Source organism: Bufo gargarizans, chromosome 4, assembly GCF_014858855.1.
Source record: "Bufo gargarizans isolate SCDJY-AF-19 chromosome 4, ASM1485885v1, whole genome shotgun sequence".
Lineage (NCBI taxonomy): Eukaryota > Metazoa > Chordata > Amphibia > Anura > Bufonidae > Bufo > Bufo gargarizans.
In genome coordinates this window covers 272,764,749-272,908,927 of record NC_058083.1, presented here as the reverse complement: position 1 = coordinate 272,908,927, position 144,179 = coordinate 272,764,749, and positions in this window count along the sequence as shown.

The window sequence follows — 144,179 nt, the reverse complement described above, 5'->3', positions numbered from 1 at the left end:
TGACGGGCGCAGCTTGCCCCTGATGTAGTATATGGCCAAAAAATGAACAGACTATTGCTGGTTAAATGCACTTGGTGTGACAGCTTCACCCTGATGTAGGCTTTAGCCAAAAAACAACCACACCTTTGAGGGTTAAATGCACTTGGTGACAGGCGCAGCTTGCCCCTGATTTAGTATATGGCCAAAAAATGAACAGACTATTGCTGGTTAAATGCACTTGGTGTGACAGCTTCACCCTGATGTAGGCTTTAGCCAAAAAACAACCACACCATTGAGGGTTAAATGCACTTGGTCGCAGCTTGGATGCACTTGGTCGCAGCACCGCACAAGACACAAAATGGCCGCCGATCACCCCAGAAAAAAGTGACTGACAAACGGTCTGGGCAGCCTAAAAACAGTGAGTGAGCATTTGAATTTCAGCAGCTCAATGATGCACAGCTGCAGATCGATCGATTAATCAAGTGAAGTCCTTTGGAGGAGTTAATCTGCCTAATCTCGCCCTACTGTCGCATCCGCAACCTCTCCCTACGCTAATCAGAGAAGAGTGACGGGCGGCGCTATGTGACTCCAGCTTAAATAGAGGCTGGGTCACATGGTGCTCTGGCCAATCACAGCCATGCCAATAGTAGGCATGGCTGTGACGGCCTCTTGGGGCAAGTAGTATGACGCTTGTTGATTGGCTGCTTTGCAGCCTTTCAAAAAGCGCCAAGAAAGCGACGAACACCGAACCCGAACCCGGACTTTTACGAAAATGTCCGGGTTCGGGTCCGTGTCACGGACACCCCAAAATTCGGTACGAACCCGAACTATACAGTTCGAGTTCGCTCATCCCTAGTCCTGACTAATATGAACTCCCAAGAATCTGAAACTTTGAACTATCTCCATGTTTCCACCATTAATGCTAATGGGATGGTGTATATTTTGTTTCTTCTTCCTAAAATCCAGAATTAGCTCCTTTGTTTTCTTGGTATTGAGTATGAGGTTGTTGTTCTTACTCCATCTCTCTAGGTTCTCAACCTCTTTCCTATAGGCTGTTTCATCATTGTTGGAGATTAGGCCTATCACGGTCGTGTCATCTGCAAATTTTATAAAGGTATTGGTATTGTGAATAGGTTTAAAGGAGAGGGCTCAACACACAGCCTTGCGGTACCCCAGTGTTTAGTGTTAAGGATGAAGAAAAGTGCTTGCCCATGCGTACGATTTGTGGTCTTTTTGTAAGAAAATCCAGTATCCAGTTGCACAGGTGTGAGCTGAGACCCAAGTTGTTCAGTTTCGTTGCCAACTTGTTGGGAGGGATGGTGTTAAAGGCCGAGCTGTAATCAATGAACAGCATCCGCACATAGCTGTCTCTCTGCTCCAGGTGTATATAAAACTGTATATAAAAAATATCAATTTATACATCTCTTTACATTCATATAGCATATTACACATGGGATATCTGCAGTGAGCCCCTGCGGAGCTAGTGAAGAGAATGGGAGTGGTAGCAGCCCTGATGAGATGAGGTGTCACAGTGTCCTCCCTCAGGTTGTTGCTCCCTGTGGACCAGTGCAGTGAAAAGGTGGTATAAGGTTCCTTCCCGGCAATCGCCTGCTCGCTAGTGTAGGATAACGCTGCTATTACATGCAGCGATCTCGTCCAGGGTATGGGGAGGCGCGATCACTAATGCCATCGCTTGTTCCCATACTGAAGCACTGTTTGCCGTCAGTAAAGTGTTATTATACATCACAATCTACAGCCGACAAATGAGGATTTTTAAGTCTGCTAAAAAAGATTTCAATTTCCCAATGAACAAGCGTTTGCTCGTTCGTTAGGTAATAGCCGCAAGTATTACACAGCCAGATCATTGCTAGCGAGCATTCATACTAACGCTTGTTAGCGATGATCTGAAAGATTTTCTTCAGGGTTAATAGGGCCTTAAGTGCAAAATAGATGTTGTAGTATAACAAGCAGTATTTTGTATACAGTGCAATTTCTCTCCCTGGATGATGTGGCTGGCAAAAAAGCTGATAATAGGACCTCTGGTATGCTATCTTGCTGATGTTTCTCTCCTGAACTTCTGTCGAAGAGCTATAAACTGGTACTTGTGGCTTTATGAGTTGGCCTGTCCTAGATGTGATCTAGGTAATTGGTGTGTAAGCTGTAGTCCCTCACATGCAGCAGGTCTGTATAGCTGTGGTTGCTAGTCATTCTGCTGGCTGTAAATGCTGTATCTTTGAATAACATCTGTAGCTTTATCTTTGAAGTCTCTCTTGAATAGTGGTCTCACAGATGGGTTAGTGCTATGGTTCCAAAGGTGCTTGGAAAAGGAGCAACAGGATGTGCTTCCCCATTCCTCACTGTCCTAGCTCTCCCTTCTTCTGGGAAGAAGTAGGACCAGCCCACTCCTAACAAGAAAGAGGGAATGGGGTGTTTAGCCCCAGTCCTGATGCCAAGCTTACCTCATCTGCTTGTGTACAGTGCAAACACGACATCACATTACAACCACAGCAGATACTCTCTAGGGTACTGCAGATCAATATGGATGCAGATATATGGAAATCTTAAGTACAGGGAGATATAATTTTCCATATGACTAATAAATGTGACATCACTGGCCTAAGAAGAAGCCACAGTCCTTACATTGAGCACATAGGATATTTGCAGCTCAGTTCCATTCAAGTGAAAAGGCCTGGGCTTTAATAGAAGGCACGGCCACTATACAATATACAGCTCCCTGCCTGGTAAGCTGTGAGGAGGCTGCAGCACTTACTGGAGCGCTGCAACATCTTCAAACAGCTGATCGCCAATGGTGCCAGGAGTCAGACCCCCCCCCCCCCCAAGAAGAGATTGATAGCATATAATGAGAAAAGGCCATCAATAGTCTTCCAGAAAAACCCTATAATGCATTGTTGGCTGGCATTAGTTGGGAGACATTTGAGTATCTCGAATACTACAATCTCTGGAATTTACAGAGAATAGTGCACAAGACAAAATCAGACAGCAAAGCACACCATACGCCAAACGCTTCTCCAGCCAAAGGGTATCTTTCCTGAAACGCCCATACACATGCATGCTTAAGTGAGCATGGAAGTGCTGTGAATGGGAAGAAAACATAGTAACATAGTAACATAGTACATAAGGCCGAAAAAAGACATTTGTCCATCCAGTTCGGCCTGAAATCCCGCAAGTTGATCCAGAGGAAGGCAATTTTCTCCACTTTAGGGGACTATAAACTTCCTTCCCGACTCCAATCAGGCAATCAGAATAACTCCCTGGATCAACAACCCCTCTCTAGTAGCTATATCCTGTAATATTATTACGCTCCAGAAATACGTTCAGGGCCCTCTTGAATTCCTTTATTGTATTAACCATCACCACCTCCTCAGGCAGAGAGTTCCATATTCTCACTGCTCTTACCGTAAAGAATCCTTTTCTATGTTTGTGTACAAACCTTCTTTCCTCCAGACGCAGAGGATGTCCCCTCGTCACAGTCATAGTCCTTGGGATAAATAGCTGATGGGAGAGATCTCTGTACTGACTCCTGATATATTTATACATAGTAATTAGATCTCCCCTCAGTCGTCTTTTTTCTAAAGTGAATAACCCTAATTTTGATAATCTTTCAGGGTACTGTAGTTGCCCCATTCCAGTTATTACTTTAGATGCCCTCCTCTGGACCTTCTCCAGCTCTGCTATGTCTGCCTTGTTTACAGGAGCCCAGAACTGTACACAGTACTCCATGTGTGGTCTGACTAGCGATTTGTAAAGTGGTAGGACTATGTTCTTATCACGGGAATCTATGCCCCTTCTGATGCAACCCATTATCTTGTTGGCCTTGGCAGCAGCTGCCTGACACTGGTTTTTGCAGCTTAGTTTGCTGTTTATTAAAATTCCTAGATCCTTTTCCATGTCAGTGTTACTGAGTGTTTTACCATTTAGTATGTACGGGTGACTTGCATTTTTCCTTCCCATGTGCATAACTTTACATTTATCAGAGTTAAACCTCATCTGCCACTTATCTGCCCAAGCCTCCAATCTATCCAGATCCCTCTGTAGTAGTATACTGTCCTCATCAGTGTAAATTACTTTACACAGTTTAGTGTCATCTGCGAAAATTGATACTTTACTATGCAAGCCTTCTACAAGATCATTAATAAATATATTGAAGAGAATAGGGCCCAATACTGACCCCTGAGGTACCCCACTAGTGACAGTGACCCAATCTGAGTGTGTACCGTTAATAACCACCCTCTGTTTTCTATCACTGAGCCAGTTACTTACCCACTTACAGATGTTTTCTCCCAGTCCGAGCATTCTCATTTTATATACTAACCTTTTATGTGGTACAGTGTCAAATGCTTTGGAGAAACTATTTTTTATTTTATTTTATTACATTCCTTGCTTTTAGTATTTTTAAAATCCTGGACAACTAATTGTTTAAATTCTACATTGGATCTGAATCCATCCATAAGTCTTCTAACGGCTAAATCAAGCATCATGACACACATGTTCCATAGGAACATTGAAATAAATAAAAAAATCCACCAAAATAAAAAAATATATTTTTAGAATAAAATTTTTATTTAACCACTTAAGGACCACAGGTTTATCCCCCCTAGTGACCAGGCCCTTTTTTTACAAATCGGCACTCCACAACTTTAACGGTTTATTGCTCGGTCATGCAACTTACCACCCAAATGAATTTTACCTCCTTTTCTTCTCACTAATAGAGCTTTCATTTGGTGGTATTTAATTGCTGCTGACATTTTTACTTTTTTTGTTATTAATCAAAATTTACCGAAATTTTTGCAAAAAAATTCAATTTTTCACTTTCAGTTGTAAAATTTTTCAAAAAAAAATACATTTCTATATAAATTTTCCTCTAAATTTATTGTTCTACATGTCTTTGATAAAAAAAAAATGTTTGGGTAAAAAAAAAATGGTTTGGGTAAAAGTTATAGCGTTTACAAACTATGGTACAAAAATGTGAATTTCCGCTTTTTGAAGCAGCTATGACTTTCTGAGCACCTGTCATGTTTCCTGAGGTTCTACAATGCCCAGACAGTAGAAAAACCCCATTTCCCATTTCGGAAAGTAGACACCCTACGGTAATCGCTGATGGGCATAGTGAGTTCATAGAACTTTTTTTTTTGTCACAAGTTAGCGGAAAATGATGATTTTTAAAAAAAAAATTATTTCCTTACAAAGTCTCATATTCCACTGACTTGTGACAAAAAACAAAAAATTCCATGAACTCACTATGCCCATCACAAAATACTTTGGGGTGTCTTCTTTCCAAAATGGGGTCACTTGTAGGGTAGTTATACTGCCCTAGCATTTTAGGGGCCCTAATGCGTGAGAAGTAGTTTGAAATCAAAATGTGTAAAAAACACCCTGTGAAATCCTAAAGGTGCTCTTTGGAATGTTGGCCCCTTTGCCCACCTAGGCTGCAAAAAAGTGTCACACATGTGGTATCGCCGTACTCAGGTGAAGTTGGGCAATGTGTTTTGGGGTGTCTTTTTACACATGCCCATGCTGGGTGAGATAAATATCTCTGTCAAATGACAACTTTGGATAAAAAAATGGGAAAAGTTGTCTTTTAGAGAGATATTTCTCTCACCCAGCATGGGCATGTGTAAAAAGACACCCCATAACACATTGCCCAACTTCTCCTGAGTACGGCGATACCACATGTGTGACACTTTTTTGCATCCTAGGTGCACAAAGGGGCCCAAATTCCAATGAGTATCTTTTAGGAGGGCATTTGGATTCCAGACTTCTTCTCACGCTTTAGGGCCCCTAAAATGCCAGGGCAGTATAAATACCCCACATGTGACCCCATTTTGGAAAGAAGACACCCCAAGGTACTCCGTGAGGGGCATGGCGAGTTCATAGAATTTTTTTTTTTATGGCACAAGTTAGCGGAAATTGATATTTTTTAGTTTTTTCTAACAAAGTCTCACTTTCCGGTAACTTGTGACAAAAAATAAAATTTTACATGAACTCGCCATGCCCCTCACAAAATACCTTGGGGTGTCTTCTTTCCAAAATGGAGTCACATGTGGGGTATTTATACTGCCCTGGCATTTTAGGGGCCCTAAAGCGTGAGAAGAAGTCTGGAATATAAATGTCTAAAAAATTTTACGCATTTGGATTCCGTGAGTTCATGTGAGATTTTATTTTTTTGTCACAAGTTAGTGGAATATGAGACTTTGTAAGAAAAAATAAAATAAAAATAAAAAATAAATCAATTTCTGCTAACTTGTGCCAGAAAAATGTCTGAATGGAGCCTTACAGGGGGGTGATCAATGACAGGGGGTGATCAGGGAGTCTATATGGGGTGATCACCACCCTGTAATTGATCACCCCCCTGTCATTGATCACCCCCCTGTAAGGCTCCATTCAGAGGTCCGTATGTGTTTTGCGGATCCACCGATCCATGGATCGGATCCGCAAAACACATACAGACATCTGAATGGAGCCTTACAGGGGGGTGATCAAGACAGGGGGGTAATCAGGGAGTCTATATGGGGTGATCACCCTCCTGTCATTGATCACCTCCCTGTAAGGCTCCATTCAGACGTCCATATGTGTCTTGCGGATCCGATCCGTGGATCGGCAAAACACATACGGACCTCTGAATGGAGCCAGCCTTACAGGGGGGTGATCAATGACAGGGGGGTTATCAGGGAGTCTATATGGGCTATATGTCATTGATCACCCACCTGTAAGGCTCCATTCAGACGTCCGTATGTGTTTTGCCGCAAAAACACATATGGACGTCTGAATAGAGCCTTACAGGGGGGGTGATCTATGACAGGGGGGTTATCAATGACAGGGGGGTGATCAGGGAGTCTAATATGGGGTGATCAGGGGTTAATAAGTGACAGGGGGGGTGTAGTGTAGTGGTGTTTGGTTCTACTGTGTCCTCTGCTGCCTGTGTCCTCTGGTGGTCGATCCAAGCAAAAGGGACCACCAGAGGACCAGGTAGCAGGTATATTAGACGCTGTTATCAAAACAGCGTCTAATATACCTGTTAGGGGTTAAAAAAATCGCATCTACAGCCTGCCAGCGAACGATCGCCGCTGGCAGGCTGTAGATCAGCTCGTTTACCTCCGGTTCCTGTGAACGCACGCTCCTGTGTGCGCGCGTTTACAGGAAATCTCGCATCTCGCGAGATAATGCCGATCGGCGTTAATGTGACCTGGCCGAGCCGCAGCATTGACGCCGATCGGCGTTAGCGAGACGGGAGATGGTTAAACAATAGGTCATATTCTGAAGACACATTCCCTTTATCAGATCATACTTATGAATGTAAACAAATATATACTATAGATAGATTTTTTTCTTTCTTAGGAAATATTTTCCCTGGTCACAAAAACTCAAAACCAATAAGCCTAACATGTTTTCTCGAGAGGAAAGCCAAAAATATCGTAAGTGAAGTGTCAAGTGATTCTAAGAGCCCTGTTATCTGAATGTCATACTGACTCACAGTATTATTTTACTATCAGAGCAGACTCCCTATGCGTGTTACTGCAAGGCACAATGTTCTACGCCACTATAAAGGCTCTCTGCAGCCAGGAAATAGTAGTTGCAAATTAATTCGGATCGAACCTAATTTTTTCTAAAAATTCGGCGAACCGACCGAATCAATTTTTTTTTTAATTCGCTCCTCTCTAATATTCCAAAACACTTTTCATTAGTTATAATGTCTAATTTTGTCTACAGAGCAATCATTAGGAGAAATAAAATGGCTGCCGTTCTATTAGTACATACAAAACCTGTCCTAATCACACAGGAGGATACGTTATCTTAACATAACATATCTCCTGCTCTTTTTGTCGAGAATTATGATCCTGAATATACAGTCAGGTCCATAAATATTGGGACATCGAGACAATTCTAACATTTTTGGCTCTATTCAACACCACAATGGATTTGAAATTAAACAAACAAGATGTGTTTTAACTGCAGACTGTCAGCTTTAATTTGAGGGTATTTACATCCAAATCAGGTGAACGGTGTAGGAATAACAACAGTTTGCATATGTGCCCCCCACTTGTTAAGGGACTAAAAGTAATGGGACAGAATAAAAATCATAAATCAAACTTCTGCTTTTAATACTTGGTTGCAAATCCTTTGCAGTCAATTACAGCCTGAAGTCTGGAACACATAGACATCACCAGACGCTGGGTTTCATCCCTGGTGATGCTCTGCCAGGCCTCTACTGCAACTGTCTTCAGTTCCTGCTTGTTCTTGGGGCAATTTCCCTTCAGCTTTGTCTTCATCGGATTCAGGTCAGGTGATTGACTTGCATAACATTCCACTTATTTCCCTTAAAAAACTCTTTGGTTGCTTTTGCAGTATGCTTTGGGTCATTGTCCATCTGCACTGTGAAGCGCCGTCCAATGAGTTTTGAAGCATTTGGCAGAATATGAGCAGATAATATTGCCCGAAACACTTCAGAATTCATCCTGCTGCTTTTGTCAGCAGTCACATCATCAATAAATACAAGAGAACCAGTTCCATTGGCAGCCATACATGTCTACGCCATGACACTACCACCACCATGCTTCACTGATGAGGTGGTATGCTTAGGATCATGAGCAGTTCCTTTCCTTCTACATACTCTTCTCTTCCCATCACTCTGGTACAAGTTGATCTTGGTCTCATCTGTCCATACGATGTTGTTCCAGAACTGTGAAGGCTTTTTTAGATGTCATTTGGCAAACTCTAATCTGGCCTTCCTGTTTTTGGTCTCATCTGTCCATACGATGTTGTTTCAAAACTGTGAAGACTTTTTTAGATGTTATTTGGCAAACTCTAATCTGGCTTTCCTGTTTTTGAGGCTCACCAATTGTTTACATCTTGTGGTGAACCCTCTGTATTCACTATGGTGAAGTATTCTCTTGATTGTTGACTTTGACACACATACACCTACCTCCTGGAGAGTGTTCTTGATCTGGCCAACTGTTGTGAAGGGTGTTTTCTTCACCAGGGAAAGAATTCTTTGGTCATCCACCACAGTTGTTTTCCGTGGTCTTCCAGGTCTTTTGGTGTTGCTGACTCACCGGTGCGTTCCTTCTATTTAAGAATGTTCCAAACAGTTGTTTTGGCCATGCCTAATGTTTTTGATATCTCTCTGATGGGTTTGTTTTGTTTTTTCAGCCTAATGATGGCTTGCTTCACTGATAGGGACAGCTCTTTGGATCTCATCTTGAGAGTTGACAGCAACAGATTCCAAATGCAAATAGCACACTTGAAATGAACTCTGGACCTTTTATCTGCTCATTGTCATTGGGATAATGAGGGAATAACACACACCTGGCAATGGAACAGCCGAGAAGCCAATTGTCCCATTACATTTGGTCCCATAACAAGTGGGAGGAACATTTGCAAAATGTTGTAATTCCTACACCGTTCACCTGATTTGGATGTAAATACCCTTAAATTGAAGCTGACAGTCTGCAGTTAAAGCACATCTTGTTCGTTTCATTTCAAATTCATTGTGGTGGTGTCTAGAGCCAAAAATGTTAGAATTGTGTTGATGTCCCAATATTTATGGACCTGACTGTAGCTGATAAGATTTTCTGAATCTCTATAGGAATGGAGTTCATGAGAAGACATGAAGTACAGAGAGGATGTACAGGACAGGCTGTGGCCATTTTATTTCTCCTAATGATTGCTCCTTAGACAAAACAAACCATTATAACAAACGTAAAAATATTTGGGAATATATTTATAATAAAGTAATATTTAAGTATTTTTATTTTCTTTATTCCCGGAGAACCTTTTTAAGTACTCAGAGTTAACCAGCCGTATACTTGAGTCATTTAGGGTGAATACACGTTGGCCCTTTAAGATTCAAAAGGAGAACACGTGCCACCTACAGACAGAGGAAAAGGACTTGCTAGCAAGAGCAGGCTGGAGCCTGCCAGAGGAGACAAGACTAGGAGGTTGATGAAGACAGTCCGGCTGCTGCAAAAACAGAGGTGTGAGCAATACCCATGCCCGCCTGACAGAGTGGAAAGGCAGCAGACACAGGCTGCCAATATAACATGCATTCAAGAAAAAAAAAAAATAGATCAATTTCTCTTCTCTAGGAATGTAGTACCCATAACTTGTTTTGACATTGAAGAAAGGTATCCTGGTGCATCTTGAATTTGTTCAATTAAACAGACATCACAACTTCCTGTGACAGAGAGTTCAATAATCTCATAACTCTCCAGGTAGTGAATAACTGTCTATGTTGATAATGAAACCTTCTTTCATCTAGGTGTTGATGATGTCCTTTTGTTCTGATTGCATTTCTAGGTATAAAAAGATCATTAGAAAGCTCATTGAACTGTCCATTCATGCATCACTGTTCAGTTGAACTGTGTGCTATATTTCCAAAGTGTCCAAAGGTAAAATGGTACTAGTTAATAACCCTGTTATGGACCGTGTTAACTGTGGACATGAGCTGTACTAAATGAGGTTGTGTTTTGCTGCACCTGGAACTGGTCAGGGTGATTATGGAAACATGTAGTGGCTTGCTAGTCACAGAGACCTCTGGAGCCATGTATACGAAGCTGCTGCAACCAGTGAATGACGCCAGACAGGGCATGCTGTGGTAGAGAGTGGCCTTCCTTAGAGCCATAGCGGCATGGAGTGCTTGGCCAAGAGCCGTCAGCCATCTTGTGTATGAACTGAGATCTGGTAAAACTACCATAGTAAAAACTATCATGCTATCGTACCACTGCTATAGGCTGTAATCAATATAATTTTGTGCCACTTAAAGTGACTCTAGTCATCAACAGTGTTGTGCCTCAAAGCCCCTTTCATATGTACATGCGTACACACATTATAAAATGAGTCTTTGAAAAAAATTATATTTATTTCATAAAATAAAAAGCAATAATTGCAATTTGAATATAACATGTAAATAACAGAAACTATATACAGTTTATAGTCAATTTTCCAATTAAGATAGCTGAGTTTCAGATTTTTTTTCTTTTTTCATTTTTGCATCTCTTATGGTTTCCTTATCTTACAAATTCTTCTATAAACAATTGTGTTACACTGTGAGACAACTCCCAGCAGGATGCTCTTCGGTGGGGAGGGTGGGGGGAGGATAATTAAAAGGTACTTTAGTAGATATCTTTGGATCAGGATTCAGTGAAAAACAATTCCTTCTGACACCAACTAGCTCCGGTTTTAATAGCTGGTTTCAATTCTCTCGTGAGCTGGAGACAAAGACAAAAAACAAACAGAAAACCTATAAATCAAAGTCAGCAAAGGTGTTAATAAGAGTACAAACAGCAGCAGCTGCTTTACTCAGGTTAATCTAGTATGATTGTCTTTGTATAACTTATGTCTATAAACTTTACAGTAACCAACAGCATAGGAACAATAAAACACATTAATAAAAGTATTTGAACACTGTATTTTAATGTATAATTGGTGGTTAAAAGCAAAATGAATAACTTCAAGCTCTATATAATGAATTACATATACAGTGAAAGGATAGAACCATGTGCAGTTTTTTTATGCCAAACCAGGCTTTGATTTAAAAAAAAAAATAAAAGACGTAGTATCTGTCCTTAATACTTTCTCTCATTTTATGATCCACACCTAAAACTGCATCAGAAAACCTGGATGTGTGGATGTACCCAAACCTCCCCAAAGATCTTCCTTATCCAGACTAGATTTCCAGTAACAGTTTTTTAGTTTCACCATACATACATTAAGCATATTGGTAATCTTATTTGAGAGGACCCCCCTTTCCAGAACACCACTTTTATATGCAATTTTGGGTGGTCATCTTAAAGAAGTTTCACTGTCATATGTACAGTGGGGTGTAAAAGTTTGGGCAACCTTGTTAATCGTCATGATTTTCCTGTATAAATCGTTGGTTGTTACGATAAAAAATGTCAGTTAAATATATCATATAAGAGACACACACAGTGATATTTGAGAAGTGAAATGAAGTTTATTGGATTTACAGAAAGTGTGCTATAATTGCTTTAACAAAATTAGGTAGGTGCATAAATTTGGGCACTGTTGTCATTTTATTGATTCCAAAACCCTTAGAACGAATTATTGGAACTCAAATTGGCTTGGTAAGCTCAGTGACCCCTGACCTACATACACAGGTGAATCCAATTATGAGAAAGAGTATTTAAGGGGGTCAATTGTAAGTTTCCCTCCTCTTTTAATTTTCTCTGAAGAGTAGCAACATGGGGGTCTCAAAACAACTCTCAAATGACCTGAAGACAAAAGATTGTTCACCATCATGGTTTAGGGGAAGGATACAGAAAGCTGTCTCAGAGATTTCAGCTGTCTGTTTCCACAGTCAGGAAATGGAAGACCACAGGCTCAGTTAGAGTTAAGGCTCGAAGTGGCAGACCAAGAAAAATCTCGGATAGACAGAAGCGACGAATGGTGAGAACAGTCAGAGTCAACCCACAGACCAGCACCAAAGACCTACAACATCATCTTGCTGCAGATGGAGTCACTGTGCATGGTTCAACCATTCGGCGCACTTTACACAAGGAGATGCTGTATGCGAGAGTGATGCAGAGGAAGCCTTTTCTCCACCCACAGCACAAAAAGTGCCGCTTGAGGTGGGCTAAAGCACATTTGGACAAACCAGTTTCATTTTGGAATAAGGTTCTGTGGACTGATGAAACTAAAATTGAGTTATTTGATCATAACAAGGGGCGTTATGCATGGAGGAAAAAGTACACAGCATTGCAAGAAAAACACCTGCTACTGACAGTAAAATATGGTGGTGGTTCCATCATGCTGTGGGGCTGTGTGGCCAGTGCAGGGACTGGGAATCTTGTCAAAGTTGAGGGACGCATGGATTCCACTCAGTATCAGCAGATTCTAGAGACCAATGTCCAGGAATCGGTGACAAAGCAGAAGCTGCGCTGGGGCTGGATCTTTCAACAAGACAACGACCCTAAACACTGCTCAAAATCCACTAAGGCATTTATGCAGAGGAACAACGTTCTGGAATGGCCATCTCAGTCCCCAGACCTGAATATAATTGAAAATCTGTGGTGTGACTTAAAGAGAGCTGTCCATGCTCGGAAGCCATCAAACCTGAATGAACTAAAGATGTGTTGTAAAGAGGAATGGTCCAAAATATCTTCAACCAGAATCCAGACTCTCATTGGAACCTACAGGAAGCGTTTAGAGGCTGTAATTTCTGCAAAAGGAGGATCTACTAAATATTGATTTCATTTCTTTTTTGTGGTGCCCAAATTTATGAACCTGCCTAATTTTGTTTAAACAATTTTAGCACACTTTCTGTTAATCCAATAAACTTAATTTCACTTCTCAAATATCACTGTGTGTGTCTCCTATATGATATATTTAACTGACATTTTTTTTATCATAACAACCAACGATTTATACAGGAAAATCATGATGATTAACAAGGTTGCCCAAACTTTCACATCCCACTGTATGTGTGTCGTTTATCTCAATGAAATACTGAACCAATAGATGAGAAGGGCACATTTATAACATGTTCCATTTGGTATTATCATGACTATATACAAAGGAATGGCCAGCTCACAAGAAGTTAATTGCATACAATTTAATCCCAACCTATAAAATTATGCCAAGTGTTGGCTAATCATACATATATATACATATACGTTCTTATGCTGACATAGATGCACCATATTGCAGCATACAATCAAATGTAATATTGGATCCAAGACTTAACAATAACAGTTAATACATAAAAATATAAAAAATAATAAAAAAATGATCACGGTCCCTCCTGTATACTAAGCTGCGGAGCTCTCGCAGCTTACTCTATAATGTATAGACTGCAGCCCTACGTTTTTTTTTTCTGATTCAATTTTTCTAATTGGTGTATTTTCCTTGAGTTGATAAAGTATTCTATAGAACGTATGCGAGTGTTCAATGTCTCAATTCACACTAATGAGTGCGTTAGATAGTTAACAGTGGTGATGTGCGAGTCCACTTACATGTCCGGACACTTCGCCGCCTTTTGATGTAACAGATGATTTTATTTTGCAGAGCTTATGTGCTTCTTACCCAATACAGGTGGTGTCTGCACGGTGGAGTCTGATGGCATACGATTCAGATGTCAGCCGCTCCACGGATAGTCTCCGGCCATCAATGACGCTGCGCGTCTGCGCAGTACGATGTTCCGAACGCCGACTGCTCCACGTGTGGTCCCCGGTTACTGACAGTGCTAGACATCTGCGCAAATAGAAAGTTTCGGCTGCTCACGGCCTGCAGATCACTGCACTATGCTGTTTCAGCCTCGCACTTGTACAAACCGGATTCCAAAAAAGTTGGGACACTATACAAATCGTGAATAAAAACTGAATGCAATGATGTGGAGATGGCAACTTCTAATATTTTATTCAGAATAGAACATAAATCACGGAACAAAAGTTTAAACTGAGAAAATGTACCATTTTAAGGGAAAAATATGTTGAATCAGAATTTCATGGTGTCAACAAATCCCCAAAAAGTTGGGACAAGGCCATTTTCACCACTGTGTGGCATCTCCCCTTCTTCTTACAACACTCAACAGACGTCTGGGGACCAGACCAGTTTCTCAAGTTTAGAAATAGGAATGCTCTCCCATTCTTGTCTAATACAGGCCTTTAACTGTTCAATCGTCTTGGGCCTTCTTTGTTGCACCTTCCTCTTTATGATGCGCCAAATGTTCTCTATAGGTGAAAGATCTGGACTGCAGACTGGCCATTTCAGTACCCGGATCCTTCTCCTACGCAGCCATGATGTTGTGATTGATGCAGAATGTGGTCTGGCATTATCTTGTTGAAAAATGCAGGGTCTTCCCTAAAAGAGATGACGTCTGGATGGGAGCATATGTTGTTCTAGAACCTGAATATATTTTTCTGCATTGATGGTGCCTTTCCAGACATGCAAGCTGCCCATGCCACACGCACTCATGCAACCCCATACCATCAGAGATGCAGGCTTCTGAACTGAGCGTTGATAACAACTTGGGTTGTCCTTGTCCTCTTTGGTCCGGATGACATGCCGTCCCAGATTTCCAAAAAGAACTTCGAATCGTGACTCGTCTGACCACAGAACAGTCTTCCATTTTGCCACACTCCATTTTAAATGATCCCTGGCCCAGTGAAAACGCCTGAGCTTGTGGATCTTGCTTAGAAATGGCTTCTTCTTTGCACTGTAGAGTTTCAGCTGACAACGGCGGATGGCACGGTGGATTGTGTTCACTGACAATGGTTTCTGGAAGTATTCCTGAGCCCATTCTGTGATTTCCTTTACAGTAGCATTCCTGTTTGTGGTGCAGTGTCGTTTAAGGGCCCGGAGATCACGGGCATCCAGTATGGTTTTACGGCCTTGACCCTTACGCACAGAGATTGTTCCAGATTCTCTGAATCTTCAGATGATGTTATGCACAGTTGATGATGATAGATGCAAAGTCTTTGCAATTTTTCGCTGGGTAACACCTTTCTGATATTGCTCCACTATCTTTCTGCTCAACATTGTGGGAATTGGTGATCCTCTACCCATCTTGGCTTCTGAGAGACACTGCCACTCTGAGAAGCTCTTTTTATACCCAATCATGTTGCCAATTGACCTAATTAGTGTTAATTGGTCTTCCAGCTCTTCGTTATGCTCAAATTTACTTTTTCCAGACTCTTATTGCTACTTGTCCCAACTTTTTGGGGATTTGTTGACACCGTAAAAATTTGAATCAACGTATTTTTCCTTTAAAATGATACATTTACTCGGATTAAACGTTTGATCTGTCATCTTCGTTCTATTACAAATAAAATATTGACATTTGCCATCTCCACATCATTGCATTCAGTTTTTATTCACAATTTGTTTAGTGTCCCAACTTTTTAGGAATCCGGTTTGTAAATTTTCCAATTTTTAGATTCCGGATGATAGGGGTATTACACCAATTATAACAGGGGTGCAGTCACTTTTCGAGCCAGACGCGTTTCAAAACCGCATGGCTTTCTTCCTCAGTGGCAATATGTTGAATGAGAAAAGGGGGACATTTTGCTCCTTAGATGGAGCCTAAGTTAAAATCTAAACCCGGATCGGACTGTGACCAAATCATTAAACATACTAATCAATCCAATATCAAGTACTCATTTAATCATACAATATGAGTTATTCACCCAATGTATGTTAATGCCATACGCTGGATACTATTATGATTATATATAGCAATAATGTTGCATTGTGTAAAGCTGGGTTTTCATTGATGTAATGACGGGATTCGGTGGGAGGGTGCAGGACGTGTCAGTGCGCTGATAAAACAGCCAGGCATTGACACATCGTGTGCTCCTGCCACTGAACCGTCTATAGGAACCCAAAGATTTCGAGTTCAGAATTGAGTCCCCTAGGTGCTATAGTTCCAAATTCATAAATCATTTTTGACTCGTATCTGGATATTTTAGATATAAGTCGCCCCCTCTCCAGTCTTTTTTAACAGTCTGTAGAGCTGCGTACTTTAAGCCTTTTGGATCACTCACATGATGTGTTTTAAAATGTTTAGACAGCACATGTTTATCGTAGCCCTTCTTAATGTTATTTATGTGTTCGGAGATCCTGATCTTGAGGGTCCTACTAGTACGACCCACGTACTGTTTCATACAGGGACACTCCAACACATAAATATCAGCTTCACTGTTACATGATAGTATTTCATTAATTTCCTATTCGTAGGAATTAGTCTGGGAAATAATTTTTGTGGTTTTCCTGGGGAATTTTGTGATTCGACAGTTTGCACAGATCCCACATCTATGGAACCCCTTAAGTGTCATCCAAGGTGTAATTATGGATCTTATTTCTTCTTTTCTCTTAATAGTGGGAGCTACTTGCAACCCCAGATTTGCTGCCTTTGTATAAACGATGGGGGGTTTAATTGGCAAAACAGTAGCCAAGATTTTACTTCATGTAACATGTGCCAATGTTTGTTCACTACTTTCGAAATCTTTTTATAGTTCACATTGATGGGTATTATTAACTTAGATGTTGCTTTTCCTTGGTTACTTTCTTTATTCTTTTCTTCAAAAAATGTGCGTCTATCTAGATTTTTTACTCTCTCCATTGCATCATCCAGGAGCACGGGTGGATACTGTTTCTCCACAAATAGATTTTTCATGGTAATTGCTTCCAGTTCGAACTGTTCGTTCTTGGTTACAGTTGCCCTTCAACCTACGAAATTGGCCGAATGGTACATTAAGCATATGTTTTATACCAAACTTTGTGGCTGCCTGCCTTTTTGTGCTGTAGATAGGGTCTTCAGCCCTGTTATCATCAAAATCATAAATCACAGCAGAAGGTTTCTTTCATTGGTTTTATTTGCAATGGATTGCAGCAAAAGTTGTGCAAACGTTTTCGCCCGTGTCTGGCCTTCGTCAGGCACTGTGCCGCTGGAGGTAAAAGGAGATGCTGGTAAAGTGCAGTGATTAGGGCCTATGGCCCATGCACTTATTCACGTCTCGGCGGCCATAGGCCCCCATCACTGCACTTTACGAGCATCTCCTTTTACCTCCAGCGGCACAGTGCCTGACGAAGGCCAGACACGGACGAAAACGTTTGCACAACTTTTGCCGCAATCCATTGCAAATAAAACCAATGAAAGAAACCTTCTGCTGTAATTTATGATTTTGATGGTACATTAAGCAGCCATCGAGGTAAATGACAGCTTGTATTTGAAATAAAGCTGTTCCTCGATACAGAGTTTTGATATGTGCTACACACAAATTTAAAACCATTTGTTTCTATATTGAGATCCAAAAATTGCACCATCTGTGTGCTGATGTTTGGTGTGAATTTAAGGTTGAGCTCGTTTTGATTTAGCCCATCCAAGAACCGCACCAAATCGTCATGTGATCTATCCCACACCAAAATAATATCGTTGATGTAGCGCCGCCAGAGCACCAGACCCGACCCCACCCTAGGTGTAATGATGTTCTGTTCCCAAGCTGCCATGAACAAATTGGCATAGCTGGGGGCGAATCTGGTGCCCATGGCGTTGCCCATCAACTGTAAATAAAAATTTTAATTAAAATATAAATAATTGTGCGGGGGGGACCACACGTGAAGCAGTCGGCGTCCGGAACAACGTACTGCGCATGTGCACAGCCACATCGACGGCCGGAGACTATCCGTGGAGCGGCTGACATCTGAACCGTATGCCATCAGACTCCACCGTGCAGACACCACCTGTATTGGGTAAGAAGCGCATAAGCGCTGCAAAAGAAAATCATCTGTTTCATCAAAAGGCGGCAAAGTGTTTGGACATGTAAGTGGACTCGCACATCATCACTGTTAACTATCTAACGCACTAGTGTGAATTGGGAATTAAACACTCGCATACGTTCTATAGAATACTTTATCAACTGAGTATTAGTATAAAGGAGGGACCGTGATCATTTATTTTTAATATTTTTGTGTATTAACTTTTATTGTTAAGTCTTGGATTCAATATTACATTTGATTGTATGCTGCCATATGGTGCATCTATGTCAGCATAAGAACGTATATGTATATATATGTATGATTAGCCATCACTTGGCATAATTTTATAGGTTGGGATTAAATTGTATGCAATTAACTTCTTGTGAGCTGGCCATTCCTTTGTATATATATGTATGATTAGCCATCACTTGGCATAATTTTATAGGTTGGGATTAAATTGTATGCAATTAACTTCTTGTGAGCTGGCCAGGTCCTGGGTCACACACTTTCTTTAGGTGCAGGTCTGGACACCCTCTAGCTTCTAGCCATGCTTCTTCCTCTCTATACAGCTGACTACTGATTTCCTCCAGTCATTTCATATCACAGCTAGGGCACACCTAGGGTAGATAGGCGTTTTGCTGCTACTGAACCCCATGTTGCTGCTCCCACTGAAGGGAACTGGCATGTCTTGGGATGGTTCTTCACTTAGATATTATATGAGCTGTATAAGGCTGCCCAAACTTTCTCACTAATGCCTCTTGTAACAGAGGATTCACAGACCCCCATATCAGATCCTCAGATCAGACCCCCATATCAGATCCTCAGATCAGACCCCCATATCAGATCCTCAGATCAGACCACCATATCGGGACATCACATCAGACCCCCATCAGACCTCCATGTCAGACCCCCATCAGACCTCAGATCAGACCCCCATTTCAGACCTCCATCAGACCTTAGATCAGACCTGACTCTGGATAGGTCATCAGTGGATAGATCATCAGCATCTGATCGGCGGGGGTCCTGGGTGCCGGACCCCCTCCAATTAGATGTTGATGATCTATCCAGAGTACGAATCATCACTTTAAACAATCTGCAGAACCCCTTTAAGTTGCTTGTGGGTCAATGACTCATTGGCCCACAAGCAAGAAGCAGGGTGGAATCATGTGTTCAGATGGAAAAAAAAAAAGCTGAATATTAGATATAACGAATATATAGCACTATATTCTAAATATTTGCGAATTCTCGAAGTGGCGATATTCGCGATAAAAATTAGCTTTTTGAATATTCGTGCTCAACACTATCTCTGTATTCAAACCAATTTCAGTCTCTCTTCACCTTCCGACGTCTCTGTAACCCACTACCTCTTCTATCTACCTCTCCATCATTGTCTCTCTTTCTACTCCTCTGAATATGGCCCTCTTTTCTTGCCCAATACTTTTGTATTTATTTATTCTTCCCCCTCTCGTACTTTCTCTCTCTCTTCCTCCATCTCTCTCTCTCTTGCATTTCCCACTTTTTATCTCACCCTCTCCCCATTTTCATTTGTCTCTACCTATACACCTCTTTCTTGAACTCTTCCTCTCTCTCACTATTATCCTCTCCCTCTTCTTCTCCAAACCTAACATGCGTTCTGCCCCTCTACTTCGCCACCATTTTTCTCCTTGTTGCAATCACACTTGCCGGAGTTCATGTGAAGTGTGGGTGTGGCTGGGCGACAAATACAAAAACATCTGATCTATCTAAATTATTAATATTACCCAGTAATACCTCAACACTGCCACCACTAAGGTTTGTTTCAAGAGCTCACACTCTCTCCTATGTATCTCACTTTTCCCCACTCTTAGTCCATCTCTCTTTATTTTTACATTAACAGTGAGATAAGTAATTACGACCTTAGTGTGTTATATATATTATATATGTATCAGGAACATGTTATCACATCTTTATAGGTGACTGATGCCCAGTGAGACGAGTGGAAGCTGACATATTCCCTGCTCACCTGCAAGAAATTAATCACAAGGCAGGTAATAAATATTTCTATAAATTACTGATAACATTCAGGCTAGACATGAGTTTTAGTCCTGAAGTATCTCCCTAATACATGTGTATATACAGTGTGGGGGGTATTTATTAAACAGAAATACACCTAAACTAGGTGTGTTTCTGGCGCAGATTGTGAGACAAAGGTCCTTTGAGCCACAATCTGCGACTTTTCTCTGCTCATTCCAGGTCTAAAAAAATGTGGGCATGATGTGGGCTGGGAAGGCGAAGGCCTGGCAGGCCAATCTCATTAACTATTTTCTACATCTGTTTTAGGTGTTGAAAATTGTCTAAATGTAAGACAGCAAGGAAGCTGGCTTACATTTAGAAGTGTTGGTGGATCCACTGAAGTTATGTAGAGGCTGGTGCCACTTCATAACTCTGGTGGATCCACCACCAGGTATAGGGCTTATTATGATCGACGTCTAAAATGCTGGTCTTAATAAATGTGCCCCAATGTGTTTACTATATGTGTACCTATTATGGGCAGTTCTCTAATAACACAACCGTATCTCAGGTACAGAGATAAGGAAGCTTCTTTTTCTTTATTCCCTGTTTTCAGGAATCCCCTTTTACTTTCTATAGGATAGACTTCTTAAGGGCTTTCTACCATAAAATGTGGTTATATTTGTAGTGCCCTTGAGCAAGTATACTTCAGACTATGGAAATGTGCCCTTATTGCTATTAACCAAAGCCATCAACTCCCTACTTTTTTTTTATCTTGCACTATAATTCATGCTGTTGTGTGCACTTACACTGTTTCATATTGTTGAACTGGATTTGCCATATATTTTTGTGTAATATATCCTATTTGTGATGCCAAACTGCAGTGGAAGGTTTTGGGTTGGCCCCCAAAGCTACGCTGGGTCCTCTCAACACTGTTGAGGTATCACCACTGGTTTCTAGGTAATTGGATTCCAGCTCACCCACCTTTTCTTGCAAGGCGGATATGAAGGATTAAGCCTTGTTATAATGGGTTGAAAGGAAGGAAATCCGGCACTCAAAATTTATGAAATCGTAGGTTCCTTTATTTGGTCATGCGTTGTATCAGGTACAGAGGTACAGAATGATTAATAACCAGTGATGTCCTTGTCAGACTACGCGTTTTAAACTTTAACGTTCTTATTCATGACTGAGGAGTGTTCTGGAGTTACCACTTATGTAAGGGAAAAATGGTTGCTGCTCTCTGGGAAACATTGTAAGATGTGGTACATCCCAATGGGAAATCAGTCCAGAAAATCAGGTTCTTTAGTTAGGGACCTGTGCTTCATAGGAAAAACTCTGCCAGACTGCATGAGTGACCAGAAGAAGACACTGAGACTGGGATATTTTGCCACAGATCCTGGGCCACCAGCCCTTTTACCATAGATTCAGCCACAAAACAGATCTAAAGACCCTGGGCCACCAGCCTTTGGCCACGTCCACCTAACTGCCCTTAGCATTCAGCCAGAGGAGTTTACTGAAAATATATTTATGGCTTTTTTTTTACAGGTTTCGTTAAACGGTTTTCTGCAAGGGCATACACAGATCTAATAGGATCTCATAGTAAAACTTAGTATGTCCCCCCACCCCACCCAGTTTCTCAGTACATGTGCATCAAACAATCCCAGGGAATGGAAAGAGCATTTTCCCAGATGTCTGATTTCAGATTTGTTTTTATTAAGTGGAAGAATTTTTTTATAAAAAAAATATACTAGCAATGTTAGTAATCAATCACAACAGCATGGTTTCACAGTAGAATAATCTTTTTGCTGAACTGGTGAACTGGTCTGCCTGCAGTTTAGACCTTTTACCAATAGAAAACATTTGGCAAATCATGAAATCCGGCATAGAAGATTAAGCACTGTTGAGCAGCTAGAATCCTACATCAGACAAGAATTTGACAACATTTCTCCTCCAAATCTCCAGATGTTTGAAGACTGCTATTAAAATAAGAGGGGATGCCACACAACGGTAGACATAGCTCTGTCCCAACTTTCGGGGGAGATGTTGCTGCCATCAAGTTCTAACTGAGTTAAGGCTGTATAAGAAAGCTAGATCAGGCAGGCGATTGTCGGGAAGGAAGCGTTCCTTCTCAACAATCACCTGATTGGAAGCAGAGGAAACGGCTGCTATAAGATGCAGCGATCTCCTCCACAGCATGGTGAGAAGTAATCATTATGCCATAGCTCATCCCCATGCTGTTCAGTTGTTTGCCGGCAGCAGATTGTGATTAGATAGAATGATCTGCTGCCGGCAAACAATGATTTTTAAACCTGCTTACGAATCTGGATTGCCCGATGAACGAGTAATCAGCAGCAGTATTATACTGTCAGATCATCGCTAATAAACGTTCCTGCACACGCTCATTGATGGTAACCAGCGGCGGACTGACCGGTCGGGCACTTCGGACATGGTCCGAGGGCCCGGCCGGGATGGGGGCCCGCCCCAGAATAACATAACACCGGGCCCCTCTCACTGTAATAGCAATATTCCTCTGTGAACAACTTGAAACTCTCTGCGATCCTCTCCCTCTCTGTACTCACAAACTCAGTAGCAGGCCGGGCAGCAGCAGGCAGTGTAATAGGAGCCGACAGTGGAAGCTAGCTCTGCCCCTCCCTGCCGTCCAACCAATCAGAGGTAGCCAGCAGTCCAGCATTGACTCACAGCACAGGGGAATCGAATGAGTCAGAGACTGTGTCACCGAGTCCCTGCCAGGCTTCCTGCTCTGCGGCTCCCTGTCTCCCGACAAGTCCGTGGGGGGGAAGGGGGGGTGGTATAGTATTGCATGTAGCAGAGCTGTGTGTGTGTACAGGGTGCTTGCAGCAATGTAGCAAAGCTGTGTGTGTACAGGGTGCTTGCAGCAATGTAGCAGAGCTGTGTGTGTACAGGGTGCTTGCAGCAATGTAGCAGAGCTGTGTGTGTACAGGGTGCTTGCAGCAATGTAGCAGAGCTGTGTGTGTACAGGGTGCTTGCAGCAATGTAGCAGAGCAGGAAGCCTGGCAGGGACTCGGTGACAGGATTATTTTAACTCAAAGAATCAAATGAGTCTCTTACTCATTTGATTCTTTTAACTAATAAACTCTTAGACCATTATCTAAATCCCTGCAATAACTATACAGTGTAATTACATCAGTCTGCTCCACTGCAGCAGAGCTGTGTTTGCCAGGAGCGAGTCCCTCCAGACCTTCGGTTCACTTGAGAGCCGACTCAGCAAGTGAACCGAAGATTCGATGAACTGAGCATGCGCATTGATCTTCAGTTCACTTGCTTCTGCCGGCTCAGGAAGTGAACCGAAGATCCGATTCATGAAAAAGATCCGAACTTCCCATCTCTAAAACTCAGTAGCAGGCCGGGCGGCAGCACAACTCACTGATGTCACGCGCCTGCTCCGCCTGCTTCATTCATAAAGTGGGAGGAGCAGGCGCGTGACGTCAGTGAGTTGCGCTGCCGCCCGGCCTGCTACTGAGTTTGTGAGTACAGAGACAGAGGGAGAGGATCGCAGAGGATTTAAGTTGTTCACATAGGAATATTAGTATTACAGTGAGCGGGGCCCGGTGTAATAGAATACAGTGACTGCACCGGGCCCCACTGCCATTACAACACCAGATGCCGGTGTTCCGTTTACTTGACAGTATTATGTCTATATCATGGGAGATAGTTTTACATTATGTCTAGCTTGAAGTGCTGACTAATATAACATTTTAAATCTATTTTTCATTTCCTTAAAACTATTTTCCACGATATAGACATAATACTGTCAATTAAACGTCACAGAGGTGCTGAAGAGGTCTAGATATTTGCATTTTGTTAACCTTTATTTTTGTTTGCATTTTGTTAACCTCTACTGCGCCTGCGCCAAGTCGTCTTTTTCGCGCATGCGCAGTGTATTGGGAATCATTCACTCACAGGGACACTGTTATGGGGGGGATCTGTGGATGACACATATAAAGCATAAGGTGCTATATATGTATCATGCACAGATCCCCCCATAACATTGTCATCCACAGATCCCCACAACAGTGCCATCCACAGAGCCCCCATAACAGTGTGTCATCCACAGAGCCCCCATAACAGTGCCATCCACAGATCCCCCCATAACAGTGTCATCCACAGATTCCCCCACAACAGTGCCATCCACAGATCCCCCATAACAGTGTCATCCACAGATCCCCCCCACAACAGTGCCATCCACAGAGCCCCCATAACACCTTTTGGTTCAAAATATTTTTTTATTTGGCTATTCCCCACCCCTTTTGTAATTGTTCCGCTACTTGTGGGCGCGCGGGAATGAGTTGAGTCACTTCGGTGGGCAATCCCGTCCTGCAGCGCGTGATCCCGCAAGACCTGCCGCTGTAGGTCACGGGTCTCGCGGAATCACGCGCCGCAGGATGGGATTGCGCACCGAAGTGACTCAACTCATGCCCATGTAGCCCGCAAGTAGCGGATCACTGGAACAAGTACAAGGTGGGTGGGGGGATGATCTGTGGGGTTGCCCAGATGGCTAGGCCCTTCACAGTAGTTATTAACCCCTTTCAGCAGTCCCCCATTCACTGAAGGGGAGACTGCTGAAAGGGATTAATAACTACTGTGAAGGGCCTCCCCCCGTTTCACAGTAGTTATGCCCAGATATGTGCCCCCTTCACAGTAGTTATGCCCAGATATGTGCCCCCTTCACAGTAGTTATGCCCACACTGCTTCTAACAGAGGCTCACTAATGAACGCTGAGATTAGATCACCCCATACGAAAGCATTGAATCAATGCTTTCCTATGGGGAAAAATGTGACCCTGGAGGTCATCATGCAGGGTGTGAGGACGTCCAGAGTCAGATACCAGACCAAAGGTCTGTTTTAATCCAGGAAGCCCTCAGGTGGCTGCCGGCCACTAGACGCTGACTTATTGCTGGAACGTAAACAATGCAGTTTCTCTAGAACATTGCAGCTCAATTTGCAAAAGGGACACTGTAACCAGACCACTGCAATGAGCTGAAGTGGTCTGGGTGCCTTTTGTGTCACTTAAACTTTGAAATCTTATTAAAGATTGTGTAGGGTGTGGCTGGAGGAGGGGCATGGAAGCGGGACAAGGGTGGGGCTTGCAGCAGAACATGGGTGGGGCCTGTAAGGGGGCCCTTGATTTGTTTTGCCCGGGGGCCCTGAGGGTTCTCAGTCCGCCCCTGATGGTAACCTGGCCAACAATTGGGCAGTCTAATATAGGCTTTTTCTTTCTTTCCATTAAATGGTAAAATATCTCACTTTTAACATCTGATATGTGTTCTATGATCTATTGTGAATAAAATATTACAATTTTACTTACATTTATTTACATTTTACAGAGTGCCAACCTTTTTGGAATTGGGATTTTACTTTATCCAATGTCTATGTAACAAAGTGTAACAGGTAGTCATTCTGAACACCATATTTTTCAAGGTATTTACGCAAAACAAGTCATATAAATACTAGTGTTGAGCGAGTATGCTCGGCCGAACTGCTGTTCGGCTCGAGCATCGCTATCATATCTGAGTGCTAGGCCGAATACTGCGGGTGCGCGAGTACAATTTAATACAATGAAAGTCAATAGGATACCCGAGCATCAAACCAGGCACCCCCTGCTCTAAAGAAGACAGGGTGTCTGGTTCACAAAAAAAAGGTTAGAAATTGATGGAAACCACATTAAGAAGATGGCTGGATGCGTCTTGCACTCCTATTATCTATGAAATACAATAGACAACCACACAAAGGATATATTACAAAAGCCAGGTATATGCAAGCCATCAATCTATCCATGAGACAGAAGACAGGCTTAGTCAGCATACCTTACAATGGCAGCCTTGTGCACTATGAGACATTCCAAACCAGCTCTCATCTGACTGTGAGCCAGTAAGCCTCAAAGTTATTTCAGATCTGTTGGATGGCTTGGGTGGACCTGCGCACCTAGATCAATATCATTAGGGAGACAAAAAGTTTTCTGATTGTCCTAACATAATATTTAATAACCTTTCTATGCAGTTTTGTCATGTAAAAAGTAATTTGCATAAACATGGGCATATGGGAAAGACATGCAAATGAGCAGAATCTGCCTTGTTTTTTAGCTGAAAAACCATTTGCATGGAAAATTTGCGATCTACACTTCTCAAGAACAGCGCCATCTTCTCTTCCGAGCAGGGGGTGCCTAGGCTTCTCCCATTGATCTCCATTGTGCTCAGTAGAACACACAAGCATACCGATGTGTTCAGCCAGAGCACACAAGCACTTTGGTGCTTGATCAACACTAATAAATACATTGATAAATTTATTTTTGTAACTCTAAAGCCTTACTTAGTAAAAATGAATGTATTTTAACGTAAGCAGCTTCTGGGCTCATATAAGATATACCCAGATGATGCCAAAAAACATCACAGCATACAACAATGAAAGTCTCATAGGCAACATAGCCTTCAATATTGCATGGGGCATGCTCTCCTAGACAGCTGGTATGTTAGTCAAGCTTAATAGCTTCTTGGATTTTACAGGCTGGGTATAATATACTTTTACAAGCTAAGGTTAACACTATGATAATTAACACTTAATCTGTTATAAATGTGATCATTTCTGACATACCATAAGCCTTAGAAGTAACAATTATTACAGCGCAGGCGTTCAACAACATGGGAGGTCTGAAACCTTATGATATGTGTGAAGTGTTTGAGATGTAACATTATGTTAAAGCTCAGTTGCAACAAATCTATCAACCTGGCTGCAGCTGTTGACTTTGAATTAACATTCCCACATACTGAAGAAAGCCTATTTGGAAACAGATTTTTGAAAGAAAATCATTAACAAGTCCCACTCGGAGCTAGTTTCTGGTTGGTAGCGGTGCTGCATCTCTGCTGAACAGCTATACACTTGCAAGGACATCTTTCTGCTGACACATAAAGATACCTTTCATAGTTTTTCATGTAAGTAGAAGATATTAGTGGAGTCTCATTCAATGAAGCAAAGGAATGTTTAGAATTCATTCATTGATAGTACCTGAGCCAGCAGCTGGGTCTAGCAGAAGATAATACTACTCCTTTGTCTTTACAGGTCTTTTGACCTTCTAGCTGCTGCAAATTACATTGCCATATGCACGGAAAAGCTGCTTAACGATTCTTGTTTCATCAGATTTAAGCTTTGGGTATTCCAGAGAAAGGCTTATCATATAGCCCTGAAATAGCTATACATGAATATCGCGACTGATCTTGTATTTGCAGTACATGTTTGTTTCATAGTGTTAAATACTTGTTCAGATCATAAGTAATATTAAAGCACCGCAGTCTATTCAAATAGCTGATCTGCAGGGGGTGCCCTGAGTTGACCCCCCCCCCCCCCCCCCCCCCCACACACACACACTGATCAGTTTTTGGTGACTAGCCGGAAAATTGGTCATCAATATATGAGTCCCGGGATTGTCCAGCCTCTAAAATTTAAAATTAAATGCTCAGAATGTTTTAAAAAACGGTATGATAATTCACTGATCCCCTGCCACTCTCTTTCCAATGCTTCTCAGATCTCCTACTGGTTTCTGTACTTTCTATTTCCTCTCACTATGGATAGTGGTCAGTGTTTTGCAGCAGAGGTCACATATCCTTGTTGAGGTGGACCTAGAATAACAAAGCAGGGAACCTGAGAAAAAGGAGTGGTGGATTATTAGTGATTACTTTTATTTCTTTTAATATTCTGAGCTTTTTTAGTTGGTCACACGACAAGCTGTTCAAACAATAGTTGTGCTGTACCAACATCATCCTATTTGTAATTTCATTCAGGCATGGAGAATGTTATTTCTAGAGGTTGGTTCAGCATCCTTGCCATTGTTTTATGTGAGGATGTTTTAGCAGCCGTTCTGGAGGAGGCTGACTCAGGTTCTCATCTCCAGTAAGTGTGCTCCTACAAGCCTCAAGAATGACTAGACAATTAGAAATGAGCAGCAGAGCCCACGACTAGACTAAATTATACCATTGCTCAGCAGTGTGAAGTTACTCACTTTTACTCTTTTGATGCATTTTGAAATCAGGTGCCTTAGCAAAGCAATTCTGCTGATCAAATGGTTGAAATTCATTATTAACTGGCCTACGCTAAAGTGCTTTGAAGTACCAGTCCAATGAGGTTTCCAATGTATTTGACAGAAGAATAGCAGCACTATTCTTGCTATTGAAGATACCAGAGAAAAAAAAGGGACTACACTATAGGCCATTGGGAACTGTCAAGATTCAATTGTATCCACTTGAAAATGTATCCAACATAGCTGTCATAGTGACACTGCGAGAGCCTTCTTAATGTTATTCATTAAAGGGGTTCCCCACTCCTTTTATATTGATGGCCTATCCTCAGTATAGACCATCAATATCTAGTTGGTGGAGGTCCGACAGCTGTTCGGGAGTAGCTTCCATACTGTAACTACACAGCTTGATCCATTGTGCAGTGGACTGAACTGGTAACTGCTAGTGTTGAGCGTGAATATTCAAATTGCAAATTTTTTTCTTGAATATCGTAACTTCGAGATTTCGCTAATATTTCGAATATAGTTCTATATATTCGCGAAATCGAATATTCGTTTTTTTCCATCTGAAAATATGATTTCTCCCTGCTTCTTGCTTGTAGGTCAATAAGCCATTGACCCACAAGCAACTTAAGCAGGGGGGAATCATGTTTTCATATGGAAAATAAAATGACCAATATTCTGAAAAACGAATACATAGCAATATAGTGAATATATTCGTTATTTAGAATTTTGGCATTATTTTTTTCCTATCTGTACAGTTGTTCGCATACTCCTCCCCTGCAAGCGTCCCCATCACCATGGGAACGCTTGTGGGTTAGAAAATACCATTGGATCTGAGTTTTCCCTGAGATCGTGAAAGCTCAGATCCGATGGTATATTCTAATGCACAGGCGTTCCCATGGTTACGGGGATGCTTGTCGGGATGCAGTATGCCAAAGTGGAATAACAGTACACATAAATTACAGTCTATATGTGTATTTTACGAATATTCGTAATATTGCTCTAACTTCGTCTTTTAGAATATTCGTAATATTCTAAAAAACGAAGTTAGAGCAATATTAAGAAAATTCGTAAAATACACATATAGACTGCAATTTAGCTAATATAGTGCTATAGTAATTTTTTTAATAGTGTATATATTTTCCAAAACTGAAGTTCAGAAGAGGCAAAAGAAATTAGACAAAAAAAAAAAGATTATAGCACTATATTAGCTAAATTACAATCTATATGTGTATTTTACGAATATTCTTAATATTGCTCTAACTTCGTCTTTTAGAATATTACGAATATTCTAAAAGACGAAGTTAGAGCAATATTAGGAATATTCGTAAAATACACATATTAGCCTAGCCATAGTCATAGGAACGTTGCCTTATACAGGAAAAAAAAAAAATTATTCGCGATAAATGAAATAATTACGAATATTCAATTTCGACTAATATAATACGAATATTCAATCGAATATTCGCGAAATATTGCAAAATCGAATATGGCACCTCCCGCTCATCACTAGTAACTGCAGCACTGCTCCCACTAAAGTGAATGAAAGCTGTGCTGCAGTAACTTCTTTAGTTCCAGTGGCTCCTACCAGTACCGTAGCTACCCCTAAACAGCTGATCGGCGGGTATGTGAAATGTCTGCCTTCCACCCATAAGAAACTGATAGGTTATCCTGAGGCAAGGTCATTCATAAAAAAAAGGAGTAGGCAACCTGTTTGGTTGGTGTCAAAAATCTGAACATGTAAGTATTGCCGAAAGCTGACCAAATGATAATGATCCACAGGATGAGGAATAATTTGGGGCTCCACCACTGGTATCCCTATACTAAGTTCCCTGTTTCTCTTAAAGTGACCCTTCAGTTCAAGAAATAAGAATCCCATAAGCTGGGAAATGAACAGAATACTTACAGATTGACCTCCTGTCAGGACCATGGCTGTGGTCGGGACTCCTTGGTTCGCATGCTGTTGTCAGCGGTTTGTTTTATGTTGTCTTCCACAGGTGTGGGCTCTGTATCTTGCCTCACGTGTAGTTGCCGCTGGCAACATAAGGTTGTTGGCAGTGGAGCGGCCTGAGCGGTTGCTAGGCGCTCGCTGTCACGGCATGCGGTTGCCTCTGGCAACGTGTGATTTTAGTGTTCACTTTTTATGTTTGGTGTAAAGGAGTTTGATGTTTGTACACTTCCCCTTTAAGTGACATATACCTGGTTTGGTTATGGAAGGGTTAATTCCTTTCCCAGTGTGTGTGTGGGTGTGGACGCTTGGGCTATTTAGCTTCCTGCTGGATGGCAGAAGCTGAGGGGTACTTAAGCCATGCGGTTTTGCTGGAGACATCCTCCTGGTTCATTTACCATCTTCCAGTAAGGGCCACCCTTGCGGTCATAAAACAGAATGTCTGATGTTAAGTTGATGTTTTATGCTTTTGATATTTATTGCAGTCCTGGTTCCCTGTGTGTTTTGATGTGTGTGCTCCTTAGTGTTGGTGTGGACAGCGTATTTGAGCACGGGTTAGTGTGGAACTGCTTGGTTCACCTGTCACATCCATATGTCTGTTTATGTTCCCCTTCTCCTTGCAGCTTGGCCAGTGAGACTCCTGTTCATCCGTGCCGAGGAGGAACAGGTCGTCTTACCCTGCTCCTAGTCCAGGGCCACCCTGAGGGCTAGTAGGGACTATAGGTTCCGGTGTATGAGCCCTCCCACCATCAGGGTTGGCTCATGCGGTCAGGAGTCAGGTTCAGTGTTAGGAACGCGATAGGAGGTGACCTGCTCCCTAAGGCTACTTTCACACTTGCGTTCGGAGCGGATCCGTCTGGTATCTGCACAGACGGATCCGCACCTATAATGCAAACGCTTAGATCCGTTCAGAACGGATCCGTTTGCATTACCATGAACAAAAAAAAATAATATTTTTCATGGTAATGCAAACGGATCCGTTTTGACTTTACATTGAAAGTCAATGGGGGACGGATCAGTTTGAAAATTGAGCCATATAGTGTCAAATTCAAACGGATCCGTCCCCATTGACTTCCATTGTAAGTCTGGACGGATCCGTTTGCCTCCACATGGCCAGGCGGACACCCGAACGCTGCAAGCAGCGTTCAGGTGTCCGCCTGCTGCGCGGAGCCCAAACGCTGCCAGACTGATGCATTCTGAGCGGATCCACTCAGAATGCATTAGGGCTGGACGAATTCGTTCGGGGACGCTTGTGAGAGCCTTTAAACGGAAGTCACAAGCGGAGCCCCGAACACAAATGTGAAAGTAGCCTAATTCTGTCGTCCTGGCCGAGTAGCGACCAAACATCTTCTGGCATCGCACGGCTGAGGATGGGGGAAACCCTCAGCCGTGCGATGCCAGAAGTGTACAAACATCAAACTCCCTCACACCAAACATAAAAAGTGAACACTAAAACCACACGTTGCCAGAGGCAACCACATGCCGTGACAGCGAGCGCCTAGAAACCGCTCAGGCCGCTCCACTGCCAACAACCTTATGTTGCCAGCGGCAACCACACGTAAGGCAAGATACAGAGCCCACACCTGTGGAAGACAACATAAAACAAACCGCTGACAACAGCATGCGAACCAAGGAGTCACGACCACAACAATGGTCATCACCTCCTTTTCATCTTTTCCGCTGCAAGGTCCCAACACCTCTTCTATCATCTAAGATGGCCACACTGCTTGTCAGATGTCCTCCTGATGCACACTGCTTGTCTTGCTCTGCTCTTGAATTGGCCAGCAGATGAGCATTTCTGCCAATCCAAAGGCAGCAGGAAGTGTCTGGGATTTTACATTTTTTAAAACTAATAATTTCATTTCTGTTAAGTTGTGGTCAGGGCACTGCAAAAATGTTTTGTCAATGTTTTGATTTTAAACAATGCAAAATAATAAAAATGATAGAAGAGCTAACTAAAGCCAAAGCATTTTTGCAGACCTGACCACAACATAAAAAAAACACTTATACTTGACGTCATCGCGCCGCCTGCGCTGGCCTCTAATAGGCTGCCGGCCTAAGTGCCTGCAGCCTATCAGAGGAAGGGGAAGGGACACGCCTCTCCCTCCCCTGACCCGCCGCAGCACAGGCAGATGACTATGGAGATGAGCGCAATGGAAGCGCTCATCTCCCTGTGCCTGGCTACGGCCTCTCAGTTGGGGGGACATTTTAGTTGGGGGACACATGGGGGGGGCACAGCGTGATGTAGGGGGGGCCGTGGCCCCCTCTGGCTTCCCCCCTGGCGACGCCACTGGTCATTCACACTGAACTTCTCTATTAGAGTTCCACTGTCTCTGCAACTCCGGATAAGTTGTTACAACTGGAATATCCCTTTAATGACAACCTACACACACCCATAACAGGAATAAATGTGTCATATGGATTTATGTCCTTTTACTTCACTTAAAGTGATACTCCGACAATTTTTTATTTATTTTTTTGCCTGTTAGTACAGGGTGTCATGTAAACTGCAGTATGATGAATTTACTTACCCGATGCAACCTCATGTAGTACTTCTACCATTTAGGTCCACTATTTGGTCAAATGATCAGCAAACTGAACCTCTAATTCACACAGTATCTGCTGTGTGGACCAGAAGTCTCCTTTCCTATACAAGTCAATGAGAGAATGTGAAAGAAGTTTAAAAAGAAGTTTACCTTTCAGTTTCATCTCTAGTGAGAACCTTAGAGGAACACACTACCATATTCATGATAATAGGGTTTATTTTGAAAATGTATTCTTTCCCTGTCACCAAATCACAGTGATGAGAAGGAACATTACATTTCCTGATGGTTGCTCCATGTAGAGATAAGCAGAATTTTCAACCACAAAAATAAATCTGCAATTTTGCCTGTAAGCTGCATGTGTGATACTAAAATGAAAGATGTTTTAACTGAGTGGTCGCCTTTAATTGAGTTCTTCTATCGAATTACAATATTTTATGCAAAGCCCAACGTTATTTAGTATACTACATCTGACTGTTGTAAAGAAAATGAAGACATTTCACGTGTCATTTAACAAAAGTGCCTTATTCATTTTTGTGTGACCAGTTTATGTGTAGTAATGAGATATGATAACTCTGTGCATTTGATTTAATAACTTCTGGGGAGTAGGTTCAGGGACATGAATTTAAATATTTCCAATTCACCACAAAGAATGTCACAGAACGGAGATGAATCCCAGGCTGCGATGTGAATGCTAGTACAATAAGTGACCAGTGTAGGAAGCGTGTCATGCTCGGCTTGTTACATGTTGTGTCTCTCCACTATAAACGTAATAAAATTTCAAGTGAAATCATCAAACTCATGCAGTCTGCTTACACTGTGTGACTCCATCTCCTGCTGATTTGTTAGTAGAGATAGGAACATAATGTTGTTCTCACCAGTAACACGCCATAAATGCTGAAAAATAAAAATAAAGAAGTACAACTTTTTCTTTTTCACCCATTATGACATAGAAAAATACAGACCTGAATAAATATTATACAATAGTTATATATACATTTCAATTACAAGATAGTTGCTTACAATATTATGTGTATTCATTCATTCTTTAAAATGCCACTCTTTCTACACCTTTCTACATTATAAGTAAATTAAGTTTAACCATTAACGTGTATGTGCTAATGATGCTAAACAAAACATACTTTACAAATACCCCATTATATATAGAGCGTATATATATATATATATATATATTTTTTTTTTTTTTATATATATATATATATATATATAAAAAGAAAAACAGAGCAGCACTCCAGTAAGGTGAAAAAAAGAAAGCTGTTTATTCACCCAGCGGTGACGCAATATACACACAACGTATGTAAAATCACATACAATGCAAACGGAAAGTCTTCAGACCCTTGTACTTTTTTCACATTTTATGATGTTCTGGCCTTGTGCTAAATAAATAAAAAAAATCCCCATCAATCTGCAGTCAACCCCAGTTGATTGGACATGATTTTGGAAAGACACCACTGTCTATATAAGCTTTGAAAGCTGAAAATGCATATCAAAAACCAAAACTGCCGGTCGAGCTCAGAGACAGGATTGTGTGGGAGAAGGGTAAAAAAAAATTATGTTGCAGTGAAATTTTTCAAGAGCACAGTGGCCTCCAATTAAACTTATACTGGAAGAAATTTCGAACAACCAGGACTTTTTCTAAAGCTGGCCGCCCCACCAAAGAAAGGGACAATGACCTTGGTAAGAGAGGTGGACCAAAAACCAAACCAAACGTCATTGTTGCTGAGCTCCAATGATCCTGTGCATAAAGGAGAAACCTCCTGGTCAGCCATCACTGCAGCATTTCACTAATCTGGGTTTTATGGCAGAGTGCCCAGAAAGAATCCTCTGTTTAGTTAAATATACATGAAAGCCCATCTGGAGTTTGCAAAAAAGCACCTAAAGGACTCTCAGACTGTGAGAAAGAAGATTCTCTGGTCTGATTAAACCAAGATTGAACCATTTGGCTTCAATTTTCAAGTATGTCTGGATGAAACATGGCACTGCTTATGAAATGCCCAATACCATCCTTACAGTGAACCATGGTGGTGGCAGCATCATGCTGTGGGGATGTTTTTCTGTGGCTGGGACAGGGAGACTAGTTAGGGTTGAGGGAAAGTTGAATTGGGCAAAATACAGCAATATTCATAATGAAAACCTGATCCAGAGTTCTCTGACCTTAAGCACAAAGCCAATACAACACAGGAGTGGCTTAGGGAATGTCCCTAGGAGTGGCTGTGAATGTCCTTGAATGGCTTAGTCAGAGCCCTGACTTGAACCCAATCGAATATCTCTGGAGAGACCTGAAAATGGCTATCCACTGATAGTCCCTATGAAACCTGACAGAGCTTGAAAGGATCTACAGAGAAGAATGGCAGAAAATCCCCATATCCAGGTATGCAAACCTTGTGGCATTATACCCAGGAAGACTGGTGGCTGTAATCACTGCCAAAGGTGCTGCAACTAAGTACAGAGTAAAGGGTCTGAATACTTATGACAATGCAACATTTTATTCTTTGCCTTTCAACAAATTTATCAGAGATTTTACATATTCTGTTCACTTTGTCATTTTGAGATATTGACTGAAGAATGATGGGGAAACACTGGAATTTATTTTTTATTATTTTAGCATAAGGCTGCAACATAACAAAATGTGAAAAAAGTGAAAGAGTCTGACGACTTCCCGAATGCACTGTATATGACTGTTGCATGCATTTCTGGTCTTTTTTTTCAGCCATCAGAGTTGTCAAATCACAAGAGTTGGTTTCAATCTAGTAGATCAACACAATGTTAGTAGCATGTGAAAGAGCAAGTAGTTTTATCCAAATTGCTGATAAGAATCTATACATACAGCGTTGTATACTATATGGTGTCTATAGCTGGCTGGCCAACCATTAAGGCCAATCACTGATGCACTCCTGTATTATGACAACAGTTCATATACTCATAGCATGTCTAAATACTTGATATACTGTATATATAGTGGTATCACAGGTGCATTGCTTACCAGCTACCAGTTACTGCTTACAACAACCTAGTGGATTTGGGTGGTCGTATTGATAGATTCTGGAATGTAACACTGGCTCCAACTGCGTTGTGTTGGTAGGTCAGATGTATGCTGTGGTGTCTGATCTCCAATGTGTGTAGGCTCAGAAGACCTGTGGCTGTAATGATAAGCCCTAGCTCAAATAACGGCTCCCAACTAGTCATGATGACGGTGAGTTAGATCTCCCACACAATATCTTCTCTCCTCTGTGCATAATCTTGATTGTAAATTAGCTAGATAAAGTAGCAGTTTCTGATTGTAATCTGCATTTCAAATTGTGCATCTGTTACTATATCGTCAAAGATTGTTCCAGTGTGGATAGTGCATAATGGCCAGATGCTTTTCAGAGGTATCTTAGCTTCTTTCTCAGTGGCAATCTTAAAAGAATCCTTGTATGGCTCCTGCTCCATATAGACCAGTTCAAACCTTATTCAAAATCTGCACTGGATTGTCATGTATTTCACATATATTGAGCAATGTATACATGATGTTACATTAATTGTAAACTAATTTGATTGAACTGGTATAAAATATGAACCTCAACAAAAAGAAAATGAAAAAATGAAAAAATAATAATGAAATGTGCATACAAAACTGCATACATACATACACCCTGTGTTCTTCTGCATCAATCCCTGTGAAATTTCCCAGCTGGAATCTACAGGTTATTAGAGAGAATCCATCACTGTGAAAATGCAGTGCAATATGCAGGCAGCATGTTAAATAGCAGAAGGAGCGGAGCAGATTGATAACATTTTGTGGAAAAAGATTCAGGAAAACTTTAGGAAAATGTGTGGGGATGTATCGAGAAAGCAGGTTAGAGATATAAGGAGGGGACAGGTTGTGGACAGCCATATATGTTAGTTGTTAGTATTTTAAACTGAATTTTTCTGGACAATGGGGAACCAGTGAAGAGATTAGCAGAGGGGGGAGTCGGAGGACAAACGAGAGGAGAGGTGGATTAACCGGGCAGCAGAGTTGAGAATAGATTGGAGGGGAGCGAGAGTGCTGAATGGGAGGCTACCCAGGGGGATGTTAAAGTAGTCCAGGCAGGTGATGACGAGAGCATGCACTAGTATTTCAGGGTGAGGTAGAAGCGAATACGAGAGATGTTCTTAAATTGAAAGTGGCAGGTAGAGGTGGCGGTTTGGATGTGTGGCTAAAAGGACAGGGCAGAATCCACTCTTATCCCCAGGCAGTGGACCTGCTAGACTGGAGAAAGCGTTGTGCTATTAACTGTAATCGATAGGTCAGGTAGGGGGAAGGCAGTGAATTCAGTTTTCTCCATGTTTAGTTTTAGGAAGCCAGAGGAAAAGAATGAGGATATAGCAGACAGATAAACTAGGATTCTGCATGGATCTGGGCCAGAGAAGTAGATTTGAGTGTCGTAGGCATAGAGGTGGTATTGGAAGCCAAGGGACTCTATGAGCTGTCCCAGATCGAATGTATAAATGGAGAAGAGTAGGATACACAGGACAGAGCCTTGAGGGACACCAATGGAGAGGGGGGCGTGATGAGGAGATGATGGATGAATAGGAAACACTGAAGGTTCTTTTGGTGAGGTACGAGGAGATCCAGGAGAGGGCCAGGTCTTTGATGCCAAGGGAAGAGAGGGTTTGTAACAGGTCAACGATATCAAAGGCAGAGGACAGGCCGAGGAGGAGCACAGAGTAATGACATTTAGCTTTAGAAGTTAGCAGTGTGTCCCGGTTCATCTAAGTATCAGTGTAGGGTTTAAAGTGACTCAGAACTCAGTGGGTGTTGGAAGTAAATTGTGTGTCTGGAGTGCGTAAGCTATGTTGAAGTATGATGTGTGCTTAAGTTATAACATGAGTAGATGGTGAGAGCAAAGACTGAGGGCAAATAGATTAACCCCATGACACAGGACTCATGATAGTATTCACCTTTTCTTCTCCTGACATTTTTCCAGATGTCCCAAACAGCGTGAAGGGGGCTTCATCAGAGAAAATAACTTCATTCCCAGTCCTCTGCAGTTAATTCCCTGTGCAGTGTCCCAAACATGTCATTTGCTGTGTATTTATATGTTATTAGGTAAGAGGCAGTTGATGGTTAGCAGGCCATCGTAATCAGTTGTTAGTTTGTGCTGGGTACCTCTCCCCATAGAACGGTTAGTGTACAGAAAGTGGAAGTCTAGACAGTGAAGTGTGCTGAGGCAGAAGAACAAAGCCATAAATAAAGCTAGCCAACAGGAAAGCTTAAAATCACCCGAAGTGAAGAAAAGAGTAAAATATATACTTGAAAAGCATACCAGTGTCAAGAGGAGGTGCACATAGAAGCGCTGGAGATAAACTGCTTGAACGGAAGCTGAGATTTGGGTCTTCTGGTGCCTGGACAGACTAACAAACGCAGAATGTGTATATACCCACTATACTACATTCTGCAGTGGTAACCTGTAGCACCATTAACTGTGAGTATGGCAATCTGTGAAAAAGGTGCATAATTTAGTCAGATATTGGGGGCTGCCCCTTGGAGTTGCTTTCCAATGTAAGGAAAATTGCATTAAAAAGACATCTTGGCCCAATAACTGATATTGTTGCCATGTAACCTGCAAGAACTGTGGAAATTTCACATTGTATAAAAACTGCCAGAATGGCATGTAGTGATCCATTCTGTACTGCAAGTGAAATTGGAGATTACATCGCAAGCCTAGGGTGGCAAACACGGTCTACACAAACCATTAGAAGGTGTTTGCACAACATTAGACATGAGATAAATGTCCAGCTATTGGTGTTCTACTAGCCTCATGCCACTGATCTCAACTGCTATCATGGCGCACAACAAGATGCCAATGTAGGTTAGAATGGAGGTCTATCCTCTTCAGTGATGAGTCTCGCTGAATAAGTGGATGAGACTTCTCTGGAGACCATGTTGGCACTGCCATTAAGAGAATGTCACACAGGTCCTACTCTTGGGTTTATGGTGTGAGGTGGAATAATGTATGGTAGCAAGACCCCTCTATTTTTTAATTCAGGTACACTAACAGCTCCTCGTTATGCTGATTTGGTAAGGGAAACAGTATTATGGCTATTTCTCCAAAGTGTCCCAGAAGCTGTTTTTCAGCAGGGCAACACCAGGCTGCATGTTGCTCATATTACTGTGAGTGGCCTGCATGACCTAAACATTCTTCCATGGCCTGCAGCATCTTCGGACTTGTCAACCATTGAGCATATATGGGATACCATTGTTCAGCAATTTCAAAGAGAGCTGCTAGCATCAGATCTTGATGATTTTTGTGCCCAATGCATTTAGTGTGGCAGAACATTCCTCAGGCAACCATTAATAACCTCACTGATACCATGCCAAGGCATGTAAGGGCCCTTTCACACCTGCGTTATAGTCTTCCGGCATAGAGTTCCGTCGTCAGGGCTCTATGCCGGAAGAATACTGATCAGGATTATCCTAATGCATTCTGAATGGACAGTCCGTCCTTCAGGATGCATCAGGATGTCTTCCGTTCCGGAACGGAACGTTTTTTGGCCGCAGCAAATAGCGCAGCATGCTGCGCTTTTTGCTCCGGCCAAAAATCCGGAACACTTGCCGCAAGGCCGGATCCGGAATGAATGCCCATTGAAAGGCATTGATCCGGATCCGGCCTTAAGCTAAACGTCGTTTCGGCGCATTGCCGGATGCGACGTTTAGCTTTTTCTCAATGGTTACCATGGCTGCCGGGACGCTAAAGTCCTGGCAGCCATGGTAAACTGTAGTGGGGAGCGGGGAGCAGCATACTTACCGTCCGTGCGGCTCCCGGGGCGCTCCAGAGTGACGTCAGGGCGCCCCAGGCGCATGGATGACGTGATCGCATGGATCACATGATCCATGCGCATGGGGCGCTCTGACGTCATTCTGGAGCGCCCCGGGAGCCGCACGGATGGTAAGTATGCTGCTCCCCCGCTCCCCACTACTACTATGGCACCCAGGACTTTAATAGCGTCCTGGCTGCCATAGTAACACTGAAAGCATTTTGAAGACGGATCCGTCTTCAAATGCTTTCAGTTCACTTGCGTTTTTCCGGATCCGGCGTGTAATTCCGGCAAGTGGAGTACACGCCGGATCCGGACAACGCAAGTGTGAAAGAGGCCTAAGTTTGGATATTTCTGTGTGAGGCACTTATACTCGATACTGAATAAATTTAAGTGTTTTTAATATTTTGTTTACATTTCCATCATTTGTATATCATTAACATGTCTATGAATCCCGTGATTTCAAAATTCCACACTTTTCCTTCTTAGTGTTGCAATTTCACTGTTGATGAGTGTATGGTTTGGGTCTTCAGTCCCTCTCTGACCGCTTCTCAACTATCTATTAAGCTGATTTATGACCAAATCAGAGTTCAACTTTTGGGCAGCTTAACATGTCCTTTACAAAAGGTCAAAGAGGGGCTGAAGACCCAAGTCGTCAGACACCCAGTCTGTGCAGTGTATACAGTGCTTTTGGAAAGTCCTCAGACCCTTTCACTTTTTTCACATTTTGTTATGTTGAGTCCTTGTGCAATTAAAAAAAATAATAATAATGCTTTTCCCCATCATTGTGCACACAATACCCCATAGTTAAAAAGTGAGAACGGTATGTTAGAAATCTTTACTAATTTGTGGAAACTGAAAAACTAAAATATTGCACTGACATTGTTCAGATCTTTACTCAGTACTTAGTTGAAGCACCTTTGGCAGAGATTACAGCCTCCAGTCTTCTTGGGTATGATGCCACAGGGTATGTAAACCTGGATTTAGGGATCTTCTGCCATTCTTCTCTGCAGACCCTATCAATCTACAGTATGTCAGGCTGTTGGTGGACAGCCATTTTCAGGTCTCTCCAGAGATATTCGATTGGGTTCCAGTCAGGGCTTTGGCTGGGCCACTGGAGGACAGTCAAATAGTTGTCTATAAGCCAATCCTGTGTTGTCTTGGCTGTGTGCTTAGTGTCATTGTCTTGTTAGTAGGTGAACCTTTGGCCCAGTCTGAGATCCAGGGCACTCTGGATCAGATTTTAATTAAGGGGGTTATCGTAGAAAAGATAACGATGACCTATGCTCAGGATAGGTCATCTCTATTAGAATAGCAGGGGTCCGAGTCCAGGCACCCCTGCTGATCAGCCATTATAGGGAGCCACCATCCTCACTGGAGCTATGGTGAATGCAGCGTCTTCCAGCATCTCTCCAGATCTGTGCCTCCAGAAAAACCCGGACTCTGAGCTCTATGGGTAGTTCTTTCCTCCATATTGCTGGTGTTTTCTCTGATATGTATTGTCATCTATGATGTGTTCCAAATCAAGTCCAATCAGGTGAATTTACCACAGATGAATTCCATTCAATGTGTAGAAACATCTCAAAGATGATAATGACAAATGGGGGGCAACCAAAAGCTAAATTTCAAGTGTTATAGCAAAGGGTCTGAATATTTATCTCCATGCCAAGCTTCAGTTTTTCCTTTTTAATGATTCCCCCCCCCCCCACTTATTATGAGGTATCGAGTGCCGATGTATAGAGAAAAAAATGGATTTTTTTTTAGATTTTAGCACAAGAGAGTAACAAACGAAGTAACAAAATGTTAAAGGGTCTGAATAGTATTCCGAATGCATTGTATACATGGAAACTATAGATACCAAACAAAGCAAAATGTTTAATTAAAGCCAAATAGAAAAGATTTTTCTGACACAAAATACAGGGTGGGCCATTTATATGGATACACCTTAATAAAATGGGAATGGTTGGTGATATTAACTTCCTGTTTGTGGCACATTAGTATATGTGAGGGGGGAAACTTTTCAAGATGGGTGGTAACCATGGCGGCCATTTTGAAGTCAGCCATTTTGAATCCAACTTTAGTTTTTTCAATAGGAAGAGGGTCATGTGACACATCAAACTTATTGGGAATTTCACAAGAAAAACAATGGTGTGCTTGGTTTTAACGTAACTTTATTCTTTCATGAGTTATTCACAAGTTTCTGACCACTTATAAAATGTGTTCAATGTGCTGTCCATTGTGTTGGATTGTCAATGCCACCCTGTAACCACCAGACATCTGAGAAGCTCTGACAGATGTTCTTCAGAACCTCCTGCTTGAGGTTCCTTTTGTTTTGCTTTTGTTTTCTCATCTCGTTAGCCTCTCTCAGCTGTCATGTAGTTGCACTGATTGCATCCCTTTAAATCCCTTCCCATACTGCATCACTTTGCGGTTTATACAACTTCCTGGAGTGTGCTGATGCTAGAAGCTGTTACTACTGCATCCACAAGATAAGTCTGTTTTCTTTATTTCTGTTTGCTTGTGGGCTTGATCCTAGGTGACCCTGACTCCCTCCGTATTAAGTGTAGGGAGCCGGTGGTCGTGTCCCCTCACTATTATAGGGTGTTTAGGTGCATACAGTCGAGGAACGAGGATATGCAATTTTCTACCATTGAGATTTTTGCATAGGACAATTGCCTTCAGATGACCCCAAAGATAAAAGTCTAGGGGGGTCAGTTCGGGAGACCTTGGGGGCCATTCAACTGGCCCACGACGACCAATCCACTTTCCAGGAAAATGTTCATCTAGGAATGCTCGGACCTGACACCTATAATGTGGTGGTGCACCATCTTGCTGGAAAAACTCAGGGAACTTGCCAGCTTCAGTGCATAAAGAGGGAAACACATCATCATGTAGCAATTTAGCATATCCAGTGGCCTTGAGGTTTCCATTGATGAAGAATGGCCCCACTATCTTTGTACCCCATATACCACACCATACCATCAATTTTTTGGTTCCAACAGTCTTGGAGGGATCTATCCAACGTGGTTTAGTGTCAGACCAATAGCGGTGGTTTTGTTTGTTAACTTCACCATTCACATAAACGTTTGCCTCATCACTGAACAAAATCTTCTGCGTAAACTGAGGGTCCTGTTCCAATTTTCGTTTTGCCCATTCTGAAAATTCAGTGCGCCGATCTGGGTCATCCTCGTTGAGATGCTGCAGTAGCTGGAGTTTGTAAGGGTGCCATTTGTGAGTAGCTAATATCCGCCGAAGGGATGTTCGACTAATGCCACTCTCCAGTGACATGCGGCGAGTGCTACGCTGTGGGCTCTTGCTGAATGAAGTTAGGACAGCCACTGATGTTTCTTCATTAGTGACAGATTTCATGTGTCCACAGTTTGGCAAATCCAACACTGAACCAGTTTCACGAAACTTAGCAAGCAGTTTGCTAACTGTAGCATGGGAGATTGGTGGTCTCGTAGGCTGTCTTGCATTGAAATCTGCTGCAATGACCCGGTTACTGCGTTCACCAGACATCAACACAATTTCTATCCGCTCCGCACGTGTTAACCTCGGTGACATGTCAATGGCTGTAAACAAAGAGAAACTTGTAAATAACTCATGAAAGAATAAAGTTACGTTAAAACCAAGCACACCATGCTAGAAACATCACCTTGATCAACAATCGACATTTTATAGGTTGGTAATTAACCTCCGATAAATCTCCCAGGACCCATATCCTGGGGGACAAAGGAACAACAATGTTAAGTTTACGAGCCAGATTGGTTTGGACCAATCTCCAGTACCTGCTCACCATTGGGCAGTCCCAAAACAGATGTAAATGATCTGCCTTGGATTCACCACAACGTGGGCAGTCAGAGGAGGCTCTAAGCCCTCTCCTATATAACCAAATAGGTATCACATATATTTTGTGCAAAAGATTAAATTGTACGACAGTGTGATTAAAATTATGTGAAACCAATTTTAAGCTTTCCCCTATATTCTCCCATTTTGGAGGGCCCACCTCTGAAAGCAAAGAAGACCAGGCTCTCTGTCCTGGTGAGAGAACATCCGAAATTTTTTTTTTCATTAAGTGTCTATAGCAGTGTGATACTTTAATTCTCGTGACAATTTTCTTACAAATTAAATCATGTAAAAATTCAGGAGTATCTATAGTAAAAAAGTAACGATTCAAAGTGCTAGAGAGTGCTGACCTCAGTTAAAAATATGCATACCAAGCCACCTCACCTAGATTTGCCCCTTGCTTTAGTTCCGCAAGGGGCAAAATGTGTCCACCACTGACCACTTGATGTAGGTACTGAACATTTTTGGTCCTCCAATACTGGCTGCAGCTCGAGTCATTTAGGTTCAAAAGCTTTGGATTATGCCATAATGGGGTGCAGATGAGTGATGCCCTAACTCCACACCAGCTCCTTATGTTTAGCCAGGTCTTTATAGCCATTCTGCAGAAAAGTGTATACCCATTTGGTACATTTGATAAATAGTCAGACTCAAGTACTGTAAAAAAAAATCTGCAAAACCTGAATCTTTCACCACCTTACTGCAGAAATGGCTATTTTCCCAATCATTAAAAAGGCAAAGTTGGGAGGCCACAAAATAGCCCCTAAAGTAGGGGAGGTTAAGACCTCCCCGATTATAGGGCATAGAAAAATAGAGTACCTTCAATCTCACACGCTTCCTCCCACATATTAAATCATTAAGCATCCGCTCTATCAATCTGAAGTACTTGTCTACGATCCATACAGGCGAATTGCGCAAGACGTAGAGAACCTGGGGCAGCACTACCATTTTTATTACTGAAATTCTGTCCGCTCTCGCTGGCAGAATTTTTTGCCATATCTTAATTTTAGCCCTCAGCTTTATCAGCAAGGGAATCAGATTGAGTTGTAAGTATTCCTGGGGTTTGGCAGAAACTGTTATCCCCAGGTACTTTATTGAATCAGAGATTGTTAGCTGGTTATCCCATTCGCCCCGCAATTCGTCTATAGGGAGGAGAACGGTCTTCTCCCAGTTGATCTCCAGACCAGAAGGACCGGAAAAGAGACCAACCAGGTCCATTATGCGAGGAAGAGTGGTGTCTGTTTGGTGAATGAAAATCAAGATGTCATCTGCGTAGAGGGATACACGATCATGATTCCCCATTATGCCAAAACCAGCCACCCTCGGATCCTGCCTTATGCTAGCCGCTAAAGGTTCAATGTAAATATTAAATAGCAGGGGGGAAAGAGGGCAGCCTTGGCGGGTGCCTCTTCCTAGTGTAAAGCTCTCTGTCGTCATATCATTGATCCTTATCCTGGCAGCTGGGGAGTTGTATAGAAGCTGTACCATCGCCATGAATCTTGGGCCAAAGCCCATTTTTTTCATCACCTCCCAGAGAAAGGTCCACTCCACCCTGTCGAAGGCTTTAATAGCGTCCAGCGACAGGATGGAGCGGGCACCACACCCCGGGGACTGAATATTCATAAATAACCTATGCAAGTTGTGATGGGTACCCCTTTTTGGCATAAAGCCATTTTGATCTGGGTGGATAATAGTGGATATAACCCGCGAGAGCTTCCTAGCCAAAATTTTCGATAGTAACTTAGCATCAGTGTTTAATAAGGAAATAGGTCTATAGGAGCTCAATTCTACCAGGTCTTTATCCTTTTTTGGAATTAAAACAATGAGAGCCTCCATCATAGAGCATGGTAATCCCCCTCCCTGTATTGCTTGGGAGAAAACCTCTAACATCTGGGGGAAAATCACCTCGCTATACTTGCGATAAACCTCGTATGGAAGGCCATCCAATCCTGGCGATGAGTTCCCCGAGATGGACCCCAGGGCCTCCTTCAGCTCCGAGAGAGACAACTCCTCTTCCATATATTCTATTTGAGCTTCATTTAAGGTAGAGAGTGGAATTTTCTCCAAGAACCGCATCGCCAGTTCAGATGACAAACCAGGAGAGGATCTATATATCTGAGCAAAATATTGTAGAAATGTATCCCTAATTCCTTCTGGATTTGTTATAATTTCCCCCTCTAGATTACGGATTGAGGTGATAGATTGATTTTTCCTGTCTTGTTGTGTAATTATTCTGGCTAAGAGCTTACCAGGGCGTCCAGACTCCGAAAAATATTTAAGCCCCTTAAAGAATACTCTGTGGTTTGCTTTCTCTACTACATAATTCTCCAAAGAACAGCTAGCCTTCTGCATCTCTTCCCTGTTATATTCCGTGGGTTGACTGGTAAATCGCTCAGTTGTAGATGCAGCAATCTTGACCAATTCCTCCTCTTTTTTCCTAAATGTTCTCTTTGCTGCGGCAATCTCACTTATAAAAACCCCTCTTAAGTATGCTTTCAAGGCGTCCCATACTATATTGATATTAGCAGAGGGAAGATTCACCTCCCAAAAGGAGGATATCAGTAGTTTAATAGACTGAAGATTCTCCATAATAGTGAGCCAGTATGGATTCAACTTAAATCCTAGCCCCTTACTATCCTTATTCTCCCCGATGCGAACCTCAACTAATACGGGTGAATGGTCCGAGACAGTTCTTACTCCGTATCGTATCTTCCGGATATTGCTCAGATTACTCTCATTGGTGAATGCTAGATCGATCCTAGACATTGCTCTGCCGCCCCTGCTAACACAAGAGTATACTCTCTTTCCTCCGCCAAGATGTTCCCATATATCTACCACTCCTACCTCCGAACAAAACTGGGACAACGGGGAATTACAAGGGTTCCTCCCCCGTTCTGCATCTGAAGTGAATCTATCCTTGTGGGTACATTGAAAATGGCGGGGGTATATAGAAGAAAGCAAGAATATAACTGTGGCCATGCAGCTTGCCATGTAAAAAAATGAATCTACCCTGATCATCTATATGGGATTTTATAAGGATGAAATCTACAGAGTTATGAATCAGGACTGAGACGCCCCTAGAGGATCCGCTAAAAGTGGAGTGATAAGATTGAGAATGCCATCCCGTTGCCAGACGGCACAAGGTTTCTTTAGTAAGATGAGTTTCTACTATACAAATAATTGCTGGAAGGTATCTTTTTACTGCATCCATGATAGCTTGCCTTTTAACCCTTTCCCCGAGCTCTCTGACATTCCAAGATACAATTCTAATGGACATCAATCAAGACAAAAAGAAAAAAAAAAAAAAAACACACAGGGCAAACAAGGGAAAAAAAAAAAAAACACAACAGAGAAAACCCCCATACCTGCAAGGTGGGTTCCCTCCCCCCCTTCCCTCCCACCCCCCCCTCTCCATTGATCCGCCCGATCTAGTCAGCGAACCTCTAACCTCCGGCCGTTCTCCCCCATCCTAGCCCCGCCTCCCAACCATCCCTTCGAACATGGTAATACACAATTTCAAATGCCCGTTTGGTCGATCCAGTCTGACGCCTGTTGTGGTGTCTCAAAAAAAAGGGAAATCCCATTATGGATCACTCTTAATTTTGCTGGATACTGTAGAGAATATTTGATCTCCTTAAACGCCAAACGTTTCTTTATCTCTATAAAATTTCGTCTTTTTTCCTGGGTCTGCCGCGCAAAGTCAGGAAAGAAGAGCAATTTAGTACCCTGATATTCAATGGGTGTGCATTCTCTTGCTCTTCTTAATTTCATATCTCTATCAGCGGACAATAATAATTTCATTAAAATTGTACGCGGCGGCCTCCCTGGAGTAGGTTTCCCTCCTGGAATTCGATGGACTCTTTCTATTTGAAACATGGGGGAGAAATTATCGCTGCCTAGATTGTGCATGACCACATCTTTGAGTTGTTCCTCTAGATGCCGGCCTTCAACCCCTTCTGGGTAACCAATTATGCGAACGTTGTTCCGCCTTGACTTATTTTCGAGGTCCTCTAGCTTATTTTGTAATGCTTGATTTTCTGAAGCGAGAAGCAGAGTTTTAGATTTTAAGATGTCCATATCGGTTTGCAGGGAGACAACTGTTTTTTCCACATTGAGGACTCGGTCACGGATCTTTACCAAGTCTTCTCTTATTAAAGAGATGTCACTCTGCACTGAACCCAATTGAGTAGACATCCCCTGCACTAGAGTGCCGTTGTTTTCCACGGCGCAAAGGATTTTATCCAAAACAGACGGGTCATATTCTGTTCGCATTTGTACAGGGAGACCTTCCTCTACCGCCTCCTGGTCTGCCTCCATTGATCCGTCCTCGGAGGGTTCCTCAGACTGGGGAGTTTTAGAGAATTTCTTCAAATTAGCAGAGAGTTTAGTTTTAGCTGGATTCTTTTCATTAAGGAAGGGCGATTTCAAAAACTTGTCGATTTTATTCTCTGGTGTCTTAGACCCCAATTTAGTTACAGAGGAGTCCACTGACCGTCGCTTTGGGGCCATTCTGTTCCCTTTTTTTCCCCCCGTTTTCTTCCTTTTTTTATTAATTTTAAGTATTTATTGTATTTCTCCTTTTTTTCCCCCCCTCTTCTCTCCCTCCCCCCTTAAAATTTTCCTTCCCTTCCTTTCCCCTGTTTTTCCTTCTTTTTTTTTCCTCCTTTTTTTCTTTTTTTCCCCTTCCCCCCACTCTCCTCCCCTCACCCTTTCCTTCCTTTTTTCCAATTTATACTCTCCTTTATATCTCCTTTTTGCTTCTTTCTCCCCTTCTATTCTTACTCCTTTTAACCCTTTCCTCTCCTCCTCCCTTTTTCCTTTTTTTTTTTCCCCACCCCTCTGTCTCCCCCTTGCCTAACACCACAGAAGAAAAAAAAAAAATCAAGCAAAAATACGTCCACTCAGCAAAACACAAAAAACAACAATACGGCAAAGATAGAGTCAATGAGAACTGTATTCTCACGTGTCCGGAGGAGCCTCAGTCCCGGTGCACGCACGTCCCGGTGCAGAAGATCAAAGCCGGAGAGAAGGAAAACAAGAGCTCTCGCTAATCACCAGGGTGGCAGGCAGTCCAGATGGCAGGCAGACCGGAGGAGCAGCAGACCAGAAAACCCGCCGCGCATCAGCAGGAGAGAAGCAGCAGGCGGAACAGCAAGACAACCGGATCCTAGGGCAGAGCAGGAGAGAGGAGCCAGCAGCGGGGGAAGAAGGCAGGAGGTCCCCAGGCAGCGAGACAACCGGAGGAACCAGCAGTGGGGGAAGAAGGCAGGAGGTCCCCGGAACAGCGAGACAACCTGATCCAGGGGCAGAGCAGGAAAGAGGAGCCAGCAGCGGGTGAAGAGGGCAGGCGGTCCCAGACAAGACGCCCGGCAGCCGCCACAAAGCCAGGCACCCACAAGCAGCGAGCGAGGCAATCCAGGAACCAGACCAGGTATAGCGCAGCGTCACCGCTCAGTGCATCGGGTCTTCGGCATCAGCTATACGGCATCAGCTGTTCGGCATCAGCTGTTCGGATGGAGCCGGGAACTTGGAGGGAGGGGGCCAGCGAGGTGGGAGAGCGAGACGTGACGTATTCACGTCATCACGCCGTTAACCTTCTAGCTAGGCTTCTTATCTCTAGATCATGGTTTTTCTCCTCCGCTCCAGACTGTAATAACTGGTTGGGTTTTGTTGAGAAGGTGAAAAGCTATGAGAAGATTTTGCATAAACAAAGAGGATCCTACTTAAAGTGGAGCAAACTGTGGAAAGATTGGGACACGATTAATTAATCCGGATTTTCCCCTTTTTCTTTCTTTTTTTTTTTTTTTTCCCTGCAAGGCGGGGGGGCGGGGGAGGATGGTGGGGCGGGTTGGGGAAGATCTAATTAGTCCGGTCTTTTTTTTACATGTACTGTATTGGTGAAGAATGTGAAGTTATAATGGAGTATCGGAGTATCTCTAGAAATGCTGGAGGTTGGCAGGACCTACCGGCATCAAATATTGGTTAAAATTTTGATCTACCTATAATATTGAGCAGTACATGGGCGGGGGTCCGGGGCTCGGGATCTCGGGGGGTCCGGGCATCGGGCGCGACCCGAGATGCGGCTCAAAAAAAAAAAATATATATATATATATACAGTAATTAGTAACCAAATCTTCCCTTTTCGTTTACAGCTTTAAAAATCATTGCCTTTTAGATCTGGCTGTTAAGTCAAACGACCCAAGGCGATTCAAAACAGATTCACTTCTCAAATGTAATTTCATTTTAATATACAACAATGCAGGCTATTACACAAGGATGAGTGCCCGCTATAATTTCCCTCTACTTCATTTTTAAATACACTTTAAAAAAAAAAAAAAAAGTTTACAGAAAGTTAATATCACCAACGATTCCCATTTTATTAAGGTGTATCCATATAAATGGCCCACCCTGTACATGTATTTCATTTAAAAACAAATTATGCAAACGTATTCATAGGCTTTAATAATTGACACATGTGCAAGCCCGGAAAATGATACAGATGGCTAAAAGTTTATGTATTGTAGCAAATCTCAACCCTGCTATTGTTTTTCCTAATCTACTGTAGGCTAAATCTATGATTATAGTAGAGGAAACTATCTGTTTTCATTTGCTGGAAGCTTGGATGAAACATAAGATTAGCTCTGTAAAGCACTGTTGCTTTCAATTACTGTACCTGCGCTGAATTAATCACAGAAGAACTCGAAAGACTGGATTTTTTGGACTAATGGATACAGAACATAAAAACTCCATGCATATATCCTGTGTGAAATAAAAACCAATAAGCCCAGTGCTACATGGCAACAGCACTGATATTTAGCAAACTTTTTTCATCTGCAGCATTTATGACCTTTTCTTTCATATTTGCCTTTTCCATATATTATTCTGCATGATGCAATTTAAGAAATAAACATTGAAAGGGGTGTATCATCACAAAATACATTCAGTATTATTTAAATCAAGTTTTTTTTATAAACCTAGTGGGTGGGGGGGATTTATCACACCCTGCATTTTAGAATGTTAGTTTCAAAAAGTTATAAAAAAAGTGTTTTTTTTTTTACTTTTTGGGCTTTCTTCGGCTTTCTTTGCATTATTACGCTACTTACTCTTTTTGAAAAGTGAGTAGGAAAGTGGGCATAGTTAGCTATTTTAATTAGTTTCTCTCCAGATTTATCACTGCGACTGTATTAAAAAGTCGCAAAGTTGCATACTCCAGTAGGGTGACCGTTTAGGAAAACTGGAGTAGCATTCCTAGACAAAACTGTGCAATGTTTGACAAATTTAGTGCAAAGTAAATCAACATGGACTCAAGCAAAACTAGCTTCCAATATTACCCTCATAATAAATTCCCCCCAAACATTTTTAAACATGGGGGGGGGGGGATTTATCTCGAGGGTAACTTTTGAAGTCACTTTTTGCTTAAGTCTGCGTTGGAGCACTTGTTGCACATTGCTTGAAAAATTGTTTTTTTCAGTTTTTCTACGTAACTATCCTACTAGAGTGAGTTTGCGACTAACGGTAATTTTTTAAGTAAATTTTTGCTTGAGTCTGCATTGGACTACTCTGCACCAAATTTATCAAAAGTTGCACGTTGTTTGATACGTTTGGCACATCTTAAAACCTTACACTTTTTAATAAATGTTAACATAATTTTTTTTATTATTATGAAGTGGATGGCGATTGGTCACACGCCGAGATGAAGACCGTAGCATATTACTGATTTACTTGAGAAAGTGAATGTGGTTTCATGTCTGAATGTATATCATTGTGGTTAGCACAGAACAGGTGCAAGCTGCTCCTAAAGCTGCAAAAACAGGAAATGTGTCTAGGAGCCCTAAAATGTAGGCTCTTGACATGAGACATATATATATATATATGTATATATATATACAGTACAGACTAAAAGTTTGGACACACATTCTCATTCAACAAGTTTTCTTTATTTTCATGACTATGAAAATTGTAGATTCACACTGAAGGCATCAAAACTATGAATTAACACATGTGGAATTATATACATAACAAAAAAGTGTGAAACAAATATGTCATTATCTAGGTTCTTCAAAGTAGCCACCTTTTGCTTTGATTATTGCTTTGCACACTCTTGGCATTCTCTTGGTGAGCTTCAAGAGGTAGTCACCTGAAATGGTCTTCCAATAGTCTTGAAGGAGTTCCCAGAGATGCTTAGCACTTGTTGGCCCTTTTGCCTTCACTCTGCGGTCCAGCTCACCCCAAACCATCTTGATTGGGTTCAGGTCCGATGACTATGGAGGCCAGGTCATCTGGCGCAGCACCCCATCACTCTCCTTCATGGTCAAATAGCCCTTACACAGCCTGGAGGTGTGTTTGGGGTCATTGTCCTGTTGAAAAATAAATGATGGTCCAACTAAATGCAAACCGGATGGAATAGCATGCCGCTGCAAGATGCTGTGGTAGCCATGCTGGTTCAGTATGCCTTCAATTTTGAATAAATCCCCAACAGTGTCACCATAAAAGCACCCCCACACCATCTCCATGCTTCACGGTGGGAACCAGGCATGTAGAGTCCATCCGTTCACCTTTTCTGCATCGCACAAAGACACGGTGGTTGGAACCAAAGATCTCAAATTTGGACTCATCAGACCAAAGCACAGATTTCCACTGGTCTAATGTCCATTCCTTGTATCTGTAAAGAATAAATCAAGGCAACTGGACGTACTGTAGATTTCTTGAAAACGTTTCACTCGTTCTTCCAACGAGCTTTCTCAATTCTGAGTGACTGTACAAAAATTCTGGGAATAAATATGTAACTGAATCCACATCTGGTAATTATACCCAGCATTGGGTCAAAGGTGTTGATTCCATTATCCTAATTGGAGTCAGTAGGTGATAAAGACTTCCCAGAAAAAGGTGTCAAGACAGCATTGTATGTGGCAGACAATAGATGTCTAACCCCCCCATTCCTTGTGTTCTTTAGCCCAAACAAGTCTCTTCTGCTTGTTGCCTGTCCTTAGCAGTGGTTTCCTAGCAGATATTCTACCATGAAGGACTGATTCACACAGTCTCTTCTTAACAGTTGTTCTAGAGATGTGTCTGCTGCTAGAACTATGTGTGGCATTGACCTGGTCTCTAATCTGAGCTGCTGTTAACCTGCCATCTCTGAGGCTGGTGACTCGGATGAACTTATCCTCTGCAGCAGAGGTGACTCTTGGTCTTCCTTTCCTGGGGCGGTCCGCATGTGAGACAGTTTCTTTGTAGCGCTTGATGGTTTTTGTGACTGCACTTGGGGACACTTTCAAAGTTTTCCCAATTTTTCGGACTGACTGACCTTCATTTCTTAAAGTAATGATGGCCACTCATTTTTCTTTACTTAGCTGCTTTTTTTTTTTGCCATAATACAAATTCTAACAGTCTATTCAGTAGGACTATGTATCCACCTGACTTCTCCACAAAGCAACTGATGGTCCCAACCCCATTTATAAGGCAAGAAATCCCACCTATTAAACCTGACAGGGCACACCTGTGAAGTGAAAACCATTTCAGGTGACTAGCTCTTCAAGCTCATCAAGAGAATGGCAAGAGTGTGCAAAGCAGTAATCAAAGCAAAAGGTGACTACTTTGAAGAACCTAGAATATGACATATTTTCAGTTGTTTCACACTTTTTTGTTATGTATATAATTCCACATGTGTTAATTCATAGTTTTGATGCCTTCAGTGTGAATCTACAGTTTTCATAGTCATGAAAATAAAGAAAACTCTTTGAATGAGAAGGTGTGTCCAAACTTTTGGTCTGTACTGTATATAAATTTATTTATTTATATTAACCTGTTCATAACGTCAACAATGCTGCACATGTGTTAAGACTCTTCTTCACTTTGGGGGCCACTTTCTTTAGATAGGAGCAGGTCCCACAGGTAGGACATGCATCTATCTGATTTTGATGGCTTATTTTAGTTCTACAAATTTATCTAATTAATTAACCTAGAAGTGAACTATATACATGAGACATCTGAATTGAAATTAACATAAAAACACTTTCATACTAACTCTATAGATCATAAGTGCCAGGCAATGCATATGGCTGTAATGATATTGAACATATCTTAGCTTATGTTGTGTCTGGGCAATGAAATTGAATCTGCTTGTGCAGCTGAATATGGCTGTTCTAGCAAAAATCTATGACAACCTGAAAACAAAGCTGGGGATTATTCTTTTATATTCGGATTGTTTATGATTCATTATGTCCTTTGAAGCTGATCTTTTTAAATATTAATTCTCGGTCATTAAATAGTACTTTGAAACATAATGACTGTTATTGCTCCATGGTTGAATCTGTCCTCTTGCAGTATAACACCAGACCCCTCGAGCTATAAAGTGATTACATTTCCACAATACAATTTTTTTTAGTTTAGCCTAATTTTGCAGAATTTCTAGTGTAATTTATAGATCTTGGGGGTTGGCACTTTCCCTGTCAATGCTGCAGCAACTTGTTTAACAGGTAGAACACTTTGCGTTGCTTTTTGCCTCTGGTCAGCCAGCAGTAAAAAGCAATGACTTTAGACTCACTTTATGGTATAAGTTAACTAGCTCCTGTAGAAGTGACTGCAATGAAAAGGAATAATGCTTTTTCTGCATCTTCTAATTTCATTTAAAGGGTTTTCCGAGACTTTAATACTGATGAAATTACTGTTCATGATAGGTCATCAGTATCTGTTTGGTGGGGGTCTGACACCCGAACCCAGCAGATCAGCTGTTTGAAAAGGCATCGATGCCATGGCCTTTTCTGTGATACCAAGCACAGTGCCGTACATTGTATAGCAGCTGTGCTTGGTATCACAGATCACCCCCATTTGTTTCTATGGGGCTGAGCTGCACCTAGGCCACATGACCGATGACTGTAGAGTCACTCGGCCTAGAAAAAGCTGAAAGAAGGCCTCAGTGCTAATGCGAGCGAAGCTTCCTTCTTAAGCAGGATAAGTCATCAGTATTAAAGACTTGGAAAAAACCCTTTCAGTATGCCCTACTGAAAGGAAGTGGACATCTGTGGGCAGATCGTTTGCAACCCCCCTGTACTTAGTGTGGGGATTCGCTCTGGTAGACAGGGACAAGCGGACGCAGTATAGAGGCAAAGACCAGTTTGTAACTCAAAAAAACGTCAGTGTTTTATTTACACTTATGGCAACAAAACAGTACGACAGTCCATTTGCAGTTTTGGTGTTCGTTCACACCTAGACAGTTCATACAGCAACACAGTCACCTGTTATCCTAGGTGTTAGTTCACACCCGATCGGCATTGCTCAGGACAGAGCCGACCTCCCAAACTCAGGCCTGCAGCCTAGCACATGGCTCAGATTCCAATCGAGCGATTGCCAGAGCTCCTCTGTCAGAGAGAGAGGTAATCACACCCAGCTGACACTGCCGACTGGGTTTTTTATACGCCAGTCAAGACCCGGCCTGGAACGTGGGGACTAGTCACCCACCCAGCACTTTGACCACTCCCAGTAAGAGCCGTCCCGGATCAGCTATACAGCTATACTAAATAGCTAGGTGTCAAACAGCAACTGCTGCTGACACATGAAAACTGGCTCTTACTTCACCAAAGCCAGGAACCTCGGTGACGCATAACTTCCGTCAACGACTGACCCTTGCGCCTTCCTACATTAGGCATGTTGTATTGTTCTGTTTGCTTTGTGTCAAAATGAAGACTATGAGATACTATAGGGGAAATTTAACAATGTGTTTATGCCACAAATGTTAAAAAGTTACAAAGTAGGCTAGTTTTTCAAGAGCAGCTCTGTTCTCCGGCTGTTCGGGCATAGAATGGTAAGAATCGGCCAGAGAAAAAAAGTTGTGAGCTGCCGTTTTTGCCAATTTCTAGCATATGTAGTCAATGGGGTCCGGTGGGCTGATGGCAGTGTTCTGCAATGCCAGATCTGTGACAGATGTGAAATTAGCCTTATGGCTCATGCCATATTTATACCAGAATTTGCAACTTTTAGTACTTCTCTTCACCTTGCCTCTTAATGGATTAGTTGCATGTGACTCCAGCACACAGGGGCTCAATATTGGCATAGGGAATGCCAATCTTCATAAATCTTTTACTCTATTACCAATTCTTGTAGCTTTCCTGGCAACAAATTTTTACCTCAGATTCAAGATGTGCCATAAAGTGGTTTCTAAATACAGAAGTGGCAAGTATTTGCAAATTATACTCACTGCATGCTGGTTTAGTAAATCTTGCTACTAAACAAACATACATAGTCAGATAAAATATTGGGGTAGTATGGCTTTTTGATTGTCTGGCGGCATTTTTGAATTAATTTTATACTTTCTTATTTTGCCTTTTTTTGTTTTCATTTTGTGCCCCTCATAAAGTCATATATGTCACACTTAACATAACTTTTTTTCATTGCTTATTTCTCTTGTAACAGACATATTACCCCCAGCACTCAGATAGGTTTTGCTAAGACCCCGCAGCTCATACAGATGCCCAGCCCTAGTGATCACAGGACAGCTGGCAGAGTTAGCATCAGGAATTTCAGGACACGCTACAGACAAACCATGTGGCACGCCTATACTATTAAAATATAAAAATATTTATCCCATATGGTGAATAGCATAACGGGAAATACCATGAAAATGACCGATTTACAATTTTTTCATCATTTCCCTACTAAAGTTTTTAATTTTTTTAAAGTATTAATTAACATAAGAAAAACTACATAGATATGATGTTGCCGTAATCTTACTGACCTAGAGAATGAAGGTGGGGGAGGACCACCCCGGGTGACGGGCCAGCCATCAGACTGTGGAGAGGGGCGACAGTTCACTACGTGGCACAGGAGCCTATGGCTCCCATGCCCGCAGTTCAGACTTGTAGGATTCAGGCTGTTAGGTCTGAAGCCTATGAGGCAGGATCTCAACATGACCTTCTGCACTGGTTTTCACGAGATAATGGGCTGACACGGCCCAGGAGGGCACAGTGATGTGTTTGCTACTGCCTATGCAGTGACCAAGATGCGGGTACGCTGACGCCACTTTAATGCAGTGGCTGGGTCAGGTGGGTAATAGTCTGTATTTTGTTTGTGACGCCAATTGCAACGTGTGCAGGGTACTATCACAGGGCCCTTCCAATGTGTTATAACTGTCACGACGGACGTACACCCAGTATCAAAGACAACACACCAACCAGGCTCTGTACGAGAGACAGGGGAAGGGTCACCTCCTAGCTTATCCCTGACCTCTTTCCCTGCACTGCTCAGCCCACAGTAGACCTTGAAGGTAGGTGTACTAGTGTCCTCCAGCCTGGGCTAACAAAAACCCTGAACTCCCTAAGATGGTGAAGAGGGGAGATAGGAGCAGTCTGCTCGCACAGAACCTGGATGGACAAAAAGACACAAACAACCGAACAAGCAATGACACTTATCTCTGAGAGCAGGAACAGACAGCCAACCTTCTCTCCAAACTTCCCAGACAGAATGAACAGTATAATCCGCTCAGGGCACTGGGCAGTGTGCTATTTAACCTAAAGACCCCACCCAGTGCAACTGAGAGAGGCGGATCCAGCACGGCTCCAAAGCAATCACTAAACTCGTGCTGCTATCCTGGCTGACCTCCGCACATGGTCAGAGTGGGGCATGACAATAACGCACGTCCCAGGTTAGGAACGCCATAGTGGTGTAATTGCTTATAATGTCTCTATCGGTGGTGGCAATTGTGCCAACGATGTCTCCTACCTGGGTATGGCTGGACTCCTGGCTCACGCAATAAATTTGAGTGTAGTCATAGTAGGAGTAATAGAGCGATTTTGCAGCAGAAATGAGGTCCAGACCTTTAGATGAAGTTCAAGCTTTTCTTTACTAAAGATAACTTTCATCCAAGCAGAATGCAGCTTTGGTCTTTGGTCCCAGTAGGTTTTGGCAATGGTTGGTAGGAATGAATCTTCTGCACTATAAATCTGGAGCTTGCAGGATAAGACGTCTTCTTAGTGGCTCTGTAACTGTGGCAGGAATTTATCTTCTGCTTTGTGGGGACTGACTAGCTGAGGAGGAATATGGCTTCTCCTAGGTCTCTAGACTTACTCTCAGATGGTTTCTCAGGGAATGCTTTGGTCCTGGGACTCTGGAGGTTGTCTGCTTTCTTGTCATCCAGCTGAGGCTGCAGTGCTCAGTCTGGGTATGTGATCAATGTCTCAGCTGAGACAAGATCCTGGCTTTCTTCCCTATACAGGGGGACTCCTTACACACATACCCTACCCCTAGCAGGGGGTGGGCTACACACTGAACACTATCACACAGCCTTCCCCAACAGGGGTGGCTGGCAAACTGACCTAACTTCCTTCTCCTCCCAAGGTGCAGGATGTGGGAACAGTCCACACCTCCACAGAGGGGGAGCCAAGCTGAAATGAATCATTCCAGCCTAGATACACTAAACTATAACTAGCGGGGTAGAGGCGTGTAGTAACACAACTCTTGGGTGTTACACCTAGACAAGACTGTAGAACTCAGGACAGAGGCGGTGATGGACAGCAGAACGCAGGTGAGTTTTTTTCATATAATGTATCCATGCTAATGAGAGTATATAGATACAACAAAAGGGGGATTTATATCTACTAATAACACAGAGGGCCATTATATATTATAATAATACAGAGGGGGTCATTATATATTATAATGATACAAAGATGGCCACTATATACACTAATAATAATACAGAAAGGGCCGTTATGTATTATAATAATACAAAGGGGGCTATTTTATATACACTCACCTAAAGAATTATTAGGAACACCATACTAATACGGTGTTGGACCCCCTTTTGCCTTCAGAACTGCCTTAATTTTACGTGGCATTGATTCAACAAGGTGCTGATAGCATTCTTTAGAAATGTTGGCCCATATTGATAGGATAGCATCTTGCAGTTGATGGAGATTTGAGGGATGCACATCCAGGGCACGAAGCTCCCGATCCACCACATCCCAAAGATGCTCTATTGGGTTAAGATCTGGTGACTGTGGGGGCCATTTTAGTACAGTGAACTCATTGTCATGTTCAAGAAACCAATTTGAAATGATTCGAGATTTGTGACATGGTGCATTATCCTGCTGGAAGTAGCCATCAGAGTATGGGTACATGGTGGTCACGAAGGGATGGACATGGTCAGAAACAATGCTCAGGTAGCCCGTGGCATTTAAACGATAGCCAATTGGCACTAAGGGGTCTAAATTGTGCCCAGAAAACATCCCCCACACCATTACACCACCACTACCAGCCTGCACAGTGGTAACAAGGCATGATGGATACATGTTCTCATTCTGTTTACGCCAAAATCGGACTCTACCATTTGAATGTCTCAAGAGAAATCGAGACTCATCAGACCATGCAACATTTTTCCAGTCTTCAACAGTCCAATTTTGGTGAGCTTGTGCAAATTGTAGCCTCTTTTTTCTATTTGTAGTGGAGATGAGTGGTACCTGGTGGGGTCTTCTGCTGTTATAGCCCACCTTTCTTTCCCATTCTGACATTCAGTTTGGAATTCAGGAGATTGTCTTGACCAGGACCACAACCCTACATGCACTGAAGCAACTGCCATGTGATTGGTTGACTAGATAATCGCATTAATGAGAAATAGAACAGGTGTTCCTAATAATTCTTTAGGTGAGTGTATATAAATATATATATATACAGGTCCTTCTAAAAAAATTAGCATATTGTGATAAAGTTCATTATTTTCTGTAATGTACTGATAAACATTAGACTTTCATATATTTTAGATTCATTACACACTAACTGAAGTAGTTCAAGCCTTTTATTGTTTTAATATTGATGATTTTGGCATACAGCTCATGAAAACCCAAAATTCCTATCTAAAAAAATTTGCATATCATGAAAAGGTTCTCTAAACGAGCTATTAACCTAATCATCTGAATCAACTAATTAACTCTAAACACCTGCAAAAGATTCCTGAGGCTTTTAAAAACTCCCAGCCTGGTTCATTACTCAAAACCGCAATCATGGGTAAGACTGCCGACCTGACTGCTGTCCAGAAGTCCATCATTGACACCCTCAAGCAAGAGGGTAAGACACAGAAAGAAATTTCTGAACGAATAGGCTGTTCCCAGAGTGCTGTATCAAGGCACCTCAGTGGGAAGTCTGTGGGAAGGAAAAAGTGTGGCAGAAAACGCTGCACAACGAGAAGAGGTGACCGGACCCTGAGGAAGATTGTGGAGAAGGACCGATTCCAGACCTTGGGGGACCTGCGGAAGCAGTGGACTGAGTCTGGAGTAGAAACATCCAGAGCCACCGTGTACAGGCGTGTGCAGGAAATGGGCTACAGGTGCCGCATTCCCCAGGTCATGCCACTTTTGAACCAGAAACAGCGGCAGAAGCGCCTGACCTGGGCTACAGAGAAGCAGCACTGGATTGTTGCTCAGTGGTCCAAAGTACTTTTTTTGGATGAAAGCAAATTTTGCATGTCATTCGGAAATCAAGGTGCCAGAGTCTGGAGGAAGACTGGGGAGAGGGAAATGCCAAAATGCCTGAAGTCCAGTGTCAAGTACCCACAGTCAGTGATGGTCTGGGGTGCCATGTCAGCTGCTGGTGTTGGTCCACTGTGTTTTATCAAGGGCAGGGTCAATGCAGCTAGCTATCAGGAGATTTTGGAGCACTTCATGCTTCCATCTGCTGAAAAGCTTTATGGAGATGAAGATTTCATTTTTCAGCACGACCTGGCACCTGCTCACAGTGCCAAAACCACTGGTAAATGGTTTACTGACCATGGTATTACTGTGCTCAATTGGCCTGCCAACTCTCCTGACCTGAACCCCATAGAGAATCTGTGGGATATTGGGAAGAGAAAGTTGAGAGACGCAAGACCCAACACTCTGGATGAGCTTAAGGCCGCTATGGAAGCATCCTGGGCCTCCATAACACCTCAGCAGTGCCACAGGCTGATTGCCTCCATGCCACGCCGCATTGAAGCAGTCATTTCTGCAAAAGGATTCCCGACCAAGTATTGAGTGCATAACTGAACATAATTGTTTGAAGGTTGACTTTTTTTCATTAAAAACACTTTTCTTTTATTGGTCGGATGAAATATGCTAATTTTTTTAGATAGGAAATTTGGGTTTTCCTGAGCTGTATGCCAAAATCATCAATATTAAAACAATAAAAGGCTTGAACTACTTCAGTTGGTGTGTAATGAATCTAAAATATATGAAAGTCTAATGTTTATCAGTACATTACAGAAAATAATGAACTTTATCACAATATGCAATTTTTTTTAGAAGGACCTGTATATATATATAAACCGGATTCCCAAAAAGTTGGGACACTATACAAATCGTGAATAAATACTGAATGCAATGATGTGGAGGTGCCAACTTCTAATATTTTATTCAGAATAGAACATAAATCACGGAACAAAAGGTTAAACTGAGAAAATGTACCATTTTAAGGGAAAAATATGTTGAATCAGAATTTCATGGTGTCAACAAATCCCAAAAAAGTTGGGACAAGGCCATTTTCACCACTGTGTGGCATCTCCCCTTCTTCTTACAACACTCAACAGATGTCTGGGGACCGAGGAGACCAGTTTCTCAAGTTTAGAAATAGGAATGCTCTCCCATTCTTGTCTAATACAGGCCTCTGTTCAATCGTCTTGGGCCTTGTTTGTTGCACCTTCCTCTTTATGATGCGCCAAATGTTCTCTATAGGTGAAAGATCTGGACTGCAGACTGGCCATTTCAGTACCCGGATCCTTTTCCTACGCAGCCATGATGTTGTGATTGATGCAGAATGTGGTCTGGTATTATCTTGTTGAAAAATGCGGGGTCTTCCCTGAAAGAGATGACGTCTGGATGGGAGCATATGTTGTTCTAGAACCTGAATATATTTTTCAGCATTGATGGTGCCTTTCCAGACATGCAAGCTGCCCATGCCACACGCACTCATGCAACCCCATACCATCAGAGATGCAGGCTTCTGAACTGAGCGTTGATAACAACTTGGGTTGTCCTTGTCCTCTTTGGTCCGGATGACATGGCGTCCCAGATTTCCAAAAAGAACTTCGAATCGTGACTCGTCTGACCACAGAACAGTCTTCCATTTTGCCACACTCCATTTTAAATGATCCCTGGCCCAGTGAAAACGCCTGAGCTTGTGGATCTTGCTTAGAAATGGCTTCTTCTTTGCACTGTAGAGTTTCAGCTGGCAACGGCGGATGGCACGGTGGATTGTGTTCACTGACAATGGTTTCTGGAAGTATTCCTGAGCCCATTCTGTGATTTCCTTTACAGTAGCATTCCTGTTTGTGGTGCAGTGTAGTTTAAGGGCCCTGAGATCAGGGGCATCCAGTATGGTTTTACGGCCTTGACCCTTACGCACAGAGATTGTTCCAGATTCTCTGAATCTTCGGATGATGTTATGCACAGTTGATGATGATAGATGCAAAGTCTTTGCAATTTTTCGCTGGGTAACACCTTTCTGATATTGCTCCACTATCTTTCTGCGCAACATTGTGGGAATTGGTGATCCTCTACCCATCTTGGCTTCTGAGAGACACTGCCACTCTGAGAAGCTCTTTTTATACCCAATCATGTTGCCAATTGACCTAATTAGTGTTAATTGGTCTTCCAGCTCTTCGTTATGCTCAAATTTACTTTTTCCAGCCTCTTATTGCTACTTGTCCCAACTTTTTGGGGATTTGTTGACACCGTGAAAATTTGAATCAACGTATTTTTCCTTTAAAATGATACATTTACTCGGATTAAACGTTTGATCTGTCATCTACGTTCTATTACAAATAAAATATTGACATTTGCCATCTCCACATCATTGCATTCAGTTTTTATTCACGATTTGTATAGTGTCCCAACTTTTTGGGAATCCGGTTTGTATATATATATATATATATATTCAACGACATATATATGATAAAAAAGCTATAAGCCATAACAGGAAAAGAGGGTGCAAAGTCCAAGTATGGTAACTGGAGCTTACCCCCTTGTAGACAATGAAAAAAATCGGACTGCACTCCAAACGGTTCTTCAGTACTACTGTTTTACTGAAGAACCGTTTGGAGTGCAGTCCGATTTTCTTCATTATATATATATATATATATATATATTGTATATTTTTCGCTTTATAAGATGCACTTTTTTCCCTCAAAAGTGGGTGAAAAATGGCAGTGCATCTTATAAAGCGAATGGTGCAATTTTTATTATGCGAAGTCTCGCGAGACTTTGAAAAGTAATAACCTCAGCTCATCTGAGCCAATACATTCTAATAATGTATTGGCTCAGATCTCGCTCCGTACAGTATTCAAACGAAGTATTATGCGAATCGACTTCGGATGTTTCATCCGAAGTCAATTCCCTCATCCCTAATACTAATAATACAGAGGGGGCTATTATAGAGTATAAAAATACAGAGGGGGACTATTATATATACTAATAATACAGAGGGAGGCTATTATAGAGTATAATAATACAGAGGGGGACTATTATAGATTATAATAATACAGAGGGGGTCCATTATATATTATAATACAGAGGGGGGCTGTTATATATACTAATAATATAAAGGTGGTCATAATATATTTTAACAATACAGAGGGGGATATTATTGATTCTAATACAGGGAGAGGGGCATTATATATACACTATCAATACCAAGGGGGCCTTATACAGGCTCGGGCTGGCCACAGGGTTAAAGGTGAATGTGAAGTGGCACAGAACAAAGTAGACTTACTGTACTACATACATATATTCAATGTACGGCACCTCAACCAGCCTATATTCATATCAAAAACTTGATAGATTAGTAAAGGGAACTTGTCAACTAAAAACGCATCCCAAACCACCAGCATTACCTTAAAGTAGCCAGCAGTATGTTTCTAAAGATCCTTTTCTTCCTCTGGCCAGATGCCCCAAAATCTTGAAAAACTAACTTTAACCCCCTGCATGCGCTATGTAACAGCAGAGTTTGAAGTCAAAGGGACAGTGGCCTCCTCGCTTCAAGTTAAGATAACGAAGCCCCCTTTCCCTGCCCCTTCGCTTTTGATTGACAGCCGATAGTTTTCTGCTGTACAGCAAAGCCGGCCGAAGTCTCACACATGCGCCCTGAGGTCTCTATTAACATGCCTGTACATGGCTGTATACCGCTGTTAGGTAGTTTTCAGTGGCTCAAGTCACAGGCTCCCAGGTGTGAGTGCATGTCAGGACATTTACGTGCACGGCTGTCAATCAGAGATGAAGAGGCAGGGGGGGTATCCTGGCTTGAACTGAGGATGCCGCTGCCCGCTTGACTTCAAACTCTGCTGTTACATAGCGCATGCAGGGGATTAAAGCTCTTTTTTCAAGATTTTGGTGCATCTGGTCGGAGGAAGAAAAGGATCTTTAGAAACAGACTACTGGCTACTTTAAGGTAATGCTGGTGGTAGTGGTTTGGGAGACATTTTTTAGGTGAAAGGTTCCCTTTAAAGAAACTCCCCAGTTTCTTATTATAGACACGATCAGATAGCTGAGATGACTTCTAGGGATAGAGGAAAGCTGGCCAGTATCCTCTTTTCCCCAGGACCTACTTTCTCAACTCCATAATAAATCATCTGGTAGCATGTTGCTGTTGTGTGAGCAGGTAATTTGAATGTATACGTACGGTGGGCACTCAAGATAAATTTTACTGGGGGGCTTACGGTACCCCAGTCCGACACTTGCCTTATATATACACATAAGCACAACAGGAGGCATTATACTACAAGGGGTCATCTGCAGAGAAAAGACGCGACTAAAAGAGTTTATCAAGACAGTCTGATCTCTGAATGGAGAAGATGAGGAAAGAGAAGATCTACATCAGAAGATAATACACTGGATGTTAGAGGTATGTGCTGCTGTATTCTCTCTGTTTCTCAGAGATGTATGTAATGTCCACCCAAATATCTCTTTAACAGTAGGGCTGGGGGGAGGGGGTTGGATTAATAATTTGGCACGGGTGAGGGGGCATTTAAATTTTATGCCTTCTTTCTCCTCATCAAGCACAGCGCTGTCTATTTGATAGCGGCTGTGCTTGGTATCGCAGTTGAGCCCCATAACTTTATTGGTGGGGTGGTGCCAGAGAAAGAACCCAACCCAGATGTCAAATGCCTTAGGCACGCCACTGCTATTTAGTAGCTTTGTAGGGGCAGAAAATCCTGTAACAGTACAGTTTAGTGTTTACAGGTAAATCTGGGCCTGCCATACAGAAGGTCTGTGTGAATACACAACAAAGACCTGTAAAATAACTATATTAGTAAATGTCTATGTGCTGGGAGAGGGCTCCTCTCCCAAATCATATCAAGTTGAATGACCACCCTGTTTCATTAGTATTCACTGAAGTATATAATAATGAGGCTGACAATGTCACAGACCCAAATTGGCTGGGCCTGGTCCCCCAGATACTTCAGGCCTGTGACTGCAATACTGACCTGATGGTGGGCCTAAACATTGGAACTGGAGCAGGAGGTGGCATTGCTGCTTCCTCATCTCTATACACAGGGCTTGTTGAGTGCTGTGCATGTAGCACTAGAAAGAGCAAGGATGGTAAAAAGCAGCTCTGCCTTCTATTCACTTTAAAGGGGGCAGTGCTGCAGTTCCTGGCTCTGGCCAATACGCAACGTATGGAGCTGTGTATTTCTTGCACCAGAACTACTGTGAAATGAAACACCTGATCAACAGGGGGAGAGGTGCCAGACTCCCACCGACCAGATATTGATGGCCTATCCTGAGTATTGGACATCAGTATTAAAATCCTGGAAAACCTCTTGCATAGTAACATTTTTAACCTTACTAACAAAAAAACTAAAAAACACATTACAAAACAAGCCACCATATTGGTATTCCCTACAAAAAGGTACAATGATCTTGCACCTGATAGAGACCTCCCTCCCCTTCCCTATAGAATCTCTGGGCCCCATAGCTATTGCTATGGCTGCTATTGCTACATATACAGTTTCAAGAAAAAGTATGTGAACCCTTTAGAATGATATGGATTTCTGCACAAATTGGTCATAAAATGTGATCTGATCTTCATCTAAGTCACAACAATAGACAATCACAGTCTGCTTAAACTAATAACACACAAAGAATTAAATGTTACCATGTTTTTATTGAACACACCATGTAAACATTCACAGTGCAGGTGGAAAAAGTATGTGAACCCTTGAATCTGGTTGAACCTCTTTTGGCAGCAATAACTTTAACCAAACGTTTCCTGTAGTTGCAGATCATACGTGCACAACGGTCAGGAGTAATTCTTGACCATTCTTCTTTATAGAGCTGTTTAAGTGCAGCAATATTCTTAGGGATGTCTGGTGTGAATCGCTTTCTTGAGGTCATGCCACAGCATCTCAATCGGGTTGAGGTCAGGACTCTGACTGGGCCACTCCAGAAGGCGTATTTTCTTCTGTTTAAGCCATTCTGTTGGTGATTTACTTCTATGCTTTTGGGTCGTTGTCCTGTTGCAACACCCATCTTCTGCTTAGCTTCAGCTGGTGGACAGATGGCCTTAATGCAAAATGTCTTGATAAACTTGGCAATTCATTTTTTCTTCGATGATAGCAATCCGTCCAGGCCCTGACGCAGTAAAGCAGCCCCAAACCATGATGCCCCCACCACCATACTTCACAGTTGGGATGAGATTTTGATGTTGGTGTGCTGTGCCTCTTTTTCTCCACACATAGTGTTGTGTGTTTCTTCCAAAAAACTCAACTTTGGTTTCATCTGTCCACAGAATATTTTGCCAGTACTGCTGTGGAACATCCAGGTGCTATTGTTCAAACTGTAAACGTGCAGCAATGGCTTTCTTGGACAGCAGTGGCTTCCTCTGTGGTGTCCTCCAATGAAATCCATTCTTGTTTGGTGTTTTACATATCGTAGATTCGCTAACAGGGATGTTAGCATATGCCAGAGACTTTAGCTGACACTCTAGGATTCTTCTTCACCTCATTGAGCAGTCTGCGCTGTGCTCTTGCAGTCATTTCTACAGGACAGCCACTCCTATGGAGAGTAGCAAGAGTGCTGAACTTTCTCCATTTATAGACAATGTGTCTTACCGTGGACTGATGAACAGCAAGGCTTTTGGAGATACTTTTAGCAAGAACATATTTTGTGAGATTTTTGTAGATAGTGGAGCAGCTGTCAATCTCATTGATAATCAATTTACTATAACACATGGTTTCCAGGTAGGCACTTTGGGAAAGGATATACCTGTTTTTGCTATTGATTCCGCTCCACTTTCTCAGAAATCGTTAAAGGGCATAGTTCACAATATCCGTTTGATTTTGAGTGATACTCATGTTGAGGATGTGTCATATTTCGTCCTAAGCGGGTTGCCTACTCCTCTAGTGTTGGGGCTACCCTGGCTCACTAAACATAACCCCACCATTGATTGGCAAGCGAGGCAAATAAATAGTTGGAGTGACTTTTGCAGAGAGAATTGCCTCACGACATCTGTTTCAGAGGTTTCTACTAAGACTGTACCATCTTTTCTCTCTGAATTTTCGGATGTGTTTTCTGAGAGTGGTGTTCAGGAGTTGCCCCCTCACAGGGAGTACGATTGCCCTATTAATCTCATTTCAGGCGCCAAGCTGCCTAAATCTCGTTTATACAATCTCTCCCAACCTGAAAGGGTCGCTATGCGTGCTTATCTCTGAGAGCCTGAGAAAGGCACACATACGACCCTCGAAGTCACCTGTTGCCGCTGGTTTTTTCTTTGTTAAGAAAAAAGATGGTTCTTTAAGACCATGTCTGGATTTCAGGGAGCTGAACAGTATCACAATTCGTGACCCTTATCCGCTTCCTCTGATCCCGGACCTGTTTAACCAGGTTGTTGGGCCTAAAGTTTTTTCCAAGTTGGATCTAAGAGGGGCATACAACCTGGTCAGGGTCAGAGAAGGAGACGAATGGAAGACGGCCTTCAATACCCCTGAGGGCCATTTTGAGAATTTGGTTATGCCTTTTGGTTTGATGAATGCTCCAGCTGTCTTTCAGCATTTTGTGAACAGCATTTTTTATCATTTAATGGGGAAATTTGTACTAGTGTATCTAGATGACATTTTGATTTTTTCTCCTGATTTCAAAAATCATAAGGACCGCCTACATCAAGTCTTGCTCATCCTGCGGGAGAATAAACTGGACGCTAAACTGGAAAAATGTATGTTTGCGGTTCCAGAAATTCAATTTCTGGGGTTTCTTCTCTCCGCTTCTGGTTTTCGCATGGACCCCGAGAAGGTCCGCGCTGTGCTTGAGTGGGAGCTTCCTGAGAATCAGAAGGCGCTGATGCGTTTTTGGGGTTTTGCCAATTATTACAGGAAGTTTATTTTGAATTATTCCTCTGTTGTTAAACCACTCACTGATATGACTAGAAAGGGGGTAGATTTTTCCTCCTGGTCGGTAGAGGCACGTAAGGCCTTTTCTAGTATCAAGGAGAGTTTTGCTTCCGCTCCCATCTTGGTACAACCTGATATCTCTCTGCCCTTCATAGTTGAGGTGGACGCTTCTGAGGTGGGTGTGGGTGCGGTCTTGTCTCAGGGTCCCTCTCCTGCCAAATGGCGACCGTGTGCCTTTTTCTCGAAGAAACTCTCCTCTGCAGAGAGAAATTACGATGTGGGAGATAGGGAGTTGTTGGCCATCAAGTTAGCTTTTGAGGAATGGCGCCATTGTCTAAAGGGAGCCAGACACCCTATTACCGTGTTTACCGACCATAAGAATCTGGCCTACTTGGAGTCAGCCAAGCGTCTGAACCCGAGACAGGCCAGATGGTCTTTGTTCTTTTCAAGGTTTAATTTTGTTGTCACATTCCGCCCTGGGGTTAAGAATGTGAAGGCGGATGCCCTGTCACGTTGTTTTCCGGGAGGTGGGAATTTTGAAGGTCCCATTTTGGCTGAAGGTGTGGTGGTCTCTGCTCTTTATCCTGAATTGGAGGCAGAGGTTCAGGCAGCCCAGGCAGAGGCTCCTGATCTTTGTCCTCCTGGGAGGTTGTTTGTGCCTCTCGCTTTAAGACACAAGGTTTTTAAGGAGCACCACAATACTGTCCTTGCTGGGCACCCGGGGGGTAGAGCCACAGTGGATCTCATCGCTCGGAGATTCTGGTGGCCGGCGCTTCGTAAGTCGGTTGAGGGTTTTGTGGCAGCCTGCGAGACCTGCGCTCGTGCCAAAGTCCCTCATTCACGGCCATCAGGTCCTCTTCTTCCGTTACCCATTCCTTCCCGTCCTTGGACACATCTGTCCATGGACTTCATTACGGACCTGCCTCGTTCCTCGGGGAAGACTGTGATTCTGGTGGTGGTGGACCGTTTTAGCAAAATGGCGCATTTCATTCCTTTTCCTGGGTTGCCCAATGCTAAGACGCTGGCGCAGGCATTTATTGATCACATTGTCAAATTGCATGGTATTCCTTCAGACATAGTCTCTGATAGGGGCACGCAGTTTGTTTCCAGATTCTGGAAGGCTTTCTGTTCTCGCTTGGGGTTCGGTTGTCATTCTCTTCTGCTTTCCACCCGCAGTCGAATGGCCAGACAGAGCGCGTCAATCAGAATCTGGAGACATATCTGCGCTGTTTTGTGGCGGAGAATCAGGAGGATTGGTGTTCTTTTTTGTCCCTTGCTGAGTTTGCTTTAAATAACCGTCGTCAGGAGTCCTCTGATAAGTCACCATTTTTTGGTGCATATGGGTTTCATCCGCAGTTTGGGACATTCTCTGGAGAGGGGTCTTCTGGTTTACCTGATGAGGAGAGATTCTCCTCGTCTTTGTCATCTATTTGGCAAAAGATTCAGGATAATCTAAAGAGCATGAGTGAGAGATATAAGCGTGTGGCGGATAAGAGACGTGTGCCTGGTCCGGACCTGAATGTTGGTGATCTGGTGTGGTTGTCTACTAAGAATATCAAATTGAAGGTTCCCTCCTGGAAGTTGGGTCCTAAGTTTATTGGGCCTTACAAAATCTTGTCCGTCATCAATCCTGTTGCCTACCGTCTTGATCTTCCTCAGACTTGGAAGATCCATAATGTTTTTCATAAGTCCCTATTAAAACCTTATGTCCAACCCATTGTACCCTCCTCTTTGCCTCCTCCTCCGATTGCTGGTTGATGGTAATCTTGAATTTCAGGTCTCTAGGATTGTGGATTCTCGTGTTGTCCGCGGTTCTCTCCAGTACCTCGTTCATTGGGAGGGTTATGGTCCTGAGGAGAGGATGTGGGTCCCAGTGACGGACATTAAGGCCACTCGTCTCATCAGGGCTTTCCATAGGTCCCATCCTGAGAAGGTGGGCTCTGAGTGTCCGGAGTCCACTCGTAGAAGGAGGGGTACTGTCACCACCAGACATCTGAGAAGCTCTGACAGACGTTCTTCAGAACCTCCTGCTTGAGGTTCTTTTGTTTTGCTTTCGTTTTGTCATCTCGTTTCCCTCTCTCAGCTGTCATCTAGTTGCACTGATTGCATCCCTTTAAATCCCCTCCCATACTGCATCACTTTGCGGTTTATACAACTTCCTGGAGTGTGTACATGCTGGATGCTACAACTGATGCTTCTACAGATAAGTCTGTTCATTTATTTGTGTTTTCCTGTTTGCTTGATCCTAGGTGACCCTGACTCCCTCCGTATTAAGTGTAGGGAGCCGGTGGTCGTGTCCCCTCACTATTATAGGGTGTTCAGGTGTCATACAGTCGAGGCACGAGGGCATGCAATTTTCTATCATAGAGATCTTTGCATGGGCTGAGAAGACAGGGAGAGTTTCAGGGCTTAAATAGGGGTCACCCCTTTGTTCCTTAGTTTCGGATCAAGCCAGTCGGATCCTTATTTGTAACTTCTTGTTTTCTGTTACACCATCCGTGACAGGTTTACAATACATAATGGGATGTGGGACGGCGTTTCTTCTTAACTTGCCAGTGACACAAATGGGTGTTGATCTCACAAACATAAACAAACATAATATAAAGTCCATGGCTAAGTCCAACCAAGTCTTTAGTATATAAAACTTTTTAACCTCTTACGGACACAGGTCGTACAGGTACGCCCTGATGTCCCGGTACTTAAGGACACAGGCATACCTGTACGCCCTGTGTATTTCCGATCACAGCGGCGGTGATCGGAACTGGGTGCCTGCTGAAATCAATCAGCAGGCACCCTGAGTCAATGCCGAGGTGGGTTCCGTGACCCCCCCGTATCGGCGATCACTGTGGATTAACCCCTTCTATGCCGCTACCGCAGCATAGAAGGGGTTTGTGTTTGAGGGAGCCCATTGAGTCCCCGTGGACTCGATGTCTCAAAAGGCAGCCCAATGCCATGCAGAGGCTGCCTAATGCCTTGCATGGCATCGTGAAGTGCCTTTTACGGGAGCCGAGGAGATCCAGCCTCAACCTGTTAGTGTATTTCTCTGTGTAATACACTAACAGGCAATGCATTACAATACAGATGTATTGTAATGCATTGCCGAGGGAATCAGACCCCCAAAAGTGAACATCAGAAATAAAGTAAAGATTTTTTTTTTTATAAAGTAAAAAAAAGACAAAAAATTCCCCTTTCCCCTTTTTTTATTATAAAAAACAGAAAGAAAGAAAAAAACACACATATTAGGTTTGGCCGCGTCCGTAATGACCAGCTCTATAAATATATCACATGATCCACCCTGTCCGATAAATACCATTTAAAAAATGAAATAAAAACGGTGTAAAAAAAAGTAATTTTTGTCACCTTATATCACAAAAAGTGCAACACCATGTGATCAAAAAGGTGTATGCCCCCAATATAGTACCAGTATAACCGTCACCTCATCCCACAAAAAATGAGCCCCTACCTAAGCCAATCGCCCAAAAAATAAAAAACTATGGCTCAGAATATGGAGACACTAAAACATCACACAAAAAGTGTAATAGCAAGCTATCAAAAAGTCATATGCACTCCAAAATAGTGTCAATCAAACCATCATCTCATCCTGCAAAAATCAAACCCTACCCAAGATAATCGCCCAAAAACAGAAAAAACTATGGCTCTTAGACTATGGAGACACTAAAACAGGGATGGCCAACCTGAGGCTCTCCAGCTGTTGCAAAACTACAACTCCCATCATGCCCAGACTGCCAACAGCTATCAGCTTACAGCAGGGCATTGTGGGAGTTGTAGTTTTACAACAGCTGGAGAGCCGCAGGTTGGCCAGCCCTGCACTAAAACATGTTTTTTTTGTTTAAAAAATGAAATCATTGTGTAAAAATTACATAAATAAAAAAGTTGACATATTAGGTATCACTGCATCTGTAATAACCTGCTCTATAAAAATGTCACATGACCTAACTGTAAAAAAAGCCATTTTTTCACCTTACATCACAAAAAGTGTAATAGCAAGCGATCAAAAAGTCATATGCACCCCAAAATAGTGCCAATCAAACCATCATCTCATCCCGAAAAAAATTAGCCCCTAAACAAGACAGTCGCCCAAGTCTTCTTTTATTTTTTTATTCTTTGTTATGTAAAACTGAAACAAATAACAGTCATATTTGGTATTGTCGCGTCGGTGACCACCTGCTCTATAAAAATACCACATGATCTAACCTGTCAGATGAATTTTGTAAATAACAAAAAATAAAAACGGTGCCAAAACAGCTATTTCTTGTTACCTTGCCTCACAAAAAGTGTAATATAGAGCAGCCAAAAATCATATGTACCGTAAAATAGTACAAACAAAACTGTCACCCTATCCCGTAGTTTCCAAAATGGGGTAACTTTTTGGGAGTTTCTACTCTAGTGGTGCATCAGGGGGGCTTCAAATGGGACATGGTGTCAAAAAACCAGTCCAGCAAAATCTGCTTTCCAAAAACCGTATGGTATTCCTTTCCTTCTGTGCCCTGCCATGTGCCCGTACAGCAGTTTACGACCACACATGGGGTGTTTCTGTAAACTACAGAATCAGGGCCATAAATATTGAGTTTTGTTTGGCTGTTAACCCTTGCTTTGTAACTGGAAAAAATTTATTCAAATGGAAAATCTGCCAAAAAAGTGAAATTTTTTAATTTTATCTCTTTTCCATTAATTCTTGTGGAACACCTAAAGGGTTAACAAAGTTTGTGAAATCAGTTTTTTATACCTTGAGGGGTGTAGTTTGTAAAATGGGGTCATTTTTGGGTGGTTTCTATTATGTAAGCCTCACAAAGTGACTTCAGACCTGAACTGGTCCTGAAAAAGTGGGTTTTAGAAATTTTCGGAAAAATTTCAAGATTTGCTTCTAAACTAGTGTTGAGCGCGAATATTCGAATATCAATTTTTTTTCGCCAATATCGGCACTTCGCTAATTCGCGAATATTTCGAATATAGTGATATAAATTCGATATTTCGAATATTCATTTTTTATATTTTTTTTTATTGTTATATTTTTTTCTTTCCCACTTCCCTAATGTTGATTCCTGGCTTCCTGGCTGCTCCAGTCAGTGCCCGTTGCCGCTTCTGCCAACTTCCGTGCTCATGGAGCGTCCCCATCACCATGGGAACGTCTCCATATACTAGAATGTACTGTCGGATTTGAGAATTACGTTGAAATCGCAATTCGATTATTTCAAGTTATAATTATTCGAATTTCGATTTTAACTTAAAGGCTACTCTCCTATTGAAATAGCAATGCGATTAATTCAAGTTATAATAATCGAATTTCGATTTTAACTTAAAGGCTACTCTCCTATTGAAATAGCAATGCGATTAATTCAAGTTATAATAATCGAATTTCGATTTTAACTTAGCACTGCTATAGTCCATATTTGTTAATTCTAGCCTAATATGAAATATAGCAGTGCTAAGTTAAAATCGAAATTCGATTATTATAACTTGAATTAATCGAATTGCGATTTCAACTTGTACCTAATTTACTATGGTTGGCTTGGTCGAATTAGCGAATTTGACGAATGTATTCGTCATATTCCACAAAACGAAGATAACAAAGTATTCTGCATCTTCGTTTTAGCTACCTATTCATCAACTTTGCTAATTCTAGCAATCATATAGGAAAGTTTACTATAGAGACAGCTAAGTTTAATTCGCTATGCGATTATATTACTTTGCTTTTTTTTATAAATAGAATAATTATAATAATTATCAGGTATTATAATTATTCTATTTTTTTTTGTTTTAAAAGCAGTCATATAATCGCATAGCGAATTAAACTTAGCTGTCTCTATAGTAAACTTTCCTATATGATTGCTAGAATTAGCGAAGTTGACGAATAGGTAGCTAAAACGAAAATGCAGAATAGTCACCTTGACTATCAGGAGGAACGGTACGATACCAGAGCGCAAGGACATTTTGGGACAGTGTATTGGTCTTTATCTGAATGGGCTCCTGATAATGATGACCGTGTCTGAGGCTAAGTGGGCTATATCTGACTGGTCCCATTGAACCCTTACACCTACCATTATCTGCGCTATCTGGTTCTGTATCCTCCACTTGTATCAATTTACAATATAAGTGTATTACAATATATCATGATTATTACAATATAAATGTATCACAATATATCATGATTATTATTATTTTTTATTAAGACGGTTGACCCCCCAAATAGGGGAAACGCGTCGGGGATTACACTTTAAAAAGCCTGGGAACGTATGATTATCTTGATGTTTCCAAGGGGTTTTTTACGGTGCCAGAGGTGGGATCCACACCATCGCAACATATGTTTTTCTATCTACATGGGCTATTGTCAAGATAGGTGATAATTAACCTCTGACACTAGACAGCTACTATTGGCATGGCTGTGATTGGCCAGTGCAGCATGTGACCCAGCCTCTATTTAAGCTGGAGTCACGTAGCGCTGCCCGTCACTCTGCTCTGATCAGTATAGGGAGAGGTTGCAGCTGCGACGTTAGGGCGAGAATAGGCAGTGATTAACTCCTCCAAAAGACTTCATTCAGTGATCGATCTGCAGCTGTGGATGATTGAACTGCTGCTATTCAATTGCTCACTGTTTTTAGGCTGCCGAGAGCGTTTTTCATTCACTTTTTTCTGGGGTGATCGGCGGCCATTTTGTGTCTTGTGGTGCGCCAGCACAAGCTGCCACCAAGTACATTTAACCATCAATAGTGTAATTATTTTTTGGCCATATACTACATCAGGGGCAAGCTGTCACCAAGTGCATTTAACCCTCAATAGTGTGGTTGTTTTTTGGCTATATCCTACATCAGGGTGAAACTGTCACACCAAGTGCATTTAACCATCAATAGTGTGGTTATTTTTTGGCCATATACTACATCAGGGGCAAGCTGTCACCAAGTGCATTTAACCCTCAATAGTGTGGTTGTTTTTTGGCTATATCCTACATCAGGGTGAAACTGTCACACCAAGTGCATTTAACCATCGATAGTGTGGTTATTTTTTGGCCATATACTACATCAGGGGCAAGCTGTCACCAAGTGCATTTAACCCTCAATAGTGTGGTTGTTTTTTGGCTATATCCTACATCAGGGTGAAGCTGTCACACCAAGTGCATTTAACCATCAATAGTGTGGTTATTTTTTGGCCATATACTACATCAGGGGCAAGCTGTCACCAAGTGCATTTAACCCTCAATAGTGTGGTTGTTTTTTGGCTATATCCTACATCAGGGTGAAGCTGTCACACCAAGTGCATTTAACCATCAATAGTGTGGTTATTTTTTGGCCATATACTACATCAGGGGCAAGCTGCCACCAAGTGCATTTAACCCTCAATAGTGTGCTTGTTTTTGGCTATATCCTACATCAGGGTGAAACTGTCACACCAATTGCATTTAACCATCAATAGTGTGGTTATTTTTTGGCCATATACTACATCAGGGGCAAGCTGTCACCAAGTGCATTTAACCCTCAATAGTGTGGTTGTTTTTTGGCTATATCCTACATCAGGGTCAAGCTGTCACACCAAGTGCATTTAACCATGAATAGTGTGGTTATTTTTTGGCCATATCCGAGTCTAATTCTGACTGTAAACGTATAACTGTCACCCAGCGCCTAAATAATAGGCCTCAAATTTATAGTCAGCTAAATCTGTAGTTATTGCTGTGGCTGGGCAAGTTATTTATTGTCCGTCAAAGCATAGTTTTTGTTCTGGGTTGAAATACAATTCCCAATTTAGCAATTCTCTAAATTAGTGGTTTCTGCTGTATCAGGCCTACTTTAAATACGTCCCTAAAAGGGTATATCAGAATCAAGGTGCTGATAGGGTCATTCTCAATAACTTGACACACACTCTACTGTGCATATCCCAGTCTAATTCTGTCCATAAACTTATACCTGTCACCCAGCGCCTAAATAATAGGCCTCAAATTTATATTCATCCAAATCTGTCATTATTGCTGTAGCTGGTCAAGTTATTTAGTGTCCGTCAAAGCACAGTTTTTGTTCTGGGTTGAAATACAATTCCCAATTTTGCAATTTACTAATTTAGTGGTTTCTGCTGTATCAGACCTACTTTAAATCTATCCCTAAAAGGGTATATAAGATTCAAGGTGCACATAGGGTCATTCTCAATACCTCCACACACACGCTACTGTGCATATCCCAGTCTAATTCTGTCCGTAAACGTATACCTGTCACCCAGCGCCTAAATAATAGGCCTCAAATTTATATTCATCCAAATCTGTCATTATTGCTGTAGCTGGTCAAGTTATTTAGTGTCCGTCAAAGCACAGTTTTTGTTCTGGGTTGAAATACAATTCCCAATTTTGCAATTTCCTAATTTAGTGGTTTCTGCTGTATCAGACCTACTTTAAATCTATCCCTAAAAGGGTATATAAGATTCAAGGTGCACATAGGGTCATTCTCAATAACTTCACACACACGCTACTGTGCATATTCCAGTCTAATTCTGTCTGTAAACGTATACCTGTCACCCAGCGCCTAAATAATAGGCCTCAAATTTATATTCATCCAAATCTGTCATTATTGCTGTAGCTGGTCAAGTTATTTAGTGTCCGTCAAAGCACATTTTTATTCTGGGTTGAAATACAATTCCCAACTTTGCAATTTCCTAATTTAGTGGTTTCTGCTGTATCAGACCTACTTTAAATCTATCCCTAAAAGGGTATATAAGATTCAAGGTGCACATAGAGTCATTCTCAATAACTTCACACACACACTACTGTGCATATCCCAGTGTAATTCTGTCCGTAAACGTATACCTGTCACCCAGCGCCTAAATAATAGGCCTCAAATTTATATTCATCCAAATCTGTCATTATTGCTGTAGCTGGTCAAGTTATTTAGTGTCCGTCAAAGAACAGTTTTTGTTCTGGGTTGAAATACAATTCCCAATTTTGCAATTTCCTAATTTAGTGGTTTCTGCTGTATCAGACCTACTTTAAATCTATCCCTAAAAAGGGTATATAAGATTCAAGGTGCACATAGGGTCATTCTCAATAACTTCACACACACGCTACTGTGCATATCCCAGTCTAATTCTGTCCGTAAACGTATACCTGTCACCCAGCGCCTAAATAATAGGCCTCAAATTTATATTCATCCAAATCTGTCATTATTGCTGTAGCTGGTCAAGTTATTTAGTGTCCGTCAAAGCACAGTTTTTGTTCTGGGTTGAAATACAATTCCCAATTTTGCAATTTCCTAATTTAGTGGTTTCTGCTGTATCAGACCTACTTTAAATCTATCTCTAAAAGGGTATATAAGATTCAAGGTGCACATAGGGTCATTCTCAATAACTTCACACACACGCTACTGTGCATATCCCAGTCTAATTCTGTCCGTAAACGTATACCTGTCACCCAGCGCCTAAATAATAGGCCTCAAATTTATATTCATCCAAATCTGTCATTATTGCTGTAGCTGGTCAAGTTATTTAGTGTCCGTCAAAGCACAGTTTTTGTTCTGGGTTGAAATACAATTCCCAATTTGCAATTTCCTAATTTAGTGGTTTCTGCTGTATCAGACCTACTTTAAATCTATCCCTAAAAGGGTATATAAGATTCAAGGTGCACATAGGGTCATTCTCAATAACTTCACACACACGCTACTGTGCATATTCCAGTCTAATTCTGTCTGTAAACGTATACCTGTCACCCAGCGCCTAAATAATAGGCCTCAAATTTATATTCATCCAAATCTGTCATTATTGCTGTAGCTGGTCAAGTTATTTAGTGTCCGTCAAAGCACAGTTTTTGTTCTGGGTTGAAATACAATTCCCAATTTTGCTATTTCCTAATTTAGTGGTTTCTGCTGTATCAGACCTACTCTAAATCTATCCCTAAAAGGGTATATAAGATTCAAGGTGCACATAGGGTCATTTTCAATAACTTCACACACACGCTACTGTGCATATCCCAGTCTAATTCTGTCCGTAAACGTATACCTGTCACCCAGCGCCTAAATAATAGGCCTCAAATTTATATTCATCCAAATCTGTCATTATTGCTGTAGCTGGTCAAGTTATTTAGTGTCCGTCAAAGCACAGTTTTTGTTCTGGGTTGAAATACAATTCCCAATTTTGCAATTTCCTAATTTAGTGGTTTCTGCTGTATCAGACCTACTTTAAATCTATCCCTAAAAGGATATATAAGATTCAAGGTGCACATAGGGCCATTCTCAATAACTTCACACACACGCTACTGTGCATATCCCAGTCTAATTCTGTCTGTAAACGTATACCTGTCACCCAGCGCCTAAATAATAGGCCTCAAATTTATAGTCCGCTAAATCTGTGGTTACTGCTGTGCCTGTATTAGTGTAATACAGTACCTAAAATAGATAGCCAGATATTGTTAGGTGTCTGTAAAAAAAGGCCTGAATTTGAATTCAATACATTGGGCCAAATAATATTTTTGTTGTTGTGGTGAACGATAACAATGAGGAAAACATCTAGTAAAGGACGCGGACGCGGACATGGTCGTGGTGGTGTTAGTGGACCCTCTGGTGCTGGGAGAGGACGTGGCCGCTCTGCCACAGCCACACGTCCTAGTGTACCAACTACCTCAGGTCCCAGTAGCCGCCATAATTTACAGCGATATTTGGTGGGGCCCAATGCCGTTCTAAGGATGGTAAGGCCTGAGCAGGTACAGGCATTAGTCAATTGGGTGGCCGACAGTGGATCCAGCACGTTCACATTATCTCCCACCCAGTCTTCTGAAGAAAGCGCACAGATGGCGCCTAAAAACCAAGCCCATCAGTCTGTCACATCACCCCCATGCATACCAGGGAAACTGTCTGAGCCTCAAGTTATGCAGCAGTCTCTTATGCTGTTTGAAGACTCCGCTGGCAGGGATTCCCAAGGGCATCCACCTAGCCCTTCCCCAGCGGTGGAAGACATAGAATGCACTGACGCACAACCACTTATGTTTCCTGATGATGAGGACATGGGAATACCACCTCAGCATGTCTCTGATGATGACGAAACACAGGTGCCTACTGCTGCGTCTTTCTGCAGTGTGCAGACTGAACAGGAGGTCAGGGATCAAGACTGGGTGGAAGACGATGCAGGGGACGATGGGGTCCTAGACCCCACATGGAATGAAGGTCGTGCCACTGACTTTCACAGTTCGGAGGAAGAGGCAGTGGTGAGACCGAGCCAACAGCGTAGCAAAAGAGGGAGCAGTGGGCAAAAGCAGAACACCCGCCGCCAAGAGACTCCGCCTGCTACTGACCGCCGCCATCTGGGACCGAGCACCCCAAAGGCAGCTTCAAGGAGTTCCCTGGCATGGCACTTCTTCAAACAATGTGCTGACGACAAGACCCGAGTGGTTTGCACGCTGTGCCATCAGAGCCTGAAGCGAGGCATTAACGTTCTGAACCTTAGCACAACCTGCATGACCAGGCACCTGCATGCAAAGCATGAACTGCAGTGGAGTAAACACCTTAAAAACAAGGAAGTCACTCAGGCTCCCCCTGCTACCTCTTCTGCTGCTGCCGCCTCGGCCTCTTCTGCTGCTGCCGCCTCGGCCTCTTCCTCCGCCTCTGGAGGAACGTTGGCACCTGCTGCCCAGCAAACAGGGGATTTACCACCAACACCACCACCTCCGTCACCAAGCATCTCAACCATGTCACACGGCAGCGTTCAGTTCTCCATCTCACAAACATTTGAGAGAAAGCGTAAATTCCCACCTAGCCACCCTCGATCCCTGGCCCTGAATGCCAGCATTTCTAAACTACTCGCCTATGAAATGCTGTCATTTAGACTGGTGGACACAGACAGCTTCAAACAGCTCATGTCGCTTGCTGTCCCACAGTATGTAGTTCCCAGCCGGCACTACTTCTCCAAGAGAGCCGTGCCTTCCCTGCACAACCAAGTATCCGATAAAATCAAGTGTGCACTGCGCAACGCCATCTGTGGCAAGGTCCACCTAACCACAGATACGTGGACCAATAAGCACGGCCAGGGACGCTATATCTCCCTAACTGCACACTGGGTAAATGTAGTGGTAGCTGGGCCCCAGGCGGAGAGCTGTTTGGCGCACGTCCTTCCACCGCCAAGGATCGCAGGGCAACATTCTTTGCCTCCTGTTGCCACCTCCTCCTACTCAGCTTCCTCCTCCTCTTCTTCCACCTGCTCATCCAGTCAGCCACACACCTTCACCACCAACTTCAGCACAGCCCGGGGTAAACGTCAGCAGGCCATTCTGAAACTCATATGTTTGGGGGACAGGCCCCACACCGCACAGGAGTTGTGGCGTGGTATAGAACAACAGACCGACGAGTGGTTGCTGCCGGTGAGCCTCAAGCCCGGCCTGGTGGTGTGCGATAATGGGCGAAATCTCGTTGCAGCTCTGGGACTAGCTGGTTTGACGCACATCCCTTGCTTGGCGCATGTGCTGAATTTGGTGGTGCAGAAGTTCATTCACAACTACCCCGACATGTCAGAGCTGCTGCATAAAGTGCGGGCCGTCTGTTCGCGCTTCCGGCGTTCACATCCTGCCGCTGCTCGCCTGTCTGCGCTACAGCGGAACTTCGGCCTTCCCGCTCACCGCCTCATATGCAACGTGCCCACCAGGTGGAACTCCACCTTGCACATGCTGGACAGACTGTGCGAGCAGCAGCAGGCCATAGTGGAGTTTCAGCTGCAGCACGCACGGGTCAGTCGCACTGCGGAACAGCACCACTTCACCACCAATGACTGGGCCTCCATGCGAGACCTGTGTGCCCTGTTGCGCTGTTTCGAGTACTCCACCAACATGGCCAGTGACAATGACGCCATTATCAGCATTACAATACCACTTCTATGTCTCCTTGAGAAAACACTTAGGGCGATGATGGAAGAGGAGGTGGCCCAGGAGGAGGAGGAGGAGGAAGAGGGGTCATTTTTAGCAATTTCAGGCCAGTCTCTTCGAAGTGACTCAGAGGGAGGTTTTTTGCAACAGCAGAGGCCAGGTACAAATGTGGCCAGCTAGGGCCCACTACTGGAGGACGAGGAGGACGAGGATGAGGAGGAGTTGGAGGAGGATGAGGATGAAGCATGGTCACAGCGGGGTGGCACCCAACGCAGCTCGGGCCCATCACTGGAGCGTGGCTGGGTGGAAAGGCAGGACGATGACGATACGCCTCCCACAGAGGACAGCTTGTCCTTACCCCTGGGCAGCCTGGCACACATGAGCGACTACATGCTGCAGTGCCTGCGCAACGACAGCAGAGTTGCCCACATTTTAACGTGTGCGGACTACTGGGTTGCCACCCTGCTGGATCCACGGTACAAAGACAATGTGCCCACCTTACTTCCTGCACTGGAGCGTGATAGGAAGATGCACGAGTACAAGCGCACGTTGGTAGACGCGCTACTGAGAGCATTCCCAAATGTCACAGGGGAACAAGTGGAAGCCCAAGGCCAAGGCAGAGGAGGAGCAAGAGGTCGCCAAGGCAGCTGTGTCACGGCCAGCTCCTCTGAGGGCAGGGTTAGCATGGCAGAGATGTGGAAAAGTTTTGTCAACACGCCACAGCTAACTGCACCATCACCTGATACGCAACGTGTTAGCAGGAGGCAACATTTCACTAACATGGTGGAACAGTACGTGTGCACACCCCTCCACGTACTGACTGATGGTTCGGCCCCATTCAACTTCTGGGTCTCTAAATTGTCCACGTGGCCAGAGCTAGCCTTTTATGCCTTGGAGGTGCTGGCCTGCCCGGCGGCCAGCGTTTTGTCTGAACGTGTATTCAGCACGGCAGGGGGCGTCATTACAGACAAACGCAGCCGCCTGTCTACAGCCAATGTGGACAAGCTGACGTTCATAAAAATGAACCAGGCATGGATCCCACAGGACCTGTCCATCCCTTGTGCAGATTAGACATTAACTACCTCCCCTTAACCATATATTATTGTACTCCAGGGCACTTCCTCATTCAATCCTATTTTTATTTTCATTTTACCATTATATTGCCTAAATATATGTCAATGGACTGTTCCAATGTTGGGTGACGTGAAGCCTGATTCTCTGCTATGACATGCAGACTGATTCTCTGCTGACATGAAGCCAGATTCTCTGTTACGGGACCTCTCTCCTCTGCCTGGGTGCCTGGGCCTAAATATATGACAATGGACTGTTACAGTGGTGGCTGACGTGAAGCCTGATTCTCTGCTATGACATGCAGACTGATTCTCTGCTGACATGAAGCCAGATTCTCTGTTACGGGACCTCTCTCCTCTGCCTGGGTGCCTGGGCCTAAATATATGACAATGGACTGTTACAGTGGTGGCTGACATGAAGCCTGATTCTCTGCTATGACATGCAGACTGATTCTCTGCTGACATGAAGCCAGATTCTCTGTTACGGGACCTCTCTCCTCTGCCTGGGTGCCTGGGCCTAAATATATGACAATGGACTGTTACAGTGGTGGCTGACATGAAGCCTGATTCTCTGCTATGACATGCAGACTGATTCTCTGCTGACATAAAGCCAGATTCTCTGTTACGGGACCTCTCTCCTCTGCCTGGGTGCCTGGGCCTAAATATATGACAATGGACTGTTACAGTGGTGGCTGACGTGAAGCCTGATTCTCTGCTATGACATGCAGACTGATTCTCTGCTGACATGAAGCCAGATTCTCTGTTAAGGGACCTCTCTCCTCTGCCTGGGTGCCTGGGACTAAATATCTGACAATGGACTGTTACAGTGGTGGGTGACGTGAAGCCAGATTCTCTGCTATGACATGCAGACTGATTCTCTGCTGACATGAAGCCAGATTCTCTGTTACGGGACCTCTCTCCTCTGCCTGGGTGCCTGGGCCTAAATATATGACAATGGACTGTTACAGTGGTGGCTGACATGAAGCCTGATTCTCTGCTATGACATGCAGACTGATTCTCTGCTGACATGAAGCCAGATTCTCTGTTACGGGACCTCTCTCCTCTGCCTGGGTGCCTGGGCCTAAATATCTGACAATGGACTGTTACAGTGGTGGGTGACGTGAAGCCAGATTCTCTGCTATGGGACCTCTCTCCAATTGATATTGGTTAATTTTTATTTATTTTATTTTTATTTTTATTCATTTCCCTATCCACATTTGTTTGCAGGGGATTTACCTACATGTTGCTGCCTTTTGCAGCCCTCTAGCTCTTTCCTGGGCTGTTTTACAGCCTTTTTAGTGCCGAAAAAGTTCGGATCCCCATTGACTTCAATGGGGTTCGGGTTCGGGACGAAGTTCGGGTCGGGTTTGGATCCCGAACCCGAACATTTCCGGGAAGTTCGGCCGAACTTCTCGAACCCGAACTTTCAGGTGTTCGCTCAACTCTAGTCAGCAGTAAGTTTGTGTTGACGTTACTGATTAATTTGCCTCTGATCCACAGCAGCAGCAGCATCAGGAGAAGGCCACCGAGTGGCACAATGACAGAGACTGGAGGTAGCGACAGCAGCAGAATCAGTAGGATACCACGGTGACATAGTGTGGAGATGGCAGCAGCAGCATCAGGATACCAAAGAGTGGCAAGATGACATAGTGTGGAGATGGCAGCAGCAGCATCAGGATACCACAGAGTGTGAAGGTGACATAGCGTGGAGATAAAAAATCACTGCGTAAAGTGGCCTAAATGTGAAGAAATGCTCAACCCCAAAAACTGTAGCATGTTTATAATCAGGGGAGCAATTCCTCCACAAGTGATCCGTTGCTAACGGCAATCCCCAGCAAAAATGGGGACCCATGCCACACGGAGACACCTTGATGGGGTGCACAGGGCTCCAATATGTTCCTGACTGGAATATATTGGCTAAAGTCTCAGCTTTTAACATCATCGTGAGGGTCTAGCCAGTATGGTCAGTCGCATATTATTGTGGTGCACCTTTTTTCAGTAATTTATGTATTCTTATATTTTCATCCACACATTATTTCATCTTGTGTAGGATGTTTTTTGTGGTGCATGTGGTCCGCAGCCGGCATCCTCCATTGTATGCATTTTTGCTGGGGATTAGAGTTAGCAACGGATCACTTGCGGAGGAATTGCTCCCCTGATTATAAACATGCTACAGTGTTTGGGGTTGAGCATTTCCTCCCATTTAGGCCACTTTACTCAGTGATTTTTATTTACATGTATTGAATGTGCTAATTCTTGTAATTGGTAACATTCTGGTGCACCTGGTAGCCTGTGTCACATGGCTTGTTATAGGTGGGTCTCCTCCTCCCTCCCATTGTATTAGTGATCTTAATATGGAGGTATGTAGGAGTTTGGCTGTAAGTCAGTCCTTAGCACCTATTAGACTGTGTTCACACACAATAGGTAGTTTAGCGGTAGGACCCATGCCACACTGAGACACATCAACGTGAGGGTGTAGCCAGTATGGTCAGTTGCATATTATTGTGGTGCACCTTTTTTCTGCGATTTAGTGTGTAGATGGCAGCAGCAGCATCAGGAGACCACAAAGTGACCCGGTGACAGAGTGGGGCGGTGGGTGGCAATACCAGTAACTGCTGACCAAGGTGTGTGAAAGATAGAGCACTTGGCATCAGATGTGTGGCATCAGGCTGGTGGCAGCCTCATAGTAGTAGCTGAAGCAGGTAGCCAGAAAAAAAAAACAGTCTCTTTTTTCAAGGTTTAGGTTAGGCGGCATGGATTATCGAATCAGATACATCAGGCATTGGTGGTTGGAAATCTTGGCTGATCCACGCCTGTTTCATCTTGACAAAGGTCAGTCTTTCCACATTTTGGGTGGACAGTTCTCCTTGGGGTAACTATGGCCCCCGCCGCACTTAACACCCGCTCTAATGCCACACTACTGGCTGGGCAGGACAGATTTTCCAGGGCAAACTCTGCTAGTTGCGGCCACAAATCCAGATTCGCTGCCCAGTAGTCTAGCGGATCTTCAATGTGGGTTGGCAGGGTGCTGTTCAGGTATGCCACCACCTGCTAGTTCAGGTCCTGCTTCAGGTCCTGCTGCTGGTGAGTAGTTTCTTCACTATGCAGGGGAAGAAAGCTACTCATTAGCGACTGTAGACTCAGGCTGCTGCTGATGGAGCTTGTACTGCTCCTGCCACCCCATCCCTCCCCAGCAGCCATGGTAGTGGAACGTGAGCGTAGAGGGCCCCCCCGGTCAGACCTGCAAGAGGATGGTCGATGGTGCAGATAGGCAGCGGCCAACTGAGTACATAGGATATCTCTGTAGTAGTTCAGTTTGTCCTCCCTCTCAGTGGGTGTAAAACAGGCCCCCATTCTGGACCGGTAACGAGGGTCCAACAAGGTGGAGAGCGAGAAGCCATCCCTCTGCCGAATGGTGACAATTCGGCTGTAACTACGCAAGCTAGTGAGCATGTATCGGGCCATTTGTGCAAGTGACTCGGAGGGACTCCCTGCCTCCATCTCCACTGCATACTGCCACGGTGTGTCTGGGTCCTCTGTCTCCTCTTCCTCATCGCCCTGTAGCTCCTCTGGCTGCACCTGCTCCTCTTCTCCTGTCACCTGAGTAGAAAAACCACCCATTTGGCTACATATTGCTTGTGCTCCAATCAGGGCCGGTGCAAATATTTTTGCCAACACAAGCGAAGCTACATTTTGGCGCCCCCCCTCGAATCTCACCTGGCCCTGGTCCCGTCTGCAGCCGCTGGCTTCTCCTCTGTGTGGTCCTGGTATCTTCTCTCTGCTTCGGACAATTGCTGGTTTGAGGACCGTATTCTTTGCCCTCTAAGACACACCTAGGTTTTAGAGGAGGATAATAAGAAAATAATATTTTCCATCACACCTCAGGTCAGACCAGCAATCAGACCCCCAATGTTAATCAGACCTCAGATCAGACCCACATGTCGGACATCAGCCCCCATCCATCAGCGCCCTATGTCAGCCATCATGCCGCCATGTAAGCCATCATGCTCCCATGTAAGCCATCATGCCCCCCATGTCAGCCATAAGCCCCCCATGTCAGCCATCAGACCCCCCAAGTCAGCCATCAGACCCCCCATGTCAGCCATCAGATCCCCCATGTCATCCATCAGACCTCATGTCACATTTCTCCCCCTCCATGTCAAATCACCCCCTATGTCACATCAGCCCTCCATGTCACATTTCTTCCCCTCCATGTTAAATTTTTCCACCCTCCCCCAGGGTGCGCCTTAAGGCAGCTGCTTGGTCTGCCTTATGGTAGCACCGGCCCTGGCTCCAATGTCCTCCACCCCCTCCTCCTCCTCTTCCAGTTCAGCCCCCACAGGGCTCATGTGCTCGTGAGATCAATGTCACAACCAGACAGCTGAGAAGCTCTGACAGAAGCCTTTCAGAACCTCCTCCTTGAGTTTTCTTTGTTTTGGTTTTCAGTTCCTCATCTCGTTAGCCTCTCTCAGCTGTCATGTAGTTGGACTGATTGCATCCCTTTAAATTCCTCCCCATAATGCATTAGTGTGCGGTTTATACAGCTTCCTGGAGTGTGTGTGCATGCTGATCCTATTTCCCAGTCTTCTACAAGTTAAGTGTTGTACATTCATTTGTGATTTTCTGTTTGCTGGATCCCAGGTGACCCTGACTCCCTCCGTGTCTAGTGTAGGGAGCCGGTGGTCGTGTCCCTTCACTATTGTTAGGTGTGTGTGTATGGTGTACACTGTGTGTTTATGTATTGTGTGCACTTCCCCTTTAAGTTGGTGTTTCCCTTCCCTGGTGCTGGAAGGGTTAACTCCCTTCCCAGTGTGTGTGTGAGTCACTGGGTGTGTCTGACCATTGGGTGTGGCCATTTAGGCCTATATAGCCTCTGTCTTTGGCATGGCTCAGTAGGTTGCTTCAGCCAGGCATAGCTGGAGCAGCCTCCTGTGTATTACCATCTTCCAGTAAGGGCCACCCTTCCGGTCATATGTTTCTTTTCCTTGATGTTCTGTTGGATGTCCTATGTTTTCCTTGTTCTTCTGTGAAGGTGGGCTCTGAGTGTCCGGAGTCCACTCGTAGAGGGAGGGGTACTGTCACAACCAGACAGCTGAGAAGCTCTGACAGAAGCCTTTCAGAACCTCCTCCTTGAGTTTTCTTTGTTTTGGTTTTCAGTTCCTCATCTCGTTAGCCTCTCTCAGCTGTCATGTAGTTGGACTGATTGCATCCCTTTAAATTCCTCCCCATAATGCATTAGTGTGCGGTTTATACAGCTTCCTGAAGTGTGTGTGCATGCTGATCCTATTTCCCAGTCTTCTACAAGTTAAGTGTTGTACAATTGTTGTACAATTTTCTGTTTGCTGGATCCCAGGTGACCCTGACTCCCTCCGTGTCTAGTGTAGGGAGCCGGTGGTCGCGTCCCTTCACTATTGTAGGGTGTTCAGGTGTTATATAGTCGAGGTACGAGGATATGCGATCATCCACCATTGGGATTATCGCATAGGCTGAGCAGTAAGGGAGAGAGCCAGGTCTGATGCAGGGGTCTCCCTTTTTGTTCCTTAGTTTTGGATCCAGTGACTCATATATTCATTTTGCATTGTCTTGTTTCCTGTACACCTTCCGTGACAATCAAGGTGCCACGTCTCCTGTCCCCTGACCAGCCAGATTTGCAAGCATCTGTTCCAGGACATGAAGCAGAGGAATGACGTTGTTCATCCCGTAGTCCTAGCGACTGACAAATAACGTGGACTCCTCAAAGGGACTGAGCAAACGGCAGGTGTCACGCATGAGCTGCCACTGGCTGACATCAAAGTTACACAGGGGAGTACTCCTATCCGCTTGCATCATCAAGAAATAGGGTGGAAACATCGCATATCAGCCTATGTTTGGGGATGCCGTTCTGCCGCTGCAGCTCAAGGAGGGTGTGTTTTGAGGTGTGCGAGTGGCTGAACTGCATGCAAAGTTTCCTGGCCATTTTTAGGATGTCTTGCAGATGGGTGGAAGACTTCAGGAACTGCTTAACAACCAGATTGAACACGTGTGCCATGCAGGGAGCATGGCTCAGCCTTCCTTGACGCAGCACCAACTCTATGTTTTTCCTGATGTTGGTCACCATAGTCCTGATTTTCAGTTGTCTCGGAGAAAGCCAGGATTTGATTTCTTGATGAATCACATGGAGCAGTTCCTCCCCTGGGTGACTCCGTTCACCAAGGCAAACCAAGTGCAGAACAGCGTGACACGCCGTGCTCTGCACATGTGGTATGCTGGAGGGGCACTGTGACTTGTCCCTGCAGTGGAGGCTGAGGACATGGTGGAGGATGAGGAGGCAGAGGCAGACATTGTCGCAGGACCAACAGCGTGACAACGTGGAGGCTGATACGGCGTGACCTGTCCAAGTTGCTGGTGTGACTGTGCAGGAACCACATTCACCCAGTGGGCCGTAAAGGACATATATTGTTCCTGCCTGTAGTTACAGCTCCACACATTGGTGCTGCCGTGCACTTTGGCAGACACCGACAGGCTCAAGGACTGGCCAACCTTCTGTTCTACATATTTGTGCAGGGCTGGTACTGCCTTTTTCGCGAAGAAATGACGGCTTGGGACTCTCCAACTCGGCTTGGCACAAGCCATCAGTTCTCTGAAAGGTGCACATTCAGCTTCTGCGCCATTGGATGCGTGCACGCATACTGCTGTCTCTCTGTAATCACTTTGGTGATCGATTGCTAACGGAATGACTGACGAGGAGTAGGAGGAGAAGGACCAGGAGCATCTGGACCAGCAGAAGATGGGAATGACAGACAGCTCCTATCGGCTGAGGTAGTGATGCCTTGACTGGCTGAAACCCAGGTGTGTGCCACTGGGTGATGCAGCGGTTGCTGCAGCAGGCTGGACCATCACATCGGAGCCACAGTTCTCCCAGGTCACTTTATGGTGACGCTGCATATGTTGATGCAGGGCCATGGTGCTAACATTAGCACCCTGGCCAGTCTTCACCTTCTGCCCACATATTCTACATATGGCCATGTTAACCTCCTCCGGCGGCTTAACAGAAAACTGCCACACCGCCGAGTAGGTGATTTCCCCCCCAACAGTCCACGCTGACTGACTGCTACTGCCACTGCCTCCGTGAACCCCTGCACCACTACTTACCGGGCAGGTAGGCTGCTGCAAAGCAAGTGGTCTACCCTGGGCATGTTTGGATCCCGACCTCCCACTGCTGCCACCCAGTCGTGCTACCACCTTGCTGGCTCAGCCGCTACCTCACGGGCAAGCTGCCACCCTCTTCTCCTGATGACGATGAAGCCCCTTCTGCACCCTGCTCTTAAGTGCGTTCAGATTCATCATCATTGAGTAGTGCCTGCACGTCACTGATGTCCTCCTCAACAGTCTCTGGGTCAGGAGCCTGACCACTCGCAACACCAGCTCCGACACCTAGCGGAGGAAGCGGCACATGTCTCCTTCAGATCTTGGCTGGGCAGTAGCTGCTGACCACCCTCTAGTAGCTCTTCCTCGCTGAAAAGTGGAGCTGAGCCTACAGCATGTAATACTTGTCGTGGTGAGGGAACAGAAAAGGACAGAGGCAGGTTGAGCACAGGGCCTGCTACCGGGCCATGCCAACTAAGGGTTGTGTCTGACGAACCCACCGACTGGGGGTGAGTGGGGGTGTCTGATGTCACTTGGGATGAAGTGGATGACCGAGCTAACTAATCAAGAACCGCTGGGTTGCTGGTCAAGACATGACTAAGGTATTGGTTAGATTGCTCGGGTCTCCCTAACCACTTAACCTTCTTGATCTCCATTGACGAATAAGAGCCAGACTCCAGATTCTGATTAATTTGGCCACAGCAGCTGTTTTATTAAATAAATATACATAACAAAACATGAATAACATAACATTAACCCCCAATAACATAAGTAAATGACGAGGGAAGTCAGTCCTAGAAGCCCAAATAAAATAAATTCACCAAAACAAACTGGCAACTCCTTCTTTCCCCCAGCCGATGAACGCCAGCTCAGAGGCACCAACTGATGGACGCCTAATACCTCAATTCCTGTTCACCGATGAGAGTCCAGCCCCACCCGTGGGGGCCCTCCCATTCTTAACTACCACCATATCTACCAACTTCTAGGACTTCCCACCGCCAACAACGAGCAACTTGACCCACTTAAGTTCGCGCGTCCCTCCACATTCTCAGGGCTATTTCAATACCACCCTAGATTCCCAAAGACCATAAATCAATTCCAAGTGCATTAAGGTGCACACCATCTGCTCTCCAAAATTCGCCCACTCCTGCTTCCAGCTCCGCATGCCGAACGGCGACCGCCCCATTCCTAGCCACAAATCAACCAACCGCCCTATTGACCTTAATACGAGCCTTATTTAACCTATTTACTGACCTCGCACCCCACCAAGTCCATCTCGGCCCAATGCCCGACCACACTGTAACCATGTTTGGAAACAAAGCCCATAACCTCAGAAGATCAAATTTGATGTCCCTAATTAACTCCCTGAATGGCCGAGCCCCTAGATCATTACCCCAACGTGTAACACCAGATTGTCTGGGGGGGGCGATCTAAACGCACAAAGAGATGCACTTCCCGCAACACCCCATCCCACAGTATACCTCTAATCCTGAGCCACTGCAAAACTGCCACATCCCGCTCGAAACCCAGTTGCCGCCCGTTCGGTCTCACTTCTGCCCTTAATGCCCCCCAGAACACGAGCGAGTGTCCCATTATACACACTAAGACCACCTGCAGAGCTATAAATAAACCACAAGACAAAACAAGAAACAAAAACTTATTCATAACCAATTCACAATCTATCCAACCTCACATATGAGCGGAATAGAATGGAAAACGCCCTATTTTTTTTATCATTTCCTCGGTCAATCCCAAACGCGCTGCCTCCATCGCTACCCCAATCCTGAAAGAGTACCCTGTATAGCCCTCTGAATCAACCCCCAATACTCTCAAGCATCGTTTGGCTAGGAATTGAAACCGCGACAGGAATGATCCATCCTTGTGTCTCAGGAAAGGACCAGTCCCCTTCCCACTCTCACCTCTGTAATCCTGCAAACACCTAATTGGACAAAGAATACATCCCCGCACCTCAAACAACGCCAACCGCCTTCCCCTGCCCTCACAGTCCGTCTTTGACTTACAAATGCCTATCTCCACCAAATCGCATACAAGTCTACATCCTACAAACGCAACCCCCTAGCCCTACTGACAGTGCTACTTACCAATTCCCCCAACCAAAATGCCCCAAAAAACGCTAACGAGAAAGCCACCTTAAACAAACTAACTTCCCATTGTGACAACAAACCGACCCCAACCTAGCACTAATCTCTACCAACAACTTAAAAGACACCCACTTCTGGTGCCATTTAACGAAAATGCTCCAAATGTGAACGAAAAAAGGGCATCTGCATACCCGTAAAAAACTCCAAAAACATGAACCGCCACTATCCAAGCATTGATGGAAAAGCATCTTAGCACTAAAAACTGTAACAGCTTAACAACCGGGGGGAAAGGACGATGCAAACAAACTATTAATTGCCTGCACTACCCCCAGATTGTCACAATAAAATCAAACCTTCTTATTCGCAAACCTATCTTCCCACAACGCAACCGCCATCACAATTGGAAAAAGCTCTAAAAGCGCCAACTTTATCACCCATCTGCCACCACCAGACATCTGAGAAGCTATGACAGATGCCTTTCAGAACCTCCTCCTTGAGCTTCCTTTTGTTTTGCTTTCATTTTCTCATCTCGTTAGCTTCTCTCAGCTGTCATGTAGTTGCACTGATTGCATCCCTTTAAATACCTTCCCAGACTGCTTCACTTTGCGGTTTATATTCCTTCCTGGAGTGTGTGCATGCTGATCCTACTTCTGAGTCTTCTATAGATAAGTTTTGTTCATTCATTTGTGTTTTTCTGTTTGCTGGATCCCAGGTGACCCTGACTCCCTCCGTATCAAGTGTAGGGAGCCGGTGGCCGTGTCCCCTCACTATTATAGGGTGTTCAGGTGTTATACAGTCAAGGTACGAGGATATGCGATCATCTACCATTGGGATTTTCGCATAGGCTGAGCAGTCAGGGAGAGTGCCAGGTCTGATGCAGGGCTCTCCCTTTTGTTCCTTAGTTTTGGATCCAGTCAGTCGGATATTCATTTTGTGTCTTCTAGTTTCCTGTACACCATCCGTGACACCATCCTTTAGTCACCCAAGAGTCAGGCCACCGGCCCGCATATCATTGCCCATGGCAGTATGCCCCGAAACCTACCCCCCCCCCCCCCCGGACGCGTCAGAAAAAAGCTCAAAATCAAAGTTATTAACTGCTTCACCCATAACCAATGTCCTCCAATTGTAGACCTCCAGAAACCCCGCCCAAACATCCAAATCCCCCCGCTGATCTTTACCCAGTCGAATAAAATTATGTGGTGCCTTGACCCCTTACGTGTGGTGCCTTGACCCCTGACGCAAAAAATGTGCCCCATCGGCATAGTCCTAAATGCAAAATTAAGTTTACCCAGCAGGGATTGTAAATCCATTAACCTAATTTTTGCCGCCCTTTTTGGCAAGTTTATCAATTTTCCTCCGGCAGCCTGCATTCCATTTTAACCGTGTCGATCACAATATGCAAAAAACACAATTCAGTCGTAGGCCCCTCTGTCTTATCCACCGCCACTAGCACCCTGAACTCCCCAAAAACCAACTGCACAGTGTGCAACAACAACGAACATACCCGCGACCCCCCCCCAGGCCCAGACACAAAACGTCTTCTAAGTAATGAATAACTGAAGCACAACCAGACACTTCCACTATTACCCATTCAAGGAACAAACTAAATGTCTCGAAGTAGGCTCAAGACAATGAGCACCCCATTGGCAAACATCTATCCACGAAATAACCCCCCCCAAAAAACAACCCAGCAAGTGCAGACTCTCTGGATGAACCGGTAGCAAGCGAAACGCCATCTCAATATGAGTCTTTGCTAATAACGTACCCAGGCCCAACTTCCTTATCCAAGCCACAGCTGCGTCAAATGACGTATAAACCACTGAACATAATTCAGGATCAATACTATCATTGACCGACGCCCCTCTTGGAAAGGAAAGGTGATGAATCTTTTTTGGGAACCACCCCCAACTACACCCTCAAATTCGCCGTAGGCGGGTCCGAAAACAGACCCGCCATTCGTCCCATCATCACCTCCTTAGTCAATTTTCAGAAACTACTTCCGGATGAATTAATGCTGACCTCAAATTCTTATGAACTACGGAACCAGACGACAACACAGAGGGAATGTAAAAACCCAACTTAAAGCCCCTCTCCAACAACTTTGCCGCCTCCTGATTCGGGTACCTATTTAGAAACCGCGCCATCTTTTCCACCCGAACCAGCGTCCGACCCTTTTCCAGCATTGTCCCCCCCTTTTTGTCTATTTCCCTTAAAGCATCTATTTGCTCCGTGGGATCCGCCGCATCTGGTGCATTCATGTTTAAACTTACACTTTGCGCCAAATTTACAGTTTCCTTCGTTAAACAGGAAACACAACCCTTTTGCTGATGCCGCCGCAAAATTACCCTGTCCTGATCCCCCAGCTTCCCCCTGAAAGGACTGCCCCAACCTTACTGGAGTCATAGCCCTTAGCCCCAGACAAATATCCTTGTGGTCCCAACGTATGTTGGGCCGCACCGCCTTCCTGTGCCTGAATTGTTCATCTTACCTAAGCCAGCCCGTACCCCCGTAAACCCAGTACAACACCCCTATCGCATCCATATAACAGAACAGTGCTGAACAACATTCCGGCATCTTTTCCCCAATGACTCTAGCCAAAATTTCAAACGCCTGCAACCAATTTGCAAATGTCCGCGGGATCAAGTGATACCGCAGCTTTTCCTCGTCCTCTTTTTTACCTTCATCCTTCTTTCCCTTATCCAAATTAAATCTCTCCAAAGGAAGTAGGGAAAAAATTTCCACATACTCCCCTTTCCAAATCCTCTCCCTAACCTCCTGTTTCAAGTGCACCCCAACGGACCCTCGAAACACACGTACACCTCACCCTTTGCCGCGTTGTCAACTTTAGGCCTGTCATCCTCTCCCCCTGCCTGCGTCTGTACTGACACCCCTGACCTACTAGCCGAACCCACGTCAGACACCCCACTCCCGGGACCCACTTCTACAAGCCGGAAGCGGCGACGCTCCCCCAGCCCCTAATTACGACAACCACCCTGCCAATCCGTCCAAAAGCTATCCCAGACCCTTTCCCACTTCACCCGGACGTCCTGCAACCCCGATGTCCCCTGGACAGCTAAGTAAAGAAAGAAGAGGACCCCATAAGATCTCACCAGGCTGCACGGGCGCTGTGTAATCCATAGCCGCTGATCCTGTATCCCACCGCTTCTGGTCGCCGTCGTCACGGTCCCTGTACTTGCTTGCGCCGCTGACTCTGTAGTCACAGATTCTTCTCCACTAACGAAGCTGCTGCTCCTCTCTAAGATGGCTCCTACCACATGGGGGTTGCGGCCTTCTTTTTCACCCCGGACAACCTGGGCCTGTGCACAGCCCTGAAAGCTTCCTGCACAGCCCGTACTCTTGCAGAACTGCTCCCTCGCCGATTGGACCCCCCAGAAGAGGGACACCTGGGAGGATCCACAGACCCTGGTCCAGATCCCGACGCGCATGCTGCAGAGAGCAGGGGGGGGGGGGAGAGAAAACTCCCTGCTCTGCTCTGGGTCCCACCACTGCATAGGATTCCTCCCACGGCGGGAGCGTCTTCCAGAAACCTGCTGTGCTGTGGAGGGTCCCCGGAGGGGCTCTGCAATTGGCGCCGGACCCGAGGGGTTTCATCAGGGCTCAAGCACGCCGGCAGTCGGACCCGCCGCGGCCGTCTAGCCCCTTCATCAAGGATCTCCATTGCCATTGGGGCTCCCTGCAGCAGGCCTCTTAACTGCTTCCTAAGACAACCGGGTCCCCTTGCCTCTGCCTCAATTCTAATCTGGGCCAGCATCTCCTCCACAGACATGGTGAGTGCAGTTTACAGTTTGATTTCTATCTAGAAAATGGCATCTAACTCTGCCTCACTTTCCCTTTTAGTACCTCCTCCCAACACACACCCCAGTTACCCTAGCAACTCCCTCCACCTCCCAGCTACTGGGCAATTAACCCTTTAACTTCCTGACTCCTCACCAACCAAACCAGCATCATGCTGGCCTCCCCTCAGCTCCCCCCCTGTCCAGCTTCACTTGACCACTAGTAGACACCGGGAGCTCAGGCCTCTCACTGCGACTCCTGCTGCCACGCCCCCTTACTCTGCTGTGACCTCTGCCTGCGCCAGAAACATTGAGGCCTCTGCCACTCCTCTGTGAATGGCCTGGCACTGCTCTGTCTGGCATACTTTTACTTGAACTAAATAAATTAAAAGCAAATTAAAACAATCCTAAGGGTCCATTCACACGTCCGTTTGTGTTTTGCAGATCCACGGATCCGCCAAACACGGACACCGGCAATGTGCGTTACGCATTATGCGTACCACACATCGCCGGCACTTAATAGAAAATGTTCTATTTTTTTCTGAAACTGAATTGCGGACCCGGAAGCGCGGGTCCGCAATTCCGGATCCGGGCAGCACACGAAATTGCGGACGTGTGAATGGACCTTAAATGCGACGAATATATTTTTCTTTGCGTACTGAAATAGGTCACTAAATGCTTTTACCACATATAACTGCAACAGTGACGTGCGTATATATTTGTATTTCTGTACTAAAATAGGCGCTACTAAATGCTTTTACCACAAATAACTGCAACAGTGACGTGCGTATATATTTTTCTTTCTGTATTGAAATAGGCCACTACACACTTTTACCAAAAATAACTGCAAGTCAACTGTGTAGATATTTTTCTTTTTGCACTGGAATACGCCATTAACACTTTCACCGCAAATTACTGTAACAGTGAACTGCGTATATATTTTTATTTTTGTACTGAATTATAGTGATGGACGAACATCGGCCGGCCCCAACAATTATGCATTCACCTGACAGAAAAGAAAAAGTGATTATGTGGCTGCAGGTATATTAGACGGTCAGTGGATAACAATTTTACTGTAGGCCAGTGGAGTACAGGCCCCACAAATTATGCATTCACCTGACAGAAAAGAACAAGTGATTATGTGGCTAGAGGCATATTAGGCGGTCAGTGGATAACAATTTTACTGTAGACCAGTGGAGTACAAGCCCCAACAAATATGCATTCACTGGTCAGAAAAGAACAAGTAATTTTGTGGCTGGAGGTATATTAAACGGTCAGTGGATAACAATCTTACTGCAGGCCATTGGCGTAGGGGCCCCAAACATTACGCATTCATCGGACAGAAAACAACAAGTCATTATGCGGCTGGAGTTATATTAGACAGTCAGTGGATAACAATTTTACTGGAGGCCAGTGGAGTACATGCCCAAAAAATCATGCATTCACTAGACAGAAAAGAAAAAGTTGTTATGTGGCTGGAGGTACATTAGGTGGTCACTAAATAACAATTTTACTGTAGGCCAGTGGAATACAGGCACCAAAAATTAAGCATTCACCTAACAGAAAAGAACAAGTAATTATGTGGCTGGAGGTATATTAGGTGGTCAGTGGATAACAATTTTACTACAGGCCAGTGGAGTACAGGCCCCAAACATTAGGCATTCACCGGACAGAAAAGAACAAGTGATTATGCGGCTGGAGTTATATTAGACGGTCAGTGGATAACAATTTTACTGTAGGCCAGTGGAGTACAGGCCCAAAAAATTAAGCATTCACCTGACAGAAAAGAACAAGCGATTATGTGGCTTTTGGTACAGTAGGCGGTCAGTGGATAACAATTTTTCTGTAGGTCAGTGGAGTACAGGCCCCAAAAATTATGCATTCACCTGACTGAAAAGAACAAGTGATTATGTGGCTAGAGGCATATTAGGCGGTCAGTGGATAACAATTTTACTGTAGACCAGTGGAGTACAGGCCTAAAAAAATATGCATTCACTGGCCAGAAAAGAACAAGTGATTTTGTGGCTGGAGGTATATTAAACGGTCAGTGGATAACAATTTTACTGCAGGCCATTGGCGTTCTCTATCACCTTTGGATGTTTTTTTCTGAGCCTACCATGTTGATCACGGTTATCGGCGAATCAGGGTTCCACGCCGGAGAGGGAGCATGATAAAGAGAGACCACATCCAAAGGAGGATTCATTTTTTCTAATTTTAAATTATAGAGCAGAAATATGGGGAAAATTATTAAAGCGTAAAAGTGGGACAACTTTTTAAAATTTAAGCATTGAATGAAAGGATGTGGCGTGCATCAATTAATAAAGAATTTCTTAAATTTTATTCCGTGTCAACTATGCAGAGCAGGGGTTTCTATCCGGGAAAAATTTGAAAAATGTCACCTGACAATGTAACAAACGATTTTTTTGAATTTATGTTCCTGTCACCTATGTAGAGGTGTCCCAGTGACATCCACCATCCATTTCGATATCTTCGCTATCAACTTTCGATGTTCTTTTCTGAGCCTACCATGTTGATCACGGTTATCGGCGAATCAGGGTTCCACGCCAGAGAGGGAGCGTGAGAAAGGGAGACCTCATCCAAGGGAGGTCAATGGCTGCAATGGGATGAAGCGGAAATGTGGGACAAATTACTGTAGTGCAAATGTGGGAAAAGTTATTGAGGCGCAAATGTAGGACAAATTGCTGAAGCGCAAACGTGGGACAACTTGTTAAAGTTTAAAGGGAACCTGTCATGTAGATATTTGATTATAATCTAACTAATTATATACAATCATTAACTACTAAAAAGTGCCTTACATGTATTCACTTACTGGTGGGACAGATGGTTACCTCAAAATATACACACAAAGATGCCACATGCCGCATGCTAATGAGCTGATTTGAGTCCAGCGTGATGTCAGTGAGTCCAGCGTTTTTTTAATTCAGAGCTATAGCCATTCCCCTGCCCACCTGCTGCTGATTCATATGGAAAATAACTGTCAATCAGCAGCAGGTAGGCTGGGAGGTTCAGAAGCTCATGAATATTCAGGACTCATCATTATGAGCAGGAGCTTTAGAACACAAGATGTTGGCAGATTGACTGGGTCAATTAAAGAAAGTGACCCAGCATTTTCCTAAGAGAATCAGTCGCTTATTTATGTTGCCCTTAGTTAGGACACCATAAAACTGCTGACAGGTTCCCTTTAAGCATTGAATGTAAGGAGGTGGCGCGCATCAATTAAAGAAGAATTTCAGAAATTTTATTCCCTGTCACCTATGCAGAGCAGGGGTTTATTCACGTCCAAAATTGTAAAATGCAAAAACACATATGCAATCGCACACTGCAACCAGCACTCTGCCCTGCCTCTATGCTGAATGCCTCATTCAACATCCAGCATAGAGGCAGGGCAGAGTGCTGGTTGCAGAGTGCGATTGCATTTGTGTTTTTGCATTTGTATCTGTATTTTGCCATAGCAATGTGCACCTGCATACAGGGTTGTGCTGATTAAAACCCCACATTTTTTTCTTTGTAGTATATATATTGGAGGTGTGGCGATCTCCATGCAGTCATGCACACCTGACCAGTTAGTCTGCCCTGGAGGCCGGTTTTAAAGTCAGTATAAAACTGAGTCTGCTTTCATAGCGCCTACCAGTAGCCATTTGGCTCCAGGAGAAGTATATAGTGGGCTCAGCACGCATGTTAGTACTTGCATCCCTGGATCCAATGAAAGATGTAATGGCACCAGACGGGGTTAAAAGCAGAGTGTGCTTGGCGTGCATGCTGTACCTGCACTCCCTGGACTTTGTGTGGCTGTCATGGCCCATAACAGGTAGGAACTAGTGTTAGGGAGTGGGACCACTCATGGAGGCGACCTTGACGTGGTGAGTGGCTTATTACGCTTTGGCCAAAATGTACACCAATGCCTCATTTAACATCCAGCATAGAGGCAGGGCAGAGTGCTGGTTGCAGAGTGCGATTGCATTTGTGTTTTTGCGTTTGTATCTGTATTTCGCCATAGCAATGTGCACCTGCATACAGGGTTGTGCTGATGGAACCCCCCACAAAATTGTAAAATGTCAACCCAAGAATGTAACAGAAAAATTTGTGAAATGTATTAACCCGTCTAAATGTAAAAGAAAAATTATCGAAATTTATTAAGCTGTCAACTAGGTAGAGGAGGGGTATATTACACCCAAAAATTTGTGGATTTCACCCGAAAATGTAACTGACAATTTATTTATTTTTTTACCTGTCTACTCGGTATAGCAGTGGTACATCACACCCAAAAATGTGTGAATTTCACCCAAAAATGTAACTGACAATTTTATTTTTTATTTTTTTACCTGTCTACTAGGTATAGCAGTGGTACATCACACCCAAACATTGTTGAATTTCAACCAAAAATGTAACTGGGACAATTTTTTTTTATCGGTCTAATAGGTATAGCAGTGGTACTTCACACCCAAAAATTTGTGAATTTCACCAGAAAATGTAACTGACAATGTTTGATTTTATTTTTTACCGGTCTAATAGGTATAGCAGTGGTACATCACACCAAAAAGTTGGTGAATTTCACCAGAAAATGTAACTGACAATTTATTTGTATTATTTTTTTTGTTTAAATTTATTTATTTTTTATTAGGGTACACTCCAAAAGAGTGGGAAATATCCAAAATACAAGAATGAGCAATTACGCTGCAGTATAACAATGGCTGGTTAAGGCAATTATTCATGTCTATTCTACATAAGCTACAGACGAGTCCTGTGGGATCCATGCCTGGTTCATTTTAATGAACGTGAGCTTGTCCACATTGGCTGTGGACAGGCGGCTGTGATTGTCTGTGATAACGCCCCCTGCCGTGCTAAACAAACATTCAGATAATACACTGGCTGGCCAGCACCTCCAAGGCGAAAAGGGCAAGCTCAGGCTGAGTGCCCAATTTGGAGACCCAGAAGTTAAATGGGCAGACCCGTCATTCAGTACGTGTAGGCGTGTGCACACATACTGCTCCACCATGTTTGTGAAATGCTGCCTCCTGCTAAGACGTTCCATATCAGCTGGTGGTGCTGGTTGTTGTGGCGTGCTGACAAAGCTTTTCCACAGTTCGACCATGCTAACCCTGCCTTCTGAGGTGCTGGCAGTGCCCCAGCTGCATTGGCGACCTATTCCTCTGCCTTCGCCTTGTGCTTCCACTGTGCCCCTGCTGTCAAGTGGGAATGCCACCAGCAGCGCATCTACCAGCGTGTGCTTGTACTCGCACATCTTACGATCACGCTCCAGTGACGGAATTAAGGACGGTACGTTGTCCTTGTAACAAGGATCCAGCAGCGTGGCCACCCAGTAATAAGCACAAGTTAGAATGTGGGCAACTCGGCGGTCGTTGCGGAGACACTGCAGCATGTAATCGCTCGTGTGTGCCAGGCTGCCCAGAGGCAACGAAAAGCTGTCCTTTGTGGGAGGTGTATCATCTGTGTCCTCTGTATCCCCCCAGCCACACACCAGTGATGTTCATGAGCTGGTGTGGGTGACACCCTGCTGTGAACATGGTTCGTCCTCCTCCATCTCCTCCTCCTCATCCTCCACCTCGTCATCCTCCAGAACTGTGCCCTGGCTGGACAATTGTGTATCTGGCGTTTGTGGGTGCAGGAACCCACCCTCTGAGCCACTTGTAAATGACTGGCCGAAAACCCTACGAAATGATCCCTCTTCCTCCTCATCCTCCTGTGCCACATCCTCTTCCATCATTGCCAGCAGTGTTTTTTCAAGGAGGCATAGAAGTGGGATAGTTACGCTGAGAACGGCGTTATGGGCACTGGCCATGTTGGTGGAGTACTCGAAACAGCGCAACAAGGAACGCAGGTCTCGCATGGAGGCCCAGTCATTGGTAGTGAAGTGGTGCTGTTCCTCAGAGCGACTCACCCGTGCGTGCTGCAGCTGAAACTCCACTATCGCCTTTAGGCGAGACTAAACTCGGACACCCCCTAATATAAATTTGACCCACCCCTTCCTGTCAAGGCCAAACCCCTTTCTCTCTAAACCCCACCCCTTCCTATGTGCCATGCACAGATCCCCCCCTAAACAGTGCCATCCACAGATCTCCCTCCCCTAAACAGTGCCATCCACAGATCCCCCTCCCCTAAACAGTGCCATCCACAGATCCCCCTCCCCTAAACAGTGCCATACACAGATCTCCCTCCTCTAAACAGTGACATCCACAGATCCCCCTCCCCTAACTAGTGACATCCACAGATCCCCCTCCCCTAAACAGTGCCATCCACAGATCCCCCTCCCCTAAACAGTGCCATTCACAGATCCCCCTCCCCTAAACAGTGCCATCCACAGATTTCCCTCCCCTAAACAGTGCCATCCACAGATCCCCCTTCCCTAAACAGTGCGATCCACAGATCCCCCTTCCCTAAACAGTGCCATCCACAGATCCCCCTCCCCTAAATAGTGCCATCCACAGATCCCCCTCCCCTAAACAGTGCCATCCACAGATCTCCCCCCTAAACAGTAACATCCACAGATCCCCCTCCCCTAAACAGTGACATCCACAGATCCCCCCTAAACAGTGACATCCACAGATCCCCCTCCCCGACGCTCACAGGAGTACATTTCTAAACTAATCAGTAACTTTAACTTTAATCATTGCTAATCTCTTTACTTGGATACCTTACTCTGTCTTAGCTCCGGTAACAGCAGGCAGTGCGGGCGGGGGTGGCGCTCACTCACTGATGTCACGCGCCTGTGCCGCCTAGCAAAATAGAACGATAGTATGTACAGGATGTATCTCACACGCCCTGATCCAGACTAGGCCTCAATTTAATTTGTTTGCCCAAAATGGCTGTATTTCAAATACCTGAATAGAACCCCTGTATCTAAATTGTGTATCTCACAATGACATATGCAGCAAAGGCTGCAAAATAAACTTTTTTTCCCCAAACGGGTGTTTGTTTAAAAACGGAATATGACAGCAGTATATAACCATGGAATTTCAAATGTGCTGATGCAAGGGCAGAAAAATTTTGTATTTTGCCCAAAAAAGGGTGTTTTATTAATAGAAGAATATAACCCCTGTATATAAAGGGTGTATCTCACACGCCCTGACCCACACTAGGCCGCAATTAAATATTTTGTACCCAAAATGGCTGTATTTCAAATAACTAAATATAACCCCTGTATCTCACATACCCTGACCCACACTAGGTCGCAATTAAAGATTTATGGCCAAAATGGCTGTATTTCAAATATCTGAATAGAACCACAGTATCTAAAGTGTGTATCTCACAATGACATGTGCAGCAAAGGCTGCAAAATAAACATTTTTTCCCCCAAACGGGTGTTAATAACTGAGTATGACAGCAGTATATAACCCTTGAATTTCAGACGTGCTAATGCTGCAGGGGCTGTAAAATGGTGTATTTTGGCAAAAAAAGTGTGTTTTTAAAAACGCTGAAAATTATGGCTGTATTTCTAGCTTAAATTGCACACTGACTAATTAATCCAGATGTTGTATATTGCCAAAAAAGTGTTTTTTTTTTACTAACAGAATATGAAAGCTGTATATAACGTTTGAATTTCACACGTCCAGATGCAGCTAGGGATGTAAAATAATGTATTTTGCACAAAAAGGGTGTTTTAAAAAACCCAGAAAATTATGGCTGTATTTCTAGCTTAAATTGCACACTGACTAATCCTGCAAATGCACCAGATGTTGTATATTGCCAAAAAAGGGTTTTTACAACTAGATTATTAGTGCAGTTTTCCAAGATTGGATTTCAATGTCACAAAAGCTCAGATGCAGTGCTGGTGCACTGAGCTTGCATAAAATGGCCGCCGCCCACCTAACTAACAGACGGATAAAAGTGGGTTTTTTTCGGTCACTGGGCTCAGGGCAGGGTAAAAAGATTGTGCCCTGCACCCACAGTTAGATTTACATTCTGAACAAAGATTCTCTTCTATTTTCTACCTGAAATCACCAGCAGCATCCTCTCCCTACACTAGTAACAGCAGAGTGACGTGCAGTGCTACGTGACTCTAGCTTATATAGAGGCTGGGTCACATGCTGCACTGGCCAATCACAGCCATGCCCTTAGTGGGCATGGCTGTGGTGGCTTCTAAAGAGCACAGAGTTAAATGCTTGTTGATTGGCAGAATACCGAACCCAAACTTTTACTGAAATGTTCGGGTTCGGGGCCAGGGTCCAAAAATCCTAAAGTTCGGTACGAACCCGAACTTTACAGTTCGGGTTCGCTCAACCCTACTCCCCACCTCTTCCTTTCTTGTGGGCACCCACGTGACATCCATCGACACGTCATCATCGTCACTTTCACCACCACTGACAGTAGAGATCTTGGAGTAGGCAGCAACAGCGTGGACCACCCTCCTTGGGCTGATCTGGGTATTGTCTTCAGACCGCTGGGTGGCAGCCATTGCTACCTCCTCTTCCTAATCCGATGCTAATAATGGCTGCGCATCGGTAAGGTCTGGGATTAAAGGGAAAAATAATTCCTCTGACTCTAGAGGAGGGGCTATGTTGGTGGTGGTGGTGGAGGTGGTGTATTTGGGGGTGCACACAGCAGAGAGTGAGGAGGGTGCAGATACAGAGGATGAGGAGGGTGCAGAAGCAGAAGGCTGAGTGAGGCACTCAACCAACTCTGGTGCGTCCTTTGATGCAATCGCATGCACCTTCTCCAACTTCCCACCTAGGCTCCGTCCTGGTGCATCTGCCCGACCCCTACCACCCCTGCGGAACGGTCTGCCTCTTCCTCTGCCTGTCATTTTCAAAATGACCCTGTGCCAAAGTCTCTAGAGAAGAGCAGTATTTATGGAAGCAGGTATATCGCAGGCCTCAATCAATATTTGTTGGAAGCTGGTATATCGCACCCCTCAATCAGTATTTTGTGGAAGCAGGTATATAGAACCCCTTAATCAGTATTTTGTAGAAGCAGGTATATCGCACCCCTCAATTATTATTTTGTGGAAACAGTTATATAGAACACCTGAATCAATATTTTGTGGAAGCAGGTATATCTCACCAATCAATCTGTATTTTGTGGAAGCAGGTATAGCAAACCTTTCAATCAGTAATTTGTGGAAGCAGGTATATTGCACCCCTCACTCAGTATTTTGTGGAAACAGGTATATAAAACACCTGAATCAATATTTGGTGGAAGCAGGTATATCAAATTCCTAAATCAGTATTTTGTGGAAGCAGGTATATCAAATTCCTAAATCAGTATTTTGTGGAAGCAGGTATATTGCACCCCAATATGTATTTTGTAAAAGCAGGTATATCAAATCCCTCAATCAGAATTTTGTGGAAGCAGGTATATTGCACCCCTCAATCAGTATTTTGTGGAAACAGGTATATAGAATACCTGGATCAATATTTGGTGGAAGCAGGTAAATGGTGATGAAATTTCAGAATTTAAATTATTTGGCAAATTTTTCATTTTAATACATTTTTTACAGTGACAAAGCAAGGGTTAACAGCCAAACAAAACTCAATATTTATTGCCCTGATTCTGTAAATTACAGAAACACCTCCTATGTGGTTGTAAACTACTGTACGGGCACACGGCAAGGTGCATAAGGAATGGAATACCAAATGGTTTCTGGAAGGCAGATTTTGCTGCACGGATTTATTTACACCATGTCCCATTTGAAGCCCCCCTGATGCACCCCAAGAGTAGAAACTCCCCAAAAATGACCCCATTTTGGAAACGAAACCCCTCAAGGTATTCAAAACTGATTTTACAAACTTTGTTAACCCTTTAGGTGTTCCAAAAAAGGTATTGGCAAATGGAGATGAAATTTTTGAATTTACATTTTTTGCCAAATTTTCCATCTTAATCCATTTTTTCCAGTAACAAAGCAAGGGTTAACAGCCCAAAAAAACTCAATATGTATTGCCCTGATTCTGTAGTTTATAGAAACGCACCATATGTGGTTGTAAACTTCTGTACGGGCACCTCCTATGTGGTTGTAAACTACTGTACGGGCACATGGCAAGGTGCATAAGGAATGGAATACCATATGGTTTCTGGAAGACAGATTTTGTTTGACTGGTTTATTTACACCATGTCCAATTTGAAGCCCCCCTGATGCACCCCTAGAGTAGAAACTCCAAAAAAGTGACCCCATTTTGGAAACTACACCCCTCAAGGTATTCCAAACCGATTTTACAAACTTTGTTAACCCTTTAGGTGTTCCACAAGAGTTATTGGCAAATGGAGATAACATTTCAGAATTTCAATTATTTGGAAAAAAGTTTTTATTTTATTTTTTTGACTGTGTTCATCTGAGAGGTTAGTTCATGTGTTATTTTAATAGAGCAGATTCTTACGGATGCAGCAATACCTAATATGTCTACTTTTTTACATTTATTTAGGTTTTACATTATAATTAGGGATGAGCGAACTCGAACTGTATAGTTCGGGTTCGTACCGAATTTTGGGGTGTCCGTGACACGGACCCGAACCCGGACATTTTCGTAAAAGTCCGGGTTCGGGTTCGGTGTTCGTCGCTTTCTTCGCGCTTTTGTGACGCTTTCTTGGCGCTTTTTGAAAGGCTGCAAAGCAGCCAATCAACAAGCGTCATACTACTTGCCCCAAGAGGCCATCACAGCCATGCCTACTATTGGCATGGCTGTGATTGGCCAGAGCACCATGTGACCCAGCCTCTATTTAAGCTGGAGTCACATAGCGCCGCCCGTCACTCTGCTCTGATTAGCGTAGGGAGAGGTTGCGGCTGCGACAGTAGGGCGAGATTAGGCAGATTAACTCCTCCAAAGGACTTGATTAACTGATCGATCTGCAGCTGTGGATCATTGAGCTGCTGATCCTCAATTGCTCACTGTTTTTAGGCTGCACAGACCGTTTGTCAGTCTCATTTTTCTGGGGTGATCGGCGGCCATTTTGTGTCTTGTGGTGCGCCAGCACAAGCTGCGACCAAGTGCATTTAACCCTCAATGGTGTGGTTGTTTTTTGGCTAAAGCCTACATCAGGGTGAAGCTGTCACACCAAGTGCATTTAACCAGCAATAGTCTGTTCATTTTTTGGCCATATCCCAGTCTAATTCTGTCACTAAATCCATACCGGTCACCCAGCGCCTAAATACTAGGCCTCAAATTTATATCCAGCTAAATCTGTCCCTAGTGCTGTAGCTGGGCGAGTTATTTAGTGTCCGTTCAAGCACATTTCTTGTTCTGGGTTGAAATACAATTCCCAATTTAGCAATTTCATAATTTAGTGGTTTCTGCTATATCAGAGCTATTTGAAATCTATCCCTAAAAGGGTATATAATATTGAAGGTGCACATAGGGTCATTCAGAATAACTTCACACACACGCTTCTGTGCATTTCCAAGTCTAATTCTGTCACTAAATCCATACCGGTGACCCAGCGCCTAAATACTAGGCCTCAAATTTAAATCCCTCTAAATCTCTCGTTACCCACCGCTGTACTGTTGTTGCTGGGCAAGATATTTAGTGTCCGTCAAAGCACATTTTTTGTTCTGGGTTGAAGTACAATTCCCAATTTAGCAATTTCATAATTTAGTGGTTTCTGCTATATCAGAGCTATTTGAAATCTATCCCTAAAAGGGTATATAATATTGAAGGTGCACATAGGGTCATTCAGAATAACTTCACACACACCCGCTACTGTGTATTTCCAAGTCTAATTCTGTCACTAAATCCATACCGGTGACCCAGCGCCTAAATACTAGGCCTCAAATTTAATTCCCTCTAAATCTCTCGTTACCCACCGCTGTACTGTTGTTGCTGGGCAAGATATTTAGTGTCCGTCAAAGCACATTTTTTGTTCTGGGTTGAAGTACAATTCCCAATTTAGCAATTTCATAATTTAGTGGTTTCTGCTATATCAGAGCTATTTGAAATCTATCCCTAAAAGGGTATATAATATTGAAGGTGCACATAGGGTCATTCAGAATAACTTCACACACACCCGCTACTGTGTATTTCCAAGTCTAATTCTGTCACTAAATCCATACCGGTGACCCAGCGCCTAAATACTAGGCCTCAAATTTAAATCCCTCTAAATCTCTCGTTACCCACCGCTGTACTGTTGTTGCTGGGCAAGATATTTAGTGTCCGTCAAAGCACATTTTTTGTTCTGGGTTGAAGTACAATTCCCAATTTAGCAATTTCATAATTTAGTGGTTTCTGCTATATCAGAGCTATTTGAAATCTATCCCTAAAAGGGTATATAATATTGAAGGTGCACATAGGGTCATTCAGAATAACTTCACACACACGCTTCTGTGCATTTCCAAGTCTAATTCTGTCACTAAATCCATACCGGTGACCCAGCGCCTAAATACTAGGCCTCAAATTTAATTCCCTCTAAATCTCTCGTTACCCACCGCTGTACTGTTGTTGCTGGGCAAGATATTTAGTGTCCGTCAAAGCACATTTTTTGTTCTGGGTTGAAGTACAATTCCCAATTTAGCAATTTCATAATTTAGTGGTTTCTGCTATATCAGAGCTATTTGAAATCTATCCCTAAAAGGGTATATAATATTCAAGGTGCACATTGGGTCATTCAGAATAACTTCACACACACCCGCTACTGTGTATTTCCAAGTCTAATTCTGTCACTAAACCCATACCTGTCACCCAGCGCCTAAATACTAGGCCTCAAATTTATATCCCGCTAAATCTGTCCCTAGTGCTGTAGCTGGGCGAGTTATTTAGTGTCCGTTCAAGCACATTTCTTGTTCTGGGTTGAAATACAATTCCCAATTTAGCAATTTCATAATTTAGTGGTTTCTGCTATATCAGAGCTATTTGAAATCTATCCCAAAAAGGGTATATAATATTGAAGGTGCACATTGGGTCATTCAGAATAACTTCACACACACCCGCTACTGTGTATTTCCAAGTCTAATTCTGTCACTAAACCCATACCTGTCACCCAGCGCCTAAATACTAGGCCTCAAATTTATATCCCGCTAAATCTGTCCCTAGTGCTGTAGCTGGGCGAGTTATTTAGTGTCCGTTCAAGCACATTTCTTGTTCTGGGTTGAAATACAATTCCCAATTTAGCAATTTCATAATTTAGTGGTTTCTGCTATATCAGAGCTATTTGAAATCTATCCCTAAAAGGGTATATAATATTGAAGGTGCACATAGGGTCATTCAGAATAACTTCACACACACGCTTCTGTGCATTTCCAAGTCTAATTCTGTCACTAAATCCATACCGGTGACCCAGCGCCTAAATACTAGGCCTCAAATTTAAATCCCTCTAAATCTCTCGTTACCCACCGCTGTACTGTTGTTGCTGGGCAAGATATTTAGTGTCCGTCAAAGCACAGTTTTTGTTCTGGGTTGAAGTACAATTCCCAATTTAGCAATTTCATAATTTAGTGGTTTCTGCTATATCAGAGCTATTTGAAATCTATCCCTAAAAGGGTATATAATATTGAAGGTGCACATAGGGTCATTCAGAATAACTTCACACACACCCGCTACTGTGTATTTCCAAGTCTAATTCTGTCACTAAATCCATACCGGTGACCCAGCGCCTAAATACTAGGCCTCAAATTTAAATCCCTCTAAATCTCTCGTTACCCACCGCTGTACTGTTGTTGCTGGGCAAGATATTTAGTGTCCGTCAAAGCACATTTTTTGTTCTGGGTTGAAGTACAATTCCCAATTTAGCAATTTCATAATTTAGTGGTTTCTGCTATATCAGAGCTATTTGAAATCTATCCCTAAAAGGGTATATAATATTGAAGGTGCACATAGGGTCATTCAGAATAACTTCACACACACGCTTCTGTGCATTTCCAAGTCTAATTCTGTCACTAAATCCATACCGGTGACCCAGCGCCTAAATACTAGGCCTCAAATTTAATTCCCTCTAAATCTCTCGTTACCCACCGCTGTACTGTTGTTGCTGGGCAAGATATTTAGTGTCCGTCAAAGCACATTTTTTGTTCTGGGTTGAAGTACAATTCCCAATTTAGCAATTTCATAATTTAGTGGTTTCTGCTGTATCAGAGCTATTTGAAATCTATCCCTAAAAGGGTATATAATATTCAAGGTGCACATAGGGTCATTCAGAATAACTTCACACACCCGCTACTGTGCATTTCCAAGTCTAATTCTGTCACTAAACCCATACCTGTCACCCAGCGCCTAAATACTAGGCCTCAAATTCATATCCAGCTAAATCTGTCGTTAGTGCTGTAGCTGGGCGAGTTATTTAGTGTCCGTTCAAGCACATTTCTTGTTCTGGGTTGAAATACAATTCCCAATTTAGCAATTTCATAATTTAGTGGTTTCTGCTATATCAGAGCTATTTGAAATCTATCCCTAAAAGGGTATATAATATTCAAGGTGCACATAGGGTCATTCAGAATAACTTCACACACACGCTACTGTGCATTTCCAAGTCTAATTCTGTCACTAAATCCATACCGGTCACCCAGCGCCTAAATACTAGGCCTCAAACGCAGCCGCCTGTCTACAGCCAATGTGGACAAGCTGACGTTCATAAAAATGAACCAGGCATGGATCCCACAGGATCTGTCCGTCCCTTGTCCAGATTAGACATTAACTACCTCCCCTTAACCATATATTATTGGACTCCAGGGCACTTCCTCATTCAATCCTATTTTTATTTTCATTTTACCATTATATTGCGAGGCTACCCAAAGTTGAATGAACCTCTCCTCTGCCTGGGTGCCGGGGCCTAAATATATGCCAATGGACTGTTCCAATGTTGGGTGACGTGAAGCCTGATTCTCTGCTATGACATGCAGACTGATTCTCTGCTGACATGAAGCCAGATCCTCTGTTACGGGACCTCTCTCCTCTGCCTGTGTGCTGGGCCTAAATTTATGAAAATGGACTCTTACAGTGGTGGGTGACGTGAAGCCTGATTCTCTGCTATGATATGAAGACTGATTCTCTGCTGACATGAAGCCAGATTGTCTGTTACGGGACCTCTCTCCTCTGCCTGGGTGCTGGGCCTAAATATATGCCAATGGACTGTTGCAGTGGTGGCTGACGTGAAGCCTCATTCTCTGCTATGACATGCAGACTGATTCTCTGCTGACATGAAGCCAGATTGTCTGTTACGGGACCTCTCTCCTCTGCCTGGGTGCTGGGTAGTGTTGAGCGCGAATATTCGAAAAGCAAATTTTTTTCGCGAATATCGCAACTTCGCGATTTCGCGAATATTTCGAATATAGTGCTATATATTCGTAAAAACGAATATTCGTTTTTTGTTTTTTCCCCCCCCCCACAAAATTACAGTACACATATAATTGATTGTTTCCCAAAGGTCCAACAGCTCAGATCTTACTCACATTGCCTAGAAAGTGATTGAGGCGCGAATCTTCGTAAGGCGATGTTATTAGCGCACATGCGAATATCGGCACGTCCCAGAACAGAGGCAAAGGGCTTTGCATTCATACATTAGTGAATTGAGTTGCGAATCTTCGTAAGGCGATTTTATTAGCGCACATGCGAATATCGGCACGTCCCAGAACAGAGGCAAAGGGCTTTGCATTCATACATTAGTGAATTGAGTTGCGAATCTTCGTAAGGCGATTTTATTAGCGCACATGCGAATATCGGCACGTCCCAGAACAGAGGCAAAGGGCTTTGCATTCATACATTAGTGAATTGAGTTGCGAATCTTCGTAAGGCGATTTTATTAGCGCACATGCGAATATCTACACTTGTCCCAGAACAGAGGCAAAGGGCTTTGCATTCATACATTAGTGATTGAATTGAGCTGCGAATCTTCGTAAGGCGATTTTATTAACGCAAATGCAAATATCTACACTTGTCCCCAGAACAGAGAGGCAAAGGCCTGTGCATTCATATAGTATAGCACCATATTCGCGAATACGTAGAACTTCGTAAAATTCGATTTACGAATATTCGTATTTTTTATTTTACTTTCCACCTTACAGATTACATTGATCTGTACTCTGTCAACTACTGTCATCACCCCCCACTGTATCTCGATTGATTCCCAAAAGTCTCACATTCCCTAGAAAGTGATTGAGGTGCGAATCTTCGTAAGGCGATTTTATTAGCGCACATGCGAATATCTACACTTGTCCCAGAACAGAGGCAAAGGGCATTGCATTCATACATTAGTGATTGAATTGAGTTGCGAATCTTCGTAAGGCGATTTCATTAGCGCACATGTGAATTTTGCATAGCATATGTATTATGCGATGCGAAAATTCGAATTATCGCATATGCGAAATAATAACGAATTTGAATAATCGCGAATATTTTACGAATATTCTTTCGAATATTCACAAAATTTCGCGAATTCGAATATGGGACATGCCGCTCAACACTAGTGCTGGGCCTAAATTTATGACAATGGACTGTTGCAGTGGTGGCTGACGTGAAGCCTCATTCTCTGCTATGACATGCAGACTGATTCTCTGCTGACATGAAGCCAGATTCTCTGTTACGGGACCTCTCTCCTCTGCCTGTGTGTGTGCTGGGCCTAAATATATGCCAATGGACTGTTGCAGTGGTGGCTGACGTGAAGCCTCATTCTCTGCTATGACATGCAGACTGATTCTCTGCTGACATGAAGCCAGATTCTCTGTTACGGGACCTCTCTGCTCTGCCTGGGTGCTGGGCCTAAATATATGCCAATGGACTGTTGCAGTGGTGGCTGACGTGAAGCCTCATTCTCTGCTATGACATGCAGACTAATTCTCTGCTGACATGAAGACAGATTCTCTGTTACGGGACCTCTCTCCTCTGCCTGGGTGCCGGGGCCTAAATATCTGAGAATGGACTGTTCCAGTGGTGGGTGACGGGAAGCCAGATTCTCTGCTATGGAACCTCTCTCCAATTGATTTTGGTTAATTTTTATTTATTTAATTTTTATTTTAATTCATTTCCCTATCCACATTTGTTTGCAGGGGATTTACCTACATGTTGCTGCCTTTTGCAGCCCTCTAGCTCTTTCCTGGGCTGTTTTACAGCCTTTTTAGTGCCGAAAAGTTCGGGTCCCCATTGACTTCAATGGGGTTCGGGTTCGGGACGAAGTTCGGATCGGGTTCGGATCCCGAACCCGAACATTTCCGGGATGTTCGGCCGAACTTCTCGAACCCGAACATCCAGGTGTTCGCTCAACTCTAATTATAATATCTTTTTTCAAACAGGAAAAAAATAAAATTTTGTATCTCCATAGTCTGAGAGTCATTTTTTTAAAGTTTTTAGCTGATTGTCTTAGGTAGGGGCTCATTTTTTGCAGGGATGAGAGGACAGTTTTATTGGCACTATTTTGGGGTGCATATGACGTTTTGATCAGTTTTTTTTGACCGTTTTTATTTTATTTTTTTAATTGTGTTCATCTGAGGGGTTAGGTATGTGGTATTTTTATAATTCAGGTTCTTACGGATGCGCAATACCTAATATGTATACTTTTTTTTATTTATTTTAGTTTTACAAAATAATATCATTTAAAAAAAATATCTGAGAGCGATTTTTTTTTTTTTCTGGGCGATTGTCTGTGGCCAAATAGAATTAAAATTGGGGAAGGGGATTATAAATTTAGTACTCCATGGAAGTGTGGTACTCCCTGAAGCAGAGGCCTGGATGATCAGGGCACATGTCACACTGAGTGGTGTCCTTATGTATCCCCCTCCTGTGACACACTCTGCACTTTTTTGGGGACCTTCCCTTCTTTTTAGTATGGGGGACCACGGCAAGTGTTGGCCAGGGACGATCCGGGCGCCTCCAGTTCCTGAGGTACTCCGGCCTGCTCTATCCCGGTCAGAAAAGATCAGGGCCTTGAGGACTGCTTCATAGAACTACAGGAATTTTCCTGTGTTGCCAGCGCTCCGGGACAGCACAAAAGAGTTGTACACGGCAACCTGTACCAAGTAGACCGCAACTTTTTTGTTCCATGCCCAGATTTTGCGCATGGCGTTATATGGCTTGAGGACTTTAATCAGAGAGATCAACTCCTCCCATATACTGATTTTAGTCTATGATACGATCGGGCTTAAGGACCGTTGCCGCAGTACCTCGCACAGGGACAGGGGTGATGCTGCTACCGTGAATTGTGAACAGTACAAGGACATCCCTCTTGTCTTTATATCTGACCAGTTAACTTAAGTATGATAATCTTGTAGACGTACTAATTTAAATATTTTTTCCTCTATTTTCCTTTTGAATAGATGTCCCGTTCCCCCTGATGATTCTCTCTCACTGTGATCTCCGTCCATCTGGCACAGGTAGAGACCACTCATAAGACGGGACTCAATTGTGTCCCTAATGTCCTTAGCAGGAGTGTCAGTGCTTGACGTCTCTGCCATTCATAGGGACTATTATGGCACTAGATGCAATTGGATCCCTCATGTCCCAAGTGGTAATGCCAGTGGTCGACATTCTCTGCGTTACACACCTTTTGTCTGGCATTTACTTGTGGCAGTGTAAGTTTCAATCAGTTCTGATTCTTTAGATATTGGGTTTACCTAAACCTGAAGATATCTTACGGTTTTCATGTCCTCAGTTGGTGACTCAAGCATACGTCACGAGTAACACACTCCCCACTGTCACAGCGACGAATGAAGACAGGAGGAGGCGGAGTCGACGGGAACGGCCGTGTGTAGATAGGCTGTCTGTCAATAGCTAGAGATGACGACAGTAGGAGGCGCGGCCAGCTGGCGATCGCACCCCCATTGGTTGCCTGTTAGAGGCCTGACAGGAAAAGGGGAGGAGGCATCTCCATTTAATCGGCGCACACTTCGCGAGTGCTACGGCCATCATAGTGCCGGGAGGCTCGCTGTTCTGCTGCACGCACGCTATGAGAGGCGTGCAGCTTCTAGTCAGTAGATCTAAGTGTTTCTGGCAGGATTATTGCATACCCACCATCAGGGTCGCAGTACATGGTGCCTGCCAAACATTCGGATCAATGCTCCTGATAAATTACCAACAATAGTCGGAAGGGAAATGCGTTGAGCATTAGACTGCAGTACAGTATACATGCAGACTGACTCTCGTCCTTTTATTGAGCCCCAATAGGGAATAATCCTTTTAGTGTGAGATCCTATATAGCACTGGCCAAGGGGTCTACAGCCCTAGGAGTCTAGTGCAGAAATCTTCTATTAGGATCACCATAGGAGATATCCCTCAGATTACATACTCCTGAATGTAAAAGGAGTTCTAGTGGTAGGGTGCACCCAGGAACCAGCATATAATTGGTCTGTTACAGTTCCAGGTCACCCTTTCAGCCTACTAATGTGGAGACAATCTTTTTGATATGACAAAATAAAGTGCTTTTAAAGTACTTATATCTGACCAGCAATAGGTTTTCACTGGTAAGGGCACAGGTCTCACCCCTGGGGATAGGTACCTGGAGGGGGTAGGTAGAGGGAACATACTGGCGGAAAATGAGTCTCCCCTTGAAAGCAAAGAGAGACTCATGAACAGTGACCTCCCTTCCAGGTACATAGGCTTTCAAAAATTAGGCCCCGAAGTGATTTTGTACAGGCAGTCAAAGGCAGGATCATCTCAGGCATTTCCGAATGGCCTCAAAATGGGAACGTGTCATGGCCATACAGTAGAGTGGGGTCTGGTAGAGGACGTCCCCACTCCAGTACTGCTTGACACTGGGTTTTTTAACTAGGCCCATGTGCAGCACGAAGCCCCAAAACGTCCTCATCTCGGCTGAACTGACAGGAGTCCAGCCACCGGACCTAGCCAAAAAGGAGCCCGGGTGTTGAGCAATGAACTGTTGGGCGAACAAGTTCGTTTGCTCCACCATCAGATTCACAAAGTGGTCACTGAAAAACCCCTCAAAAAGTCATATTCAGTGAAGCCCAGGGTCCCCTGGCTACACCTGGCAGCATCTTCGCCGTCTTGGGGGCTCATCATCACTAGATGATGAGGAGGATGCGGATGACAAGAGGAAAATGGGGTCATTCCCGTCCTCACTGGGGCTCTCGAGACAAGCAGTATGCCCCCTCGACCAAGAACGTCCAGCGGGCCATAGGGGAGTGTGTGTGTGTGTATGTGTGCGTTAAACTTTTTTTAGTGTGCGTGTGTGTGGGGGGACGGGTGTTCATGTTCACTTATACCCTACCCTAATCCACCCTAAACCTAACAGAAATAAAAAATAAAACTAAATAAAAAAAAATGAAAGCCCCAAAAATTTGAAAAAAAAAAGATGAAAACTCGCTGATCAGCGGTCCGAGGCTGATCAACAGTGGGGTGGGCAATCCGCTGACAGTGGCCGGATGCTAAGAGTGCTGGCCACAGTCATTGCACGCACATAGAAAAAAATAGAGCGCTTGTGCACAAAAAATGTGTGTGTGTGTGGGGGGGGGGGGTCTAGAGTCACACAGTTGAGTGTGCTGTGGACCCCAGACACCCGATCAGGGTGAAGCCCAAAAAAAAAAATTATTTTCCCCTAAAACTATCTCTCAGTCTCTCTGCCTAATCTAACCTTTCCCTAAACCTGTCCCTAATAGCTTTTGAGTGCCAGATGGCACTATGGTGGCTCACGTGGGGGTGTTGGGCTCAGAGGTGGACAGACGGACTCCTCTCTCCTGGCTCCACGGAAGCAGTGTGGAGGAAGAGAGCAGAGCTGGTGGAAGTTAACCCCCGCCCACCAGTCCAGCCAATAGATGCGATCCTGAGAGGTGATGTCACCGCAACCTCTCAGGATCTAAGGATGATGATTGGTGGTGTATTATCACACCACAGATCACCATCCTGTTCCGGGTTATCGGGTCATCGGAGACCCAAATGACCCGGAAACGCAGCAAACCTCAGGTCTAAATTGACCTGTGGTTTGCTGCGATCGCCGATACTGGGGGTCACAGGACCCCCCTCAGCATTGTCACAGAGTGCCTGCTGAATGATTTGAGCAGGCACTCTGTTCCGATCACCGCCCGCTGTGCGGCGGTGATCGGAAATACACAGGGCGTATCTGTACGCCCTGTGTCCTTATGGACTCGGACTTCAGGGGGTACTTGTACGCCCTGTGTCCTTAAGAGGTTAAAGTAACTATATAATACCACATGTGACTATAAACAAGTTCTAGTAAGGCCCTTTTCACACGTTCGTGTTGACATCCGTGACAATATAGTAAGTGGTTAATTTGTGAAGATGTCCGCTAAGGATCTCTGTTTGGTCCATGTGTCTGTTTTTTGCTCTCCATGTGTCATCTGCATTCCACAGGCACTGCTAGGATAAAAATTAACTTCCAGATCATATTCTAGCAATGATCCATGAAAAACACTGGCCAAACATGGACGGCATCTGCTTTGTGTCCATTCTTTTCATGGACCCACAAACTGTACGTGAGGGATCTGTAATTACAGACAAAAATATCGATAGTGTCCCTTGCATAGTGTCACCACGGACCCATGGTCGTTGGAAAACCACTGATGTGTGAATACACACATTAAAGTCAATAGATACGTGAGCTGTCCGTGAAGACCATGAAGACCACGAACAGTGCAAGTCCATGATTTACTGACGTTTGAAAGAAGCATAAGGCTGGCCTCAAAAGGACATAATACAGTTGTATATTAATGCTCATATTAAAGCTGCAATGCCAGGACTCCACATAGAAATAGACCATTATGGCATAGGGTACACCTAAAAGTGGCCTACATAATAGTATTTACCATAGTATTATACATGTATTTCATAATTGGTTATTGAATGTTATTTGTGCTTTCATTAACTTCTTAAATGATTTACATAAATTGTATAAAGTCTACATACTGTAATATGAGGACACACTAGAAGAATAAAGTTTGACATCTAGCACTAAGAAGCTTGATTTCAGCAACACCTGTATCTCTTGGAGTAAAACCTAGTGAGCAACAATGAGCAATGAGATGAATAGTTCAATGCCATGTGGCCGTACATTTACTATTTGCTGTAACTTTTACAATTCATCTTTTTGTTTCCTTTCACAGTATGATTCACAACAGTTCTTTCCTTTTATCCCCAGAATTCCCCTCATGGAAAAAAGAACATTGATCAAACAAACCTAAACCATGCTGGATTCTTACTAAAATGATCAATAGGCCTCATGAAAGAGCTGCAAGTTTAGATCTCCATGGCTTTTGGCGAATAATATGGTGAATGCTGCATGGTCAGAAACTTCAGAAAGAAGTCTTATCCTTTCTGTTATTAAAAAATCTGGTAGAAGGAAGAACAAGGAGCCACCGCACGCCTTCAAAGGCTTGCTAAGTTTTATCAGTATTTTATTATCGCAAGGCTAGAGTTTAATAGCTTGTGCCATCTGGCTGCAGAACACAGGAAGAAAGCCAATATATTCCTTTCTCTATTACTATATTAAGCTAAGTGAAATATACACTGATTGAGGCCTTGTGTTCAGTTTTTGGTTTCTGCGGTCGTGTAATAAAATTATGGATAGAATAAACAATGTGAAAGCTGGCCTACTGACCGGGCATGTTACAAAACTGGCAAACATAACAGAAATTGACGAATAAGACTATTTTCGATAAAGACAATGATAGATCAATGTCTCTTTATATTGCGGCTTCACTTTTAATGTTTTATTAAGTTTCACATTCAGGATTATGAACCAAACAGGGCAACTTAGACAAGGTTCCCACCATGTGTATTTTTTTTTAATTGTATGCTAGGATATGCCATCAATGTCAGATAGGTGCTGGTCCTACCTCCGTAACACCCCAGAGTGGTGTTACAACTGCTTCACCTTGCTGCAGTCTTTATGTGGAATACACCCCCATGGAATCCCTCAAGGGATCGTTCGCCATCAGGGTGACCCTCCTATCTAAGCCCCTTGTCCCATTGCAGGTACCTGAGTGCTGGCAGGAAGATCCAGCTGCCGCGGGCCGAGTGAGCTGTCTTCAGGAGACCGTGGAGGGGGTCCTCCGCTTCCAAGAAAAGTCACAGCCTAAGCCGGAGCTCCTGATCCTGGGTCTGCACCCGCCACCAACTGTTCAGCTGGGATGTGTGTCCGCCACTATGTTTTACTTCAGTCCGATGGTGCTAAATTACCAACTCCCGTGGAAGATGGCGTCTGCTGCAGCAAGAGCTTCTCAAGCTTCATCAATTTCTCTTTATATTGCAGCTTCACTTTTAATGGATTATTAATTTGCATTCAGGATTATGAACCAAACAGGGAAACTTAGACAAGGTTCACACCATGTGTATTATTTTTTATTGTATGCTAGGATATGCCATCAATGTCAGATAGGTGCTGGTCCTACCTCCGTAACACCCTAGAGTGGTGTTACAACTGCTTCAGCTTGCTGCGGTCTTTATGTGGAATACACCCCCATGGAATCCCTCAAAGGATCGTTCGCCACCAGGGTGACCCTCCTATCTAAGACCCTTGTCCCATTGCCGGTACCTGAGTACTGTCAGGAAGCTCCAGCTGCCGCGGGCCGAGTGAGCTGTCTTCAGGAGACCGTGGAGGGGGTCCTCCGCTTCCAAGAAAAGTCACAGCCTCAGCCGGAGCTCCTGATCCTGGGTCTGCACCCGCCACCAACTGTTCAGCTGAGATGTGTGTCCACCACTATGTTTTACTTCAGTCCGATGGTGGTAAATTACCAACTCACGTGGAAGATGGCGTCTGCTGCAGCAAGAGATTCTCGAGCTTCATCACCACACCTGGAGGATCGTTTACCACAGCCCCTGCAGCCGGAGATTCTCAATCCATCTGTCCTGGCAGGAGATTCCGGTGTTGTGCAACGAAAGGTTGCTGCTGCTATGGCTAGTGTGACCACTTGGTCGCTACCAAAGTCCACCAGAGGTCAGCAAAGCACCACTATGGCAGCCAGCCTAGCTTACAAGAGGCAGGAGAGCCCTCTCATGTCTTTTAGTAGCAGTAGCGAGGAGGACTTTAGGTACCTTCTCTAAGGAGCTTCTTTCTAGGTGTCCTGAAAAGAAAAGAAATCATGGACTAATGGGAGCCACAGCTTGGACTACTCTTGACGGGTGAGGACGTGTTGGCCCGTTTTATGTTTTGCTGCCCCCTGTTTGTTCCTCATCCCGATGGACATGTTTGTCAGGACTCCCTCCATCTGCAGGAACACTTCAAGCTGCGCAGGTCTGCGCTAATTCCTTTTTTCTTTTTTTCTTCCCCCCTTCTCAGATTAAGTGGGAGCCCCCTTTGAAAAAAAAGGGGTTCCCATTATTATTGCTGCTATCTTATACCCATGTGGGTACAAAACTGTGATCCTATGCACTACAAATGGACTCTGGACTTAATATAGTTAGCCAGATAGCTAGCACCTTACTTCATAGCTCATATGGACTGTCTCTGAGGATGTCAATGTAGAGTCACAAGCAGGTCTAACAACGTCAAGGGTAACCCTAATGCTAAAAATGTGTGTTTAGAGGGATTAACCCTCGTAGGAGTTCTGGGAGAGAACCGGCTCCTCCTTCTACTTTGGTGTGTCCTAAGGCTTAGTGTGCAGCATTATGGATATGTATGTTTAGCTACCTGTTTAGTTATCAAGGTGACCATGCAAAAAGCTTTATATAGACCTTGGTGCTAGTTAGGGATTACAGGATGAAGCCACCCTTCTATTTGCGGGTGTTTCATAGTATCGTGGAGGGTTTTCAGTACATGACACCCCCACGCTCCATATACAACTCTGGCCCAGTCCTGTATGGAGTATTTGAGTGCTTAGTGCAGCATCTTTTTTGGTTCACTGGTTATACTGAGAGGGAAAATTATGAATCGACACCCTACTCATACGGGCAGAGACCTAGTGGTAGCCGTGTGTCAGTCTATGTATGTATGTAATAGAAAATAATCTCATGCAGCACTTTAACCTTCCTTGGGTACCCTTGGAGCACAACCTAAGCACAAGCCGAGGACGTCTTGGTTTTAAGTAAGTGGGAATGTAACACCCAGAGTGGTGTTACCACTCCTTCACCTTACTACTGTCTTTATTGGTCTAACCTCAAGTCAACTTGTGCATTTTATTACAGGTCCTCCACACTGTGCATTTCTAATGTCATGTTACTGTTCATGTAATGTGCTTGGTTCACCCGCAGGTGGCAGCAAATATGGCAGCGCTATCTTAGATGGAATAGAAATTACCATTCCATTCTAACCTCTCTCTGTGGAGAAGTGGGCTAGTCACACTTCCTGCAGGAAGGGTGAGGACAAGTTCTAGTTAGTCTAGCTTATCCCCTGCTAGGGGACAGGTGTGCAGAGACATGTCTCTGCTGAACATTCCCAAGCCAGCCAGAGCACCCTTAGCTCTGCTGGCCATTGAGGCCAAAGCTTAGAGCCTCAGGAGCCAGCAGGAAAGTTCCCTGGCATAATCTAGAGACAGACCATACAAAGAGAAGTGCAGCATACAAGAAGAAGCAAAGTCCCACAGTCAGCCTGTCAGTACAGCAGAGCCAGAGAGAAACAGATGGAGCAGAGTCGAGTTTGCCTGCCAGCTTTAATGCTAAAGCCTGCTGGAACCAAGACAAAGCATATAAACCGTTTTGGAGAATGTTTATTCAAAGTAAAGCCGCCATTTAACTTCATCTCAAGGTCTGGACTCAAGTTATTTCTTCAAATCCCTAAATTATTCCCTCTATTTATTGCTTCAGAGCCGAAGCCTGGGGTCCATTTTAGGCCGCACTATACCACTTGGCATTCCTACACCCTGGTCGTGTTATAGAGGGCCCTAGGGGGAGGCGCCCGTTGCACCTCCTATCTCCAAAACGGGGCACCTAAAGTGAACGATGCGTGACCATCCTCTGTTCACTGCTATGGGAAAATAGCTGAATGGAGTGGTGACCATGCTTATGAAGTGCGCTTTCCATTCAACACTGTGGGACTTCCAAAAACAGCCGAGCGCATTCGCTTGGCTATTTTCAGAGCTCCCATAGCAATAAATGGCAGCGTGCTCTCCTTCATTTCATAGACCCCATTCTGGAGATAGGAGCATGTCCCAGAGGTGAGACTCACACCTATCTGACATTGATGGCATATCCTAGCAATATGCCATCAAATCTGAGATTAACAAACTTTTTAGTTTTTTTCTTTAGACAGATCCATCCACCCACATTTATTATTGTGTTTGCATCTTTATTTGGTGCATTTTACTTCAAAATAATGCCTTATCTTCTGGGTAACAGAGTGAAAAGTGGGAGTGTCTTAAAGGGGTTATCCGATCTTTTTATATTGATGGTTTATCCTCAGGATAAATCCAACACCAACACCCCTACCAATCAGCTATTCCAAAGTAGATTGTGTGCCAAAAGTAAGCACCGGATCTATACAGCTACGTCCATTGTGCTACGTCCACTAGACAACCCTTGTAAGACCCTCTAACATGGGCTGAGGACCAAAGCAATTATCAGGGATGAGTGCATGAATGTCGTTCCCAATCACTGCCCCATTTAAATGTGCCGCCAATCAGCGGATGAACAAGCAAACACTCAGCCATCAAGTGATCACATCTTTTATGCAGAACATAAAATCCTCATTTGCCAGCAGCATATTGCCTGTTTTAAACTGGGATGTGCTGCTAGCTTATAATGAATCTGTATGGGGACAAGTGGTCGCAGTAGCAATCGTTCATCCCCATTCAGAGATGATTGCTGCATGTAAATGAGCAATGCAGGTAAATAAATCATGCAATTTGTGTTGAATTAATGAGTGTCTGGATCATTCCCAAAAATTGCCTGTGCATTTGTCCGTGGAAAAGGATTTATAAAATACAACCTCTCTTCTTAAAAAGAGAAGTCGGAATTAGTATTGAGCGAACACGAACTGTAAAGTTCGGGTCCGTACCAAACTTTGCAAATTTGGGTACCAGGACCCGAACCCGAACTTCGCCTGAAAAGTTTGGGTTCAAGTTAGGTGTTCGGGCATTTAATAAAGCTTTTGAAACGCTGCAGGGCAGAAAATCAACAAGCTTTTAAAGGGTCTTGTCTCATCATAGACAATGGGGGCATATCACTAGGATATACCCCCGTTGTCTTATATGTGCGGGTCCCACCGCTAGGACCTGCACCTATATAGAGAACGGAGCCCTGCAAAGTGGTGGCTGGAGGACTCCGGACCAGTTATATGTTCTAAAGCCCTTTTTGGCATGTATTAGTGGCAAAAGTAAAAGATATTTGCCGTTCAGCGGTGCAGTCATATGATCTAAAGACCTTTTTGTTGTGTAATATTGGCAAAATAAAAATATATTTGCCATTCAGCAGTGCAGTTATATAACATATTTGCCATTCAGCGGTGCAGTTTAGAACATATAACTGCACCGCTGAACAGCAAATATATTTTTCTTTTTCCCACTTATACACTCCACAAAAGGCTTTAGAACAAATAACTGCACCACTGAATGGCAAATATGTTTTTCTTTTTTCCTTTTATACGCGTCACAAAAGGCTTTAGAACATATAACTGCACTGCTGAACGGCAAATAGGCCCTTATTTTTTCCACTTATACATGCCACAAATAGCTTTAGAACAGGGATCTCAAACTGCGGCCCTCCAGCTGTTGCAAAACTACAACTCCCAGCATGCCCGGACAGCCTACAGGTATCAGCCTACAGCAGGGCATTATGGGAGTTGTAGTTTTGCAACAGCTGGAGGGCCGCAGTTTGAGATGCCTTCTTTAGAACATATAAATGCACCACTGAATGGCAAGTATATTTTTATTTTGCCACTAATACATGACAAAAAGGGCTTTAGAACATATGTTCTATCTAAGAAAGTACACCCCTCAAGGTATTCAAAACTGGGTTTTCAAACTTTGTTAACCCTTTAGGTGTTCCACAAGAGTTAATGGCAGATGGAGAAACAATTTTGGAATTTCAATTTTTTTGAAAATTTTCCATTTTAACCTTTACTTTATTACTGAAAAAAATGGGTTAACAACCAAACAGAACTCAATATGGGTTGCCCTGATTCTGTAGTAATATGTGGTCGTAAACTACTATTTGGCTAAACGGCAGGGCATAGAAGAAGGGGAACGCCATATGGTTTTTGGAAGGCAGATTTTGCTGTACTGGTTTATTTACACCATGTACCCTTTCAAGCCCCCTGCTTCACCCCTAGAGTAGAAACTCCATAAAAGTGACCCCATCTAGGAAACTATGGGATAAAGTGGTTGTTGTTTTGGGACTATTTTAGGGTAAATATGATTTTTGGTTGCTCTATATTACACTTTTTTGAGGCAAGGTAACAAAAAATTTAAATTCAAAAACTGTTTCTACATTCGCTATTTAGTTTTGTGGAACACCTAAAGGGTTAACAAAGTTTGTAAAGTAACTTTTGAATACCTTGAGGGGTGTAGTTTTTTAGATGGGGTCACTTTTTTTGGAGTTTCTAGTCTAGGCTACATCAGGGGGGCTTCTAATGGGACATGGTGTAAATAAACCAGTCCATCAAAATCTGCCTTCCAGAAACCATATGGCGTTCCCTTCGTTCTATGCCCTGCCGTGTGGCTATATAGCCATTTACGACCACATATGTGGTGTTTATGCAAACTACAGAATCAGGGCAATAATTTGGCTGTTAATCCTTGCTTTATTACCGGAAAAAAAAAAAGGATTCAAATGGAAATTTTGCCAAAAAATTTGTGTTTTGGCACAGTTTTTATTTTATATTTTTAACGCTGTTCATCCGAGGGGTTTGGTCAAATGTTATTTTTATAGGTCAGATTCTTACAGACGCGGCGATACCTAATATGTCTACATTTTATAATTTATTTAGATTTTACACTATATTATCATTTTAGGAACAAAAAAAAGTTATTTTAGTATCTCCATAGCCTGGGAGCTACAGTATTATTTTTTTTCTTGGGCAACTATCTAATGTAGTGGCTCATTTTTTGCGGGACTTTTTGTGATGTTAGGTGACAAAAAATTGCTTTTTTTACACTTTATTTTTATTTTTTTATGCTGTTCATCCTCCCCGGATGAACAGCGTTAAAAAAAAAACAAAGTTGGGTTCAATGTTATTTTTATGGACGCCTCTCAGACTTTGGAAACACTAAGCAGTCATCCTCAAACTGCGGCCCTCCAGATGTAAAACTACAATTCCCTTCATGCCCTGCTGATAGCTGTAGGTTGTCTGGGCATGCTGGGAGTTATAGTTTTACAACATCTGGAGAGCCGCAGTTTGAGGATGCCTGCACTAAAACTAATATTTTTGGGGAAAGTCTGAGAGCCATAGTTTTTTATAGTGTTCCAGCAAAATTGACCCTCTTAAAACGTAACTTTTACTTAAATATACTTAATAAAAGAACACCACATCCGTGATTCACCATTGAAGATCTGTGAAACAAATGATAATCAAATATATAAGCTCTTATATAGGGTAACCAACCATTGATGTGGGTATTAAGATTGGTGTACACAGGGCAGTGCTGGGGAGTATTGGAGTGTCTATCCTGTCCCTGTACCCAATCATCAAATAGACGCCTGGTGCTGCCCACTATCCAAGGCTTGCACCTAGGTGAAATGCTGTGTAGCATGTTTGTTTTTGTATTGTTTTGCTCATACCAACCATCCCTTTTTCCATTATGATTGCTGTAATGCTGCTTTCCAACAAAATGTGGGGGCACCCTAACACAATGCATGCCATTTCTATGATTAGTTACCTGCACTCAGTGGCGCTCCTACAGGGGTGGTCCAGCGGGTCCCCCCCCCCCCCCCCCCCCCAGAACAACCAGACAAATTTTTATTTTTTTTATCCTTTAGGGCCGCACCGCCGATCACCACAGGTGGCACGGCCCTGGATGTAATTGCTGCGGCGGCGGTGGGGGGGGGGGGGATTCGGGGGGGCAGTAGGAGATGAGTGCTTCCATTGTGGAAGCGCTCATCTCCATATCTAATCCATCTGTATCGCCGTCCTTAGGACAGCGATACAGATGCCTGTGCTGCAGCAGAGCAGGGGAGGGAGAGGTGTGTCCCTCCCCTGTTCTTCTGATAGGCCGCAGGCACTAATGCCTGCAGCCTATCAGAGGCCGGCTCAGGCGGCGCGTTGACGTCATCATCGCACCGCCTGAGCCGGGCAGCACACAGCAGGGACACAGGCCGGAAGAGGCCTGTATCTCATCGCTGCTGATGGAGGTATCAGTGTAATTTTATTTATTTTTTTGGGAGGGGGGGAGCTGGCACTATGGGTGCACTAAAGGGGAATAAGGCACTATGGGGCATCTGGTGGTACTTTTTTTTTTGGGTGGCACTTCTTACTGGCACATTATGGGGGCGCACCATATGGGAGAGGAGCACTATGGGGCTCTAAATGGGCTTTTTTTTTTAAAAACACTATGGGGGGCACTATAGGGGAGAACGGCACTATGGGGCATCTGGTGACACTACAGGGGCATTATTTGGGGGGCACCATGGGCGAGAGGAGCACTATGGGGGCTCTAAAGGGGCTTTTTTTTATTTTTTACACATTATGGGGGGCACTATAGGGGAGAACGGCACTAGGGGGCATCTGGTGGCACTATAGGGGCATTATTTCGGGGGAACCATGGGGGAGAGGAGCACTATGGGGGCTCTAAAGGGGTTTTTTTTTTTTACACATTATGGGGGGCACTATAGGGGAGAACAGCACTATGGGGCATCTGGTGGCACTATAGGGGCATTATTTGGGGGCACTATGGTGAAGTGGGGGTTCTAAAGGGGCCTTTTTTTCTTATTGGCACATGGGGCATTATGGCATCTGGTGGCACTAAGGGGGCATTTTTTACTGGCACATTATGGGGCGGCACCATGGGGGAGAGGAGCACTATGGGGACATCTGGGGGGTCTAAAAGGGCTTTTTTTTAATTGACACATTATGGGGGCACTATTGGGGGGGATGGCACTATGGGGCATCTGGTGGCACTATAGGGGCATTATTTGGGGGCACTAAGGGGAAGTGGGGGCTCTAAAGGGGCCTTTATTCTTATTGGCACATTATGGGGGAATTATGGCATCTGGTGGCACTAAGGAGGCATTTTTTTACTGGCACATTATGGTAGGCACTATAGGGGAGAGCGGCACTATGGGGGAGAGGAGCACTATTGGGGCATATGGTGGCACTTAGAAGGGGCATTTTTTACTGGCATATTATGGGGCACTATATAGGGGTATTTTATACTGGCATACATTATGGGGACATTAGCTCAACAGCGGGCACTAAGCGGGGGTATTTCATGTACTGTCATATTGTAGGGAGAATTATTGGTACTAGGAGGTATTATGCAGGGCTTTGCTAATACTGGGGGGCTATGAGGAACATGATTACTAGTATGGGCACTATAGGGGCATTATTACTACTAAGTGTGCTCTGGCAGAGAATTATTTCTATTTTGGGGAGCCCTGTTACTTTGGGGGGCACCCTGCCACAGTATCAGCTTAGCACAATCATTTTTGGGGGACATTATCTTTATACTATTAGTGTCTGGGCGCAGTTATTTTTTTAGAGCACTGTGTGCCAATAATTGTTGAAGGGGGCACTATCTGTGTGGTAGTAGTATTTTCAGGGGGGCTGTTTCTGCAGTATAGTATTGGAGCACAGCGGGCACAGTATTGGGGCACTATCTGTGTGGTAGCAGTATTTCCAGGGGAACTGTTTCTGCAGTATTGTATTGGGGGCACAGCAGGCACAGTATTGGGGCACTATCTGTGTGGTAGTAGTATTTCCAGGGGGACTGTTTCTGCAGTATAGTATCGGGGGCACAGCCGGTACAGTATTGGGGCACTATCTGTGTGGTAGTAGTATTTCCAGGGGGACTGTTTCTGCAGTATAGTATTGGGGGCACAGCGGGCACAGTATTGGGGTGGCAGGAAAGGGTGTTCAGAAGATGTCAAGAAGATGGAAATGTGGGAAACTAATGTCTGTTTGTTTATCTCTGCAGAGATGGGAGATGGCTGAAAAATCATCATGGCGGTCTGGTCTGAATGGAGAAGATGAGGAAAGAGAATGTCTACAACAAAGGTGACATCACTGGATGTAAGAGGTACGAGGTGCTATGTAGGAGAGGAGATGCTCTGGCTCCTCCCCCTGCCATTTGAAGAAGGAGGATTCAGAGCTGGGTGAGGACGGTCAAGGGGGCAGCAGGCCACGGGCGGGTGACAGATGGTGGGGGGAACCAAAGGCCTTGAGCAGGATCTAGGGAGGGAGGAGAGCGGAGGAGCTTTCTGACTGTAGCCTGCTGTTTATTGTATGATGTGAAGCAGGCAGTGCAGCCAGGACAGACCTCCCCCTCTCTCCGTATGATGTGTAGAGACAGGCCGCAACTATAGAAAGTCAGCTGTACAGTGTTTGTTGGGAGTGGCCTATTATATGTAGAAGGGGCTTTTAATAATGGGCGGGGCTTCGCACGCGGCATTGTTATTTTCCTACAGAGCTTTTAGAATCGCCAAGTAAAAGAATCAGCGCAATTCACTACACCCCTTCCCTGAATTTTTAAATATAAAGGGGGCTTTGAAAATTTAATTAGCACAGCACACTACACATGCCACATTTTTTTGCCTTTCGGACCCCCCTAGACATAATTCCTGGGTGCTCCCCTGCCTGCACTTTTCATGTTATATGTTACAGTCCTGACATTATAGCTACCTGTACGCCAGGGACCCGGAAAAATGCACTAAATATTCCCTAAACTGGGCCTCTAAGCTTAGATATATCTATATACCTGAATACATCATATCTTCAAACCTAATATTCGGAGCGGTTAGCTAGATGTAACAAGGACTGTATAGCATGATCGATGCAACATGGATAACAGGAAGTGATGTCTCCGGTATCCTAGCAATGGTTACAACAAGCCTGGAGCTCTGCAGCCGATAAACCGGATATGACGGCTATGTGCGTTCCAGGGACCGGATATGACGTGCGCCTGCGGTCCATAGACCGGAAGTAATGCACTAGGGTGCACCTCGTGACCGCAAATGACCCGTTCGGTGTTCCACTGAATGCTGATTTCAAACAGCTGGAAATGTGGGTATTTAGGGAAGCTACTATCTCAGTGTGTGACCATCTGGAGGAAAGGGACGACACCAGAACGCGAGGGAATTTTTTGGTCCCTGTTTGAATGGGCTCCTGGTATATCTGACCGTCTATGGTGCTAAGTGGGATATATCTGTTGGTCACCTTGGTCCTGTGCTCACATCAATGTCCGCGTTATCTGGCCATGAATCCTCCACATGTATCATAAGTATATTATAATTTTCTTGATTATGTTATGACGGTTTACCCATGACTGTCCGTATACCCCCTGATGAAGCTAAAGGATAGGGGAAACGCGTTGGGGTTTGTTCTACTAAGCCTGGGAGCGTATTGATATCTTGGCGCCCTAATAGGGGCTTCTGTATGGTGCTATAGGTGAGACCTACACCTTCACGCCGTATACTTTTTGGTTTTTCATCCACATGGGCTGTTGTCAATACAGGTGATAGCATACCTGTGACACAGATTATATCCGTCTTCTATATGGGGTACCGGGATATTGGTCATTGAGAGGAGGGTGTACGTAGGGCAGCTAGTCCAGGTTCGGGGACAGGGAGTCCCCATTATCAGGGGACGTCCCTGGGCTAAGGCTTTACAAAGGGTGAGTACAGGGACAGGATAGACACTCCAATACTCCCCAGCACTGCCCTGTGTACACAACCCTTCATAACCACATCAATGGTTGGTTACCCTATATAAGTGCTTATATATTTGATTATCGTTTGTTTCACAGATCTTCACTGGTGAATCACGGATGTGGTGTTATTTGAGCATATTTAAGGAAAAGTTACGTTTTAAGAGGGTCATTTTTGCTGGAACACTTTAGACTTCATTATCCCATTATAAATTATTTATAAATTCAGCTGGACCCATAGTTTTTTATGTTTTCTAGGGGACTGTTGATGATTATAAAAATTTAGTACTTCATGGAAGTGTGATACTCCTTGAAGCAATCGATAACGCAGAGGCCCGGATGATCGGGGAACGTGTCACATTGGGTGGTGGTGTCCTTCCGTATCCCCCTCCTGTGACACACTCTGCATCTTTTTTTGGATTCGTCCCTTCTTTCCAGTATGGGGGACCACACCTGGAAAATGTTGGCCAGGGACGATCCGGGCGCCTCCAATTCCTGAGGTACTCCGGCCTGCTCTTTCCCGGTCTGAAAAAATCAGGTCCTTGAGGACTGCCTCATAGAATTGGAGGAATGTCCTTGTGCTGCCAGCGCTTCGGAATAGTACAAAAGCATTGTACAAGGCAACTTGTACCAAGTAGACCGCAACTTTTTTGTACCATGCCCGGGTTTTGTGCATGGCATTATATGGCTTGAGGACTTGATCAAAGAGATCAGCTCCTCCCATATACCAATTGTAGTCGACGATACAATCGGGCTTGAGGACTGTTGCCACGGTACATCGCACAGAGACAGGGGTGATGCTGGTACCGTGGATTGTGGACAGTATAAGGACATCCCTCTTGTCCTTATACCTGACCAGCAACAGGTTTCCACTGGTAAGGGCACGGGTATCACCCCTGGGGATAGGTACCTGGAGGGTGTGGCGAGGGAGGCCGCGCTGATTTTTCTGCACGGTCCCACAAGCGGACGTGGATCTGGCAGCAAGGGACCTGAATAAGGGAATGCTAGTATAAAAGTTATCCACGTACAAGTGGTAACCCTTATCCAGCAGTGGGTGCATAAGGTCCCACACGAGTTTCCCGCTAACACCCAAAGTGGGGGGACATTCTGGGGGTTCAATACGGAAATCTCCCCCCTCGTACACACAAAATTTGTAAGTGTACCCTGAGGTACTCTCACAAATTTTGTACATTACCTCACCCGCTTAGTGGGAATGTATTAGCGGAAACTGAGGGGGCAAGTGGCAGCACTCCTGGGTGGGCCTGTGGACCCCAACCACCAGAAACAATAAATCAGATAAGGTTTTTTTTCCCCCCTAACTAACTCTCCCTTCTATCCCTGCCTAATCGTGCCTCACTGACCCTAACCTACCAGGATAGTGATGAGTGCAGGAGGGTGATGGGTGCTGACGGGGGGATCGCTAGGAGCTGGTGCAGAACGGTGCAGGTGCAGCAGCAGGAAGAGGAGGGGAGAGAGGAGCGCCGGGAGTTTGAATCTCCCTCCTCTCTCCCCACACAAATTAGCACCAAGGACAGCACCGCCAGCTCCAAGGACAGCACCGCCGCCCCCAAATGCTCAGACTGTGATTGGTGGTGTGTAATCACACCACCGATCACCGTCCTTTTACGGTTCATCGGGTCACCGGAGACCTGAATGGACCAGAAACGCAGCAAACCGCAGGTCTGAATTGACCTGCGGTTTGCTGCGATCGCTGATGCGGGGGGGTCCCCCGGCCTTGTGACAGGATGCCCGCTGAATGATTTCAGCAGACATCCTGTTCCGATTAACCCCCGCCGCGCTGCAATGTAGTTTTAAAGGTATGACGTACCGGTACGTCATGGGTCCTTAAGGACTCGGCAAACATGCCGTACCGGTACATCCTAAGTCCTTAAGGGGTTAAAAAGACTTTTGTGGCCCTATTAGCTAGCGTTTGGTGCCCCTAACAGTCTGTCCCTGCCCACAGCAACCTCTCCCTAAAACTGAATGTAAAATGTCTGCCAGATAGGGTATATTTATAGGGTAGGGGGTGTGTCCATGTGCTGAAATGTCTCATTTGGCTGTCCTGTCCCACCTCATGGATGTGTAATGGGTCAAATTTCGGCGCTATGCAAAAGAATATGGCACCGGCGGATATCACCATATGTTCGCTTGTTTGGCAAACAGCGAACGAACAAAGTTCGCCATGAAACGAACGCCGGGTGAACTGCAAGGCCATCTCTAAACACGAAGCGTGAGGAAATTCAAATCAAATTCCACTTCGTTAACTTCGATTCGCTCATCTCTAGACACACCCCAACTGTAAACATCCAGTTGGAAATTCATTCATGCAACGTAGAACAGTGCAGACATCTTGGCCTAGGTGCGTAGCGATCTGCTACAGTGATAAACAAAGGTCTCAAGGATTCTGTTTCTCTTAGTTTGTGACAAATGGAGATAACTAGCACATGGATGAAAATGAGGCATCATGCAATCATCCCACATGACTTGATTCAAGTTTTGAGGTTTCATGTGGCTAAAAAACTTTGCCTTCAATCTGGCTTTTATGCCCCTCCCACATGCCACAGGTTGGAGCTAGGTGCTTGAAATTGGATCATCTGTAGATCTTAGTGACACCTGCTACTTCTTCGATTTCAATAACTTTGCAGCTTGTCCTTCTTGGTGTTGCCATTTTAGTGTGTCCTAAATTCTAGGATGTGTTCTGCAATTATTTCACAATAGTTTGTTTCTTTTGTTTTCGTTATTGCTATTTCATTTAATGTATGTGAAGGATTTGCTGATTAGACAATTCTTCTGGAAACCTCTATTCATAACCTGCATTTACATGTTTTTAACCTCAAGTGTCAGTCAGAAGAATTAATACTGGGTACGTTTTAGAAACATGTGCCATGTCAAAATCCAACAGAAAATGGTTGGTACATTATTTAGTGAATATAAGTTGTTACCTTACTTCTGCAGTCCCCACAGGTGGTCACAGCACCACCAGTTAGCTGCCTCCTCTGCTCCAGCGATTAATTATATCTTCTTCTAGCAGGGCTAGATCAGGGCACGTCTCTCCTCCCCTCATCAGACAACCGTATAGGGTTGCTAAGACAAGGAAGCAGCTTAGGGAAGCCAACCATGTCTGCAGAATATTCATGCTTCTGGACCGAATATCGCCACTTCGAGAATTCGCAAAGATGTAGAATATAGTGCTATATATTCGTATTTGCGAATATTGTAGTGTAGATTTTTTTTTTTCATCTGAACCCATGATCCCTCCCTGCTTCTTGTTTGTGGGCAAATGAGAAGGCTGCAATGTCTTTGTCTGAGCTTAGCAACATCCCTAGCAACCAATAGGAAAGTTGTATACCCCTTACCAGGGGCGTTGCTAGGTCAAAACTTTTGGGGCCTGGGCCCCTGATGTTTTGTCCCAGGCCCTGAATGTACTGCCAGCCTGTTAGATATAACTGTATTGCCGTCCTCAGGACAACAATACAATTGAATTAAATGTACTGCAAGAGCTGAAGGACCTGTGATGACAGGTCATGTGATCAGTTATAAATGCAGTAGCTGAGAAGGACCTGGGATAATGTCACCATCATGTGACCAGTGCAGTAGAGGATGGCTCAGTAGTGAAGAGAAGCCCTGGGAAGAGGCTGAGGTGAGGTCTGCTACATCAGGAGAGGTAAGTGAAGATTACTCAGTGTGAGAGGCAGAGCAATGTTGGGAGTTGTAGTTATTTAACTGGGATTGTATGTTAGGGCTGAAGAAAGGGAAGTTATTTACATGGGACAGTGAGGTGGAGTGATGTTAATTGCATGGGACTGAAATTTGGAAGTGGCTGTGGTAGGGTGATGTTATTTAGATGTGACTGTATGTTGAGGGCTAATGTTATTTATATGGGACTGCATGTTGAAGGCAGCTATAGGACGGAGTGATATTATTTACATGGCATTGAATGTTAAGGGGCAATGTCATTTACATGGGACTGCATGCTGGAGGAGGCTGGGGAGGGGGTGATTTTATTTACATGGGGCTGTATGTTGAAGGTGTCTGGGGGAGGGAGTGATGTTATTTATTTGGGACTGAATATTGAGGAGGTGATGTTATTTACATGGGACTGTATGTTGAAGGCAGCTGGGGAGGGGGTGATGTTATTTACATGTGACTGTATATTGGAAGGGGCAGGAGAGATGGTGTGATGTTATTTACATGGGACTGTATTTTAGAGGGAGCTGTAGATAGAGAGGGATGTTATTTACATGGGACTGTATATTGGAGGGGGCTGGAGAGATGGTGTGATGGTATTTATATGGGACTCTACAGCGGAGGGAGGGAAATAGTGTTATTTACATGGGATTGTATGGCGCATGGCAAAGGTGCAGAGGAATTATAATTTCCGAGGACACTAAACTGAGAAATATAACTACAGGGGGCACTGCAGGCAGCATTATAAATACTTGTGGCGCTTCAGGGTGAGCATTAGAACAGTAGGGGGCGATATAAATACTGGGGGCACTGTGGAGGCATTTTAAATCCAGGGAACATTAGGAGTTCTTATTACTACTGGGGGCTCTATAGGAGGGACTTATAGATCCGCCTTATTTCTACTAAGAGCACTATGGGGGTCCTTATTACTACTGAAGGTCTGTAGAGAGCTTTATTACCACTGGGGGGAAAATAGGGGGGTCTTATTTCTACTGGGGGCTCTGTGAGGGTATTATTAATACTGGAGGGCTCTTCTACTAATCGGGGCACTGTTGAGGAGCACTATCACTGCTGGGGGCACTGTAGGGGGCAGTATTACTAGTGTTTGCTGGGGGAGGGGGGTGCGGTTGTTCAACTTAGAGAATTGGGCCATGCATTGGTGCTTGAGCCCCGGATCTTTTGAGACCCTAGAAATGCCCCTGCCCCTTACTAAATAAGAAACTCCCCAGCAACCATTTTCAGCAGTTTTTTGCAGTTCTGAGAGAGACACAGTGACATTGCTGTGCTCCGTGCTTTGTTGTGTAATTACATTAGATAGTTATCTCATATTTATAATGCAGATAGTTAGTGGGAGATAGTCAGTGAAGGTTAGATTGTGATATAGTGTAGCTATATATATATATAGTGTAGGTTCTGCTGTCCATACATACATACAGTACATGCTACAGACATAGTGCTGTGATGTCACAAGTTCACAACAATACTTAGTGCACCAATCAGTTATATCTAGTCAGACCTGTTAAATGTGAAGTTGCACGTTTTGCGCAAAAATGTGCGCATCATTATTGTGAATATATTGGAACACTCTATCTGCATATAAAGCTATTGTAATGTTCTGCCGTGTCAACCATTTTCTCCAGTCTCAGGAAACTTCGAGCAGCTTGAAAAATGTAGCAAAAGTCACACACTCCTGTACTGTGCGCGCATTACGCGAATATTACATTGCCGATTTTCGCAATCAAGAAAATAATTGTGAATTCTCTAATTCTCGAATCTATGACGAATATTCACCCAAATATTCGTGAAATATCATGAATTCGGATATTGCCCCTGCCGCTCATCACTAGTGAGAGGCACAATACCGAAGAACTAGGACTTCAATATAGAAAATCTCCCTCCTAGTTCTGGGATTGAACAGAGAGTCAGAAATCTGATTGGCTCAGCTCACACCAACAGGTCGATCATCCAATACTTTTCTGGTCGGCAAGGCAACCCTCCCAACAAAGCCACATGCAGTGATTTGGTTGGGTGAACTCCTAGCACTTTTGTTTTTCTAATCTGTAATAATTTTCTGATAGCAGAATTTTTTGTGTTTTATATGATTATGAAGAAAGCCATGTTTCTTGAGCAGCATTCAGAGATATGTTTTAAACAACCACATAGACCATGGGGCACAATAAACAGGAAATTATATCTACAGAGTTTTCTGGACATGCTCTGTCGCCTGTTTAGAGGTCAAAGTGAAGAAAGTGTAATGAATCTGTGGGTGTGAACCCATTGTGCCACATGTCCTACCTCCTCTAAGGGCCTTGTCTAAGCACCTCATTCTTCACAGTGCCCCTGATGGTGGGGACAGACTTTCCTGAGGGGAACACCAGGTTGCTATCTCTTGAGGACTATTGGCACACGAAGCAGCTGGTCCAGGCGGACCAAGAGGTACCGGAGCAAGGTACCAGAGGTACAGACATAGTCAGCAGGTCGAGTTGTAACCAGGATCAACAGTGCAGGACAGAAGGATGAGGCAGAGGCGAAGTCAAACAAGCAATAGGTCAGGGCAGGCAGCATAGGTACAGGTCATGCATTCCAGATCGGCAACAGGAGAGTCAAGGCAAGCAGAAACACAAGCAGAAATGTCAGCAACCTTTGCAGGATGCAAGGATCTTGACACTAAGGCATCTGGGAAGGGGGCTGAGCCACTTATACAGGTCCTTCTAAAAAAAATAGCATATTGTGATAAAGTTCATTATTTTCTTTAATGTACTGATAAACATTAGACTTTCATATATTTTAGATTCATTACACACAACTGAAGTAGTTCAAGCCTTTTATTGTTTTAATATTGATGATTTTGGCATACAGCTCATGAAAACCCAAAATTCCTATCTAAAAAAATTAGCATATTTCATCCAACCAATAAAAGAAAAGTGTTTTTAATACAAAAAAAGTCAACCTTCAAATAATTATGTTCAGTTATGCACTCAATACTTGGTCGGGAATCCTTTTGCAGAAATGACTGCTTCAATGCGGCGTGGCATGGAGGCAATCAGCCTGTGGCACTGCTGAGGTGTTATGGAGGCCCAGGATGCTTCGATAGCGGCCTTAAGCTCATCCAGAGTGTTGGGTCTTGCGTCTCTCAACTTTCTCTTCCCAATATCCCACAGATTCTCTATGGAGTTCAGGTCAGGAGAGTTGGCAGGCCAATTGAGCACAGTAATTCCATGGTCAGTAAACCATTTACCAGTGGTTTTGGCACTGTGAGCAGGTGCCAGGTCGTGCTGAAAAATGAAATCTTCATCTCCATAAAGCTTTTCAGCAGATGGAAGCATGAAGTGCTCCAAAATCTCCTGATAGCTAGCTGCATTGACCCTGCCCTTGATAAAACACAGTGGACCAACACCAGCAGCTGACATGGCACCCCAGACCATCACTGACTGTGGGTACTTGACACTGGACTTCAGGCATTTTGGCATTTCCCTCTCCCCAGTCTTCCTCCAGACTCTGGCACCTTGATTTCCGAATGACATGCAAAATTTGCTTTCATCCGAAAAAAGTACTTTGGACCACTGAGCAACAGTCCAGTGCTGCTTCTCTGTAGCCCAGGTCAGGCGCTTCTGCCTCTGTTTCTGGTTCAAAAGTGGCTTGACCTGGGGAATGCGGCACCTGTAGCCCATTTCCTGCACACGCCTGTACACGGTGGCTCTGGATGTTTCTACTCCAGACTCAGTACACTGCTTCCGCAGGTCCCCCAAGGTCTGGAATCGGTCCTTCTCCACAATCTTCCTCAGGGTCCGGTCACCTCTTCTCGTTGTGCAGCGTTTTCTGCCACACTTTTTCCTTCCCACAGACTTCCCACTGAGGTGCCTTGATACAGCACTCTGGGAACAGCCTATTCGTTCAGAAATTTCTTTCTGTGTCTTACCCTCTTGCTTGAGGGTGTCAATGATGGCCTTCTGGACAGCAGTCAGGTCGGCAGTCTTACCCATGATTGCGGTTTTGAGTAATGAACCAGGCTGGGAGCTTTTAAAAGCCTCAGGAATCTTTTGCAGGTGTTTAGAGTTAATTAGTTGATTCAGATGATTAGGTTAATAGCTCGTTTAGAGAACCTTTTCATGATATGCTAATTTTTTTAGATAGGAATTTGGGGTTTTCATGAGCTGTATGCCAAAATCATCAATATTAAAACAATAAAAGGCTTGAACTACTTCAGTTGGTGTGTAATGAATCTAAAATATATGAAAGTCTAATGTTTATCAGTACATTACAGAAAATAATGAACTTTATCACAATATGCTAATTTTTTTAGAAGGACCTGTATACATGCAGGAGGGCTTCGTTTGGTCTGCGAGGTAACATGATATAACTAGTGTTGGGCGAGCATGCTCGGCTCGGTCGAGCACTGCGATGTGCCGAGCATCGCGATGCTCGAGTCTCCTCCCCGCACGTTTGTTGGCTGCTACTCAGCCAGTAAACGTGCGAGGAAGTACCGGCTCTCACTGTAATGCCGTAGACATGTTGGTTACTGGCATTACGGTGATTGGCTGGCCGTAACGCGTCATCGGGTGCTATATAGCACTGGATGACACGTGGTTCGGCTCAGTCTTAGTCAAGGCGAGCTGCAGAAGAAAGGACAGATAGTGTAGGGACAGGAATTGTTTTTTTAGGCAGGGTTTAGTGTTGAAAGGTGTTAGAGACCCAAAACTATTGTTTTATCTGGCTGCAATATATATTATTAGTGCAACCTGGGCTAAATTGTGTGCAATTGTTTGGCCGCTGCTGACAGTGACACAACCTCTGCTACATCTGTTGTGTTACATTTGCCCATCCTAAATAGTAATTGACGAACATCTTCCAGGTTGGTTCCCGAACGCGATCGCGCGATCAAATGTTTGCGAACCGCAAGTTTGCGGCGGGTCTTATTTATTTTAATGGCAGGCGAACCTGAAAAGCCTTCAGCTCATATTTGCAGCCAAAAAATGATTACTAGAAGTGCACAAATAGTCCCACAACATGGACAGTGACATACCAGATGTATTATTCGAATTTCCAATACCGTTTGTCACTGTGTGTAGCAGAGGGAACGTGGCAAAACAGCAAACAAATGCTACAGTACCCAAATGCACTATATAGAAAATATATTATTGGAATACACCCCGCTTCTATCAGTTTTTTGGGGGGGAGACTGGTATATCACACCAGTTATATATATTTGTTCCAATACCGTTTGTCACTGTGTGTAGCAGAGGGAACGCAGCAAAACCACAAACAAATGCTGCTGTACACAAATGCACTATATAGAAAGTATATTATTGGTATATAACACCCCACTTCTATCAGTTATTTCGGGGGGCGACTGGTATATCACACCATTTATAATAATTTTTTCCAATACCGTTTGTCACTGTGTGTAGAAGAGGGAACGCAGCAAAACCGGAAACAAATGCTGCTGTACCCAAATGCATTATATAGAAAGTATATTATTGGTATATAACACCCCACTTTTATTAGTTTTTTGGGGGGGCGACTGGAATATCACACCAGTTATAATTATTTTTTCTAATTGCGTTTGTCACTCTGTGTAGCTGCAGTATCGCAGCAGAACCGCTCACCACTGCTGCAGAATACAAATATGCTATAATATGCTTTCTATGTTAGAAAGTATATTATAAGTGTATTACACCCCTCTGTACTGCACACCTATCAATAGTACACCTATACCAGTCCTTAAATGGACTTTTGTGGACCTATTTGATAGCATTTTTGTCCCTAACAGTCTGTCTCTGCTCCACACAGCAACCTTTACCTACACTGATAAAAGACTGTAAGAATGTTATAAGGTAGGGGGTATGTCCATGTGCTGAAACTTTTCAATTTGCTGTCCTGTACTGCAGTACGCCGCCCTGCAGGGTATTGCGATGTGAGGTCACGGTTAATGGGCAAACGAGAGTTACTCACAGTTTGTAGGGAGACTCTGGGCAGGTGTACAGCAGTGATGGAGAGGCTGACACAGGGGTCCTCTGGGGCACTCTCTGTATTTAGGGACCAGGCCTGATGGTGAATGAGGTGCCCTGGATGTTGCAGGTGTTAAATGTGCCTGGGGCAAGGTCCCTTTAAGGTTCGTGACGCCAGTGCCTGTAACGGTGGCACACCGATTTATAGGAGTAATAAGTGAGGAACACAGTGTTGTGGTGAACCAAACTTTCTCTACTGGAAACAGTTCAACTTTATACAGTCTTTTGCAAGTTCCAGGTTATGCAGCAGTAATAAGCAGGCTTTCACATAAATGGCAGGTAATGTTTTTTGCAAGATACTCAGAGGGTAAAAACAACACTCACAGACCATGCTGCACTATTCCTCAGATATCCTGGCTGTCTGTATCCCAAGGCCCGTATGCCCTAATTCTGGCTTTTATCCTTGGTAACAATCCTCCTCAGGTATATATCCCTTGCTTTGAGTTAATAATCCTTCTGCCCTTCAGCTTACTTGTCTAGCTGGAATGCTCTTCTGCTCTGCTCTTTGCTCTGTGGGAACTGCAGGTTTCTCCCAGGAGGTAAATTCTTCTCTTGGGGTGAATCTTCTGAGCTAACTCTGGCTCAAGAACTTCAGGCAGGCTATACTCCTTCCCCTAGCCTCCTGGTGGCAACTAGAAGCCTGGGTTGTCTAGCTGCATGTCAGGAGGAGGACCTCAGCTTGTCTCTGGCTGGTGCCCTCTCACTTCTGTCTCTCCACAGACTCCTGACTACACAGACTAACTCCTCCCTGCCTGGGCCTAAATATATATACTAGGGGCTCCCTATCTCCATCTAGTGTCTAGGATGATAAACTGCACCCTAATAGGCCTGCTACCCAGATAACACAGGGAAGAATACACATAAAAGCATATGGAAATACATTAAAATGGACTGTTAAATACAAATGCACATTTACCTGGTGGGACACTACAGTACCACCTGATGGATGTGTCATAGGTCAAAGTTATTCATAATGTAAAAGGATATGGCGGGCGCGAATATCGCCATATGTTCGCATGTTCAGCGAATCGCAAACAAGCAAAGTTCGCCGCAAACCGACTGCCGGGAGAACTGCAAGGCCATCACTAATCCTAAATATCTGTGACATTCAGCGCAATTGTTTGGCCACTGCTGACAGCGACATTACCTGTGCTACATCTCCTGTAGAACGTTTGCGCATCCTAAATATCTGTGACATTCAGTGTAATTTTTTCTTAGCCCCTGGTGACAGCGACATTACCTGTGCTACATCTCCTTTATATTTGCACATCCTAAATATCTGCGACATATAGTGTAATTTTTTTTTCGCCGCTGCTGACAGCGACATTAACTACGCTACATCTCCTCTATAATGTTTGCGCATCCTAAATATCTGTGACATTCAGTGTAACTTTTTTTATCGCTGATGACAGTGACATTACCTGCGCTACATCTCCTGTATAACGTTTGCACATCCTAAATATCTGTGACATTCAGTGTAATTTTTTCTTAGCCGCTGGTGACAAAAACATATCTTCCTTATAGTCTTCTATAACATACAGTCCTATGTAACTGACATCCCTCCCCTACTTTCAACCCCTCTAACATATAGTCCCAGTTAAATAACATATTTCCCTCCCGCTAAGCAGGGAGCAAGTATAATGGGGAGAACCACATCTCCCAGCATTTCTCTGATACTTACATTCATTCCATTGCATCACAGGTCTCCACTGCTGAGCACTGCCTCTTTCTGCACTGGTCACATGACAGTGACCTCCTCACAGGTCCTATCACCACTTTCACTGCTGAAAAGATCACATGACTATGATGTCATCGAAGGTCCTTCAGCTATGCAGTATAGACACAAACGGGCAGCAGATTTGCAGTAAGTGCCAATCAGGCCCCCCACCCACTCCAAAACTCTGCCCTCTTCCGACCTCCACACCAAGGTGACCTGGTGTCCCTGTTGGCAGAGGTAGGGAATGAAAAATATGATAAGATAAAAAAATAAATGCCTGTGCTGGCACTGGGATGGGCCCCCTCCCTTGCTGGGCCCCTGTGCAGCTGAACCAGCACAAGCGGTATGTCCACCCCTGAATAGGGGCCGGAGGGGTAAAGATGGGGATATGTCTGGGTACAGCTCTGAACCCAGACAACCCCTTGAAACTAATGAAGAGAGCATTGTTTAGGTGGTCTGCATTATTAATGGGGGTGGGGGATTGGCGTATAAATTAAGAATCTGAGGTCCACATCTACAGTAAATCCAAATTAGCAGTGTCTTTTTTTTCAGTACTTTTGGGGGGGGGGGGGAGCAGAACAGGGCTGCTAATAAAGGCATTTGTAGAGCCAAGTCACACATTGCGGCAGTATTACAGCCAGATCCATAACAGTGTCTCATCCACAGATCCCCCATTACAGTGTCATCCACAGATCCCCCATAACAGTGTGTCATCCACAGATCCCCCATAACAGTGTATCATCCACAGATCCCCCATTAACAGTGTGTCATTCACAGATCCCCCATAACAGTGTCATCCACAGATCCCCCATAACAGTGTGCATGTGCAGCATTATCTCCATTCACTGCTATGGAATTGACAGTGATCAGCTATTTACAGAGCCATGCATGCACATTGTGCTCTCCCTTCGCTTCAGGGGCCCGGATGGGACAACCCCTTTTTTTTTTTACTTGTGGTTTTATAAACTGCACCATGGAAAAAAATAAGTGCCCTGGCCCTTCTTCATGCGGATTCCATGTCCATAATTCCCATTGAAAATAGGCAGGAATGAAAATTCACAGCAAAAGTTGTAAAAATGCATCAGAAAAAAAAAACACAGAAAAAAAAACCTGATGCAGATTCTGCATTAGTTTTTTTTTAAAGAGGACCTTTCATCAGTTTTGACATAGGCTAATTATGGTATTACCTTGTAGGGCGGCCCTCACTGATGCCATGGGTGTATTTTTTTTCAACCCCCCCCCCGTTCGTCCGCTGTGGCCCTCCGATGATTTGGCGCGCTGTATTGTAATGAGCATTAAACTCGTAACAGGGAGGAGACACAGTCCTCTGCTGTGGGCGTCTCCTTCTCCCTGGCTATGAGCGCGATCCAATCAGAGCGGACCGCTCACAGCCAGGGAGAAGGAGCGAGATTCTCAAATGAAGCATCTGCTTATCATGTATACTGTATATTAGATTACACAGCATGTCTAATGCAGTTATTTCCTTATATGAGGTATGGTTTTTTTATCATTAATTTGCCACAGTAAAATAAAAAACGCCTGTGTAAGTAGCGCTAACATTGGTATGTTAACTGTTTCATTTTTGTTTATCTAATTTACCAACCTTTGTAACAGATATCAATATCTGTACGTCCATCCATGCTGGCTTTAAAATATACTGCTAATAATGCGCTACAGTGTAAGATGATGCCAGAGCTGTCAAGAGAAATCTAAGTCTTTGACCTTGACAGGCAGGAGGAAAATATACTGTCGTTTTCTTGTGATTTAATTGTCAGTGAAAGGACAGACATCAGTATCAGAGGAAGATGAGATGAAGGGATTACTGTAAATATTTCATAAACACAAAGAGCACATTGAAAGCAAACCAGTCGACCCGTACATCCTGCTCTATTTAAGAGCTAAAGCTATAGATAGTATGTGTTACAACAGTGGGTGTGGAACTTTGTGTTAAAGGGGTTGTGTCATCTAAGGCCCCTTTCACACGGGCGAGAATCCTGTGCGGGTGCAATGCGTAAGGTGAACGCATTGCACCCGCACTGAATCCGGACCCATTAATTTCTATGGTGCCGCGCAGATGAGCAGTGATTTTCACGCATCACTTGTGCATTGCGTAAAAATCGTAGCATGTTCTATATTCTGCGTTTTTCACGCAATGCAGGCCCCATAGAAATGAATGGATCTAAATGAAAATCGCAAGCATCCGCAAGCAAGTGCGGATGCGGTGCGATTTTCACGCATGGTTGCTAGGAGACGATCGGGATCAAAGCAACCCCAGACCCCATTAAAGTGTATTCACTGTATTATTTTCCCTTATAAAATGGTCATAAGGGAAAATAATAGCATTCTTAATAAAACCTGCAAAAGGACCTTTGATGACGTCAGCGCAGGTCCCGCTGAATGAAGATTTCTATCTTCATTCAGCAGGACCTGCGCTGACGTCACAGCGCTAGCGCAATTACGTCATCAAAGGTCCTTTTGCAGGTCCTGAAAGAAGAAGAAAGAAGACGAAGCCAGCTGCGCGATCAATTGGATGAGGTAAGTGAATTTATTTACATTTTTAACCCCTCAATCCACATTTTAGTAAGCATTCTGAAGAATGCTATTATTTTCTCTTATAACCATGTTATAAGGGAAAATAATAAAATGAATACAAAACCTAACCCAAAGCCGAACTTCAGTGAAGAAGTCCCGGTTTGGGTCTGGGTGCCACATTCAAAAACTGACTGCAATTGCGTGTCTACTCGCGCGGTTTTCCCGCAATGCACACGCGATGCATCCGGAGCAAATCCTGGACGCCCGTGTGAAAGAGGACAAAGAGCTTTTGATGCTCACCGTTTAAAAACATTATTTTATTAATTTAATGTAAAAGTTAACAACAATTATTACAAGGATCCAATAAATATGCTGTCAAAATCAGCAGGGCTGTGCACACTTATGCAATGCGGGCAGCACGGTGGCCTTGCAGTGCTGGAGTCCTAGATATGAATCCGACCAAGGAAAATATCTGCATGGAGTTTGTTCTCTCAGTGTACTCTGGTTTCCTCCCACACTCTAAAGACATACTGATAGGGAACTTAGATTGTGAGCCTCACTAGGGACAGTTTGATGCTAATGTCTGTGGAATATGGTAGTTCTTTTTAAGTCCATAAAATAAAAAAATACTACATAAAACAATAAATAATTGTTCATGTGGCTACTGACATCATGGAGGATTATACACCCATTGGCTAAGAGGTTGGTTAAATAGCATTGAGGGATACCTTATGGCTTCTCCTGCTCACAAAACTAACGCAAAATGTGTGCTGAGGTGGCCACAATTCCAGTATTGCAGGGTGAGACTTGGAATGTTATACTTGTTATTTACAGCTACACCATTACATTTAGATGTTACTTATTGTCACAGTGCAGTTCACTGTGTCACCTGTTGCTGTGTCTGCATCACTGTGCAGTTCCTATTACTGCTTGACGTGTAGGCTGCATACTGGTTGCAGGATGCTATGCGTTTTTGCTGGGTGGTTGGGTGCTGCGTGCTGGCTGCGGTCTTCTGTGTCTGACCATGGGCCTGTGTATAGGGTTGCCACCTGTACCTGAATGACCCGGACAGTCCGGGTTTGTAATCCTGTGCCCAGGTACAAGCCTTTCTCAGACCCGGGCACAGGAAGATTCATTTCATACTGCAGAGACTTCTACATTAGCCGGCCTTCACCTGACAGCTGGCGGTGAGCAGCGGGCGGTGAGTGAGCGGCCGGCGTGTCAGTCAGTCAGCGGCGCTGGCGGCCGGCGATAAGGACGGGTGTCAGCAGCGGATGTCAGCTGAGCATATCACTCACTGCTGGCGCAGCGATCAGCTGAGCCGCTGTGACTGTGCAGAAATAGGTCGTATTCAGTGGTGACCTCATTGCTGGAGGCTGGAGCTGCAAGCTAGTGTGGAAGCATCAATTCAGATCAGGCGGGCACGATCGTAAAACTTCTCATGCTCACAGGCTGTGATTGCTAGCAGGGCGGGCGGGCGGTGCTGTCTTCAGACACTCCTCTCCCTCCTCCCTTCCTCTCCTTCTCTCTGCTAGTGAGTAGAGGAAGTGACATCAGAAAGGGAGGGAGCGTGGGAGAGGAGAAATCATTCTCCGGCAGCCTGCGCGTGGAGCTGCTCCACTCCAGCCCAGCAGTAATTTCTTCTTCTTTTCGTCTTGGAGGGACTCAGTAAAAAAGGTATTTAAAACATTTGAAGACAGGGAGGGGGCGGGCACGGCACTTGTTAGTTTTGCACATAAAACATGCCCCCATAAAAAAAATGCCACAGGTAACCAGTGACATGTTTTGTGGGGGCATCTTTTATGCGCAATAATACATATCGTCCAAATACAGACATGCAAATTTCATGTTAGTGCAAAATCCATTTTATTTTTGTCATCCAATCGACAAGTGCTTTTGGGGCCGTGCAGGGTCCCCTTCATCAGGCCCAGAAATGCGCTTGTCGTTTCAATGACAACTATCAATAAAATGGATTTGCACTATAGATATACCGCCAAACTACCGA